General features: G+C 51.9%; 2 protein-coding genes, 1 long non-coding RNA gene and 1 other non-coding gene across 18 annotated transcripts in view; 2 read left to right on the plus strand and 2 right to left on the minus strand.

Annotated features, from left to right (window-relative positions):
- The first annotated feature begins 261 nt into the window (after positions 1–261).
- On the plus strand, positions 262–83,883 carry USP48 (ubiquitin specific peptidase 48). Of its 8 annotated transcripts, none has more exons than XM_008265728.4 (28): positions 262–384; positions 831–1,061; positions 23,589–23,709; positions 24,643–24,799; positions 28,533–28,660; positions 29,222–29,346; positions 29,843–29,951; positions 33,078–33,211; positions 34,106–34,188; positions 37,444–37,623; positions 43,864–43,992; positions 44,641–44,790; positions 50,704–50,901; positions 52,316–52,430; positions 53,328–53,455; positions 57,276–57,347; positions 60,964–61,088; positions 61,240–61,362; positions 61,639–61,700; positions 61,942–62,052; positions 63,141–63,271; positions 63,569–63,675; positions 64,712–64,816; positions 71,744–71,899; positions 76,641–76,766; positions 80,348–80,396; positions 82,340–82,366; positions 83,355–83,883. In XM_008265728.4, the coding sequence occupies exons 1-28, from the start codon at positions 380–382 to the stop codon at positions 83,375–83,377; spliced, it is 3,210 nt and encodes a 1,069-aa protein (XP_008263950.2). In that variant the 5' UTR covers positions 262–379; the 3' UTR covers positions 83,378–83,883. The 8 variants fall into 8 exon arrangements, with proteins under 8 accessions (XP_008263950.2, XP_051712689.1, XP_051712687.1 ...); XM_051856729.2 differs by having other exon boundaries at positions 43,867–43,992; XM_051856727.2 differs by having other exon boundaries at positions 83,329–83,568.
- A 7,209-nt stretch (positions 83,884–91,092) lies between these two features.
- The window catches only part of RAP1GAP (RAP1 GTPase activating protein), a 62,386-nt gene continuing 14,022 nt past the window's right edge, over positions 91,093–139,456 (plus strand). For 4 of the 7 annotated variants that reach the window (XM_051856735.2, XM_051856737.2, XM_051856736.2 and 1 more), the window contains exons 1-10: positions 91,094–91,214; positions 107,056–107,091; positions 126,361–126,454; positions 132,603–132,638; positions 133,365–133,412; positions 134,250–134,288; positions 134,683–134,868; positions 137,364–137,467; positions 137,696–137,774; positions 138,463–138,516. In XM_051856735.2, coding sequence (XP_051712695.1) covers positions 132,621–132,638; positions 133,365–133,412; positions 134,250–134,288; positions 134,683–134,868; positions 137,364–137,467; positions 137,696–137,774; positions 138,463–138,516 — 528 coding nt within the window. In that variant the 5' untranslated portion in view covers positions 91,094–91,214; positions 107,056–107,091; positions 126,361–126,454; positions 132,603–132,620. Of the gene's footprint in view, positions 91,215–107,055; positions 107,092–126,360; positions 126,455–130,173; positions 130,377–132,602; positions 132,639–133,364; positions 133,413–134,249; positions 134,289–134,682; positions 134,869–137,363; positions 137,468–137,695; positions 137,775–138,462; positions 138,517–139,456 lie in introns of those variants that run through there. The other 3 variants (XM_070077020.1, XM_070077022.1, XM_070077023.1) reach the window with 3 other exon arrangements.
- Positions 115,857–121,025, minus strand: LOC127493477 (uncharacterized). 2 transcript variants are annotated; one of them, XR_011390189.1, is made up of 3 exons: positions 118,625–120,974; positions 117,754–118,338; positions 115,857–116,414 (listed from the first exon to the last, which is right to left on the minus strand). It is a non-coding gene; the product is annotated as an uncharacterized protein (transcript). The 2 variants fall into 2 exon arrangements; XR_011390188.1 differs by having other exon boundaries at positions 115,857–118,338; positions 118,625–121,025.
- On the minus strand, positions 124,405–130,114 carry LOC138850435 (uncharacterized). Its single transcript, XR_011390190.1, has 3 exons — positions 129,807–130,114; positions 128,990–129,096; positions 124,405–124,795 (listed from the first exon to the last, which is right to left on the minus strand). It is a non-coding gene; the product is annotated as an uncharacterized lncRNA (long non-coding RNA).

Here is a 139,456-nt window from a genome sequence, read left to right on the forward strand (position 1 = left end):
GCCTGAAAGAACCAGGAAATCACAAAAAGACTCGGGAAGGGAGTGGCAACCTCAAGGACGACCCTTCGCGCCGGAGGAACCTGACCTGCGGGTGCCCCCGCCTAACCTGCGGCGCCACTACCTAGTCCGCCCACCTTGACGACTACAAATCCCAGCATGCCTTGCAGTGAGTGGCAGGACGCAGTGCCTGCCGGAACACGTAGTCCCGTTCTAGTTCAAGAAAAGCCCAGAACGCCCCATGACGTCACGAGGGCTCGGGAAAGGACTTGGGCACCGGCCCAGGGTCAAGTTAAACCTTCCTCCAGAGAGGCGACCCTGGTTTCTTTGGTGACTCGGTGTCTACTCTCAACAGGTCCCACCCCACCGGCCACGCGGACCTATGGTGTGCGTTGAGTAGCCTCTCGCGCGAATCCTCCACTTAGAGGGGAAGTTCCGGAGGAAAGAATAGTCTTCTCGGAGCGCGGGCTTGTTAGAGCAGCGGTTCGCGGGGCGCTACCCCGAACAGAGGCTGAAGAGCCCTCCGCCCTAGCAGCGCCGGTGAGGACGTGGCAAGACGGCCTTGGACCGACGCTTCCCCTTCCTCCGCCCGTCCGGTTAGAGGCGCGGGAGACGCAGGGACTGCTGGGAACGCGCATGCGCCCTCCGCGGCAGGGGGCTCCACTGCCAACGTCCGCGGGCGCGGGGGGTGTCGGGTGTCGACGGCGGCGCTTTGCGGCCGGTCGTGCGGGTTGGGCGCGGGCGCGCGGGCGGGCGGGCGCGGCGGCAGTGGCGCGCACAGGTGATTGACTGGCCAGCTGGCTGAGGGAGCGCCTGGTCCTCTTCGCTGGCAGGTGGCGGAGCCCAGTAGGGCAGCGGCGCAGGCGGCGGCGGTGGCGGTGGCGGCGACGGCGACGGCCGGGCTGGGGAGGCGCTCCTTGGGGCAAGGCCATGGCCCCGCGGCTGCAGCTGGAGAAGGCCGCCTGGCGCTGGGCGGAGACGGTGCGGCCCGAGGAGGTGTCGCAGGAGCACATCGAGACCGCCTACCGCATCTGGCTGGAGCCCTGCATCCGCGGCGTGTGCAGGTGAGGGCCGCGCACCGGGCCTGCGCCCCCCCTCCCCCGGCGCCGGACCTTGGAGAGCTGGGGCGGGGTGGGGGAGGAGGCCGGCAGCCCCGTGCGCGAGGAAGGGCGAGGGTGCGGGTCGCCGGTCCCGCCGTCCGGGCGCCCCGAGGGGACGCAGCCTTCCCGGGCTCGGAGCGGAGGTGATGCTGCCCAGAGCCCTTTAGCGAAAGCTCCGGGGTCTTCTCCGAAAGATGGCGGTGGGGATGGTGGAAGGTAGGAGCCAAGAGCCGAGCAGGCGCCGCTGGCTCGCGTACGTGGGCCGCGGCTCCGGGGCAGCTTGCTGGACGGGAGCCTCCGCTCGGCGAATCCGCTGTCGGTGCGGACGCCGAGGCCCCGGCCGCCGTGGGGCTGTGGGTGCAGAGAGCTGCTTGTGGGGGCCTGCGTCATCGGTGCCTTCCGCCCCGGCTGCCCGCCTCCGGCCGTGGCGAGCCGGCCCCGCGTCGGCGAGGGGCGAGGTGGGGCCGTGCGCGTGCCGCCCTCCGCTTCCTGGCTTTCGGGTCCGCGCCGCGGTCCCCGGCGTGCTGCGGAGGGGACGGGGCCGAGCGGGCTCCGAGCAGGTGGGAGTCGTGGTCTCCGGCTTTGCAGCCAGGTCTGCTCGCGGTGAAGCAGGGGCGGACGCTTCCACCATGCAGCGAGCGACTCCAGGCTCTGGCCGCCTGGCTCCAGCCCTGCGTACTGGGGTGACAAGCCCGCGTGCAACAGAGCTTGAGTTGTGATTGGCACACCGTACACCTCACCCATGGAAAGTGCGCAACCCAGCGTGTTTGGGTTTTTTTCCCGTATATTCCTAGGGCTGTGTACCCATCACCAGTCTGATACTGGGATTTTTTTCCCCTGTACCCATTGGAGCAGCGCTGAGTTCTCCCGCGTCCTCCCCATCTCTAAGCAACTGTTGATCCTGCTCTCTGGGCATTGGTATGGGTGGGCTCCCCGGCCGTGTGGCGGTCTGTGACTGGCTCCCAGAGTTTTGCAGGCTCATCCGTGTTGTAGCAAGCGAGTATCCGTGCTTTGTAACATATGGCGAGTAACACTCCGGGTCCCGCCCTCGCCGCTCAGGGCTGCTGTTGCTACTTCAGGCTGCTGTGGACGTCGGTCCGCGCGTTTTTGTTGTGCACCCTGTCTGGTTCTTTAGGGGACGTGCTGAGGGTGGACTTGCTGGCTCCTGGTGACTTTGCTTGACTTACTGAGAGCTCAGACCACACAGCAGCAGCACCATCTCCTGTTCCGAGCAGTTTGCAGGGGTTCCGCTGAAGTTCCTGCACCCTCTCCCAGGCTGATTCCGGGCGGGAGAGAAGCGCCGGCTTTGTGGTTTTGATGTGCCTTTACCTAATGAGTGGAATGTCATTTCTTGTGTGTGCTGGGCTATTTTCATGTTTGTTATTGCCAAATAATACCCATTGCACGGCTGTATCTACCGTGTTACAGTGTATGCCCGTTCCGTAGCTTGGTGGACAGTTGGGCCCCTTGGCTTTTATGAATAATGCTGTTTCCTACATCGGAGTGCCAGCCGTTTGTTTGCCTGTCTCTCGGGTTTGTACCTAGGTCACGTGGTAAGGCCGCTTAACAACTTGAGGGTGTGTCATTGTTTTCCGAACTGGCTGCCCTGTTTTACTACTCTCCTGTAGGATTCCAGCTTCTTCCACATCCTCACTCTCGCTGTCGTCTGCCTTTTGTGCTTTTGCTTCCCCTTTCCCAGATGACTGATAATGTGGAGCTTATTGGCCATTCATGTTTTCTTTGGAGAAATGTCTATTTAAATCCTTTGCTCCTGTTTACATTGGTTTCTGTTATCACTTTTGAGTTGCTGAGAGTTCTCCATCCTGGATTTAAGTTCCCTGTTCGCTGTGTGGTTGGCTGGTGTGTTGACAATGTCCTTTGCAGTACGAAGGTTTTCATTCTGATGAAGTTCAGCTACTACAGTGGGGTGGTGATAAGCCGCGCACCACTCGAGGTCTGAGCAGTTTAAGATACCAGAGCAAGCTCTGGTCCTACTCACTGCCTCAGCGCTGCCATTTCTTCAGACTCTTCAAAAAGAGATGGAAGAATGTATCATAATCTTTTCTTGGTTTGCTGTGAGATGCCAGAGCTGAGGGGATGAGGAGTTGGCCACAGGCATAGAATGGACTGCCATTTACATTTCTGAAACTGCTTGGGACAAAGTCCTTTGCCCACAGAATCCTGCAAACATCCCGTGTCTTAATTTTTAGATGAGACTTGGCCAACAGTATAGGTCGGGACGAGTTCTTCACAATAAAATTGTTGACTGATTTTCCATTTTTATTCACATTGCTAAATTGACCTTCAGAGTGGTGATCTCACTTTACCAATGTTGATAGGGTGTCTTGTTTTCTCGTAGCCTCACCAGCACAATGCATTTTATTCTGTTTTTAAAAAGACTTATTTATTTGAAAGGCAGAGAGACAGATATCTTCCATCTGCTGGGTTACAACCCAGGTGGCTACAACAGCCAGAGCTGGGCCAGGCCCAGTCCGGAACTTTCTTTCCCTCCCTCCTTTCTCTCCCCTCCCCTTCTTCCCCTCCCCCTCCCCTCCCCTCCCCTCCCCCTCCCCTTCCCCTCCCCTCCCCCTCCCCTTCCCCTCCCCTCTCCTCCCCCTCCCCTCCCCTCCCCTTCCCTCCCCTTCCCTCTCCTCCCCTCTCCTCCCCTCTCCTCTTTTTTTCTCTCAGACACAGAGTCTGACAGCAGTTGCTTTCTGCTGGTTTTCTTCCCAGATACTCCCGATGGCTAGCACTGGGCCAGCCTGAAACTGGGAGCCAGGAATTCAACCCAGGTTTCCCGTGTTGGTGGCAGAAACTCAGTCACTTAAGCTCTCACCTCTGCCTCCCAGGGCCCATATCTCAGGAAGCTGGACTTGGGAGCCAGAGTCAGGAATTGAACCCAGGCACTCATTGTGGGGTGCAGGTGTCCCAACCAGCGTCTTAACTGCTAGGCCAGCTGCATGCCACACACTTTCTTATTTTTAAGATTTATTTATTTATTTGAGAGGCAGAGAGAGAGAAAGAGATCTTCCATCAGTTGGTTCACTCCCCCAAATGGCTGCAATGGCTGGAGTTGATTCTATCCAGAGCCAGGAGCTTCTTGTGGGTCTCCCACCTGGAAGAAGCTCCTGGCTCCTGGTTCCGGATCAATGCAGCTCTGGCCATTGTGGCCATCTGGGTGTGAACCAGCAAATGGAAGATCCCTCTCTCTGCCTCCACTTCTCTGAGTAACTCAGACTTTCAAATAAATAAATAAATAACTAAATCTTTAAGGGAAAAAAAAGGCTGGACTGATTTGTACTTCCAGCTGTGTATAGATGTCTTTTTTTTTCTCTAGAAACAGCATGCAACTGTTACCAAATTAAAATATCCCAAAAAAGGAGCATTCTAGCTGGTATTATGCTAGTTTAAGATACTTTTAGGGCTTTATAGCCCCAGACCAGAACTCTAATGAGAACCAGGAGGCCTCATTATGAAACTTTAAAAAATTTTTTAAGAACTTTAAAACTTTAAAAAATTTTTTAAAAACTTTAACACTTTAAAAAAATTTTTTTACATGTATTTGAAAGGCAGAGGAAGAGAGACAAAGATTGATCAATCAGTTGATCAGACTGCCATCTGTTGGTTTACTTCTCAAATACCCAAAACAGCCAGGGCTGGGCCAGGCCAAAGCCAAGAGCCAGGAACTCCAGCTGGGTCTCCCACATGGTGGAAGCACTTGGGCCACCATCAGCTGCCGCTTTCCAGGATGAATTAACGGGAAGCTGAGTTGGAAGTGGAGTAGCTGAGACTTGACCCAGGCACATCCCTGCTGAATCTCCGTAGTGGGCCCATCTGAACTTTATTCTCCTAAGCTTTACTGATGTTTCATTGACACCTTCTTTCTAAGATTTTTTTCTCATGTCAAAGTCTTAATAGTATTGGTTCCTTTTGCCATGTTCCCCTGCTGCTCGGACCAAGTCAGGTCAATCTGAGTGTTTTTTTTTCCCCAATTTTTAAATTATAAAATTTTTTTGAGTTTAAAAAGAAAATATTATGGCAAATTTTAAACAGGATGGTACAGTGAACCCTCTTATTCATCTTGAGGTTACCGACATGAGCTGATTGCGCTTTTTCTTCTGATGCTGTACTTTTCCTGCCTAACCCAGCTGTAACCTGAACGTTTCCAGTTCCGCGTGTTACTTGGTGTAACAGGTGTTACTTGCTACATGAAAGCGGCACCCTGGTCTGCTCCTGTGCAGTGTGATGTCTTTGCTCTCCAGCACGCTGACACCCGGAGAAGGAATCCTCCTCGGCTGATTGTTGAGTGACAGGGAAAACCCTCCTTAAACCCAGGCCCACAGCTAGCCACTGCTACTATGTGTATCGAATAGTGTACAGTGTAACTGTTCTTTGAAATTCTTTTCTCTGCATGTATGTGAAGTTCAGCAAATACTTACTGGGTGCCTCTTACATAGCTCACTGGAATAAGTGTTAATTTATTCACATTTCTTTGGCACCTACTCTGGGCTTGGTAGTATTCTAGGGTGACTCTGGGATAAAATACTGGAAATTAAATTCTCTTTATGTCTTGTATATTTTAGATACAAGACAGATACACAGCACAATTGTTATTTTACAGAAACAAGAGGGTCACATTTCACACTTTTTTACAACCTGTTTTTATATAATATGCCTTTTTCCACATTAGTGTGCATAGGTCAACCTTATTTAAGATAAATTTTACTGTGTATATTTCAGGTATATAATGTGATATTGATATGTGTAGATAGTGAAGTCAATTCTATGAAGAAGTGAATTGGCATCCATCTCACATTTACCTTTTTGGTTTTTATTTTGTGGCAAGAGCTAATCTAGGCTTTCAGCAGGAATTTCAGACACACACCTGCCTTTCTGGTAGCTCCGTGATATTTTGTTGTATAGAGGTAGTAGCTGCACTGTGATTTATTTAGCCAATCCCCTGTTGCTGGCTTGTTACAACAGACAATGCCACTGTAGACGTCCTTGTACCGGGATGGTGAGTGTTTTCACTTAGGCTGCAAGATGAGCAATCCGGGGGCAAAGATAAACTTTCGATAGACTGGAAAGGTTTAAGGCCGACACCTGCAGTAAGTGACCTTGTTACCCACCCACAGCATTCCTGTTCTTAACACCGTTGCAATTAGTGGAAATTAGCAGTTGGGGGCAGGTGTTTGGGGCAGCAGTTAGGGCTGGACTTGGGATGCCTGCCTCTTACATCAGAGGGCCTGGTTTGAGTTCTGGCTGTTCTGCTTCTCGTCCAGCTTCTTGCTCAGGTGCACCTTGGAAGGCAGCAGGTAATAGTTTAAGTACTTGAGTCCCTGCTACCCACATGGGAGACTCATATGGAGTTCTTGGCTCAGTCACAGCCGTTACAGGCAACAGGCATTTCAGGAGTGAACCAGTGAATGGATGATGTCTCTTTCTCCACCCCCCTTCCCTTTCAAATAAAATGAATATTTAAAAACAGTCTTATTTTCACTTTTTTAAAAAAGATTTATTTTGAAAGGCAGAGTTACAGTGAGAGGGAAACAGAATCTTCCATCTGCTGTTTCACTTCCCAACTGCCTGTAATGGACAGGACTGGATCAGGCCAAAGCCAGGAGCTTCCTCCAGGTCTCCACGTGTGGATGGCAGGGACCCAAGCACTTGGGTCATCTTCTGCTTTCCCAGGCACATCAGCAAGGAGCTGGATTGGAGGTAGTACAGCCAGGACTTGAACCGGAGCCCATATGGGATGCTGGCACCATGGGTGGTGGCTTTACCTGCTATATCACATCACCGGCCCCCTTACTCAACCGTTTTTTGGGTTGATGGTGGCATTGAGCATCTTTTTTGTATTTACTATCCATCTGTATTTTTTCCTGGGAGTTGTGTTCTGGATCCTTGGCCATTTTCACTAAGAGATTTATTTGGAAGAGTGACAGAGAGCTTTCATCTTCTGGTTCACTCCCCAAAGGACTAGCAGCAAAGATTGGGAAAACCAGGAGCCAGGAACTCCATCCCGTCCCTGACATGGGTGGCAGGAGCTCAGGTACTTAATGCTTCCCCGGTGCATGAGCAGAAAGCTGAGTTAGAAGTGAGCAAGCACTCTGATGAAGGATGCAGGTCACCCACTACAGTGTTTGCCCCGTTGGCCTTCTGCTCTTTTTAACCTACTGTACCACAGTGCCGGCTCTATGAACGTTTTTGCTATCTGCACATAGGAGGGAACTTTTTGAAGTAGCTTCATATGTAGTTGGTGCTGCGGCTCACTAGGCTAATCCTCCGCCTGCGGCGCCAGCACCCCATGTTCTAGTCCTGGTCGGGGCGCTGGATTCTGTCCCAGTTGCTCCTCTTCCAGTCCAGCTCTCTACTGTGGCCCGGGATGGCAGTGGAGGATGGCCCAGGTGACTGGGCCCTGCACCCGCATGGGAGGCCAGGAGGAAGCACCTGGCTTCTGGCTTCGGATTGGCGCAGCACGACGTCCTTAGCAGCCATTTGGGGAGTGAACCAACGGAAGGAAGACCTTTCTCTCTGTCTCTCTCACTAACTGCCTGTCAAAAGAAGTGGAGCAGCCCAGACTTGAACTGGCACTCATGTAGGATGCCGGCACTGTAGACGGTGGCTCAGTGTTGGCCCCAGGAGTTGTTTCTTACAGAGAATGTGAGAATGGGATGATGGTGACAGAGGAGGAGTGAGAACTCTCAACATAACTTTTTAAATCAATTTCACACATAAAAGTTACTTTTTTTTTAACCCGAAAAAAGAAACTTGTTTCCTTAAATACTCAGTCTTAGGCTTTCCTGAAACAATGACAATAAAAAAGAGAATGTAAACTCTAGGTTCTGGTCGCTGACCCCCCCAACTGCACGGTGTTTTCCCTCTAATATTTCAAATAAATAAAATACTTTCCTTTTTTTTTTTTTTTTTTTTTTTTTGGACAGGTAGAGTTAGACAGAGAGAGAGACAAAGAAAGGTCTTCTTCTGTTGGTTCACCCCCCAAATGGCCGCTAAGGCCGGCGCTGCTCCGATCTGAAGCCAGGAGCCGGGTGCTTCCTCCTGGCCTCCCATGTGGGCACAGGGCCCAAGCACTTGGGCCATCCTCCACTGCCTTCCCGGGCCACAGCAGAGAGCTGGACTGGAAGAGGAGCAACCGGGACTAGAACCCCAGGTGCCGGCACTGCAGGCAGAGGATTAGCTAAGTGAGCCGCGGCACCAGCTAAGAAATGTCTTTATCGGTCCCTAAATGCTTTCCCATTTTCATTTTTTTTTTAAATTATTTTTTAAATTATTTGAAAGGTGTAATGACACAGAGACAGAAGGAGAGAGACCTCCCACTGCTAGCTCACTCCCTAAAGGACCACAACAGCTAGGGTTGGGCCAGGCCGAAACCAGCAGTCACGAACTCCATCTGGGTCTCCTGCATGTGTGGTGGGGACTCAAGTACTTGAGCTATCACCTGCTGTCTCCCAGGCAGGTTAACAGGGAGCAGGAGTAGAAGTGGATCAATCCAGGCTCCAATACAGGGTGCCCCAAGCAGCAACTTTACCCACTGCACCACGCCACATACCTCTCATTTTTACTTAGAGCAGTCAGAGCTTTCCACAAAAGGTAAAATTACTTAAAGTGAACTGTCTGCTCAGTGCATTTTTTTTTTTTTTTTTTTTTTGGATAGGCAGAGTTAGACAGTGAGAGAGAAAGACAGAGAAAGGTCTTCCACCAAATGGCCGCTACGGCCAGTGCTGCGCCAGGTGCTTCCTCCTAGCCTCCCATGCGGGTGTAGGGCCCAAGCACTTGGGCCATCCTCCACTGTCTTCCCGGGCCACAACAGAGAGCTGGACTGGAAGAGGAGCAACCAGGACTAGAACCCAGAGCGCTGGCCTGCTCAGTGCATTTTAATATATATACAACTCCCATCAAGGTGGATGTCAGACTCCAGAAAGCTCCATCATTCTCCCTTCCACTTTTAAAATAATTTTTATTTATTAAAATTTATTTATTTATTTGAAAGACTGAGTTAAAGAGAGATATCTTTTTTCTGCTGGTTCACTCTTCCAGATAGCCGCAATGGCTGGAAGTCAAAAGCTTCCTCTGGGTCTCCCACATGGGTGCAGGAGCCCATGCACTTGGGCCATCTTCCTCTGCTTTCCCAGGCACATTATCAGGGAGCGGGATTGGAAGTGGAGCAGCTGGGACTTGAACTGGCGCCCATATGGGATGCTGGGATTGCAGGAAGTGGCTTTTACCGCCTATACCACAGCACCGGGCCCTCACCCATCCCTTCCTCTTATTTCTATCCTCTGTAGGTTTCTTTCTGTGTAAGTTTTGCCTGTTCTTGAACTTCATATTAATGGACCCTAAGCAGTTATTCTTTTGTGTCGGTCTTTTTGCTTAACATAGTATTTCTGAAATTCGTCCATGTTGCATATGTCAGTAGTTTGTGTGTGTGTAATTCTACATTCTAGGATGTGAATATATTTGATAATTTTATTCTGTTGACATTAAAAAAATTTTTTTTTGAAAGACGAGAGAGAGAGAGAGAGAGAGAGAGAGAGATCTTGCATTCACTAGTTAATTCCTCAAATGCCTGCAGCAGGTAGGGCTGGGACAGGCTGAAGCCAAGAGTGCAGAACTCCATCAAGGTCTCTCACATAGGTGGCAGGAAACCCAGTTCTTGAGCCATAATCTGCTGCCTCCTGAGTGTGTATTGGCAGGAAACTGGATCGGAAGTGGAGTAATCAGGACTAAAACTCCAAAATGGGATGTGGGTACCCAGGCCACCACTTAGCTCAGTGTCATGTCACATTTGGTAGTTGTTTACAGTTTTGCCTGTTGTACATAAAAGCTGCTGTCCATGTTCGTGTACAGTCCAGAAACTTACATTTACCCTTCCTGGGTCCTCATGCACAGTTAAACTGCATGGATTTAGCATGGTTTAGGAAGTCTGTTTCCTGTAAATGAACACTGGGCTCATTTTCAGTCTTCGCTGTTACTAACTGCCCAGAAATAACTTTCTGTTTACGCTGTTTTGTGTATGTACAGATATACTCACAGTTGTGGAGCGGATCCCCCTTTGGGATTCAGGGTGGAGGGTAAACAAGCTGGTAGTGTTGCTGCATACCAAACGCTGCCCTTCATAGAGAGCACCCCGTTTTTTAGCCTCACCAGCAGTGTCTTAGAGACCACCCATTGCCTCATGGCCTTCTCAGACTTTTTGGACTTTGCCAGACTGATAGGTACAACAAGATACAGGGCAGGATGACCTAGGTTATGCGTGAGATGGGTTTACTCCTGAATCTCAGTGGCTTAAAGCAGTTCAAGTTTCTGTGTTGCATGGTACGCGAAGCTTGCAAGTTTCTGTGAGGTGAGCAAGGTGGCGAGCCTGGCTCGTCATGGTCAGTGGATGCCCAGCATAGCAGTCGCCTCTTGCGTCAGTGTCCAGCAGTGAAGTGCTTGGCTTGGAAGTACTTGTATCGTATATACTCACTGTCTGGAGCTTGGTTCATGGCCCTACCCATCCAGAAGGTGTCTGGACTGTTGATTACCACATCAGGTATCTGTGTAGAGTTGTTTGCCTTCCAAATGAATAAACCTTAAAAACAAACAACTCTACACAATATAGGCAGAGTAACAAAGGAGGGAGGGAGAGAGGGAGAGACCTTTCATCCAGTGGCTCACTCTCCAAATGGCTACAACAGCCATGTCCAGGCCAGGCCAAAGCCAGAAGCTAGGAATTCCATCTTCATCTCCAACATGGATGGTACTGGCCCAAATACTTGAGCCATCTTCTGCTGCTTTCCCAGATGCTTTAGCAGAAAGCTAGTTCGGAGGCAGAGCAGCCAAGACTTGAACTGGAACTCCAGTGTGGGATGCCAGTATTGCAAGCGACAGCTCAACCTGCTGTGCCACAGCACTGGCCCTGTGTCTAGTTTTAGTTTGCACTCCTGTTCCAGGGGAGATTGAGCTTCTTTTCATGCTTAAAGCTGCAAATTTTTTTTAAGTCTTTTCATTCATTGTCTTCTTTTTTTAAAAAATTGATTTTGTTTGAAAGCCAGAGTCTCTCTCTCTCGCTCGCGCTCTCTTTCTCTCTCTCTCTTTCACACACACACACACACACACACACACACACATGGGGTGGGGGAGTGTGGGGGAAGAGATCTTTAGTTCACTCCCCAATGGCCACATGACAGCTGGGGCTGGGCCAGGCTGAAGTCAGTATCCTGGAACTCCATCCTGGTGTTAGATATGGGTGGCAGGGACCCATATCTGTCTTGAGCTGTCATCCCAGAAGCCTTAGCAGGAAACTAGACTGGAAGCGTGGAGTATCAGGTACTGGAACCAGGCACTCAGATACCAGTTCCCCTAGTAGCAGCTTAGCCCTCTGGGCCACAAGCCTTTTTTTTTTTTTTTAGAAGATTTTTTTTTTTTTTTTTTTTTTTTTGGACAGGCAGAGTGGACAGTGAGAGAGAGAGACAGAGAGAAAGGTCTTCCTTTACCGCTGGTGCACCCTCCAATGGCCGCCACGGCTGGCGCACCGCGCTGATCTGAAGCCAGGAGCCAGGTGCTTCTCCTGGTCTCCCATGGGGTGCAGGGCCCAAGCATTTGGGCCATCCTCCACTGCACTCCCGGGCCACAGCAGAGAGCTGGCCTGGAAGAGGGGCAACCGGGACAGAATCCGGCGCCCCGACTGGGACTAGAACCTGGTGTACCGGCGCCGCAGGTGGAGGATTAGCCTATTGAGCCGCGGCGCTGGCCAGCTATGCCTTATTCATTCGAGTATTGCATGTAAAAAGAAGATGCAATGACTGCATAATATTCCATCATGACTGTACTGCAGCTCATTTATTTCTTTTTAATTTTATTTATTTGAAAGGCTGAGAGAGAGAGAGAATCTCCCATCCATCAATTCACTCCCCAGATGTCTGCAATAACTGGGGCTAGGCCAGGCCTGAGTCAGGAGACTGGAATTAATCTGTCTCCCATGTAGGTAGTCAGGATCCAAGTATTAGAGCCATCACCTGCTGCCTTCCAAGGTGCACATTAGTTGGAAGCTACAGTCAGGACCAGAGCTGGGACTTGAACCCAGACACTGATCAGGGATGCAGGCATCTCAAGCGGCATCTTCACTGCGGCACCGATGCCATCCCTGTCCCACAGTTTAGCACTGGTCCTGTGGCTGGCCAGGGAGCCTAGTCTGGTAGTGTTTTATCGTAACAATACTGATGATTGTCTTTGAAAATGTTGTTGACACCTCTGTTTGCTTTGGATTCATTCTTAGAAATAGCCATGCTGGGGCAAAGGATGTAAAGACCAGAAAAAGTCTTGATATCTATTGCCAATGCGCTTTAGAAAACCTGTGCTCTAGGCCGGCGCCGCAGCTCACTAGGCTAATCCTCCACCTAGCAGGCGCCGGCACAGACACACAGGGTTCTAGTCCCAGTCAGGGCGCCGGATTCTGTCCCGGTTGCCCCTCTTCCAGGCCAGCTCTCTGCTGTGGCCCGGGAGTGCAGTGGAGGATGGTCCAAGTGCTTGGGCCCTGCACCCGCGTGGGAGACCAGGAGAAGCACCTGGCTCCTGCCTTCGGATCGGCGTGGTGTGCCGGCTGCAGCCCACTGGCCTTGGCCGCCATTGGAGGGTGAACCAACGGCAAAGGAAGACCTTTCTCTCTGTCTCTCTCTCTCACTATCCACTCTGCCTGTCCAAAAAAAAAAAAAAAAAAAAGAAAAAGGAAAAAAAAAAAAAAAAAACCTGTGCTCTATCAGGCAATGCTGTGGTATAGTCGTGGCTCTTCACCAGAGACAGGAAAGTTAGCACAATTGAATTCTACCTGTGAAGTTGTGTTTGAAAAGCTGAGGAACTAAGAAGTGATGAGGAGGAAAAACAAAGCGAAGGTTCTTTAGTTGACTACCTGGAGAGAGGGTAGGAATCTTCCTCTCTCCCATTCAAAGAATGAGCCCTCTGGGGCCAGTGCTGTGGCTTAGAATGTTAAGTCTCTGCCTGCAGTGCCAGCATCCTATGTGGGCGCTGGTTCAAGTCCTGGCTGCTCCACTTCTAATTAGCTTCCTGCTAACGCGCCTAGGAAAGCAGCAGAGAATGTCCCAAGTACTTGGGCTCCTGCACTCAGGTGGAAGAAAGGAAGAAGCTCCGGCCCCTGGCTTTGTCCTATCCCAGCCCTGGCCATTCCATCCACTTGGGGAGTGAACTAGTAGATGGAAGAACTCTCGCTCCTCCTTGTCTCTGTATTTCTGCCTTTCAAATCAAAAGAAAAGAAAAAGAAAAAAAAAAAAAAAAAAAGAAGGGCCTGCTTTGAACTACATAGGGACCATGAAAGCCTTCATTATAAATTTTCCATCCATTGTGCTGGAGGACATTCTTTTAAATAACAGATCCTTGGAGATTTATCACAACAGAGCTAAAATTGCATCTCTACCTATAGTTAATAAAGAACCTAGTCATTTGTAGCCCTAGGTACCCAGCCTACTGCTTCTCCACTCCCTCGACAGATCATTTGTGATTTGTGGGAAATCGTTTTACAGCTCCAGACATCTTCCAGGCTTCTTTCCCTTCCTGCTTTTCCCATCTAATCAGTCCCCATGTTTTTACTGATTTCCTCTCATCGACCTGGTTCAACCCAGCTTTCCTCCATCCTGTTGCCACTGAATTGATGTATGTGTCTGGTGTGTGTTGTGTGGGTTATTATTTTTTAAATTAACATTTTATTTGAGAGACAGATACCTTCCATCTGCTGATTGATTATCCAAATGCCTACAACAGCTGAGGCTGGGCCACCCAATGTCAGGAATCTGAAACTCAATCCAGGTCTCCCATGTGGGTGGCAGGGACCCAAGTACTTGAGCCATCACCTGCTGCCTCCCAGGATACACATCAGCAGGAAATTGGATCAGAGGCACAGCAGCAGGGCCTGTGTTCTGGCACAGTGGGTTAAGAAACTGCTTTAAATAATAATAATAAAAATGCCGCTTTTGATGGTTGCATCCCATGTTGGAGTGCTGGTTTGCCTGGCTGCTCTACTTCTGATCCAGATCACTTCCAGTGTGCCTGGGGATGCAGCAGATGATGGCCCAAGTACTAGGGCATGTGTGCTCTCATCTGCTGGTTCACTTCCCACATGTCCCAGGGAGGTGGGGGATGCCAAAGCCAGGAACCCAGAATTCAGTCCAAGTCTCCCACGTGGTTGGCAGGAAAACAGTACTTGAGCCATCACCTCCTGCCTCCCAGGGTTTGCATTAACTGAAAACTGTATCAGGAGCAGAGCTGGGTACGGGATGTAGGGGTCCTAGCTGCCAGGTCAGATGTTCTTGACTGCCAAGCCAAACGCCCACCTCCATGGCTGTTTTTAAATTGCATTCATGGACTTGCATGTTTTCCCCTGTGTTTGTTAATTGGTATTAGAGGAAAAGAGAAAAACCATTTAAGAATTAGGAGGTCTGAGGCCAGTCCTGTGGCATAGTTAAGCTGCCTCTTGCATTGTGGGCATCCTGTATGGGTGTCAGTTCAAGCCCCAGCTGCTCCACTTCCAATCCAGCTCTCTGCTAATGTGCCTGGGAAAGCAGTGGAAGATGGCTCAAATCCTTGGGCCCCTGTACCCAAGTGGGAGACCTGGATAACATCCTGGCTCCTGATATCTGCCTGGTGTGAACTAGCAGAATGAAAGTTCTGTAGTGTGCTCTCTCTTTCCCTCCCTTCTTTCCCCTCCCACTTTCCCTCCTCCTCTCTCCCCTCAGTCTCCCCTTCTCTGTCTATGTTTTTCAAATAAACAAATAAATCTTTAAAAAAAAAAAAAAAGAATGAGGAGGTTGGTCAGAGACCAAGTGTGTGGATTGTCTGCTTTCGGTATGTGAAGCTGGTGATAGAATAAAGCTTCATCTTCCTGGCCCATGTTTGTTGGTACTCTTAGGTATAGATGCTAGAAGCTTAAAACAAGCACCAGGGCAATGCCTCAGTTAACGAATTTGGGGGAGGTTTATTTTTAATTTTAATGTCCAGGGAAGTTCTGGACAAATAAATGATCACAGGGGTAGTTGGGCTAAGGAGTGAGCCATGAGCCTCTTTACAGCTTTGCTTCTCTGGTGTGCTGATGGTGCCACCACAGATAAATTTTTTTTTTTTTTCTTCCCTCAGTTCCCATTTAAAATGTCTTGTGAGGTTTGCGTTCAGTTTTGGGTGATGGAGTGGAGCTGCATCTCAGAGGAACAGGTTTTTTGTTTTTGGGTGCACGTCATAGCATGCCCACAAACAGCCCCTGATGCCCTCTGTGTACCCAGTCTGGTGGTGTGGGTTATGGTATATGCTGTCCGACTTTGACCTGAACATGGCTATGCAGCATAGGACTGTGCAAGTAAATAAGCTCCCAGAGTGCCAAGGGAAGAACCAGGCTGGCCGTTACTCGTGTTTTGTTTGTGATTTGGTTGTCCCTTTCCAGTTCCTCTGTAGACAGAGTGAAGAATGTCTGGGGCGTGGGTAAAAGGTACAGTTGCAAGGTTGTGTCTTGTGTCTTGAAGGTATGTGGCACCACTCTGCCTGGATTAAATCACGGCTCCTTTTGACACTGGAAAAGATACTTGGTCTCTGAGCCCTAATAGGCAAATGCAGATGCTTCCCAGGGCCAGCGGCGCGACAGAGTTGATTCAGACTGGTCAGGGTATTTACACATTAACAAACGTGTCCTTCCATGCAAGTGTGTGTTCCTGCGTCTTCCTTCTTGGAATGCTCAGCCTCCTTGAGCTGTTTCCACACTTTGAAACAATTGCGCAAAAATGTTTTTCTACAAGAAAAGGTACAACTGTCTCCTGACACCGACAGTCCACCCCTGATGAGGGGTACAGTGAATTAGGGGCATTGGAGACGCCGAATGCAGAGATTTTCTTTTCGGGGGGACTGAGTCTTCTGTACTTGGCATTCTGCAGTGCTGCTTAGATTGGCCTGGAAGTAATAGCTCCTGCCTAGAAATGTTTTCATCAGTTATGCCTCTTACATAGATTCTCCACCCTTCTGAAGAAGACAACAAATACAGGTGGGGTAGGGGAAGCAATACGGGGCTCATGGGCTTAGCCACAAATTGGAAAGTTTTCTTTGGTTGGCCTGAGCCCCATTTAATGCAAGGTACTGCTCTTTGCTTTTTGTTCTCGCCTGAAGTGTGGCCATGGGGACCCAGAAGCCTTAGGTCCAGCATGGGACTGGTGCTGAGTGATAGCTTCGTCTGATCTACACCATGAAGGTGTTGGAGCTGATGCATGGTGTACTTAGTAATGCCTTGCCAGCAATTAAGAAATTAATCTTAAAAGAGCAGTGCAGGACTGATGTTGTGGCATAACATGTTAACCTGCCACTTGGCACACCCACGTTCCCTATTGGAATCCTGGCTGTTCTCTTTAGCTTCCAGTCTGGTTTCCTCCTGATGCATCCTGGGAGGCAGCAGATGATGGCCCAAGTACATGCATCCCTGCCACTTACATGGGAGACCCAGATGGGGTTAGGTTTTTTTTTTTTTTTTTTTTTTTTTTTTTTTTTTTTTAAGAGGGGGCCAGCATGGTGACACAGCAAGTTAAGCTACCACTTGCGACACTGACATCCCATTTGGTCACTGATTGAAGGCCCAGATGTTCTGCTTCTCACCCAGCTCCGTGCCAACGTGCCTGGTAAAGCAGCCAGAGATGGCCCGAGAACTTGGGCTGCTGCCATCCACAGGGGATACCAGGATGGAATTCCAGACCTCTGGCTTTGGCCCAACACCACCATTGTGGCTATTTGAGGAGTGAACCAACAGATAAGAGATCGATCGATATCTCTCTCTCTCTCTCTCTCTCTCTCTCTCTCTCGTTTGTTTGTTTGTTTATTTATTCATTCATTCATTCATTCATTCATCTGTTTATTCAAAAGGAAGGCAGATGGTGAGAAACAGAGGAGAGGGATCTTCCATTAACTGGTTCACTCCCCAGGGCTGAGCCAGGCCAAAGCTGGGAGAAAGAAACTTTTTCTGGCTTTGTCCTGGCCCAGTCCCAGCTGTTGCAGGTATTGGGGAGTGAGCCAGCGAATAAGAGATGGCTACCTCCCTCTCTGTCATTTTGTCTTTCAGTAAATATTTTAAAAAGTTTGAAAGAACTAACAAAATAAGTACTTTGTTTTAGAAATGCATCTTCACTTCAGTTATTGATGTCTTATCCTGTCTCCCAGAGATCTTGTGGACTATACTGCTAGCTTTACTTTTCTTTTGTAAGAATTTTCCTCTATTTACTCCCTGCCACTTATTCCAAGGAAAGACTTAGACTGTTCTTCCCAGTCTCAACTGTAAAGCTTTAGTGGGTGACTTTCAGAAGTATGCAGAACATGTCATCCCGAAGGTGTCTGTATAGCCCAGATAATCCGTGCTCATATGCTGCTTTTGGCTGTCGTGTCTCCCTAGTTTCATTTACTCTGGAATGGTTGGTGAATCTTTGTGTATTTTGAGACATGGACCTTTCTGAAAAGCACAGGATACCTATTTTGTAGAAAGCCCTCAAGTTGGGTTTGTCTAATGTTTCCTCATAGCTAGATTTGGGTTATGTGCTTTTGGCCAGAAAACACAAAAGTGATGCTGTGTTCTTAGTGCATTGTAGCAAGAGGTACTTGCAGTCAGATCCATTGCTGGCTACATTAACTGTCATCATTTGGTTACGGTGGTGGTTGTCTGGTTTCTTTCCAGAAAGTTACTATTTTTTCTTTATAATCAATGAAGGTGTTCTGAGATACTCGGAGACGTTGTAAATATTGTTATTTGTCCAACATGCCTTCACTGCCATCCTTTGATGATTCCTGCCTGATCGTTTTTTCCTGATGGATGCCTAATGGTAGGCTTCTAATTCTAATGTTATTCCTTGTACCTCTTTTTTTTTTTTTTTTAAGATTTATTTATTTAGTTGAAAGGCAGAATTACAGAGAGAGAGAGATTGATTGATTGATTGATTGATTGATTCTTCCATTTGCTGGCTCACTCCCCAGATGGCCGCGATGGCTGGAGCTGAGCCGATCTGGAGCCAGGAGCTTCTTCCGGGTCTCCCACACGGGCACAGGGGCCCAAGGGCTTGCACCGTCTTCTGCTGCTTTCCCAGGCCATAGCAGAGAGCTAGATAGGAAGTAGAACAGCCAGGACTCAAACCAGTGACCATATGGGATGTCGGTACTGCAGGCGGCTATACCACAGCGCCGGCCCTTGGTTCACTCTTCAAATGCCTGCAGTAGTTAGGGGACAGGGCTGGGCTGAAGCCAGGTGGCAGGAACCCAATCACTTGAGTCATCATTGCTATCTCCTGGGGACTACATTAGCAGGAGACAGCTGGTTGTCAAACCCAGGCACTCAGATACGGGTGTCTTAACTGCTAGCCTAACCACCATTCCCGCTGCCGTGCTTTCTGTGCGTCCTGGGAGCACAGCAGGGTAGTCTGGATGCCTGTCATCTCCCTGGTTCAGCCTGGAATCAGCCATTTCCCTGGCGAACTCTGGTCCTTTAGTAGCGACACTTGGAAATCAGGCTGTGTTCAGATTGTCAGCCACCTGTGAAGAAGCCCACTCATCAGGGTGTGGTGTCTGCTCCTTTTGTCTTTAGCCGGTGGACAAGCCATAATGCGCATGCTAATTAATAGCTGTTCAAGTTACTTGTTTATCTCCTCTCCCTTTCCCTTCAGTGTGGATATTTTATTCAATGAAAATATATTGTTTCTGTTGAATTAAGGCTGCTGTCATGCGCACCCACGTGTGTATGTGTGTGTGTGAGAGAGAGAGGGAGAGAAGAAACTAATGTGGCTCAAATTTTGCAATATATTCAGGGAACTTTAACAAACTCCTTTTTAAGCCTATTCCCACTTAATGCTGTCTGTATGTAATCCATTTCATTAATCTCTGGCTTATTTATTTATTAAAGATTTATTTATTTATTTGAAAGTCAGAGTTATACACAGTGAGAGGAGAGGCAGAGAGAGAGGTCTTCCATCTGCTGGTTCACTCCCCAGAAGGCCACAATGGCTGGACCTGTGCCGATTCGAAGCCAGGAGCTTCTTCCAGGTCTCCCACTTGAGTGCAGGAGCCCAGGGACTTGGGTCATCTTCTAGTGCTTTCCAGGACCGTAGCAGAGAGCTGGATCGGAAGTGGAGCAGCAGGGACTAGAACCGGTGCCCATATGCATTAGCAGGAAGCTGGGTCGCCAACCAACTCTGATAGGGCTGGGGTGCATGAGTCCTAAGAGGTGGCTTAACCTGCTGTGTCATAATACCTGCACTCCTTTTGTTTGTTTTTGTCCAGATGAGCAGATATATGTATATTTTCCTATTTCCCTGCCGCCCCCCCCCCCCCTTTTGAAGATTTACTTATTTATTTGAAAGGCAGAGTTAGGGGACCGGTGTTGTGGTGCAGTAGGTTAATCCTCCGCCTGTGGTGCCGACATCCCATATGAGCGCCAGGCTGCTTCTCTTCCGATCCAGCTCTCCGCTGTGGCCTGGAAAGCAGTAGAAGAAAATGGCCCAAGTCCTTGGGTCCCTGCACCCATATGGCAGACCGGGAAGAAGCACCTGGCTCCTGGCTTCAGATCAACGCAGCTCTGACCCTTGCAGCCACTGGGGAGTGAACCAACGGATGGAAGGCCTTTCTCTCTGTTTCTCCCTCTCACTGTCTGTAACTTTACCTCTCAAATAAATAAATAAAATCTTTTTTTTTTTTTTTTTTTTGACAGGCAGAGTGGACAGTGAGAGAGAGACAGAGAGAAAGGTCTTCCTTTTGCTGTTGGTTCACCCTCTGATGGCCGCTGCGGCCGGCGCACCTCGCTGATCTGAAGCCAGGAGCCGGGTGCTTTTCCTGGTCTCCCATGGGGTGCAGGGCCCAAGGACCTGGGCCATCCTCCACTGCACTCCCGGGCCACAGCAGAGAGCTGGCCTGGAAGAGGGGCAACCGGGACAGAATCTGGCGCCCCGACCGGGACTAGAACCTGGTGTACTGGCGCCGCAAGGCGGAGGATTAGCCTACTGAGCCATGGCGCCAGCCAATAAATAAAATCTTAAAAAAAAAAGAGAAAGGCAGACTTAGAGGAGAGGCAAAGAGAGAGATCTTCCCTCCGCTGGTTCACTCCCCACATGGCTGCAATGATCAGGGCTGGGCTAGGCTGAAACTAAGAGGAGCTTCGGGGTCTCCCACATGAGTGTCAGGACCCAGGGACTTTGCTGTCTTCTCCTGTACCCTGGCACAGTAGAGCGTTGATTGGGAAGAAGAGCAGCTGGGACTGCAGATGGTGGCTTAACCTGCTGTGCCACAGCACTGGCCCCAATTTCCCTTTGGTTCTTAACACAAAAAATAGGATACTACACTCTGTTTTTTTTTTTTTTTTTTTTTTTTTTTTTTTTTTTTTGTACTTTTTTAACTTATTCTTTGAAATTACTCCACATTAGTTCATGGTCTTTACACTTTTTAAAAAAATTTATTTGAAAGACAGCAACAGAGAGGGAAAGAGATTCCATTTCCTGTTCACTTTTCCAACAGCCGGGGCTGGGTCAAGCCAAAACCAGGATCCAGGAACTCCATCTGAGTCTCCCCTGTGGGTGGCAGGGACCCACACACTTGGGACCATCATCCTCCGCTTCCCAGGGTGCATGTTAGCAGGAAGCAGGATGAGAAACAAAGCCTAGACTTGAATCCAGGCACTCCAGCTACAGCTTACGGATGTCCTTTCCAGCAAGTTCATCCATGGAGCCGCAATACCTGCCCCTCTTCACTTGTGTGTGTTGTTACAGTTGCTTAGTACTTCATCATGCAGGTGTTCAGTATCTGTATACAGGCATTTGATTTGTCTCTGTTTTACACAGTTCTAAATAGTGCTGGAGTGAGTAAGCTAATGCACATACTCATCATCGGAGGTGTTATCTTGGTGAATTCTTGGAAGTGAGAGTGCTGGATGAAAGTAGCCATACATGTGATTTTGTCAGGCTGTAAAACCCTCTTCCATGACAGTTTGCATTCCCATTAGCAGTGTATCCATTCCTGTTTTTCCACAGCTTCACATACTGGATATTTTGTTGTACTTTCTCTGTTTTGCTAATCTTACAGGTAAGAAGTAGATGAAAATGGTATCATTTTATAGTTTTGGTTTGTAAATCTCTTATGAAAGCATGATAAACATTTTTTTAAAGATTTATTTATTTGAAATGCAGAGTGATCTTGAGAGGGAAAAACAAGAAGGCCGGGGCAGTGGTGTAGAGGGTTAGGCCTCTGCCTACGGCACTGGCATCCCATATGGGCACCCGGCGGCTCCACTTCCGATCCAGCTCCCTGCTTATGGTCTTGGAAACCAGTGGAAGATGACCCCAGCCATTGGGCCCTGGTAACCACTTGAGGGACCAGAAAGAATCTCCTGGCTTCAGATCAGCCCAGCTCTGCCGTTGTGTTTGAGGAATGAACCGGCAGATGGAAGACCTCTCTCTGCCTCTCTCTGTCTTGTCTGTAACTCTGTCTCTCAAATAAATAAATAAATCCTTCAAAAAAAAGGGGGGGGGGGGAGTGGAAGAAAAAGATAAACAGATCCTTCCATCCACTGGTTCACTTCCTAAGTGGCCACAATGGTTAGGGCTGGAACTCCATGCTGCTTTTCCAGGTGCATTAGCAGTGAGCTGGATGGTGGTTCTTTTTTAAAATTTATTTGACAGAGTTAGTGAAAGAGACAGACAGAAAGGTCTTCCTTCCGTTGGTTCACCCCCTAAATGGCCGCCACAGCCAGAGCTATGCGGATCCGAAGCCAGGAGCCAGGTGCTCCCCACCTCCTCTACCCCCCATCTCCCATGCAGGTGCAGGGGCCCAAGCACTTGGGCCATCCTCCACTGCCTTCCCGGGCCACAGCAGAGGCTGGACTGGAAGAGGGGCAACCAGGACTAGAACCCAGCACCCATATGGGATGCTGGTGGAGGATTAACCTAGTGAGCCACGGGGCTGGCCCCTGGATGGTTCTTGAACTGGTGCTCTGGTATGGGATGCCAGCATCTCAAGCTGCAGCTCAACCCCACTGTGCCATATGCCAGCTCTCTTAAACAGCATTATTGAGACATAATTCATGTATCATGCTGTTCACCCATTTAAAGCATAAAAACACTTTTTAAAACATTCATGGGCCAGTGCTACAGCTCACTAGGGTAATCCTACACCTGCGGTGCTGGCACCCCGGGTTCTAGTCCCGGTTGCGACGCTGGATTCTGTCCTGGTTGCTCCTCTTTCAGTCCAGCTCTCTGCTGTGGCCCGGGAAGGCGTTGGATGATGGCCCAAGTGCTTGCGCCCTGCACCCACATGGGAGACCAGGAGGAAGCACCTGGCTCCTGGCTTCGGATCGGCGCAGCGTGCCGGCCGTAGCGGCCATTTGGGGGGTGAACCAATGGAAGGAAGACCTTTGTCTCTCTCTCATGTCTAACTCTGCCTGTCAAAAAAAAATAATAAAAAATCATGGTGAATTGAATCAAAAGGTAAGTTTATTTGAGTGCAAGCAATTCTGAGATCTGTACATAGTTTTTTTCATAACACATATTTTCTATAAGTATTTTTGAAGACCTCTTATGCATTGATTTTTTAAAAATTTACACCAAAATAAATGCATTTTTAAATGATTATTTATTTATGTATTTATTTGAGAGGTAGAGTTAGAGAGGGAGTGACCAAGAGAAAGGTCTTCATCCACTGGTTCACTCCCTAAATGGTCTTGACGGCTGGTGCTGAGCCTATCTGAAGCCAGGAGCTTGTTCCGGTCTGACTTGAGGGTGCAAGGGCCCAAGCGCTTGGACCATCTTCTGCTGCTTTTCCAGACCATTGCAGAGAGCTGGATCAGAGGAGCAGCAGCCGGGACATGAACTGGCAACCATAGGATATGCCAGGGCCTCAGGCAGAGGCTTAGCCTACTACGCTGAAGTACCAGCCCCAATAAATGCATTTTTATAGTCCATTTTCCATGAACTTTTTGAAGTTTTCTCATACAATTTGATGGTTCTTACTTATATTCACAGACTTATGCAACTTTTAACAATTTAAAACATTAATTTATTTGAGAGAGAGAGAGAGAGCCATAGAGACTGACCTTCCATCCACTGGGTCACTCTTCAGTTGCCTGCAGTGTCCAGGGCTGGGACAGGTGGATGCAGGAGCCAGGGTCAGAGTTTGCCATAATGGGGGCAGGGCCCAGCCACGTGAGTGACTACCCCTGCCTCCAGGTCGCACACTGGAAGGAAGCCGGGATGGAGAACGAGTCCAGCGCATCCACCTAAGCAGCACCATGTGAGACGCGGGAGTCCCAAGCAACTTAACCACTTAAGCACTGCACCAGAACCTCCACCCACCAGTTGTGCACCTGTCAGCACAATCCATTCTGGAACGTTTTCTCCACATAGGAAAGCAACTGCATAGCCATTAGTCTTTTCCCATGTCTTCCCCCACCCCACCAGGCATTTTAAAATTAAGCAATATATTTTTTTTTAATAGACGAAACTGCAAAGGAAATCCGAATTGTTTGGTTGGGATTGGTGAGCATATCTGGTTAGGAGAAATAGATGAAAATAGTTTTCATAACATCGATGATCCCAACTGTGAGAGGAGAAAAAAGGTAAGCCGTCTTTTTTCTGAATGGTTGCTGTATGGTATTTTTTGCTTTTGTTTTATATCTTTTATCAGAAACTAATATTGATTTCAGATAACCTATGCAGCTATAAGATAAATAGTGGAACTTAAGACTCTAAACCTCTTGAATTGAAACAGTTCTTAATTGATATGCTTTTAAATAGGTAGCTATATAATCCAGTAAGCTTTTAAATAATATTGTTTAAATTCTGATTCTGTCTTTGCTTTAGCATTATGTGCCTTTCATTTTGAACTCTCTTTAAAAGTGTCCACCAAGAAGATAGTATGCAAGAGAATGAGCTTCACAGTGATGCATCTTTGCTTTCTAGTATTTATATTTTGTGTATTTGAATTTTATTTTTCTTTTTTAAAAAGTACACAATATTTTCTAACCATAAAGCCTGACATTCACAAAATAGCTTTGTTGTTTTAGTTATTTTGTCTATTATAAAACACGAGTTTGTAAATTCAGGAATTCTTGACCTTGTCTGAAGAAATTGCCTGACCCCTATCTTCTAATCTCCTAAATCTTTAGGATATAAAGTCATTTTTCTATATGTTTTGCTTTGTCTTTCTATGGAATGCTGACAGTTAGGAACATAGCAAATGAAAAACTTGTCTGTACATGTTCAAAACTGAATCTTTCTAGAATCCACTGTTCCAGCGTTAGATTTAAGTGGCTGAAGAAGCCAATATGCTAGAGGTGAAAAGGGGTGACGCCTGAAGTTTCCCCCACTCCTGTGTTCAAGCCACAGTGGGGTTTTCATGAAAATTATGGCCCACCTCCAGCCACGAGAGGCTTAAGATGGGATGTGTTTGTTGAGACAGACTTAACTATTTTTAATCTGAAAATTTAGAAATAGCGCTTCTCATAAAAATTTGTGTATATTTTATAATTGTCAACTTTGTTATTTTGTAGAACTCCTTTGTGGGCCTGACAAACCTTGGAGCTACTTGTTATGTCAACACATTTCTTCAAGTATGGTTTCTCAACTTGGAGCTTCGGCAGGCACTGTACTTATGTCCAAGTACCTGTAGTGACTACATGATGGGAGATGGTGTTCAAGAGGAGAGAGGTTGGTGGGGATGGGTCTGGGAGAGCTTGTGCGCCTATCTAGATCACTTCTGAACCAACAAAAAGGGAGGAAACATAAGTGCTTGTTATTGCCAGGCATGTTGCTAGGTCTTTTATAAACAGGATTCAAATTAGTTGCCTTTTTTTAACTATCATTTATGTGCCAAAGTGTCCAATAGTCTAATGCAGGAAGCACATTTGATTATATCAATCAATAGGGGCTGACACTATAGTGTAGTAGTTCAAGCCGCTGCCTGCAGCTCTGGCATCCCATATGGGTGGGTTGGAGTCTCAGCTGTTCGGTTTCTAATCCAGCTCCCTGCTAACACACCTGGAAAAGCAACAGAAGATGGCTCGAGTGATTGAGCCACCCACGACCCAGAAAAAACTGGCTCCTGGCTCCTGGCTCCTGGCCTGGCCCCTACTGCCATTTGGAAGTAAACTAGCAGATGGAAGGTCTCTCTCTCTCTCTCTCTCTCTCCCGCCACTCCCTCTCCCACCTCCTTTCCTCTCCCCCCTCCCTTCCTCTCCCTCCTTCTCTCTCTGTAACCTTATCTTTCAAATAAATAAATAAATCTTTTTTATACCAATAAGGCAGAGAAGGTTATTCTTTTGCCTTGTTGGAGGTAACAATAATGCTATCTCAATGTAACCACAATCTTTGGCCTGATTCCCAAATAGGGTGTCTTAAATGACATTCTCAAAAATTATGACTCAACAAATTGACCATGGCACAATCTGCCACTCATATGATCCTGCACTCATTGTAAATTTACAGAGTGCATCTCAGACTGCTTCTATTGGAATACATATCTTGTTTCCTATATAGTATGTAGCTGTCTTGCTAAATTAGTTCATTTTTAGAAAGTCTTCTCTTTGTGTTGAAGCTCCCATGGAGCAAGCCATATTGTTCCCCTTCTCACAACTGGGGGTTGGTGGGACAGGTGACTAAGATGATATAGGTCTGAGAGCTCCAACGTGGGAACTTCTGGCCCCTGCTCCCATCCATAAATACTTTGTTGTCTTTTTTTTTTTTTTTAATCTGGTTTGGGTGCATAGTCAATGTCCTTGGTTCCACATCATTTTGCAGTCCCCTCAACAGAGGTGACACTTCAGAGTCTTGGTTCTAGTTAATAGTACTTTTTGCTTCAGAACACAGGATTTAAATTTTTTTTCCTTTGGTCTTTATTTATTTGAAAGGCAGAGAGAAAGAGAGATCAGCCTTCCATCTGCTGCTTCACACTCAAGATAGACATAATGGATAGGACTGGGCCAGGCCAAAGCCAGGAGCCAGAACTCCATCCTGGTCTCCCACATGGGTGGCAGGGTCCCAGGTACTTGGATCATTTTCTACTGCTTTCCAGGTGCATTAGCAGGGGGCGGGATGGAAGCAGAGCAGCAGGGACCTGAACCAACACTCCAACATGGGATGCTGACCCCTAAAAGTTCTTTATAAGGTTGTTTCCCTGAAGAGATGTATATCATTAGTCTGGTATATCTGGGAAAAAAAAAAAAGTAAAATTTGTTTTCTCAAAGCTTCATTCCTGTATTCCTGGATATTTAAATATGGACCAGTAGTAAGTAGCAAAGGAGATGCTAGGCCCTGGAACCCTCTACAGTCACCTGGCAGGGTTTCCGGCAGGGTGATCATTCAAGAAGTGCCTGATGGGAGCAGATGTGGGGAAAGCTGCGGGGTTCTGGAGCTCTGGGAAAAGCAGACCTGCTGGAGGCTGGTGAGGGAGGTACACTTGACCCTCTAGTGCCCCCACTGACATGACTTCACCTCTCAACAGCTGCCCAGGAGAAATACTTGCAAACTCAGCTCTCTCCCTCTCCCTCTCTCTCTCTCTCAAAGATTTATTTATTTATTTGAAAGTCGGTTACAGAGAGAGGGGGAAAAAGAGAGAGAGAGAGAGAGAGAGAGAGAGAGAGAGAGATATCTTCCATCCGCTGGTTCACTCCCCAGATGGCCACAATGGCCAAGCAGGAGCCAAGAACTTCATCTGGTTCTCCCAAGTGTGTGGCAGGGGCCCAAGCACCTGGGGCCATTTTTTGTTGTTTTTCCCAGAGCATAAGCAGGGAGCTAGATTGGAAGCGGAGCAGCCAGGACTTGAACCAGTGCCCACATGGGATGCTGGTGTCACAGGCAATGGCTTTACATGCTGTGCCACAACACCAGCTCCCAAAACTCATCTTTTATTGCAGAGCAGGAAAGAAGGGTGGATTTGGAGCTGAGAAGCATAAATTAATAACTGATCAGAAAAGACAACTTGGGCAGGTATTTGGCAAAGCAGTTAAGTAACTGCAATGCCTATATCACATATTGGAGTCTAGTTCAAGTCCTGGCACCTTCTCTATTCATCCAGCTTCCTGCTAATGCATCGCTTGGGAGGCAGCAGGTGATGTCCCAAGTACTTAGATCTCCTGCTACCACATGGGACATCCCGATGGAGTTCTGGGCTCCTGACTCGAGCCTGCTCCAGCCCTGGCTATTGCAGGCATCTGGGGAGTGACCGTGGATGGGAACATCTGTCTCATCTCTCTCTGGCTTTCAAATAAAATGAAAATAAATTAAAAAATTTGAAAAAGAAGAACCATGCTTCCCATTTGTATACCCTCCCCAACTTACTGAAATTCGCAGTTCTAAAATTCTAGGATTTTTACTGTGCTTGAGAGTCCTGTCTTGTGTTTGTGGAATGTCTGTATTAAGAAGATTATTTTAAAGTATTTGGTCATGTATCTTATGCATATGGTAAATATAGTAGATAGTTATTATGGAGTGGATGTTATCTGACACTCCGGAAACTAGTCATGATTGCTCTTGTTACTGTAATGAAGGTACAAACTTTTGCCTTCACGGGATGTATATAGACAGTGTGGGCTGCCTCATTTTTCTTTCTTTTTTTTTTTTTTAATTATATTTTAAGATGTATTTATTTACTTGAAAGGCAGAGTTACAGAGAGAGAGAGGATGAGACAGAGATCTTCCATCTGTTGGTTCACTTCCTAAATGGCTGCAGTGGCAGGAGCTGAGCCAGGCCAAAGCCAGAACCTGGGTTGCTCACGTGAGTAGCAGGGATCCAGGCACCTGAGCCCTCATCTGCTGCTTTCTCAAGCACATTTAGCATGGAGCTGGATCAGAAGTAGAGCAGCTGGGACTAGAACCAATGCTCTGACGGGATGGTGGCACCCCAAGCTGCGACTTAATCTGCTGTGCCGTAACACCAGGCCCTTTTGTTTGTTTGTTTGTTTGTTTGTTTTTTAGATTTGTTTTAATTATTTGAAAGAGTTAGAGACGTAGAGACAGAAAAGAGAAAAGAGAGAGAGGTCTTCCATCCGCTGGTTCACTCCCTAAATGGCCACATCTGCCTGGTGGAGCTGAGCCAATCCGGAGCCAGGAGCCAGGAGCCTACTCCAGGTCTCCCATGGGGGTACAGGGGCCCAACAACTTAGGCTATCTTCTATGACTTTCCCAGGGGCATTAGCAGGGAGCTGATCAGAAGAGGAGCAACCGGGACACAAACTGGCACCCACATGGAATGCCAGCACTGCAGGCCAGGGCTTTAACCCACTGCGCCACAGGACTGGCCCCTCTTTTGTTTCATTTCAAGTTTAAAATGATAATAAAAGATTGACGTAGTTTAGATATAAGAGATTTAATGTTCTCACGTGAAGGAGTAACATCTTTTACAAATAAAAGTAGTAACTTTTAAAAAATTTTTTTCTTTTAATAGATTATGAGCCTCAGACAATTTGCGAGCACCTCCAGTACTTGTTTGCTTTGTTGCAAAACAGTAACAGGCGATATATTGATCCGTCGGGATTTGTTAAAGCCTTGGGTTTGGATACCGGCCAACAGCAGGTAAGAACTTCTTTTTTTCTTTTTTAAAAGATTTATTTATTTATTTGAAAGGCAGAGTTAGAGAGAGGCAGATGTAGAGAGAGAGGTGTCTTCCATTCGCTGGTTTACTCCCCAAATGGCTGTAACAGATGGAGCTGCATAGATCCAAAGCCAGGAGCCAGGAGCTTCTTCAAGGTTCCCAAGCAAATACAGGGGAATACAGGGGCTGGCACTGCAGGCAGTGGCTTTACCCACTATGCCACAGCACCGGCGCCAGCTTTTTTTCTTTTTAAAAAATACTCAGAGGCCCCAAGCATTCCTTAGAATGTTTGTAAAGCGGGATGGCATGGAAAGTTTAAGATTAACTAAGATTAAATTTATGTTATACATTATTCCATCTCTGAAAATTGTTACATAGGCACAAATTGGTTCAACATAGCTGTAGTCCTTTTTGAATACCAAGTTGAAATTACAGGTAGTTTCTAAAAGGTTTACTTTTACTAGTGTTGTATTAGAAGTTTGAAAAGATACAGTTTTTTGTTTTTTTTTTTTTTTTTTTTTTGTATTAATCCAAACTTGCAGGATGCCCAAGAATTTTCGAAGCTCTTTATGTCTCTATTGGAAGATACTTTATCTAAACAAAAGAATCCAGATGTGCGGAACATTGTCCAACAGCAGTTCTGTGGAGAGTATGCTTATGTAACTGTGTAAGTGTATTTCAGCTCTTTCATGGTACATTTTATTCTAAGGCAGTTGATCATATGTTGCCTAATTTTTAGTTCTATTCCAAGTTATAGCTTTAGAGGGTTATCATGGGACTGAAATATTTATAGCAGCACATTTCCATGGGAACATGTAAACAACTGACTTGATAATTGCAATTGAATCCGTCCAGGTGTTGGGAACTGTGTCTGGTTGAGCTCTTGCCATCTGCTTTATTGGCTTTGTGGTAAGATTGGAGCTGGCTAGAATGCTAAGAGTAGATATCTAAAATACCTTATAAAAATGTCCTACTCATTAAATACATAGCCCACTAGTAGTAATTTCATGTTAATTATTTTTTAGTATCCATAGTATAAATTGTATGTAAGAAAGCTAATTAATCTTATAAATGTTTCTTTCCATCTTTCTCAAATGCAGCATAGTAGAACTTTATCGCTTTCCCCACTTTGATGTTAATTTTATTACTCTATTTTATTATAGTTGCAATCAGTGTGGAAGAGAGTCTAAGCTTTTATCAAAGTTTTATGAACTGGAATTAAATATCCAAGGCCACAAACAGTTAACAGACTGTATCTCGGAATTTTTGAAGGTATTCACATTTTGGTACACATATATTATCTCTGCTTGTTAATGATCAGTGCTGTTCTGAATGGTAATTTGATTTAATGGATACATTAATTATTTCAGCTTTTCCTGTGTGAGAAGTGTCTGTAGTTAATGATCTAGAAGAGAAACCTAGTAAAGTACTGAAGCAGGCTGCATCTTAAACTAATTTTTGGCTACTCCAAATTATTTTATATGTAAAGTTGTATATTTGTGGAAACAGGTTATTGTATGGTTGGGGTAGAAAGGTAGTTAAGGAAATGTAAACTCTGCTACCTTAAAGTTTATTTGCCTTTTCATGTAATGAGAAGTGAATGTGTTGAGTGTGTGTATATATGTATTTACACCGGTGGGGTCATTCTTCAGCCTCTTTGTTCTGAATTTCTACTCCTTGTGTATTTGGAGGTATATGGAATTATGGAGGTGGTTTCCTTTTGTTCTCCCCTGCTAAGGGGGAACCTGTGTTATCAAGCATGAGCAGACACAAAGCTTAATAGAGGGATTTATTACACAGCTTCCTGTCTTAGTCTTTTCCCACTTTTCCTACTCCTGGCACACCCACCAGCATGCCTGAAGTTGTAATTTACTGAATGCAATCAGCTAAATATCGGCTGAGAGCACCGTTTCACCTGTTGGAGGTAACGATTGTGAGAAAAACAGACAAAGGAGGCCTCTGTGGGGCTCATGGTGCAGTGAGATAAATAAAAGTGAAATACACAGTATATACAGTATGTCAGCTCTAAGGTGCTGGGCAGTGTGGCAGGCATAAGGGTGAGTTGGGTTTAATTTGAATCAAAGTGACGAGGCGAAAGAGTGAGCTGTGTGAGAATCAGGGAGAAGAGTGGTGACCTCCTTGCTCGTCCCCTAACCACAGGACTAGAGTGAGTAAGCGAGGGGAGATGGGTGAAGTTCACGTCAGAGGTAGGAAAGGGTCCCCTCAGGTGGGTCCTGAAGACCTTTGCTAGCATTTGAATTTTCACTGTGCTTGAGGTTGAGGTGCCACTGGGGATTACAAGCATAGGAGTGATGCCAGTCTGTGAGCAGGGTAACTGGGCTGAAGGTAGCGCAAGGGCAGACAGAAGGGGCCCTCCTAACTTGGAACAGGCTTAGCTGGAAAGATAAATAGTGCTTGGTGTTTGGATGTATTTTCAAAGTAGAGCTGATAAAACTTGTGGACTTTATGGAGAGAAAGAGGAAGGTCAAGGCCTACTAAGGTTTTTGATTTGATCAACTAGGCAAAGGGAGGTACCATGCAGAGATGAGGGAGACCATTGGAGCAGCAGGGTGGGAGAAGAATGAGGAGTTTGTCTTTAGCGTGCTGCATTTGAGAAATGTAGTTCAAGGGGGGAGAAGTCAAGGCTGGATAAAATCACTAAGGGAGTGGAGAGAGATGGGTACCAAGGGCTGCACGTGGGACATCCCAGGGATAAAGGATCAGGTAGATCAGAGCAGCTGGCAAAGGATGCATTGGAGGAATAGGAATGGCCGGTGAGTTAGGAGGAAGACAGGTGAGTGGTATCCTGGAAGGCAAGTGAGGCAGTGATGGCGCCAGCACTGCATCGTTTACTGTAGCACTCCCTGTCGAAAAGCCATCGCAGATATCAAAGTGTTTTGTTTTGTTTTGTTTTTAAGATTTTTATTTATTTATTTGACAGGTAGAGTTATAGACAGTGAGAGGGAGAGACAGAGAAAGGTCTTCCTTCTGTTGGTTTACTCCCCAAATGGCCGCTACGGCCAGAGCTGCACTGATCTAAAGCCAGGAGCCAGGTGCTTCCTCCTGGTCTCCCATGCGGGTGCAGCGCCCAAGCACTTGGGCCACCCTCCACTGCCTTCCCAGGCCACAGCAGAGAGCTGGACTAGAAGAGGAGCAGCCAGGACTAGAACCCGGTGCCCATATGGGATGCCGGCACTGCAGGCGGAGGATTAACCAAGTGAGCCACCACGCTGGCCCCTATATCAAAGTTTTTTGTAAGATTTTATTTATTTATTTGACAGGTGGTAGAGTTACAGATAGTAAGAGAGAGACAAACAGAAAGGTCTTCCTTCTGTTGGCTCACTGCCCAAATGGTCGCAATGGCCAGAACTGCGCGGATCCGAAGCCAGGAGCCAGGAGCTTCCTCTAGGTCTCCCATGTGGGTGTAGGGGGCCAAGCACTTGGGCCATCCTTCACTGCTATCCCAGGCCACAGCAGAGAGCTGGACTGGAAGAGGAGCAAACGGGACTAGAACTGGTGCCCACATGGGATGCCGGCTCCGCAGGAAGAGGATTAACCTAGTGCGCCATGGTGCCGTTCCCCCCCCCCCCCCATGTTAAAGTTTTAAAACCCACTGTCAGGTAGTTTCTGCATTCTTTTATTAGCTTTGTCTCATAAATATTATCTAATAATACTGACCACATATATGTTGCATTCTAGTGTCCATATGTAGTTTATACCCAGTTTTGTCACTGCTTTTTTTTAAAGTTAATTTGTTTCAAAGTACATATTGACAACCTTTTTATAACCTACTGCCTTAGAATTTCCAGAAGTGGAATTAATCAGGATAAAGAACTTGAAACAAGCATTTGAAAAAGCATTCAAGTTGGAAATAGGTTAGTTTTAAATAGCATTGTATACAGATTAATAGTATCACTATTAAGCAGTGCCTGTTAATCATGCATATCCTTTATAGTAATTTGATTTTTTTATTATTATTTTTTTAAATTTTTGACAGAGTGGACGGTGAGAGAGAGAGAGACAGAAAGGTCTTCCTTTGCCGTTGGTTACCCTCCAATGGCTGCCGCGGCCTGCGCGCTTATCCTGGTCTCCCATGGGGTGCAGGGCCCAAGCACCTGGGCCATCCTCCACTGCACTCTCGGGCCACAGCAGAGAGCTGGCCTGGAAGAGGGGCAACCGGGACAGAATCCGGCAACCCGACCGGGACTAGAACCCGGTGTGCCGGCGCCACAAGGCGGAGGATAAGCCTATTGAGCCGCGGCATCGGCCAGTAATTTGATTTTAAACAGTTTGAATATAAGGTGTTAAGTAAAAATTGTGCTTTATGTAAGAGATCTCATCACTTGTTCTTAATTTTTTTTTTTTCCTGTTAAACTGATATGTCTTATTCTTGATCAGGAAGAAAAATTGGAAGGAGACAATCGATATTTTTGTGAAAACTGTCAAAGCAAGCAGAACGCAACGAGGAAGATCCGACTTCTTAGCCTTCCGTGTACTCTGAACTTACAGCTGATGCGTTTTGTCTTTGACAGGTAAATATGGGCAGGTAGTAGTTTTCATTGTTCACTGAGGGCTGACATGCACAGAATTTTACCATAGCCAAGACAATAAGATGATTGTAATTTAAAACTCTAGATCTGGAGCAGAACTTATAGGTGGAACCTGTAATTTTGACATGTCAATATTTCATGATTTTGTCATAGAATTATTTTAAGATTTATTGTATTTATTTGAAAGGCAGAGAGAGAGAGAAGTCTTCCATACACTGGTCACCCCCTAGGCTGAAGCGCCCATGTGGTTGCAGGGGCCCAAGCACTTGGGCCATCTTCTGCTGCCTTCCCAAGGTGCATTAGCAGGGAGATGGATCAGAAGTGGAGCACCAGGACTCAAACCAGTGCCCATGTGGGATGCCAGCATTGCAGGCAGCAGCTTTACCCACCAAATCACAACTGCAGCCCCTCATCTAATTCTGAAGCAATCAGCGAGATAAAACTAGGGAACCAGGAAAGGAGGGCTCCTTACTTTTGTATTCTAAGGAATTATTAATGGCAGGGAGCTTAGTTACCTTGTAAGAAAATTTTTTGCTCATTATAGTGTTCCTTCCTCCTTAATTTCTTGAGAATTTTTCATTTTACAATTAAAAATCAAGGCAATGTTCGCACATGTACGTGTCTTTAATAAGTAGGAGTCTGCTTTTCTTCTGTGATTAAATTAAAGCTGGGGGGATAGGTTGTTTGGGATTGGCACTATGAATTCATAACTTTTAACCTAGCTATAAAATAGCATTATGTTTTAATCATACAGATTTTTGATCAACATTGCTAAAATTGGAAATCTAGCTTCTAATACATTTATCAAGGCAGTCAATAGAGATTGTACATTGTTTTATGATGGTTTTAGATATAATCAGCTTTCCTCTTGGTCAGGCAAACTGGACATAAGAAAAAGCTGAATACCTACATTGGCTTCTCAGAAATGCTGGATATGGAGCCTTATGTGGAACACAAAGGTAACATTTTCCCTGAGTGGTGAGAATTGTGACGTACAGACGCAGGAGCTTGTGAGATGCTTGTGATGACACAAAATTGCCGTTTACTGGTTTTCTCTGCTTATCTCTGTTAGCAAGCAAAGACTTTAAGTAAATGGAGATTTTACTTCCATTTTCTGTGGGTAAATACCTAACATTGATTAGCTAGTAATTATAGTCATAAAAAGAATTTGTAAAAAATAAAAAGGTGAGGTGGGGGTGTAGCCTAGTAGCAGTTAAGATGTCTGTGTCTCATTGGAATTCCTGTTGTATACCCAACTCCAACTCTTGATTCCATCTTCCTGCTGTTGTGCACCATGGGAGGCAGCAGGTGATAACTCAAGTACTTGGGCCCCAGACACCCGCGTGAGAAACCCTGATGGAGTTCCTGGCTTCTGGCTTCAGCCTGTTCCATCTGGGCTGTTGTGGGCATTTGGAGAGTGAACCAACAAGTTCCTCCCTCCATCTCTTTCTCTCTGCCTGCCTCTCTTTGTCTGTCTGTCTCTCTCGGATGAATAAAAATAAATACACTTTCTTTTTTAAAGAGCTTTTTAAAAAAGATTTATTTATTTATCTGAAAGGCAGAGTTAGAGAGAGAGAGAAAATCTTCCATTTACTGGTTCATAAATGGCTGGGCTGGGCCAGACTGAAGCCAGGACCCAGGAGCTTCATCCAGTCTTTCACAGCCCAAGTGCTTGGGCAGGGAAGCTGGAAGCTGGATCAAAAGTGGAACAGTTGGTCATCCCATGTGGGATGCTGGCATCAAAGGTGGTGGCTTTACTTGCTACACCATAATGCCCACCCCAAATGGTATGTTTTTGAGAAGGGGAGTACTCGGGGCTGGCACTGTGGCGTGGAAGGTGAAGCCTCCGCCTACAGTGCTGGCATCCCATGGACTCCGGTTCAATTCCCAGCTATTCTACTTCCGATCCAGCTTCCTGCTAATGCATCTGGGAAAGTAGTGGAAGGTGGTCCAAGTCCTTGGGCTCCTGGCTTCTGCCTGGCCTAGCTCTGGCTGTTGCAGCCATCTGGGGAGTGAACCAGCCGATGGAAGATCTCTCTTTCTCTCTCTCTTTGTCTCTGTCTCTCTGTGTGTCTCTGCCTTTCAAATAAATAAGTAAATCTTTGTGGAAAAAAAGAGAGAACTCATGTTTTCTTAAAGATGGAGCCTACAGATTTCGAGAGATCTGTATGTAAAATGAGGGATCCTCATTCTTTGGACAGTAACACCTGAATCTCTAATGTAGCGTCTGCCGTATTTCTTGGGGATTTTAAAAATACCATAATTACGAAGTTTATGAACATAGTGATTTGATGAGCATAAATTCAGGTTATCTGATAGGAAAACTTCTTGCAGTCAGTCAGTGTACTCATTAATAATGTGGGGACACTATTAAGAGCTGTAGACAATCCTTTCAGTGACCTGAAAGTTCTTTCAGTGAGTGGTCTTGTCTTTTACCCTCCTGAGTGCCATACCCTCCCTGTTTTTTTGCATAGTTTTGGTTTTCTCTTTTTTTTATTATTATTATGAAATACAACACATCCAAAAATTAAACATGCAAAAACGTATGCCACAAAGTGAACGTCTCCTTGAGCACCATCTAGATGGAGAAAAAGGTCACCAGGACCCAAAGGTACCTCGGTGCCCTCGCAGTTGTAACCTCCTTCCTGCCCTCCATGTAAGCACTTGTGCCTCCCCTTTCCCCTTTAGCCTTCTTCTACGTAAGCTTGCGTCCCTAAATAGTATAGCATCCTCCCTGCGTGTTGCCAGGCCCCAAAATTAAAACTGCAATGGACCCTTACTCTACTGCCTCTGCATCTCTACTTGTTCATCTGGGCTCCTGAGGGAAGCTGGAGACAAACGCCATTGTAGGTGGGACTCAGGCTCTCATTTCATTTTGGAGACTCACACATACTTGTCAGAAACTAATCCCACAGTTCATTCATACTTAAACACAATCACTGGCATTTCTTGTAATTCAAATTCACTGCATCACTTTTTATAGTTCTCTATTATTTGCATTAAATAAAAAGATTTATGTGTTTATTTGAAAGGCAGAGCAACAGAGATGAGGGAAAGATACAGGAATCTCCCATCTGTTGGTTCACTCCCCAAAGGCTGCATCCGCCTGGACACAAGCTAGGAGCCAAGAAGTCCATCTGGGGTCTCCCACGCGGAGTGGCAGGAACCCAAGCACTTGTATGTCATCTGCCACCACCCAGGCACATTAGCAGGAAGCTGTGTTGGAAGCAAAGTACTTGAGTCTCAACACCCACCCTCTGATATGAGACCTGGGTATCCCGCTCCTTGCAGTTGTAAAGAAACTAGAGCAACAAAGTAGTTAAAGATGTATATACATACATTCACTGCAAAGATACTGTAAAGGCCCCCCAAATGCTATAAATTTAAATGTCTGTTAACATGAGAGTGGTTTAATATGTTATTAATTATGTTAATAATTGTATGTAATCATTATATATAAGAATTTTTCAAAGATTATTTTATCTTGAGAGAGTTAGAGACGGGGAGACCGACTAAGGGGGAGAAGGAGGTCCTCTACCCCTGATTCACTCCGCACGTGACCATGATGGCCAGGGCTGAACCGGGCTGAAGCCAGGAGCTTTGTCTGGGTCTCCCATGTAGGTGGCAGGAGTCCAGTCACCTGGACTGTCTTCTGCCATTTCCAAGCCATTAGCAGGGACCTGGATTGGAAGTGGAGCAGCCAGGATGTGAACCAGAGCCTATATGATGTACTGTGTCACAGGTGTCAGCTTTACTCGCTGTGTCACAATGCCGGCTCCTGCTCTGATGTTTTCTAAAATACTTGTTTTCTTTTTTCTGGAAATAATAACTTTCATTTTATTCTTGTATTTCATTGGTTTACATAGTTTTAATTAATTTTTGTAGCATACATAATATGAACAGCTGATTCTTGGTAATCATATGGCTCACCTAGTTGGCACAGAAGGGCACAACGTGCTATAGAGTAGCTTGTCAACCCTAAATGGCCTGGATGCCATATTACTTCATCAATATGTTTTGTAGAAAGAATCGAGAGTTCATAGAGCTTTCCGCTGTAGAGAATGTCTCTGACATTATTTTTTTAGGCTGTTTTTAAAATATTACATGACAAGATTGGGAGTCTGCCAGATGCGTGTAATCTTCACCCTGCAGGCTCAGGGTCTGAGAAGAGGTGCTGTAATCCAGTGTTTGCTTTGCTTTCCCCCTTTCTCCAGGTGGGGCCTACGTGTATGAACTCAGTGCAGTCCTCATACACAGAGGAGTGAGTGCGTATTCTGGCCACTACATTGCCCACGTGAAGGACCCACAGTCTGGCGAATGGTATAAGTTTAATGATGAAGACATTGAAAAGATGGAGGGGAAGAAATTACAACTAGGGATTGAGGAAGATCTAGGTAAAACCTTTAAGTTGTGAGTGCCCTTTTACAATATAAATCTTTTTTACTGGAAATATTTGTGATAAATTATAGCTGGATTGTTGTGGATTATCAAGGATACTTATATTTCTAAGACATGAAATCACAGAACATTTTTTTAAAGCAAAGTCTACTTTAAAAAAACAACTGAAACCCTCTATTGCAAAGCTGGCTTCTCTAAGGTCGAGGGTTTGGTAAATGGGGGTGAATCAGTTTTCAATCACCAGACTGTCGGGGAGGGGTGGGACTGGGAACGGTGGGTCTTAAGGTAGAATTGATGAGTAGTAGATTTAAGGTAGTGGAATTTACTGTCCTTTTTCTTGGGTCAGGAACAATGTGTGGGAGAAGTAACCCTGTCTGTTAGGTATCCTCTCCTATCCCGTCCCTGGAGTGTGAAGAAGCAGTGAGCTGCTTACTGTTTTATTCTAGAAAGGCATAAAGAAGGAGCTTTTGAAACGTCGCCCTAGTGTTTAGTGTCACTGCCTGAGTTGTTTGACTTGGGCCAGAGTACCCATTTATTCCCAAAGGAGTGAAAAGTCTTCCAGTGGGAGCCGGATTGGCAGAGCTTTCCATCACTTCCTATCTGTCATAGTGAGTGGGGTTCTGACTTGAGAATCCAGTGTCTCCTGCCACAGTCCTTTTTGACTGGGCGGAGCCACTTTTCCAAAGTGCCCAAGAAGGGGGAGCGTGGCACTGAAGTTCGTTTTCAAGGTAGGTGGGTCATCTCTGCAGACAGAATCAGCCCTGCGTCCCTGGGTTCCACACCCTCGATCCAGCCAACCACAGGTCAAAAATAGGTGTCCTTTTTTGGTGAAAAATTGTATATATTGGACATGTATAGGCTTTCTTTTCATTGTCATTATTTTAAACAATACAGCATAACCAGTATTAATATAGCATTTATAATGTCTATAATAAAGGGATCTTCAAAGGTTTATGGGAAATGCATATTACCTTTTGAACAAGTTTATCTATATTTATTAGAAAGAGAGAGAGAGAGAGAGATCTTCCAACTACTAGTTCACTCCCCAAATGCCTGCAATAGGCAGGCTGAAACCGGAGCCGGGAACTACATCCATGTTTCTCACATGGATGGCAGAGGCCCCAGTACCAGAGCCGTTATCTGCTGCTTCCCAGCATGGGACTAGGTGGGAAGTAGAGGTGGAGCTCAATCCCAGGCACTCCTATGGGATGCTGGAATTCTATGTGGTGGCTTAACCTGCTGCAGCATAACGCCTGCCCCACATACTATTTCTTAATTACATTGAAGAGATTTATTAGTTTGAAGTATTTTTTAAAGATTTATTTTATTTATTTGAAAGACAAAGTTAGAGAGGTAGAGACAGAGAGGTAGGTCTTCCATCTGCTGGTTCACTCCCCAGATGGCCACAATGGCTGGAGCTGTGCCGAACCAAAGCCAGGAGCTTCTTCTGGGTCTCCCACTTGGGTGCAGGGGCCAAGGACTTGGGCCATCTTCCACTGCCCTTCCAGGCCATAGCAGAGAGCTGGATCGGAAGTGGAGCAACCAGGACTAGAACCAGCGCCCATATGGGATGCCAGTGCTTCAGGCCAGGGCATTATTAACCTGCTGTGCCACAGCACCAGCCCCAGTTTGAAGTATTTTTATACTGCATATTATTAGTAATCAAGAGGTGATTTAAAGTATATGTAATGTGTGTGGGATATATGCAAATATGATACCGTTTTATATACGGGACATGAACATCTGTAGATTTCTGTATCCTTGGGAAGTTTTGAAACCAGTCCCTATTGGATATCACAGGATGACTATTCATGTGGCCACTGCATTCTTGTAGCTTAAAGTAGTATTTTCTAGTTTTAAATCAATGTTTACATGTTTATAGACATTCAGTGTTCTTGTTCCTATTTTACTAATTCTAAGGTTCATAATATTTCTGTATATGTAGTTTTTTTTTTAAGATTTTATTTATTTATTTGAGAGGCAGAGTTACAGACAGAGAAAGGGAGAGATAGAGATAGATCTTCCATCCGCTGGTTCACTCCCCAAATGGCCACAATGGGCCCAATCCAAAGCCAGGAACCAGGAGCTTCTTCTGGATTTGCCACGTGAGTGCAGGGGCCCAAGTGCCCAGGCCATCCTCCACCGCCTTCCCAGGCCATAGCAGAGAGCTGGATCAGAAGAGGAGTAGCCAGGACTGGAACTGGTGCCCATGTGTAACCCGCTGTGCCACAGTGCCAGCCCCTCTTTTTTTTTTTTTTTTTTTTTTTTTTTTTTGGTGACATCCTTACTAGGTTGAAAATGCAGATGTAGCTTATAGCTGCTGGGCTGGCACTGTGGTGTAGAAGGTTAAGCCTCCGCCAGCATTGCCAGAATCACATATGGGTGCTGGTTCGAGTCCACTTGTAATCCAGCTGCCTGTTAATTCGTGTGAGAAAGCAGCAGAAGATAGCCCAAGTACACGTGGCCCCTGTACCCATGTGGGAGACCAGGAAGAAGCTCCTGGCTTCAGCCTGGCCCAGCCTCAGCTGTTGCAGCCATTTGGGTAGTGAGCCAGTGGGTATCAGATCCCTCTCTTCTGTTTGTCTCCCTCGCCCTCACCCTCGCCCTCCCTCCCCCCCTCCCTCCCCCCTCCCCCTCCCCCCTCCCCCCTCCCCCCCTTCTTTCTCTGTATTTCTGCCTTTCAAACAAATAAATCAATCTTTTAAACTAATTAGATCCTGGTTTTATTGGACTGTTCTTTCCTGAGGCTTATTTGCTCTGTCTTCATCTTAGAGGGCTATAGGACTGAAAGCCTTGTTTGTGCTCTTTTCTGTGTGCAGTAGCCCTCGATTTTAAAACGGCTTAAGAGAGACAGCAGGCCTGTCAGTTTCTCATTCCACTGTTTTAGTAACTTTTTATTATTTGCAGTGTATATTATAGCTTTCATTTGTTATTTTAAATGAAAAATAGAAAATACTTGTTCATTGAATTCGGTTAAGATAATCATTACTTCATTCTGTCCTGAACCTTTATGAGTCATTTCGTTTTCCATGACACACACAGTAACGGCCATCTTCAATCCTGGGGACTGGTCCCTTTGGTCCTGCTGGTGATGGTTTAGTTCCTTCCTGTTGACAGAACACTGGCTTTCAGATGTTTTTGCTCATGTGTTATCGATAAGAAAGTTGAACAATTTTTGTTACAAATGTTCCCCATTTTTTGTTTGTTTTAAGATTTATTTATTTATTTGAAAGTCAGAGTTAGAAATCTTCCATCCACTGATTTCACTCCCCAGATGGCTACAGTGGCCAGAGCTGGGCCAGGCCAAAACCAGGAGCAGGAGCTTCATTTGGGTTTCACACATGCGTGACAGGTGCCAAAACACTTGGACCATCTCCTGCTGCTCTTCATAGTAGATCATTAGCAGGGAGCTAGAGGGAAGTGGAGCAGCCGTGACACAAGCTGACACCCATGTAGGACGTCGGCATTGCAGGCAGCAGGTTTAACTGCCATGCCACAACACTGACACCTGTTCCCCACATTTTATTTTATTTTTTAAAGATTTATTTATGTATTTGAAAGGCAGAGTTACAGAGAGGCAGAGAGAGAAAGAGGTCTTGCATCTGCTGGTTCACTCCTCAGATGGCCACAATGACCGGAGCTGCGCCGATCCAAAGCCAATAGCCAGGAGCGTCCTCCGGGTCTCGCACTTGGGGTTTAGGGGCCCAAACACTTAGATCAGATTTACTGCTTCCTCAGGCTATAGCAGAGAGCTGGATCAGAAGTGAAGCGGCTGGGACTCAAACCAGCACCCACATGGGATGTCAGCACTGCAGGCAGCAACGTTACCTGCTGCGGCACAGCGTTGGCCCCTCCCCACATTTTAAAGTCCAACATTTTTCACCATAAACTTAAGTAGCTCTAAATGTGATTAAAACAAGATGTATTTTATTTTTTTGAAAGGTAAAGTGAGGGAAGACAAAAAAAAGAGATCCTCCATCTGCTACTTCACTCCCCAATTGGCCACTGTGCTCAGGGCTGGGCTAGGCCAGAGCCAGGAGCCAGCAACTCTATCTGGTCTCCCACAGGGGTGGCAGGGGCCCAAGTACTTGGGCCATCTGCTGATGCGACCCCAGGTACAGTAGCAGGGATCTGAATCTGAAACTGAGCTATCAAAGCTCTGATGTGGGATGCTGGCATTGTGGGAAGTGGCTTAGCTTGCTTCACAACACTGGCCCCTCCACATAGGATTTTTGCCAAATTATAAATATTGAAACTTGTACATCACTCATTTAAGAGTGGCTAGATGAAATTGTATACAATAGATATTGGATATTCTCTGCCAATTTTACCACATTTCCTTCTGTACAATTATTTTCATTATCCTTACCCTGTAGAATTTTATTCTAATGGAGTATACCATGTTTTCTATAACTGTTCAGCTCCAGTTATAGTGTTCTTTTGGATTGAATGTTATTATAGCTTTTAAATATTACTACATAATGGATTAAACTCATTAAAGTATGTTATAAATTTTATTAAATTAAGCACAAAGTGAAATTGCATTGTAAATATATCTTTAAATGAGCTTGATGACACTTGTTTTTGACCCTGGATGGGAAATTGTTCTTGTATCTTTTTTTTAAAGATTTTTTTATTTTGGGGGCGGCGCCGCAGCTCACTAGGCTAATCCTCCGCCTTGCGACACCTGCACACCAGGTTCTAGTTTCGGTCAGGGCGCCGGATTCTGTCCCGGTTGCCCCTCTTCCAGGCCAGCTCTCTGCTGTGGCCAGGGAGTGCAGTGGAGGATGGCCCAAGTGCTTGGGCCCTGCACCCGATGGGAGACCAGGAGAAGCACCTGGCTCCTGCCATTGGATCAGCGTGGTGCGCCGGCCGCAGTGTGCCGGTGGCGGCAGCCATTGGAGGGTGAACCAACGGCAAAAGGAAGACCTTTCTCTCTGTCTCTCGCTCTCCCTGTCCACTCTGCCTGTCAAAAAAAAAATTTTTTTTTTATTTATTTGAGAGGTAGAGTTATAGACAGTGAGACAAAGAGATGGAGAAAAAGGTCTTCCTTCTGTTGGTTCACTCCCCAAATGGTCGCAACGGCCAGAGCTGCGCCAATCCGAAGCCAGGAGCTTCTTCCTGGTCTTCCACACGGGTACAGGGGCCCAAGGACCTGGTCCATCTTCCACTGCTTTCCCAGGCCATAGCAGAGAGCTGGATTGGAAGTGGAGCAGCCAGGACTCGAACTGGTGCCTATATGGGATGCCAGCACTGCAGGCAGCAGCTTTACCCACTATGCACAACGCTGGCCCCTTGGCAATCACTTTCATGTGACACAGAGACCATCTGAAACACTGCTTTCCACTTGTTACTGAATTCAGAGACTGGTGGCTAATCTTTGTACTCACTAGTATTTTATTCCATGTTTTGGAATATGCTGTTTTAATTCTCTTGACAATTTTAAGTCTAAGTTCTTTTTACTAAATTAAAGAACTATTTACTAAAATTACTATTTTTCAAACCATATGCATTTTCATATACTTTATTAAAATACACTACAAAAACTAGTACTTGTCTATGACATACTCAGATTAATAATAAAATGTTACCAGGAGAGTTAACTATCAAATGTTCCCATCAATGATTACATTGGTGTGAATTAATTTTTGTGATTTAGTACTAATTGAAATCAACTTGCAGTAGTAGTACTTTTCTTTATCCTAGATTTATCCTCAGGAAAATAATACTTTCTTTTCATCTCTAAAAACAATATGGCAGGCAGGTGTTCGCTAGTCAGTAATGGAAAGAGCCTGCTAGGTTTGTATGGCCTTTTAACGGTTTAGATCCATGTTAAAGTGTCTTGGGTGGGTATTTAAGTTGCTTTCTGGGGCTGGCACTATGGCAAAGTGGGTTAAACCAGCACCTATGAATCCGGCATCCCATATGGGTGCTGGTTTGAGTCCATGCTGCTCCTCTTCCGGTCCAGCACCTGCAAATGCACCTGGGAAAGGCAGTGGAGGATGACCCAAGTCCCTGGGCCCCTGCACACACCTGGGAGACCTGGAAGCAGCTGCTAGCTCCTGCCTTTGACCTGGCCAGCAGATATAAAACCTCTCTGTCTGTTTCTCTCTTTGTAATTCTGCCTCTCAAGTAAAAATAAAATAAATCTTGAAGTTGCTTTCTGTGCCCCCCCTGTAAGCAATGAGCAAGCGATAGGCATTCTAATTAAGTCGTCTTTTGATTTCTCTACTCAGCAGAACCTTCTAAGTCCCAAACACGTAAACCCAAGTGTGGAAAAGGAACTCATTGCTCCCGCAATGCATACATGTTAGTTTACAGGCTACAAACTCAAGAAAAGCCCAACACAGCCATTCAAGTTCCAGGTAAGACATTTTCTCGGATTGTATCAGATATGTTAGAATGCCATACTTAAAGGCCAGTGACAACTGACAGATTGCTCTCATTTATGATGATAGGTTGATGGATTGTGGTAAATGTTGTTGTAAGTGAATATTAATCACAAACTTGGCTTTAAAGTAGTGAGCTTTTGAAATGAAAGAGCCTGGGACAGAGTTATCCCACTGACCTACTCTAAAGAAAAGCAAAAACAATATTTAAAAATGCCATCAAAGATAATCAGGACATTTGATTTTGCTCACTTTGTAGAGTGCTTGTGAGTTTTGATTGTTTATGAAATTGCCTGATTCCAAAAAATAAAGAGTTGCTAGTGTCCTGAAGGCATTCTTTGTCATCTCACCCAGTGCTGCTCCCAGGCTGTGGTGTTAAAGTCTTTGGAAGAGGTTTTCTGAGCCGTTTCTCATGAGGTCCTGGAGACCGAGGGGGCAGGGTCACCTGGCAATGCTCCCGTGGGTGTCTGCAGTTCACTTCTTCCTTCAGCAGGAGGGGAGACCACAGTAGGAAGCTGCTGTCAGTGTCTTAACCAGTGTGATATAATTTTCAGGGCAGCCTGGCTCTCTAGAGGTCTTTCAAAGCCAGGATAAAGTTGTTGTTTGTCTTTCTGTTTTGAATAGCCTTTCTTCAAGAGCTGGTAGATCGGGATAATTCCAAATTTGAGGAGTGGTGTATTGAAATGGCTGAGATGCGTAAGCAAAGTGTGGATAAAGGAAAAGCAAAGCACGAAGAGGTTAAGGAGCTGTACCAAAGGTTGCCTGCTGGAGCTGGTCTGTAAGATATTCTGGGACAGTGCTGTTGCCATTAAGTGCCTTGTTTCTTTATGTTCACAGTGTATATGAACAGACTTTTCCCTACCCTTTCTTATAACCCATTGAAACTGGCATATACACTCATTCCTATGTAAACCAACAGTAACGTGATGTGTAGCATCCCGTATAGTTTTCATTATCTTGTACTTCTAAAAATGAGAGTGTTAATAGATTGTAAGGTATAGAACTGCACTCTGCATATATGACTCCTGTAGATATTTCTGTTTTGTGACATACTAACATGTTTCTAAAGAAAAATCTATTGGGTTACTGTGGAAGCAGTTCACTTTTTTTTTTTTTTTATTTGTATACTTTGTGCACTGACAGTATTAATAGGCATTCTTTTATATGAGGACAGTTTTGATACAATTAGATTAACTTGAAATTTAATATCAAATATATTATCAAGTATTTCTGCTGACCCCTGATTTCTTAGGATTATCCTGCACCTTCCAATTCATCCCTTTATTGTATGTTTATTCATATTTATCTAGTGTCCCCTACTGCCACTTTTTAAAGGCTGATATACCATCTATACCAAGTTATCATTGTCATCTTACACATCTGAATCCCCATACCTAACTCTGCTAATAAAACATGAGGGGCAATTTCGTCATCACTTTAGAAAATAAATATTGGAGCAGTATGGTAGTTGTGGTTCATTTTTTTTTTCTTCCCCAGATTTTATTTTCTATGTATTTGAAAGGCATAGTTACAGAGAGAAGCAGAGAAAGAGAGAGGTGTCTTCCATCCACTGGTTCACTCCTGAAATGGGTGCAGTGGCCAGAACTAGGCCGATCTGAAGCCAGGAACTTCTTCTGGGTCTCCCATGCTGGTACAGGGGCCCAAGGACTTGGACCATCTTCTACTACTTTCCCAGGCCATAGCAGAGAGCTGGATGGGAAGTGGAGCAGCTGGACTCCAACTGGTGCCCACATGGGATGCTGGCACTGCAGGCAGCAGCTTTACCTGCTACGCCACAGTTCTGGCCCTGGTTTGGTCTTTTTCAAGAAATATTTTATTTATTTATTTGAAAGGCAGAGCAACAGAGCGAGATCTTCCATCCACTGGCTCAGTCACCAAACGGCCTCAATAGCCAGGGCTTGGCCAGCCTTGAAGCCAGGAGCCAGGAACGCCATCCTGGTTTCCTATATGGGTAGCAGGGTCCAACGTACTTGGGCCATTGTCTGCTGCCTCCCAGAATATGCTTTAGCAGGGACCTGAATCAGAAGTGAAGCAGTTTGAACTCAACCTGGCGCTCTATCATGGGATGCAGGTATCACAAGTGGTAGCCCAACCTGCTATGCCACGATGCCGACTCCAGTATCTTAATTTTCCTTTACTGGTTTAGCTTTAAGCAAAAGGTGAATATAAATTTCTGAATCTAACTTCTATTTAGAAGTTCTTTTATTCTGTATCGTGATTTGATTCTGAGCCTTCTTGGTAATTGTTACTTTAATTGTGTCTGAGGTTTGGGATTATCCAGCAGTGTTAGACTGGCCTTAATGTAGTTGGAAAAGATCCCATGATTCGACTTCTGAACCTTTAGGCCCATGTTTAAAGGGGCTGGCACATAAAGATCTAGTTTCCTGTCTTCACTGGGGAAGAGAAAGGAATTTAATGAGTTCAAAACGAAATGCTGTTTTGAACCATTCTTTAACACTACATGGTCCAAAGATGTTATATGCCAAGTTAGCACAGTGTTTTTCTTGGCTGTTTACATTCAGTATATAAGAACCTAAGCTTATATTCTTAGACTAATTCTCTGTTATCACCAGTTATGAGCCTTATAATTTTTTTTTCATTTGAGGTACACTTACAGAGTACAAAGCAAATGTTTTCCTAAAGTGATGTAAAATGTCTAAGACCATGGTTTTGTGCTGCCCAATCTCTAGATATATTTGTGAACTTTTAAAAAACATTATTTATTTTGAAATAGTTACAGAGGGAGAGAGAGATCTTCTAGCTGCTGGTTTACTCCTGAGATGGCCTCAATGGCCAGCGCTGGATCAGACCAAAGCCATGAGCCTGGAGCTTCTTCCAAGTCTCCCATATGGATGGCAGTGGCCCAAACACTTGGACCATCTTCCTCTGCTTTTACCAGGCTATTAGCAGGGAGCTGGATTGGAAGTCGAGCAGCTGGGACACAAACCAGTGCCCATGTTGGATGCTGGCGTCACACATGGTGGCTTTACCTATTGTGCCACAACGCCAGCCCCTTTGTGAACATATTTAAATTAGGGCACTTATCCTAAAATACAACCCTCCCTGGAAACATTTACCCTTTTGGCCTTTTTATTTAAATTGAAGTACACTTAAATTGACCCTCAGTCAAGTATTTCAGATATTTTTGATGCCATCATTGTTCCAGAGTTCATAACTTCCCTAAAGAAAGTTTGTGTTAAAAATTTAGTCATTTTTTAAAAAATTAGAAACACCTTTTTTAAAAAAAATTCATTTATTTGAAAGAGTTACATGGGGGGGTAGGGAGAGAGAGAGAGAGAGAGAGAGAGGAAGGAGAAGGAGATCTCTCATGCTTTGGTTCTCTCAGCAGTTGGCCACTATAAATAAGCCTGATCCAGGCTGAAGTCAGAACCCTAGAACTCCATCCAGGTGGGTGGCAAGTGCCCAGGTGCTCAGGCCATCTTTCGCTGCTTTCCAGGGTTCATTAGGGAGCTGGATTAGAAGTGGAGCAGTCCAGACCTGAACAAGAGCCCCTGTGGGATGCTGGTGTTACAGGTGGTGACTCAACCCATTGCACCACAACACCAGCTGCTTTTCTGCTTCAATGAGTTTTTGCATAAATTAATTTCTCCAACTTGATGATATTCCCGTTTGATAGTGTACTGTCCATGTCTCTGGAAGCTTCTGCTTTGGTAGTGTGCTGAATCACAGATACTAGGGGGCAACGTTGAGAGTTTCCCAGAAGCCTTTCTTCAGTGCAGAAGTGACTGTCATAAAAAACCTTGCCACGGGCAAAGTCTGCCTGAACTGTGAAAACCTGTGCTGCACTCCTGTTCTCACGGAAGCTCTTGGCAGAGCTCTCAGTGGACTCTTGATAGTGATAAACATTAAAAAAAGTTAAGAAACACGTCTGTCACCGCAGTCACTCTTCCTTCCATGGCTCCCCCACCCTCCCAGCATTCTATGTGAAATTTGGAGAGCTGGCTGCCGCTCACTCAGAATAATGGCCCAGTCTCTGCCCTCTTCGTTTCCTCACTAGACAATTATATATGGCTTTGCTATTCTTCATATCTTGAATTGATTGAATTCATACTGAACTATTCAGAAGCAAAAAAATAAGCTTCCCTTGAAAGTTTTCTGTAGGTTTCTAAAAAGGGGTTAGAAAATATTGTCTTGCGTTAAGGACCTCTGAGTCAGGTTGTTGCTGGACAGTGAGTCAGGACTGCTGTCCTGCAGTTAGCCTAGGCCTTAAATTCCAGTGGGCACCCGAGGCACAGAGAGCTTAGACTTCTTTCCTTGTCAAGGGCAAGATTCTTATGGTTTATTCTTTCAGTGAACAATTGCAGGGGTCACCCGTGGCCAGCGCTCCCCAGCTGTTGGGGAAATAGAACACCGAGGAGATTCTTGTCGAATGTCACACTGTATTGCGATTCCATGTCCTTCCTTTGAGAGCCCTTCAGTTACTAAACATTCTAATCCATGTGACTACCTGGGGAAAGGTTAGTTATGTTAGAAGGCTTGTGCTTTACTCTCAGGGAGCATTTATCTTTGCATTTCTCAGATACCCAGTGTACACTATTCCTGATGGATTAAACTCGATAAATAGCAAACAGAATTGGGGAGTGTTTTGAATGTAATTGACCATACCATTATGTATTACAAGATGCCACAACCATGTTAACCTTTACTGCATCTTAAGGCTCCTCTTTTATATATTGTCTGAATGTATAATTAACTTTTCTATATCTCTTTTCTTCCAAAAAGCTCAAAAATGCTTCACATATTTTATCTTTTACCCTCAACAACATCCCTGTGAGGTAGGTAGAAGGCAGGTATTATTACCTTCATTTTACAAATAAAAGACCTGAAACGTAGAGAGTTTAAGTGACTGCTCAGGTTCACCTTAGCAGCAGAACTGAGACTGGACTGTGGTCTCCACTTGCAGGTCTGTTGTGCCCTCTCTCTGCAGCCAGGAGGCTGTCCATTCCACAGATCAGGGGTCGGCATTCTGTCAGGATTTATAAAACAGAGTTTACACTAAAATGAAAGTTAGTGTTTAGATGTGTAACTCTCAGGGTAGTGGAAAATTCATCAAAATGGGCTTTGTGGTGAAGTGTCTCCCCCTCAGATCTCATCAGCAGTAGTATATAATACAAATCCATAAATTCAACCTCTGTGTTTTCTTCTGTGTTATATGCTGGGACTCACTGGAGATCTTTGTAAGTAACCAAAGCTGGCCCTTTATCTTTAATTTTGGCTTTTAGAGAACTCTGGGTCTCCCTTTCCCCTAGTTAAAATTCTATTTGAGGTGTTTGCTGGCTTTTTTTTTTTTTTTTTTTTTAATTTTTGCAACTTCAAAATTAATAATTTAGTTCTAGTATACTTCATTGTGGAACCTGTTTAAAGTAGGTTACTTTCTGAAAGTAAATAGAAGTGTAATGAATAGATCCTGATATGGATTCGGGTGGAGCAAATGAGTACCTTTTCTTAATTGATGTCAGTTGCATCGTGGATGACAGGGTTCAATTTTTTATTTTATTTTTTTAAAGATTTATTTAAAGGCAGAATTAAAATAGAAAGGGAAAGGAGACAGATTGTCCATCTGCTGGTTTACTTCCCAAGTGGCCACAACAGCCTGGGCTTGGCCAGGCAGAAGCCAGGAGTCTAGAACTCCATCTAGGTCTCCCATATGGGTGGCAGGGTCCAAGTACTTGAGCCATCATCCAGGCAAATTAGTAGGGAGCTGGTATGGAAGTGGACTATCTGGAACTTGAACCAGCACCCAGGTGAGATGTAGACAACATAGTTGTTAGCTTAACCCACTGCTCCACAACACTGGCCCTGTGATGAGGTTAATTTCTTTTTGTTTGTTTGTATTTTTATTTTTTAAGATTTATTTTCCTTTGAAAGGCAGAGTAACAGAGAGAGGAGTGACAGAGAGATCTTTCATCCACTGGTTCACTCCCAGATGGCCACAATGGCCAGGGGTGGGCCAGACTGAAGCCAGGAGCTTCTTGCACATCTCCCACGTGGGTGGCAGGGGCCCAAGGACTTGGGCCATCTTCTGCTGCTTTCTCGGGCTCATTAACAGGGAGCTGGATTGGAAGTGGGGCAGATGGGACTTGAACCAGTGCCCATTTGCCATGCCGGTGCTGCAGGCAGTAGCTTAATCCAGTGTACCACAGTACTCGCCCCAACAAGGTTAATTTCTCTCCTGGAACTCGGTCTGGCTTCTCAGTTTAATTTAAAGATGTATGAGTATGTCACATCTTTATGAAGTGTTGATGAAATAAACACAGTAGGGCTTGAGGTGGCATGATTTGGGAGCCAGGGTGGGGTATAAATTGCAGTCAGACACAGGTGCCCTGATCAAAGCTCTGCTGTGCGTTCAAGCAGGACACTTCTCTGTGGCTGCCTCTAGTAGAATGTGGATAATCATAGCAGCCGGTCCTCAGGGCACTGCGTACCCGCGTTACCTGCACAGCTCCCAAACTCAGAGCAGTGGTGGGTAACTGGAGATCTGTGACCTGCTCCTTAAACGTCTGCCCCAAATAATGATTCTTCTCATTGACTGGTTTCCTGCTGACTTTGGACAGAGTTTCTATTGTTTCTTGAGGAAAACAAATGTATTACCGAATGTGAAAACTCTAACAATACATAGGCTCTTTCCCTTGCTTTCTTCCCCAGAGCCCTATGAGTTTGTCTCCCTTGAATGGCTGCAGAAATGGTTGGATGAATCTACACCTACGAAGCCTATTGATAATCATGCTTGCCTGTGTTCCCATGACAAGCTTCACCCAGATAAAATATCGATTATGAAGAGAATATCTGAGTATGCAGCTGACATTTTCTACAGTAGATATGGCGGAGGACCAAGACTAACTGGTAATTCAAGGTGTCATCTTCTCTGCTGTCATGCATTAAGTTTTCGCATGGTCTCTGTGAGTGGGGCTTTGGGATGATTTGACCTAAACTGTCAGACCAGACTTAGCAAATCTTTGTAGCAGTTAGCAATTCCTGCTGTTCATGGAGGTTTGTGTTCTTTGTTTATTTTTGTTTCTTCTCCCTGTTTCAAAGCAGATACATAGGCCCCTTGGGGGAGACCATGTGGTAGAACTGTTGGTTTCTCTGTAGTTGAGCCCCTGTGTGCTTGATTCCTGGTCTGTGCCTCCATATTATGGCACCTTCTAATCTGCTGGTTGTTACTTAGTTTGGAGTGGAAGCTGCCTGAATCTGCCTTGAATGTAGAGCAGGACACACTATCCACGGGCCATGTAGTTCTGCCTCTCCTGGACACATTTTTCTTTTTAATGAGCATTGGCAACATAGTCCCTACCTACACTGCAGAGGAACCAAGGAAACCACAAGACACCCTCCCTCTTCTCTCCCCCACCCCCACGGAAATTAAATGCTGTCTTTGATTGTATAGAATATACTCTAAGAAAAGTAGCATTTAACTGCAGACTTCAGGTCTTACACTTCTCAGAGGAGTTTCGCTTTCTAAATGTATGCTTCTGGGGCCAGCCCTGTGGTGTAGCAGGTAAAGTCGCTGCCTGCAATGCTGGCATCTCATATGGGCACCAGTTCAAGTCCCAGGGCTACTCTACTTCTGATCCAGCTCTCTGCTATAGCCTGGGAAAGCAGTAGAAGATGGTCCAAGTCCTTGGGCCCCTGCACCCACGTGAGAGAGCCTGAGGAAGCTCCTGGCTCCTGACTTCAGATCGGCACAGTTCTGGCTGTTATGGCTATCAGGGGAGTGAACCAGCAGATGGAAGACTCTCTCTGCTTCTCCATCTCTCTCTGTGTAACTCTTTCAAATAAATAAACAAATCTTCTAAAAAAAAAAAAAGTATGCTTCTGATTCACAATTAAACCTTACAATGGAAAGATCTTTCAAAGAATCACATTTATATGATTCCTAGAACTTCTGTTTTCAATTAAGCCCTTCATTTTTTCTTTTCCTTTTAGTGTTATATGCCTTGAAGATCACCTCCCCTGCAAAGATCACTGAAGATTGATCTTATAAAAAATTTGCATCTAAACCTTGCAACCGCTTGCCCATTGTAGTGTAATTTTAGCACATTCTGACATTTCACATCTCATTGTTCTTTGTGCAGGTGACAATATGGCTGTCTTGATGTATATATCACCAAGATAATCTGACCTGTATACCAATTAGGTGTTAGAATATGTTACTTGGGTTTAGATTGCAGCTGTGTTTTGTAAAGTGCTGCACACATTTCCTAACAGGGCTCTGCACGTGGATGAACTCTTTCCTCTCCCTCTTTCTTGCCTCCAGTGAAAGCCCTGTGTAAGGAATGTGTAGTGGAGCGTTGTCGTGTGCTGCGCCTGAAGAACCAATTAAATGAAGATTATAAGACTGTCAACAATCTGCTAAAAGCAACAGTAAAGGGGTATGTTGTACAGTGTACATTGTTGATGATAAACAACAAAGTGTTCAAGAAGTAATAACCAAGCAGCTTATTATGTGTCAGAAAGAGGGAGTTGGGTTTTTAGACGAACAGTGATGAAGTAGACAGCGCATAGATCCAAATTAGCGATTACTGCAGTAGTTGCCCCCAAGGTGTAGGGAAAGGAAGCCGGGTTAGACAGCTTGGCAATTTGCATTCTGTCTACTAGAGAGGAAGAAGCAGAAATGTGTACCTGAAGCTTGACAGACAGGCAGACTGTTAACCTGTGCTCTGGCATGGCTGGGAGGACAGCCTCGCAGGTATGGGGGTATTTCTGTTGGTGAGGCTGCAGTAACTATGTAAACACACAGTACCCAGCGGGGCATTCTTGGCGCTTGAGTATGTTGAATTTGACTCCATAGAGAACCTCTGGACTAGGAATCAGTAAATCAAAAGTTTAATGTGGCAGGACTTACGATGTCTGGGTTTAATTCAGGCTTTTTTGTCCCAAAGAGTCATCTAGGTCCCTGTGCTGGGTCATCCCAAATAGCCTGTGTGGTACTGTGCATGCTTGTCTATAGCCATGGATGTACATGTATTCATATGGGTGCTGTGTGCTTGTTTGAAGGAGTGTCTATGCAATTGTAAGTGGGAATCAAAAGAAAGTGGCCTTTGAATGTAAATGAGGGGAGAAGAGGCAGGAAATTATTTATGATGGAAACAACACATTAGTTACCTGCGGTTCAGTAATGAGGCATGAGAATCACCAAAATGAGGTGTTGAAAAAAATTGGTGTGTAAACAGCTGATTTAGAATGTTTGTGGATTCATTTTACCTGTGGCCTTTACACAGAAAGAAAGGACCCGTGGATGATTTAATGTTGTCTGTGTTTCACAACAGTGACGGGTTTTGGGTGGGGAAATCTTCCTTGCGGAGTTGGCGCCAGCTAGCTCTTGAGCAACTGGACGAGCAAGATGGTGAAGCAGACCAAAGCAATGGGAAGATGAATGGCAGCACCTTCAGTAAAGGTAGGTGCCATCAGAGAAAGCACATTCACTGCTAGTGTAGTGGGTTTAATACCCACTGAGACAGGGAGTCCATAAATAGCCTGACAGCAGGGACTGGGCCAGGTCAAAACCAGGGGCCTAATCCGGAGTCTCCCATGTGGATGGCAGAGACGCAGCTACCTGCTGCTTTCCAGGGTACACTAGCAGGGACTGCAGCCTGCACCTGAACCTAGGTACTTCAGCATGGGATCCGGATGTCATAGCAATGGCTTAACCACTATGCCAAATGCATGCCCCGTGGCATTCCCCCCACCCCCGCCCACTCCCATATAACTTTTATTAAATCAAAGCTCTTAAAAATAGTAGCTCAAGGCAAATACAGATTTTTATTATATTAAAATTCAGCAAGGACTCAGTAAATTCATATATTTAATTCTTCCTTAACCCATCATGCTTTAGGCTCAAAAGCTCTCCCTAGTTAAGCACATGCAAAATTAGCGTGAATTCTGCTCGAGGCTGAAAGTTTTAAAGTTCCTCTGAGAACTGATTGCATAGGGCACTGTAAACTCAGTACATTTGGTTTAGATTTGCTGCCCTAAGACTGGGGCTTTCTTCAACATAGAGAACCGGCAACTTTTGTATAGCTTTTTGTTCATAAATTCTTCTGAGGTTCCTGAGTTATCTGAAGCTCTGCTTTTAAATAGGAGATTGTTATTGTAAATAAATCATGAAATTTTAATTATCAGTACTATATAAGACATCAAAGAAAATTACGTCATTAAAATTATTTTTAGCTTTGAAATGGAAGTTAGTGTTTTGATAAGATTTACTAAATCAGAGGTTAGTTTTCTGTAAACCGTAATGCATGATTCCTAATCCATAGGCAATTATTTCACCGAATTTTCTTTTTGTTGATAGATTTTTTTCCCCAAGATTTATTTATGCTTTCATTTGTTTATTTGAAAAAGAAGGCAGCATAGACAGCGATCTTCCATCTGCTGGTTCATTCCCCAAATTGCTGCAGTGTTCAGAGCTGGGACAAGCTGAAACCAGGAACGCCATCCTGGTCTCCTACCTGGGTGGCAGGGCCCCAAGTACTTTGGCCCTCTCCTGCTGTTTTCCAGGCACATTAACAGGGTCCTAGATTGGAAGCAGATTAGCCAGGATTTGAACCTGCGCTCCAGTATGAGGTGCCAGCTTTTCAAGAGGTGGCTTAACCAGCCATGACATGACATTGGCCCCTCACCAAATTTTCTCATTTCTTTCTTTTTTCTCTCTTTCTCTCTCTTTCTTTCTTTTTTTGAGATTTATTTATTTATTTGAAAGAGTTACACAGAGAGAGGAGAGGCAGAGAGGTGGCGGGGGGGGGGCTTCCACCTGATGGTTCACTCCCCAATTGACTGCAACAGCCGGAGCTGCACCGATCTGAAGCCAGGAGCCAAGAGCTTCTTCGGGATCTCCCACATAGGTGCAGGGGCCCAGGAACTTAGGCCATCTTCTACTGCTTTCCCAGGCCATAGCAGAGAGCTGGACCAGAAGTGGAACAGCCTGGGCTTGAACCGGTGCCCATATGAGATGCTGGTGCTTCAGGTCAGGGCATTAACCCTCTGTGCCACAGCGCCGGCTCCTCATTTCTGAATAATACTATTTCCATCTGGTAGGGATCTTACCATGCCACTACCTTACTTAAGAAAATGAGAATTCCAAAGCCACTATTAATTTTAAGCTCCCTGAGCTGTGGCTTTTAACATTTTGATTCTGAAGAGCTTTTTCGTTTTGAATCCAGTATTTTATTGTGCTGCATAATTAATGAATTTAACACTAGCTTCATGCCACCGTCTTAGTGGTAGTGAATAACCCCATATGTTAAATATTTATTTGTCGTTCCTTTGAGCTTCTTTATCTTTCCGTGTTGATGCCATAAAACAAAAGGCCTTGATGTTGACCTCACTTGAAACCATTCTGCTTGTTGCTTATAGGGTAATATGCTTCTCCTCTCCTCCTTCCTGCATTCAAGAATTTTAAAAGCTTAAAGCAGCACAGATTAACAGAAAAACTTCAAAACCTTCCACAAGATACAATCATTGTAAATAGTGGCGCTGATGTGAGCTCAGTTGTGCATCTCTCCCTGTAAAAATAGTGCATTTCTTGTTATGAGTGGCTGCATTTCATTATACGGATATATTTACTGAACTGATTTTATTTTAGGTTTTTCAGTTAGTATATAAGCCCAGGAGCAGTGAACACCCTCGTGTGTCTTTGTACCTACAGCTTTGCCTAATTATCTTAAGTTCCTAGAACTTGCTGGATCAAAGAATCACACACATTCATAACTGCACACCCTGAACACACGGACACTGATTTTGTTGGTAAATGCCTTCCAGAAAGCATCTTAGGGGACTCGCTTTTATGTGCTTTTCTTAGCAGAAACTATTTATTTACTTATTTTCATTTCTTTTGAAAGTCTGAGAGAAACTGTCCACCTATTTGTTCATTCCCCACATGCACACAACGGCTGGGTGCAAGCCAAAGCTCGGAGCAAGGAGGCCAGGTGGGACCCAAGTGCTTGAGCTGTCACCTGCTGTCTCCCAGGGTGCACGTTGGCAGAAAGCTGGATTGGAAGTAGTGGAGCTGGAACTCCAACCACACACTTTAACAGGGTGTGGGCATCCCAAGCAGTAACGGCTGTGCCACATACCCAACCCTTTGAGTATTTTTGTCAACAGAAAGAGTATATCATAGGGGTTGGCACCCGCAGCAAACCACCATCCCACATAGGTACCAGTTCATTTCCCGGCTGCTCCTCTTCCGATCCAGTCTCTGCTATGGCGTGGAAGACGGTCCTCGTGCTTGGGCCCCTGCACCCACGTGGGAGACCCGGAAGAAGTTCCTGGCTTCAGATTGGCTCAGCTCTGGCCGAACTCTCTCTCTGATTCTACCTCTGTAACTCTGTCTTTCAAATAAATAAAAATAATTCTTCAAAAACAAAACAGTGCATCATTCACATCAGTTTTCATCTGTCTGATAAATGAAAATCACTTAACGGTTTTAGGAATTATGTTTTTCAAAATCTTCGCTGAGGCTGACCATCTTATTTGAGAAAGTGTTTTTGTGTCAGGGAGAGAGAGAGGAGACAGAATTATCTGGTCATGTCCTTCCTTTGCCCATTTCTTGACTTGAAACTTTTACTATGTATACAGTAAGTATATATTATATATATAATGTCTAATTGGTATATATTGTATTATAAGGAAAATTCATGGATAAGTATTCTAATCTCTTGAAACTTTAGATTTCTTTTTTGATTATGTCCATGGTATACAGAACTATCAATTGACAATAACAGTGTAGAAGTTTAAGGAAATCAGATATTTAAGAGATTTGTGAACAGGAAAAGCAAAGCTCTTGTTATATAGCATGTTTGATGGTAAAAGTTCATTCTTTATTTCATTTGCCTTTAAAGCTTTGTGTTCAGTCTCTAAGAATAGGTAGAGAAAGTGACATGAAACAGCATGTAGATGATGAACTTGGCTTATGACACAGGATTCTCAACCTTGGTAGAATTAATAGAAGGATATGTAAATTATTCTTCAAGTTGAAAAAGGGCACATTTTCTTACATAACCTAAACCTTTAAAAAGTTAACTGTCATTGATATATTATTCTTTCCTTTTAAGGGAAAGAAACATAATAATTCTTAGCAAGACTATGTAGACTCACTGGTAACTAATTTTCAGAATGCTTTAAAGTTTTCTTTGTTCAAAACTGCTGAGTAGTGTATCTGCTACTTTGAACTTCAAACACAACAATCAGTAGTTATTACCTGTATTTCATTTGATTAGATGAATCAAAAGAAGAAAGAAAAGAAGAGGAGGAGGAGTTAAATTTTAATGAAGATATTTTGTGTCCTCATGGTAAGCTGGAAGCACAAATCTGTTCTTAGTTTGACTTCAGCATATCATAATATTTTAAATGTCTTGCACTTCATCTTAGGGACTAAAGTGGCAGCTGTGGTGGATTAACATGTTTTCTCATGTTTTCTAAGCTATACTTGGGTTTTTTAAAAAATGTTACCCATTGATTTACTTGTTTATTTATTATCCATTCATTTGAAAGGCAGAGTGACAGCAAAAGAGAAATATCTTCGTTTCTCTGACTCCCTCCCCAAGTTGCTGCAACAGCCAGGGGTGAGCCAGAATGAAGCCAGGAGCCAGGAATGGACTCCATCTGGGTATCCTGTGTGGTAGCTGGGACCCAGTGGATTTGTTTTTAATGTTTCTATTTTCTTACCCTTCTTTTATTCATTTGTTTTATTCTATGTATTTATTCAAAAGGAGGAGAGAGAGAGAAACTGATCTCCCAATTGCCAGTTAGCTCCCCAAATTTCCAAAACAGTCAGGACTACACCAGGCTGCAGCCAGGAGCTGGGAACGCAATCCAGGTCTCCCGTGTTGAAGGCAGGGACCCAATATCTTGAATCTGCTCCCTCTGTGATCACACAGTAGCAGGAAGCTGGAGTTAGGAGCAGAACCAGGCCTCAAGCTTGTGATGTGGGGTGGGGGTGTCCCATGTAGCATCCTCACCACTCTGCCAAACCTCCTTTCCTTTCGTACCCTTCTGCAGTGTCAGCTTCTACTGGCTTTCGGTGCCAAAGTCTCACCCTTTTCTTCTTACCTTGCAAGAAAAGTCTTTTTTTTTTTTTTTTTTTTTTTTTTTTTTTTTTTTTTTTTTTTTTTAATTTAGTAGTTAACCCTCCATGTTCAGAGGAAATCATTAGAGAAGAAACTTTTTGTCACATTGAAGCACTTTTGAATTTGAAGAGCAGTCTTTTAGGGGCCAGCATTGTGGCACAGCCAGTTTGTTAAGCCACTGCTGTCACATCCTGTATCCAGGTGCCAGTTTGAGTTCTGGCTGCACCATTTCCCGTCCAGCTTCCTGTAATGTGCCTGGAAAGGCAGCTGAAGCTGGCCGAAGTTATGGATGGAGCTCATGGCTCCTGACTTCATCTTGGACCAGACTTGGCTGTTGCTATCGTTTAGGAATTAAACCAACAGATGGAATATCTCTGTCTCTCTCTCCCTTTGTCACTCTGCCATTATATATTTCTTCTTGTTATTTGGGCTATTGATGGTTTAATTTCTTTGACATCTATTGTCTGACTGTGTACTAGTTGTTCTTAACCAGCACTGTGTGGTCCTATGTGTGTCCTTGTCTTACTTGGTCTTAATGAGTGCTCACTTCAGGCACAGGTGTAGTTAATTGGCTTTATCTTTTCAAATTTAAGAAATAACATCATTTATTGCATGATACAAATCCAGTTTCTAAACATATCGTAAGTAAAAGTTAATTATTGTGAGATTTTAGACCACATTCAAATATATTAAATATTGTTATTAAAATAATAGGACGTTGGATTTAGAAATGTGACTAAGAAGCAGTACGAAGGGCTTTGTGTTTATTTACCAACCAGACTGAAGTAAAACAATCTATTCAGGTTGTTTTCTGATTGCAGAATGACTTTGTTACTCTGCTTTGAAATCATGAGTAGGTCACAGGCACACAGGCACAGTCTCTTCCTTGGAGTATCCCATCGTCACAAGGGACACCAGGCGCAGGCTCGCAGTAGGTTCAGCTGCCACTTGGAATGTGGCATCGCGTGCCAGAGTGCCAGCCTGAGCTCTGCGCACTTCTGCTCCAGTGTCCTCCTGATGCCCCGGGAAGGCAGTGGACAATGGCTCGAGTACTTGGGCCCCTGCCACCTATGTGGCAGACCAGGACGGAAATCCTGGCTTTTGACTTTGGCCTGGCCCAGACCTAGCTGTTGTGGTCTTTGTGGAAGTGAACCATTATATGGAAAATCTCTCTCTCTCTCTCCCCCTCTCACCTCTGCTTTCAAATAAGTAAATCTTTAAAAAAAAAAAAAAAAAAGTGGGGGGGGGTACATCCACAGTGTCTGTGAAATTGTCCGCAGATAGACACAGTGAAGTGCATGGGGAGATTTGTGTTGCTGTCACTTTTTTTTTTTTTTAAGATTTATTTATTTGAAAGGCAGAGTTACAGAGAAGCACAGAGAGACAGACAGACAGAAGTCTTCCATCCGCTGGTTCACTCCCTAATGGCTGTAATGGCCTGAGTTGTGCTGATCCGGAGCCAGGAGCTTCTTCCAGGCCTCCCACGCAGGTGCAAGGGCCCAAGCACATGAGCCATCTTCTACTGCTTTCCCAGGTTCATTAGCAGAGAAGTAGATCAGAAGTAGCAGTGGGGACTCAAACCGACATTACAGGCAGCAGCTTAACCCATTTCACCATAATTCTGGCTCAAACTGAATCCTTTTTTGAAAAACATGGGAAACCACTTTAAAATTATAATTGCCTGGTGTACCTAAATCTTTTTTATGGCTGTATTGGTATTTCACCATAGTCCTAGGACCACTAAATTGGGGCTAAACAATCCAATTAACTTTTTTTAAGAAAGAAAATAAGTTCCCTAATTATGTCTGAGGATAGTCATGTTGGAGTAAGTTTTCATAGCCTCAGAGGAAATTTGAATTACCAGCCTACTTAGAAATAAAGTGAAATTTTACCTTGTGACCTAATTTCTCTAGTAATAACTTTGTTGCAGGAAAATCATGGTTTTTTTTTTGTTTGTTTGTTTGTTAGTTTTTTCCCTTTTGGATAATTCAAAGCTCAGAGGCAGGGCATGGGTATTAGAAATTCGTGAGATTTGGTGGAGGTAGGCCTGGGTTCCTGGTGCAGCATTGCAGCTTCCCAGCCAGTGACCCTTGTTCATCCCTGCCTCTCAGTTGATGTTACACAAAGTGTTTCATGTGTTCGAAAAGCTGCTGACTTGATTACTGTTAATAAATCCATAGGTGCCTTTGGAAATGCAAAGGTACAGTTCCCTGGGTAATGATTTCCATCGGACGTAAGTGCAGTTCACTAATTTGCCACTTGGGAACAGTTGAAACGATTACAAACAGAAGCAGAGACAGCCAGGTGAGAGGCCCTGGAGAGCTGGCTGGGAGGCCCTGGGCTGCAGAGGGGCGGCGCCCTGGTCCTGGCCTTCCTGCCATCTGCTGACAAGAGCAGGAGTGGCCATGGCCATAACAAGTATTATTCTTGTTGCCTTCTGGAATTTTTCAAGATCCAATGAGATCTCTGAAGCAAGGGCTGGAGACAGCCTTGGAAACAGTGTCATTGGCACTCAAAATGGAGACAGTAAAGTCTGCAGGAAATTGTGACCTTCTTCTGTGGGGGTAGAGAGTGGGAGATCCCTGGAAGCCCCTTTGTACTGCTTCCTTCCTGCCGGCTGGGAGAAAACGCACACTGGTTTTTGTCTTCAGATCTTTCCACTACAGACCTAGATTGAGGACATGAAATCGAGGTTGGTGGCTATCTCTTAGAATTAAAAATACAGAGGTTTTTGAAAATAGAGAAATGTACCACTTTAGAAAAGAAGGGACCGAAAACCTATAATGTCTTTTTTCAGCTTTTCTCTCTTGTTTTCAAATGTAATTTCTTTCCCACTCAGGAGAGTTATGCATATCTGAAAACGAAAGAAGGCTTGTTTCTCAAGAGGCTTGGAGCAAGCTACAACAATACTTCCCAAAGGCTCCTGAGTTTCCAAGTTACAGAGAATGCTGTTCCCAATGCAAGGTACAGAGCTCCACTGACATCCCAGGAAAGGGCGTGCGCCTGCCTGGAATAGCTTCCCAGGGGAATTAACCTTGTGCTTCAGGTGAGGGAGTAGGGGAGGCAAGCTCTGGGCTGTCAGCAAGAGACAGTTGATTGCTTCACTTTCTTCCAGATTTTAGAAAGAGAAGGAGAAGAAAACGAAGCCTTACATAAGATGATTGCAAACGAGCAGAAGACTTCTCTCCCAAATTTGTTCCAGGACAAAAACAGACCGTGTCTCAGTAACTGGCCAGAGGTACAGTCATCCCCCCAAAGAAAGGAATTCAACTTGGCCTTTTCAGGCCCTTGCCAAATTCCTGAGAGTGCTGAAGAACAGCCTAGCTCATTCTCACTTGTTCAGTAACCTGCTCGGGGGATGTACCCCAGCTGGATGTTTCTTATTAGATGGCTGCATTTCCATTTTATTATAAAACTCCAACAAGGAAAATCACAGTGTATTTCTCATGAACAGTTTGTGCTAAGCATGCGATGAATTAAAGTGTGCCCTTTTTTTGTGGTTTTCATATTCTAGGACACGGACGTCCTCTATATAGTGTCGCAGTTTTTTGTGGAAGAATGGCGGAAATTTGTTAGGTAGAAACCAGACATTTTCTATTTCCTTCATTTTGGGTTGTCTCCCATGTTCTTGGATTCTGTTTGTGTACCTGCATGATTACTTTCAGGAGGGTACCCTGAGAGCTTGCTTTTCTCTGTGAAGTTAAATGAGTAGCTCTAAGTCACACATTTAATTATTAAGACTCTTACATAAGTATTTGAAAAAGTCTTTCTCCTGCAGTAATGAACTCTGTTTGCCCTCCTTGTCTTACTTGAATAGGAAGCCTGCTCGATGTAGCCCCGTGTCCTCGGTGGGAAACAGTGCCCTCCTGTGTCCCCACGGGGGACTCATGTTTACATTTGCGTCCATGACCAAAGAAGATTCTAAACTGTGAGTTTCTTCTCTTCGTGTGGTTTTTCTGTTTCTAATGATTAAGGCATTTCTCTTCTGACATAGTCTAAGAATCTAGTCCTTGACTGAATTGTGGGTTTTTTTGTTTTTTTCTTCCCTCTTTTCCACGTTTGTTTAATGCACTACTAGAGTGAGCACTTAAACCTTTATAAGATCAAAAAAGAAAGCAAACCTACTTCTCCAGTACAGGCAAGAGGCTGCTCCCACTCCTGTGTTCTCTGTTCCCTCCTCCCCCGCGGCTGATTAGCAGTGCTGTGGCTGCAGGTGGCCCTCTCTTCCCCAGCCACACGATCAGCCTGGTCTCAGTTGTGAGTTTGCATGCAGCTGCCAGCTGTTGGAAGCCAGGGAAGGACAGTGTCCACCTTAGCAGAGCTGCTGAGCCTAGCGTCCCCCGCGGCTCCCACAACTGACATTTGACTCCACTGCTCACTCGCTTCCCAAAGGGCTTGTCTGTGGATCTTGCCCCTGGCGCTGCATTTTGTCTTGTAAAATGGTTTCTAACTGTATGAGAGAAGGTAGAATGTCTCCAACGTTGCCAGAAAACCATGAAAGAAACCCTGAAACACCTACACAAAAAGAGAGATTTTCCTACTTGATTTAGGAAGCTCAGTTCATGTAACCAACGGCCCTCTCCCCTCCCTTCTGTTTGACTCTTCTCTTCTCCCTCCTCCTGCCCTCTCCCAGTAGCCACTCAGAAATTACTCCTTGAAATATGGCTGCTTGTGCATCGTAAAGTCATGGGGATTTTGTTTCGTTTTTTTAAACTTCAAATATAAGTATTGTCATACTGTATTTTCCCTTCCGCCACAAGCTTGGTTTATTCTACTTAGGTTTTAGAGGTTTTACCATGTTGATTCATAGAACCTCCAGTCTGTTTAGTTTTACTGCTTTTGTAACATTCCTTTGCATGACAGAATTATTATTTCTTGTTGTTGATAATCTTTATTTTCCTTCTAATTTCCTTCCCGATAAGTGATGGTGTTGGGTTTTGGTTTAGGAGACTAGTGGGTTTTGTTAGCTCTCATCGTATGCATGTGTCTTAAGGCATGTTGTGTTTTCTTGCACAGTATAGCTCTCATATGGCCCAGTGAGTGGCAAACGATACAAAAACTCTTCGTCGTGGATCATGTAATTAAAATCACAAGAACTGAAGTGGGAGATACAAACCCTTCAGAAACGCAGTATGTTTCTGAGCCTAGTAAGTCTTCATTCTGCTTTCTGGTTTCCTTGCTGGAGGAGGGAAGGGTGTGTCAGTATTTTTTTCTGTGCTTCAAGTTAAAGCTGGGACAATGTGCATGCTCCCTGGGTGAGAACTAGTACCATGCAAACATCTCAGTGTTTGTATGTTTGTTTATGGGCATTAAGTGGATGTCCTTATCATTTTTATACAACACAATAGTTACTAGAGGTTATAGCTAGTTTAATGAATATGACTAATGATTTTGGTGTATGTTTTTTATATCTTTGCTTCTTTGACTATAATTCCTTTTTGTAGAACTCTGTCCCGAGTGCAGAGAAGGCTTACTGTGTCAGCAGCAGAGGGACCTGCGAGAATACACCCAGGCTACCATCTATGTCCATAAAGTTGTGGATAATAAAAAGGTACTGGTCCCTCTTGTGGCCATGACTAGCAGTGAACAGGCTTGCTGCTGTGGGCTTCCCGAGGACATCTTAGGATGGTGTTTTCTGTCCTCTGAACTGGTTGGCATCAGAATTGCGATTGGACAGGAATTGAAAGAATTATATGACTGAATGGATTTAGTCTTTTATTAATGTGACACATCGAAGTCTACTGAATGTCAGCTGTGTGCCAGGTTGGTTGTGTTGCTAGGGATACAGTGATGAAGACAGGCAAAGCACCTGCTCTTAAATTGGAGGAGGGTGCCTGAAAAAGTTTATGGAAAATTGGATCAAAAGACTTTATTTTGATGCAAAAAAAAAAAAATATTTGAAATCCATGCATATAAAGGATGGCCAGGCCAGACTAGAGCCAGGAGCCAGAAGCTTCATCCAGGTCTCCCACATGGGTACAGGGGCCCAAGCATTTGGGCCATCTTCCACTGCTTTCCCAGGCACATCAGTAGGGAGCTGGATTGGAAGTGGAGCAGCTGGGACTCACAGGTGCCCATATGGGATACCTGCACTCATAAGCAGCAGCTTAAGGTGCTATGCCCAGTGCCAGCCCCGAATCCCAAAATTTTTATGCCAAAATAAATTTCCTTTTTTTCCATTTTCTGTGAATTTTTGAAGGCCCTTCATATCTCAGTCTCTGGTATAATACCTGGCTTGCCAATTTTGTTGCATATTTTGAGTTTAGTGTCAGCATTTCACTGTGTACTTGGGGATGTGTCATATACCTTCTAACTTCTGCAAAATAACATCATATTCAAATCAGTAACAGTAGCTGCTCTGCAGAGGCCTCATACGTTTATGCTCGTGCAGTAACTATAAGATAAAAAACTGCAGTGCTCAACAAGCGTGGAAAGCAGGGCTCTTGGTTCTTGGCCCGTTCTCTGCTGTGTTGTCCCACGGGACGAAGGTGCCCCTCCTCTGGGTAGCGGTTGCCTGCAGAACCCCCAGCCCCTGAGCTGCGTGCCTTCCTTGTGGCTGACCTGCTGCTCTTGTCCTGGGCTTCCAGGTGATGAAGGAGTCTGCTCCAGAGCTGAATGTGAGTAGTTCTGAAGCCGAGGAGGACAAGGAAGAAGCTAAACCAGATGGAGAGAAAGATCCAGACTTTAGTCAAGTACGTGTTCACGCTGCTTTTTCTTCGTTGTACTTCGTGGTGTTCTCCGAGAGCAGCCGCTCCAAGACCTGGGGTCTCTGGACCCTGCGTGGGACTTGGTTCTCGGCTCCCTTCCTTGGTTTGTTTTTCTTTCTCTTCCCTTTGTTTTGGCAGTGCCACAGCGGTTGTGATTTCTCATGGAAAGCCATGGAGCACATTCTTCCAAAATTAGTGTGTTTCTTGCTATCAAGTAGGAAAGATTGCGATATGATCTAACAGTTAAATTTTTAGCTGGAAGAGAACGGTAACAGAAGACCCATATCTCGGTTTGTTACTTAATCATGGGATTAAGTATGGAAAAATTATTTGACTCAGATTTCCTTGTTATAAACCATGGCTTTCATAGTGGAGTTATATACAAGACATTTCTATGTCTTTAATTAACATGTTAATCAAGTGACTGGATCAGCTGATGTATTTTCATTTTCCATTGTAACAGACTTAAAATTCTTCTGTTCAGACAGTGTTTTCTGTTGGGATTTTCTACCCTCTCATTTAGTTGCTTGATTATATTCTGCATGTTCCTAGTAATATTGGAGAAAATTGTCTTAAGGACAAGAAATAATGTGGGAATATGTGTGGTTGATGTTTAATGTGGATAAGTTTCAGCTTCCCAGAAAGAACACTGTTCTGGGGTATTCTAAAGGTACTTTAAATTCATGGTTTTTTTTTTTTTTTTTTTTTTTTTTTTCTCCCTCCACCCTTCATTTTTGATGGATGAGATATTTGTGCCAATCCAAAGCCAGGCGCCAGGAGCTTCCTCCAGGTCTCCCACATGGGTGCAGGGGCCAAAGAACTTGGACCATCTTCTGCTGCTTTCCAGGCCATAGCAGATCGGAAGTCAAGCAGCTAGGTCTTGAACTGGTGCCCATATGGGATGCTGGCACTTTAGACCAGGGCATTAACCTGCTGCACAATAGCACCGGCCCCTGGATGAGATAGATGTTTTCCTTTTTAGTGCAAAGTCGTGTATTTAGGTTATATTGTACATTATCCCTGAAAGAAAGTGTCGTGATGGTCCCCTGTTGTACCTGTTAGAGAGCGTAGGTGGCTGGGTTCAGTGGGCTGCCTGCACACACTGAAAGTGTGACTTCTTTTTCAGCATGAGTAAGGAAGTCTAAAAAGCCCTCTTGACTTAAATCTTAGTCTCCCCAAGATAAATGTTACTTGAAGTTTCCCAAAGAATATGTCAGCATTTGTCATGGCTTGAAGACTCTCATAAAGTAATAACTTTGAAGATTATTTATTGATTTGAAAGGCAGAATTACATAGAGGCAGAGAGAGAGAGAGGTGGAGACGTCGTCTATCTGCTGGTTCACTCCCCAATTGGCCGCAACAGCCAGAGCTGGGTGGATCCGAAGCGAGGAACCAGGTGCCAGGTGCCTTTTCTGGATCTCCCACATGGTTGCACGGGCCAAGCACTTGGGCATCTTCCACTGGTTTCCCAGGCACATTAACAGGGAGCTGGATCAGAGGTTGAACAGGTTAACCTACTACAACACAGCACTGGCCCCTTCTCAACGTCTTTTTTTTTTTTTTTTTTTTTTTAAAGATTTATTTTATTTATTTGAAAGACGGAGTTAAAGAGAGAGGTAGAGAGAGAAGTCTTCATCTAATGGTTCACTCCCCATATGGCCGCAACGGCCGGAGCTTTGCCGATCTGAAGCCAGGAGCCAGGAGCTTCTTGCAGGTCTCCCACGTGGGTGCAGGGGCCCAAGGACTTGGGCCATCTTCCACTGCTTTCCCAGGCCATAGCAGAGAGCTGGATTGGAAGTGGAGCAGCCGGGACTAGAACCGGTGTCCATATGGGATGCCGGTGCTTCAGGCCAGGGCGTTAACCTGCTGCACCACAGTGCCTGGCCCATCAAAGTCTTGCTACATGTGTATGCCTTGAGTTACTTCGGAGTGGTTTTTGAGATTGTGAGATCAAATAATTTGTCTCTTAATAGATGTTTGCAAATGTAACTTTGCTGCTTAATCTGTTGTCATTTATTTGTTTTTAAGTTTCAAGCTTATATAGTCCATCTTCCAAGCCACATGATTCTAAACTAGATTGTTTGCTTGTTGGTTGATACATTAATACGTGTGTGTGGCCGGTGCCGCGGCTCACTAGGCTAATCCTCCGCCTTGCGGCGCCGGCACACCAGGTTCTAGTCCCGGTTGTGGCGCCGGATTCTGTCCCAGTTGCCCCTCTTCCAGGCCAGCTCTCTGCTGTGGCCAGGGAAGTGCAGTGGAGGATGGCCCAGGTGCTTGGGCCCTGCACCCCATGGGAGACCAGGATAAGTACCTGGCTCCTGCCATTGGATCAGCATGGTGCGCCGGCCGCAGTGCGCTGGCTGTGGCGGCCATTGGAGGGTGAACCAACGGCAAAGGAAGACCTTTCTCTCTGTCTCTCTCACTGTCCACTCTGCCTGTCCAAAAAAAAAAAAAAAAAAAGTGTGTGTGTGTGTGTGTGTGTTCACACATACGTACATACATAGCCATTCTGGTTCAGAATGTCTTTCTCTTACTATCTGCTTGGTTACAAAACCATATTGTCTTGGTTATTATCACTTGGTAGCATAGTTGAATAGTTAGTTGGAAATTCCATCTTTTTTCCAAATCCTTTATTGCTTGATTGTGACTAATTTATTCTGTATTCTCTCATAAGTTTTGTGAATTCATTTATTGAATCTTAATGGGTATGGCTTTATTGTCCTTAATTTCTGTAATTTCAGGCTTTACTTTTCTGCCCAAGAGTTGCTTAGAAAACTCACATTTTCAAGTGATTTGGATTTTGGAAAGCTAACTTTTGTGAATGTCTAGTTTTATTCGTTGTGGTCATAACCACAGAAATTTTTTTAAAGTGGATATAGAATTGCTCTCCTCAATTGTGGATCACAACGGATTGCACATTTATAAATATGATAGAGAATGTTGCGGAACATTGCTTTTTATGCTGGTACTGTTTTCTATACTTTATAATTTTCTTCTCTCTTCCTTCTCCTTGTTTGGATGTTGTAATACTTTAGGCTGTTTTAAATATTTTTGGCTTGTGAAAAATCTCAAACCTTCCTTCTGCAGAAAAGCGTGGATAGTCCCTGAAGAATGCCAGCCCTTTTCAGAATGTCCCCCTCCTCACACCTTTTCGCTGTCATCATCACAGTATCTCAGTGCGCAGATAGCTTCTCCAAATGCTGTTTAAATCCTGTAATAAAAAGTCATGCATTTCTGCTTCCCTTAATGGAGAGGAACAAATCCCTTCCCTTTTTTTCTCTAATCTAGATCAACCCAGTTTCTTTGACATTATGTAAAATTTAGGTTAATAATACACTCAGTAGTGGGTAACATTTAAGTCATTGAAAGCCTTTTAAAACCTGCAGGCTGGTTTTTGTCAGTTAAGTTGGATTTAAATTCTCTGGAAATAATTCCAGGAAAAGCCTTTAGACCCATTTGAAATCAAAGTTAACAAACACAAACATCTTTTTTTTTTATTTAAGATTTATCTGTTTATTTGAAAAGCAGAGTTATAGACAGAGTAAAAGAGACAAAAGATTGAGAAATCTTCCACCATCTTGTTCATTATTCAAATGGCCACAAGGGCCAGGGCTGGGCCAGGCCAAAGCTAGAAACTCCATACAGGTCTCCCACTTGGGTTCAGGGGCCCAAGCCCTTGGGCCATCTTTTACTGCTTTCCCAGGTAGTAGTTGGGATGTAAGCCAGCACTCACACAGGTACCAGAACGCCAACCCCAACAAATACATTATGTAATGTTCAGGGCTTTATTTTCTGGTTGCATTTTTACTGCTAAAGTGAAATTATATGTTACAGATATTTTTTCTTACATTCCCAATTGTAGAATATAGGCTCATTTGATTTAGCCGCCCCATATATCCCAACAATTAAAATTGAGGAATGTTTCATTGTTTTTTATTTATTTATTTTTTAAATTTTGGGCAGCCCCTATGTTTGCGTACTTGTTTCTTATAAATGTGGATCCTAGGAATGTAGCCATTGCAGTGCCCGCCAGTGGGTGGCAGCCTGGCCCAGTGCTCCTCTGTCTGTGTCCTGCTCGTCTGCTCTGTCATCGGTGGAGCTCTGTTGGTCATGACTCTGCAGCATCTGTGCTCATAATTAGACCCCTAAGCCACTCTGCTGCACAGCTGACACTTCAGTGACAAGCATGGAAGCCAGAGCCAGAGCCTTGGGCTTATTAGCTCATCCTGATCTAATTAAACCAGGGGGAAAGAGCTTTATTTTTTAATTTCTTTGAGGGGAGTGAGAAGAACACAATTCTCATCCATTGGTTCATTCACCGAATGCCTGCAATGCTAGGACTGGGCCAAGGCCAAAGCCAAGAGCTGAGAACTCAGTCCTGGTTGCCCATATGGGTGGCACATAGCAAATTATTTGAGCCTTCAGCACTGCTTTCATGTCTACATTAGCAGGAAGCTGGAGTGAGGAGCCGGAGACTGGGATCCAATGCAGGCACTGCGATGTGGAATACAGGCACATTTACTGCTAGGGCAAACGCCTACCACTGGAAGCATATTTTTTAAAAGATTGTTTTTATTTATTCAAAAGATAGAGTTAGAGAAGGAAAAACAGAGAGGTATCTTCCATCTGCTGGTTCACTCCCCAGATGACCACATACCCAGGGCTGGACCAGGCAAAGGTCAGGAGCCAGGAGCTTCCTCTGGGTCTCCTGTGTGGGTGTCAGGGGCCCAGGAACTCGGCTGTCTTCTGCTGCTTTTCCCAGACCATTAGTAGGGACCTGGATCAGAAGTGAAGCACCCGGACAGGAACGGGTGCCTAATATAGGATGCTGGTGCTGCAGGTAGTAGTTTAACTCGTTATGCCATACCCCATCAGGTATATCTTAAACAGTTTTTTCCTCTAACCTATATGCTATCCAGATGCACAGTTTTGTGTCACTTTGTGTTGCTGTGATTTAGAACAGTTCTGCTGGTGCCACCCCCACCACCAGCCCACTTGTATCCTTTTTTTTTTTTTTTTTTTTAAGATTTATTTATTTATTTGAAAGGCAGAGTTACAGATTGGCAAAGGCAGAGAGAGAGAGAGAGATCTTCCATCTGCTGGTTCACTCCTCAAATGGCTGCAAGAGCTGGAGCTGATTAAATCTGAAGCCAGGGGCTTCTTTTGGGTCTCCCATGCGGGTTCAGGGGCTGGAGCACTTGGGCCATCCTCCGCTGCTTTCCCTGGCCATAGCAAAGATTTGGATCAGAGGGAGAGGAGCCAGGTCTTAAACTGGTGCCCATATGGGATGCCGGCACTGCAGACCTGCTACCGCACAGTGCCAGCCACTTGTATCCTTTCTTGATATTGACTTGGAGCCCACTTTGGTTTCTTGTTGATCGTCCCACCTTCACGGATGACCTCCTTACGTGATTCATTTTAACTATGCCCCGTGCTCCGGTTTGTTTAAATTAGAAGTTGGGTCTCAATGGTTGCATTCAGGTTTAATTTTAATTATTTAAGAGACACAGAGAACAAGTGAACTTGCATCTGCTGATACACTCCCCATTTGCCTACTCTGGTTGTGGCCGTGCTGGGAACCGGCAACTCAATCCAGGTCTCCCACGTGGGTGGCAAGGAGCCAACCACTTGAGGTATCCCTGTTGCCTCTTAAGGATCTTTGTTAGTGCCGCCGGCCCTATGGCACAGTGGCGCAGTGGGTTAACGCCCTGGCCTGAAGCACCAGCCTCCCATATGGGCATCGGTTCTAGTCCTGGCTGCTGCACTTCTGATCCAGCTCTCTGCTATGGCCTGGAAAGCAGAAGATGGCCTAAGTCCTGGGGCCCCTGCACCCACATGGGAGACCTGAAAGAAGCTCCTGGCTTTGGACTGGCGCAGCTCTGGCCGTTGCAGCCATTTGGAGAGTGAACCATCGGATGGAAGACCACCCCCCCCCCCCCCGTGTAACTCTTTCAAGTAAATAAATAAATCTTAAAAAAAAAAAAAAAAAAAAAAACTTCATTACCAGGAAGCTGGAATTGAGAGCCAGAATTGGGAATTGAACACAGGCACTCCAATAATGGAATATGGGTATCTTAACTGCTAGGCTAAATGCCCACTCTAGGTTGAATTGTTTTTGCAAGAATGTTTCATAGGTTAGGCCGTATATTTCACCATTTTAACACAAGGCATAATGTTTCATCTTATTGTTTAAACTACTTTGTTTCCTTTAAAAGTTCTCAGCAGGAGTGGGCCTTTGGCCTAGCTGTTAAGATATTGGTTAAGATAGGAGCACTCCCATCTCTTATTGGGAATGTCTGGGTCTGAGTCCCCACGCTGGTTCCCAGTTCTAACTTCCTGCCAGTGTAGACCTTGGGAGTGAGCAGGTGGCAACAGCTAGAGGGTTGGGCCACTACCCACCGGTGTGGAAGGCCTTGATTGAATTGTCAGCTCCTGCCATAGTAAGCATTTGGGGAATGAACTGACAGATGGGAGTTCTGTCTGCCTCTCAAATAAGTAAAAGTAAATAAATACAAATTCTTAGCAGTCTGTACTTACTTTCCATGTCATCTTCAAAAAAGAAAAGAAAATGTTAAAACAAATCAGAATTCTGGTATGGAGTCAATTTAGTAATCTTGAAACTTTTCAGTTTATAGTATTTTCTGACTTAAAGGTCACACTTACCATTCTGCTTTTAAATGTTTTCCTCGGCGAACATCTCAGCCTCTCACACGTGGTCACAAATGCATGTCGCTCATGCTTTTCTTCCCAGAGTTCTGTGTGAGCCTGCTGACTCAGGTGAATTTCCAGCCTCTCTCTGCCTTGCATTTCAGATGTCTAGGGGACCAGTATGTCACCTGCTGTTTGACTGAAGAACTTGATGGGCAACAGTCACGTTCAGGATAATTTCAAATCTCAAGTTCTTCCTTACAGAGCAATGGAGGAACAAAGCGACAGAAGATTTCCCATCAGAATTACATAGCCTACCAAAAGCAAGTCATTCGACGGAGTATGCGACATAGAAAAGTCCGTGGTGAGAAAGCACTTCTCGTCTCTGCTAACCAGACATTAAAGGAATTGAAAATTCAGGTAAGGAAAGTGCTCGTTCACTTCTGCTTTGGGTCAGGAGAGCCTTCACGCATCCCTTCTTCCCTCCTGTACTTGTATATGAATCTGCTCTCTTTCAGGCTCAACCTTTTGAACATGTGTGGGCTCAAAGCACTAGACCATTGAGAGGGGGCTGTTTTGATTTCAGAACAGTGCCTGCAGGGCCCTAAAATGAAAATAACTCCTTCGTTAAAAAGACTTAGCTTTCAAAATAGCCAAGATTCTTTCTGTGAAGATGAAAGTGATTTGTAGAAAACTTGATCACACTTTGAGTAGCTTCTAATACGGAGGAACATTGAGAGCCCTTTAATTTGTGCCATGTTGAGTTTGTTCTAGGATAATTGTTCTCACCATATTGTGTAGTATGTTTTTCATTGACCATTTACTAGGTATTTGAGCCTATTACCAGGATCTGCTGTGAAATTCAAAGGGAGATAACAGGCAGCCCCTGGAATGCCTATTCCTAAGATGAAGCAGATCCTTTATCATTTATTTTCGGTGGCAGATAGATCTGCTTGCTAGGGTTGGACGTTATCTTTGCCTTTCCTTATGCAGCAGTGTTTCCCGAATCCTCTGAAGGTGCAGTTTAGATCATGCTGCTCCCACCCGCATGGAAGCACGCACTGCTTGCCCCGTGCGTTCCATGACAATGCAGGCATTGTGCAGACGCTTCCTGGATTGTTCTTGGTGTCAGTACTAAATGAACATAAATGAACATTCCAACGGAATATCTCAAAAGCTAGTCTAAAAAGAGCTGATGAATTCAAGATGTCCATGGAAAAAAATCTGGCCCCTAATCCATTTCAGTCCCTGCTAGATATCTAAAACATTGACCAAATTCCCCTCTTTTCTACTTTTATGTGGCTTCGTCTACTGGTTGTGTGTGTTTCTTGTTGCTGATATTTATCGTTGTAATTGAGGTCTAAGTACAGGCTTCCTTTGAGGGTGTTATGTGTTCCAGATTGTCCTGAGAACAGTGTTTCCCTTGGTTGAACCCGTGGTTCTGAAAATAAACGTGTTGGCATAATATCTTCACTCTGTTATTGTACCCTTTACATCCAGGAAGCTTGTTTCTACCACCGGCTTTCTGCCTGTCAGTGGTAAACCTCGAACATTCAAAACCTTTAAATTACAAAAAGAGCCCCTGTGGATAGACATTTTGTAAAGCCTGTGCTTCCTTTATTATAAACTACTATTTTTGAAAAATAAATCAGAACTCAGCAGAAATGACCTCTCCGTGTGGGAGCCTGCTGCCTGCAGGGATGGGCTGCTGCTGGCAGGTGCAGCCGCTCAGAGGCAGCCCCCAGATGTGTCCGTGTCGGTTCCTTGGCCGTGGCTTTTCTTCCCACCCCCAACTCTTGCTGCAGGGACCACAGTGATCCAAACAAAGTCGAGAGAAAGGGCAGTGAAATCTAATTTTCCCCTCTCTGCTCAGTGGTGGTAGCTTTTAGAACTTCACCTAGATGTGGCCCTGTGCTTGGCAGCCTGGGTGGCGCTGGAGTCTGGTGGGCATGTGTGTGATCTCAGTTACTGGTGGTGGGCGCCCCTTGAGAAGCACAAGATTCCTTTTGTTCTTTTTGATGGAGCTTTTGCTGTAGGGCCGGTGCGTGAGTAGGATGGCAACCTTTGTAAAACTGCATGTTTGATTTCAGACATACGTAGCACATAGAGTTGCTTGAAACCATGAGAAGCTTACCTAATTATTAATTCCTTTGCCCGTGACGCCATAAAGTAACTGAAGCACAACTTACTCATCTCCTTTCTCAGTGTTAAATTGTCTTATTTCATTTTCCCAAAGATAGGCCTTCAGTGGGTGGCATTGGCTGCCTTAGAAGGGAGAACATTTTGGCACAGAGGCGAAGTGGCTGGCAGCTCCCACATGGCTCTGCATTTCCGGATTTCTGCCCCACTCTGCCTTTCAGCAGCAGCTCTCTGTCCTCTGCTCTGCCCCCGATGGTCGCACTTCAGCGTTCTAGCACTTGGCGCCTTAGGCCTCTGCGCCCCAGTCAGCCTGATCCTGTTTCTGCAGCCGTTGCCCCCACTCGCAAATGCTCGCTCGCTTCCCAGAACCTCCGTGAATGGAGAACGGCCGTCCCCTCCCCTGTGTCTGTGAGCCTGCACACACTGCTCTGCCTCCATCTTCATGACTTGGTTTCTCGCCTTCACTCCCGGTGACCCCCTCCAGGTGGGATTGTTCACTTCGGCATTTCCGGCACCTCGCACAGCACTTGACCCAGGCTAGCTCCTAATATTTCATCAGTTGCTGAAGGCATACAAGCAGGAGCAGAATACAAGCAGGAGCAGGCGCCCTCAGTTTAGGCATTTGCTCACTCAGTCGCCCAGAGCGGTGCAGACGCTGTGCGTCCAGGGAGGGCAGCAGATGAGCGTTGCTCCAGCCAAGTAGCTGTGGCACCCACACGCAGTCAGCGCCACTTGGCCCCACGGTGACTCTGCTTGCGTTCATGAGTTACGATTGCTGCCCTCAGGCTGGGTGCCTCTGCTGGTGTCTGTGTGTGGAGCTGGCCCTGGTGGAGCTGTTCTGCCAGAAATAGGCTTATTGCTATAGGAGGCTTCTTGATGATGCCACTGCACTTGGCTTTGTTAGCCAAGTCCGCCTGCTTTTCAGAGGCTTCAGTTCTTTTGAGAAAACCAGACGCGACTCCGGTCCAGCAGCGGGGAGGGCGCCAGCGTTGCCGCCCTCGTCCTCACTCGTCTGTACCATTGTTCAGGCTTGTAAAAGCCTGAGGCCCTGTTATGTACACAGTTTTCTCAGCACTCAGCTGGCAAGCTTGTTTTGTCTTTCCAGGTCAAAGTGTAGAGTACAAGAAAAGGCAAAATGATTTTCCCAGAAGATACATGTACTAGAATACATTCAGTGAGTGTGTAACTAAACCATAAAGCATAATAGAATGAATACCCTTGAACTTTCCATCAAATTAAGAATTAAAACAGGGGAGGTTGTTTGGCATAGCAGTTACGACTCTGCTTGAGATGGCCTCAGCCTGTGTCAGTGCCTGGTTCAAGTCCTGGCTTCGCTGCTAATGCCTGCTCTCTCCTGACGCTCACCCTGGGAGGCAGCACCTGCCATCTCACGTCCTTGGGTCCCTTTCACTCTTTCTCTCTCTGCCTTTCAAATACAAAAATAAATCTTTAAAAAAAATACTTGAGTCCCCGCCACTTACATGGGTGACCCAGATTGAGTTCCAGATTCCTGGCTTCGTCCTGGCCCAGCCCTGGCTGTTGTGGGCATTTGCATAGCAAACCAGTGGGTGGAAGATCTGTCTCTGCCTTTGAAATAAATACAATTAAAAAAAAAAAAATTAGAACAGTACCACAGAAGGTGCTTCTAGATGGCTCTCAGCCCAACTTGTCTTTCAAAGGTACTTATCCAGAAATGAAAGGTTATTAAAAAAACTCTCTGAATTTGATATACACACAAACAACACATTTAAGTATTAGCTTTTGAGGATATTAGCTGCCTTTCATTAATTTTTTTTAAAAGATTTATTTATTTGAAATGCAGTTACAGAGAGGCAGAGAGAGACAGAGATTTTCCATCTGCTGGTTGGCTCCCCAGATAGCCATGACAGTGTGAGCTGCACCGATCGGAGGCCAGGAGCTTCTTCCCGGCCTTTCTCTCAGGTGCAAGGGCCCAAGGACTTGGGCCGTCACCACTGCTTTCCCAAGCCATAGCAGAGAGCTGGATTGAAAGTGAAGCAGCCAGGACTCGAACCAGTGCACATATGGGATGCCAGCTCTGCAGAGGGGGGGCCTTACCTGCTATGCCACATCACTGGCCCCTCATTTATTTTTAACATTAGGCCAGAACTTAGGTGGGATACAGATTTGGTCTACTCCTAGACATTCATATTTTATTTCTAGAAAGACTCATCTAAGAATATATGACAGTCCCCAGGGCTGAATTATGTAGTCCAGCCTAAAGGAATAAAAACAGGAGAGAGAAAGAAGTCCAAGTAGGTTGAAGGTTAGTTTAAAGATGGCCTGGCTGGGGCTGGCGCTGTGGCATAGCAGGTAACACTGCCACCTGCAGTGCCAGCATCCCATGTGGGTGCCAATTCAAGTCCTGGCTGCTCCACTTCCAACCCAGCTCTCTGCAATAGCCTGGGAAAGACCCACATGGGAGACCCGGAAGAAGTTCTTGGCTCCTGGCTTCAGGCGACCATCTGGAGAGTGAACCACGGATGGAAGACCTCTCTCTCTCTGTCTCTCTGTCTCTCTGTCTCTCTCCCCATCTGCCTCTCTGTAACTCTGCCTTTCAAATAAATTAAAAAAAAAAAAGAAAGAAAGAAAAAAGGGTGGAATGGACTTTACTTGTTTATGAAAGGTTGTGGGGCCTGGGAATGGTGGGTGACAGTGATGACCTTGCCAAGTCTGCTAGCCAGAGAGCTGAGTCACAGAGAATAGCCCAGCCTCACCTTTTGCTTGTTTGATTGTCCACACCCCTAACCCTTGGGGAGATGGGTAGGCCTAGAACAAAAGTGGGTTCATTGTCCCCCAGCTCTCTGCCCGCCTCCCCCTGAAAGTTCCCAGGTGCGTAGCGGATGACTGCTCCCCGGGGGTGTCCTGTGTGGGTTGAGTCTTTTGTACTCCGAGGCCTTTTACTTTGTTGTGTAGATCCCATGCATTGTTTTGTTCAAATATGGTACAGGTCTCAGCATTTGGCGTTATAAAGACTTTGTTTTTTGTTTTTATTTTGGCACAGATCATGCATGCATTTTCCGTTGCTCCTTTTGACCAGAATTTGTCGATTGATGGAAAGATTTTAAGTGATGACTGTGCTACCCTCGGCACCCTCGGCGTCATTCCTGAATCTGTCATTCTGTTAAAGGTAAGTGACAGCGCCTTAGCTGAGAAGCCCTAGGTTTCCAGGAAAGGGTGTGTGTGACAGGCGTCCTGAGCAGGGTGTGGCAGTCACTGCAGTGAGCCTTTTCCAGCCTCTGGGTTCTTCTGCTCTGTTCGAGCCACGAGAGACATGGTAGAAGTCAAGACATCATTGGGTCTCTTTTTTTTCTTTTTTAAAGGTTTATTTATTTATTTGAAAGAGTTACACAGAGAAGAAGGAGAGAGAGAGAGAGAGGTCTTTTGTCTGCTGGTTCACTCCCCAATTGACTGAAACCATCAGAGCTGCACTGATCCAAAGCCAGGAGCTTCTTCTGGGTCTCCTACATGGGTGCAGGAGCCCAAGGACTTGGGCCATCTTCTACTGCTTTTCCAGGCCATAGCAGAGAGCTGGATTGGAAGTGGAGCAGCCAGGATATGAACCGGCGCCCATATGGGATGCCGGCACTGCAGATGGCAGCTATACCTGCTACACCACAGCGCCAACCCCGTCACTGGGTCTGTTCTTGGGTTTCATAGTAGTGTGTCAGTGATGCCGCAGCATCAGCAACTGCCGGTACCCAAGAAAATCCAGGTGCTGGCTTCCTCCAAGCTAGGGGTGGCGAACAGCCCACGAAGTCATTTGTTCTGGCCCTACCAAGGCAACAGCAGGGTGGCTCGAAATGCATTAAATCTATAGCAGGCTAACTTTTAAGTTGATAATTTTGTATGGCCTGCTAATAAAGTTGATAAATTTCCACCTGGCCCTCCTCCAGACACACATCTTTATTTTGCATTCCCCTCTGACTGGAGGAAGGGAGTGAGGTTAGGTTGTGCACCTCTGAGCATTGGCAGCCACATTGGGTGCTCTGCTGGGCCAGCTGAGTCACCAGTCAGGTCACAGAGTTCCTGTGGTATCTGTCATTGTGTGTATGCACACACACCCCTCCATTTTTGAGTAGTTGGAGGGTCTGTCCTTAAACTTATACCGGTGGGGCTGGCACTGTGGCGTAGAAGGTAAAGCTGCCCCCTGTAGTGCTGGCATCCCATATGGGTGCCAGTTCAAGTCCTGACTGCCCCGCTTCCAACCCAGCTCCCTGCTAGTGCACCTGGGAAAATAGCGGTAGATAGCCAAGTCCTTGGGCCCCTGCACCGACCTGGGAAACCTGGAAGAAGCTCCTGGCTCCTGGCTCCTGGCTTCAAATTGGCCTAGCCTGTTGCAGCCATTTGGTGAGTGAACCAGTAGATGGAAGATCATCCCCCGCCCCCCTTCTCTCTCTGTAACTCTGCCTTTCAAATAAATAAATCTTTAAAAAAAAAAAAAAAAGTGCACTAATGATACTGATGTCTACAGCTTTCCCTGAAACACTTCCTGTCCTAACCCCCCAGAAAAGGTAGAGGATCCATCCACGGTTGATATAGAGCCTAACTCTGACTTACTCTGCATTTTAAATTCTGTATCTTTTTTTTTTTCTTTCTTTCTTTCTTTCTTTTTTTTTTTTTTTTTTTTTTTTTTTTTTTTTTTTTTGACAGGCAGAGTGGACAGGGAGAGAGAGACAGAGAGAAAGGTCTTCCTTTTGCCGTTGGTTCACCCTCCAATGGCCACCGCGGCCGGCACACCGCGCTGATCCGAAGGCAGCACCCAGGTGCTTCTCCTGGTCTCCCATGGGGTGCAGGGCCCAAGCACTTGGGCCATCCTCCACTGCACTCCCTGGCCACAGCAGAGAGCTGGCCTGGAAGAGGGGCAACTGGGACTAGAACCCGGTGTGCCGGCGCCGCAAAGCGGAGGATTAGTCTAGTGAGTTGCGGCACCAGCCAAATTCTGTATCTATTTTTAACAAAAATTACAAAAACTCCTGCCATCACTGAGATTTCAGAAGTTTCGTTGAAAACAGTAGCTGTAAGTCCACCTCCATAACCTTCTGGGTCAGCAGACTACTCCAGCCCACTTCGGTGCAGCACCCTGACTTCTTATTCTAGGTTCAGAGCAAGGTCTGAAGTCGCCTGCATCTAAAGTGCTACCACCTGGGTTTTGTGGCTTTGGAATTATTCCTGGTTTTGGAAAATTTGCGTGCATAGTGAGATATATTGGATCTGGAACTCCCAAGTCTAAACATGAGAGTCATTTATGCTTCATTTATTACACCTTATACACATAACCTTAAGGTCATTTTTTCCCATGTTTTTGGCACCCCTGTATTGTCACCTCAGCCCATCACTTGAGGTCAGGTGTGGAACTTCCCAATTGTAGCATCATGTTAGCACTCAAAAAGTTCTGATTTCAGATTTTTGGACCAGGGATGCCGAGCCAGTCAAGCTAGGCACCGAGGGTGAGGCAGGAGGTTCTGCCGTGATAGACCACCCATGTGGTCTAATGGGATTCTTGTCCACTTGTGGACATGAGCTTTGGATTTAGTGTATGTGGACGATGCTTTAGAATGGAGGGGTTTCTGGGATGTTGTCAAAGAAAAATCATGAATCACCTCCTTAGCTGGACCTGCCCCTCCCTAAGGCCTCAGTTAGTCTTCTCCCTTTGCCCCATGTTTCTTAGAGCCTAGAAGGCTCCCGGCTGTGCCATGTGGCAGGTCTTTAACTCTGAAATGCACACGTTCCAGAGCCCCTGACTCTCTCGTGATAAAGTTGGGCATTGTAAGTATGAGAGAGACCACACCTGCCCCTGTAGTGTGCTGCTGCCCTTCCGACCACCTCCCGCCCTTGGGTCACTTGTCACTTTCCCTGGCATGGTAAGATCTGTGGAATGATCTTGAAACCTGTCGAGTTGCTGGAGCCTACTGACCCAGCCCAAACTCCTAGAAATAGCCCATATTATTAGAGAGTTTCCACTTCACCAGGCGGCTAATCTCACCCTAAGCTTAGATGCAGCACAGGATTCTGTCCTAAAAGGGAAATTTGGCATTCTGTTCTTGATGGTGAACAGGGACAGAAGTATACTTGTCACTTAATTTTTTTTTTTTTTTTTTTTGAGAGGATCGGCCTGGTTTTAAAAAAAAAAAAGGATGAAGAAGATTTATGTATTTATTTATTTAAAAGGCAGAGTTAACAGAGAGCCAAGAGCTTCTTCCGGTTTACCCACGTGGGTGCAGGGGCCCAAGCAATTGGGCCGTCCTCTGCTGCTTTCCCAGGCACATTAGCAGTGGAACAGCCAGGACTTGAACTAGCACCCTTATGGGATGCTCGTGCTGCAGGCCGTAGCTTTAACCTGCTGTGCTACAGCGCCGGCCCCCAGCCTGGCTTTTCATTTCTACCTTACTCTCCACTGCCCCAGCACCTTCACTCAGTCCATTTTAGTAACTGCGGGTGTCCACACAGTTCCACTTCTAGCAGTGTCTTTGCCCCATCAGTTTGTCGGTTGTAAGGTGATGAGTCTAGACCCACAGACCGCAGGGAGCCGTTGGGAAACCTGGACTCGCCGGCAGTGGCTGGAACCGAGTCCGCTGCTGGGCAGTGTGTGTGTGTGTGTGTGTGTGTGTGTGTGTGTGTGTGTTTAGTAGCAATGTCAGTGTTTGAATGGAGGGCCCACTTCAGGGTGGTGAGCAGCTGGGGTGTGAATTGTCTTTGTTTGTTTTCTAGGCTGATGAACCAATTGCAGATTATGCTGCAATGGACGACGTCATGCAAGGTAAAGGTGAATTTGCTTCAGGAGGCTGTTGATGAGCTGCTAGAGGAGCAGGGATATGGCTTTGTGAAGCTTCGTGTGTTGTGCTTTTACCTTTAACCTGGACAGGCGTTTCTGCTTGCTCAGCAGATTGGCCCTGAAGGGTCGTAGAAAGAGCGGAGGGCATCTGTGACATTTTGGAAAGTGGAAGAGATGCATGCTAGTTACTCCGGCAGCCTGCGACCCGGTGCACCCCGGTCGCCCTGGGTGGAGCGAGGTGTGAGCCTCGACACCAGGTTGAGAACTCCCTTCTCTCCGATCCTCATCACCCCTTCGCCCACAGCCCTGCCCCGCCCCGCAGTGTGCCCCAGCCCGTCACAGACATCCAGCGAGGACGGTGAGCAGGAGGCCTGTGGCCCAGCAAGCTGTGTTCTTTGCTCAATCGCTGGCAGCCCACACTGGAGGAACGGGGGTTCCCCTGTGGGGAAACAGGCTAATTCAGGGAAACCAGCCTGGCCCAACAAGGCTGCTTTGTCTCCAGGCACCCTTGGTGAGCCCCCACCGCCCACTGACCAGAGCTCCCGACCTCTTTGGCACCTCCCGTTCACATGGGTAGAAATGGCAGCCAAAGATCATGGGGCAGTTGAAGGAGAACAAGGAACCAGGGGAGGAAGGCAGTCAACAAACTGAAAAAGAAAAGAAACAGTGAAGGGGGAAAAAAAAAAAGAAAAGAAACAGTGTAGGAAGCATGAGGAAACTTACAAATTACCTGTGAGCCTGATACAGAGGAGACTTGCACTCACCACCTAGGGACTATGTAAAAGGAACATTTGGAGAACTGAGAATTCATGGCAATGTAAACAGGTGCCATTGAGGGGCCAAAACTGTACATTTAAAGGCAGGGATAAGAGGATCCCAAAAGCATCTGTTGATTGGGAGGAGCTGGGGACAGGGACATGGAGCAGGGCCCACAGGGGCTGACATCTGACACGGACTTCCCACTCAGAGTTCTGGCTAGACACGTTCTACTCTTCCTCCACCTGAGGGCTCCATGAACACGGGCAGGCCTGGAGAAGTGTATGCACAGCCAGGGTGCTGTGTGAGCCTGTGATCTTCTTACCCAGAGAGGGAAGCAAGAAGGCAGTCAGCAGGGGATCCAGCCTGGCCAGGCTGCCCTAGAAGACGCTAGAGAGAGATCCCAGCACAGGTGTTCTGCAGCAGTGAGGGCCCGGGGGGATGGGAGTGCTGGGAGGGAGGCTCAGGGAAGTGTCCAGGGAAGAGTGAAGGGAAGCCATCTGCCTGGAGAACTCTGAATCATGAAGTATTTACGCTTGGATTGGAGATGAGTACAGGGGACATAAACAGCAGTGGTGGAGCAGCTACCACGTCCAGAAAGACAGTCATCCCACACAAACAGACCGAGGCACACCGAGGCTTCCCTGAGCAGTGTCACAGAGGCTGGCGCTGGAGATGGCTTCACAGCGCAGACCCCGGGGTCAGGAGGGCGGGGTAGGAGCAGCTGGAGTGTGCAGAGAAGAGCCAGGATCTGTTACTGGGGAAGCTGGGAGACACAGCCCAGAATTATGAAAGCTGCAGTGCAGGCATGCTGCTTAGTGATAAAGATGGAAGAGTCAAAGGGTTTCATTCTAGAAAATGAAAGGGAGGTGGCGGGGAGAGACCCCAGGTGGTCCAGTGTCTCCGCCAGGCCTCGCTCCTTAAAACCCTGCCCGACCAGGATTCAACCTTTTAAAAGATGCATGCATGCTGCTTAGATAAAAACAAGCGCAAAGAAAAAGTGATTTCAGATTGACGCCATCCGCAGCCTCCGATGTCGTCCTCCGAGGTGACGGAGGCAGTTAGGTTATTTTTAACTTTTCGTCTTTGGGCGTTGAGCTGATCTTACTACCGTCTGTCGTGACAGTCTTTTCAACTCGGAATTCTTTTCCTTTTTTCCTCCCCTCTTCCAGTGTGTATGCCAGAAGAAGGCTTTAAAGGTAAGTTGCATTTGTCATTTCTGCTCATGAATGGCAGGAGCCACACTGTAATGGTCTGTCACAGCAAAGGCCGTAATTTGATTTTAAAATTTAATTCAGTCTGAGTCTCATGACTGAAATTAATTTTAGTTAAATGCATTTTTTATTCTCACTTCTTCATTATCTTTCAGCACTCAGGCCTCAGTAGGTCCCTCTTCTGCCACGTGTCCAATCAGCTTTGTCTTTCTCCTTTTGTGGGAGGCTGGGAAATTAGCTGATGGTATTTCAAGATTTGTATCTAACCTTTTTCCAGTTCCTCCTACCAGCCCCATCTCAAGACAGAACTGTTTATGAGTAACTGATTAGAATTAGTGGAAGAAGTTGCCTGATTACAGCAGGTGCAGTGAGAAGGCTTAATCACTATGTTTAGGAGTAAGGTATTTGTTAGACTTACTTCAGGTAGAGACACAGTGGTGCAAATGTCCTACCTCTTGGCCAGGGCAGTGTTGCACACCCGCCCGCTGGGTGCAGGCCTGCAGCGTTTACAGAACGACCCACTGCCACGTTGATCTCTTTTTGGGCCACTCCAGAGGTCCGTGATTTCAAAGGAATGAGTCTGAATGAAATGTCAGGGCTTCTCTTCTAAAGCGAGTTGAGTGACGGCTGCTGGCCCGAGTCCAATCTCCCCCACCCTGCAGCCTTGTGTCGTGTTAGCACTGCAGAGGAACGCTGACATGGTCAGCACAGATCACAGTTCCCTTACGAGAAACGGCCAGCAAACGAAAGCACCAGTAAAACCCGATTCCCTTGTGTGAGGCTATGCAGAGAGCACACCGGGCCTTCAACAGAAACGTGATTCAGCCAAAGCCTGGGGACTCGGTGGTCTTCCCACCCTGTGACCCCAGGGGCTGCTGCGCTCCTTGTTAAGCTGGGTGTTCTCGGCAGAGGGGCTGCATGAAGTCGTGACTTGACGTCCCCACTAGACCTCCGCGTGTGTTTCTCTCCTCAGGTACCGGTCTCCTTGGACACTAATCTGTGAACACTTGCTGACTGCCAGGAAATGACCAGAGGGGAAGAGGAGTTTGACATGTTAGGGCATTAAAGAAAAGGCGGATTTCAGAATTAACCATTACCTGACTCTTCCAGAAGGCAAAAATCCATTCAAAGTGACTGTCCCAAATGCCTTATGTCAAATAAAGCCGATTGCACTGATGGACATCAGACTTGAAGGAAATGTTTCCAATTTTATATTTAACGGGGGTGGTGGGTGGGAGGGGGCGAATAAAGATTGAGCAAGTTTAGTAGCAGTGGCAGTAAATCATGTTTACATATGAGATTTCTAGTCATGGGGGAATAAAGTTCTGTTATATTTCCTTGCTCAAGTTTCATACCAGACGCATTGGTCCATAAAGGATTTGTATCACGTAGATGGGGCAACATTCTGCTCGGAACGAAAAGTAACTCTTTAGACATAACCTGCTTACCAATACCTGTCTTTGACTCATATTCTACTTTCAATAAAGCATGAAAGTGAAGAACTTGCTGTAATTGTGGAAAATGTCTTCAGCCTCAGACTGCCCTCCGTGTCAGCCGCAGCCCCCGCTGCCCGGCGGCCCGTCCCAGTGTCTCCTGCAGTGAGCAGGGCACTGTGCCACGTGGCTTCAAAGGGAAGGTGGAAAATGTCTGTTACATATGCTAGCGTCTTGCTCCAGTCCCCGCTGTTGTGCCAGGGTGTGCACATCCGAAAACCCTGGCCGCCCCATCAGAAGAGTAAGTTGGACCCAAGTACTTTCGGTTGACACAAGGCTTTCACGGTTTGCCCTTGCCGTCCCCGAGCGCGCCGTTCCTTGTGTCTTGCCTCCGCTTGAAAGTGTTTTCCAGAAAGGATCTCAGGTCACTCTGCAAAAAAGAAAGTATGCTTGGGGCGTGGGTCCTGTCCAACTCCGAAATTCTTAGCAGCAAATACCTGGAGGAGGACTGTTCTTAATACTGAGGCATATGAAACTTTGGGGTTTGTTTCTTTAAAACAAAACAGAATTTCTACTCTGTTGAGCGTGTGTGTGAGAGAGAGAGAGAGACTGAGGTGCCGGCTCAGGCAGCTCTTGCTGACACTTTTTGGCTTTGGGTTTATACTAGGCATTTTTTCCCACTTCATGAAAATTTGAACTCAAATAATGAATGGTGGATGCAGGTTCCAGTTTGAGGCCCAGTAACCCTAGTGGCATCCCTTCTGAATAGCTCTTTTTATCAGAGTGCTGATGGTGGTTTGCTGAAATCCTGACTTGGGGTTTGTGCTCCACCTGTGCCCCCTGAAGAACAGGGGAGGTTATTAATGAGCCTGTGTAGGGTCCCAGGTCCCACACCGAGGTCAAGGTCGGCCCAGGTTTAGGACTCGATGCTGAGCTCACAGATGGCTCGTCCCCGATGTTTAGATTTCAGCCTTTGACTGAGCATCGAAGAACCGGGTGTGAGCCTGAGGCTGGGAACACCAAGCCACGGCCCAGGCTGTGGGCCCCTGGGGAAGCAGCTGCCTTTGCCTTGCACAGGGTCTGCAGAGTGACATCACCATGTAGGGAGCCCCAGAAATCAGATACATTTTCCCCAACCTGCTGTGGGTAAAGGTTTTGAATTTGTAATTTGGTGCAAAACAGCCTTTTGTAAATCTTCCCTGCTTGATACCCAGTCTTGGTGTGCTGCTCGGGGATCTGTCCCCAGAGCCTGGCACCTCCTCCCTTCTGCCGACAGCACCAAGACTGCCCAAACTTCATCTAGGGCCCAGCAGCACTGCAGCCCTGAAACTTAGCAGTTCCTGAGCTCAGACCCCTGGGCTGGGCCTCTTTCCCACCCACAGCAGTGGTACAGGGCAGTGTGGTGTACTCGATGGCTTTGCACTGGCCCCATTGCCACCTCGTACAGGGAGAACACACACAGGTGTAGCCTAAAGCCCGATCCTGATTGTTGATGTTTATAATTAGACGGAGCCCAGTTGCAACCCCTGGTGAGGCACTAACACCAGGCGTGGTACTCTCCTGCACCCCAGTCTCCCACGGCAGGCGCCCTGACACAGTGCTTCCCGTATGGGTTTCTGACCTCTCTTTAATCCCAGTGTTGTGCTGGTACACACATTACAGGGGGCCGTTTGGATGTCTTCGTTCCTGGGGGAATAAATATCTTTCTGTGTACTGATGAAGCCCGTTTTCTGCTGAATTAAAAAGCCACGAGTGTGCCTTTGTTTCTGTGGAGTCCCAATCCAGAGTGAGTTTTTTGTTATTTTAAATGTCCGACAGATGGGTGAGATTGGTCAGACCCTGGTTAATATTAGAAGCTAACGCTCAGATTGAAGAACCTGTTCCGAATACCAGGGATGGTTTATCTCTGTCTAAACAAACTGCTGGAGTGAAGTGAGCAGGAAAGCCTGTCTTTCCTGTCCTGGAGCCACGAGCCGCAGCCCGGTGTTTACAGGACACTGAGGACGGAGTGCAGGCCCGCGAGGGGCCAGCGTTTTCACTTGAAGACGACGCTGGCCCCAGTGAGTCTGGTCAAGGGCTGCGTTTCCAGCTCTGAAGGCTAGTACCCCGCACCTTGCACAGGCGGAAATACTGCACAGGGATTTCTGTTACTAAGATGCAGCTGTAAATGTTGGGAAAAGGTAGGCACCGGCCCTGTGGATGCCCACTTGTTTCCCCGGGTGACTGTTCTGTGCCAGGGCCATCGTCCAGTGGGGAGACAGGACACACCTCCAAACCAGCCTGGCCCAGGAGTCAGTTGGGCTGAGGAGTCTGCTTGCTGTCCAGCTGGCACAGCCACAGGGGGCAGGTGGAGAGAGGGCACATTTTAGAAGTTAGGCCACCTGTGTCCCAGATAATTTCACCATTTGTCTTGTAACCAAGAAATGCCACTTTGTCTTGCTTGGCCTTATTTTCCTCTTCACAGCGGCAGTCTGCTGCCTCGAAGCCCCCTCCCACCCTGAGGACTGAGCAGTAGCAGATTGTGTTGGGGCAGGTCGAGAGACTAGTCTTTCTGAGGGAGTGCTTGGAATCTCCGTTTTGCAAGTCTTCAAAAGCCTTGTAACCGCATAGCCGGGTTGGCTGGGGGCTTCTGACACACCTCTCCCTGGAAGCCCCCCCAGCTACAATGATGACTGGACAGGTGTTGGATCACCCTGTTACATAAATCTTCCTGCTCAGCCCAGGAGGAAAATGAAGCCAGTAGTCACTTAGCAACCCCTCCCGAGTGTGTGTGTGCGTACGGGCACAGTTCACGTTTGCAGGAGATGTTGACAGGTATTCCAAACGCGTTCAGAATGCACCTGAAGATTTGTGTCCTTTTGATGGACGGTTCCTGCCCCCAAAGGGCAGCTTCCGTTGTTTTCATTGTCTTTGCCCAGAACACGGGGACCAGAAGCCTAGAGCCTTGAGCAGGGCTCTGCGGGCCCCAGGCGGTGCAAAGCAGCGGAGGTAACCATGCCAGCCCTCCAGAGGGGGCTCCCCAGTCTAGGATTGTGCTTGTTTTACATGTCACTCCCCCCCCCCCCATAAGCCACAGAACCAGTGCTATCAAACTAGCACACCGCTGGCATCTTGTTTGAGCGTCACCAGATTTTAGGAAGGCAGAGGTCGGGGAACTCCTGCAACTTGCCAGGAGCCAAAGGCCCTCATCCAGGTGACAGGGTGGCTTAGAATCAGAGCCTGCACCGACTCATTCCAGGCCGGAGCCTTGGCTGTGTCCTGCCCCACGGAGGCAAGGCCGAGGTTCCTGCAGCTGTGGTCCTGCTGCTGGGCAGCCCACTGGCCGTACCCACCCCGTGCCTTCCAGCCTCAGTCACAAAGCTGCCGCCTGAAGTGGGCCCTAAGAGCTTGTCCTACATAATTACTGCATTGATCTCAAATAGAGAACATCAGCCATTTCCCCGTAGCATGCTTAAAAAGAAAAATTCAGAAATCCTGCTTTCAAGGACTTGGCAGGCCAGGGCCTTTGAAGTGAAATTGCTCCTGGACAGGGAGGGAGCCAGCCTTCTAACACCAGCTGGACTGGCTGTGTGGATTCCAGATCTGCCCTGGTGCTGCCAGGCGAGGCAGGCCCTGGGCCACGGGAAGTGGGGGACACACTCCAGGGAGCCAGAAGGCGGAGGTGGATCTTTGCCGGCTGGCACTGGGGCCTCTGCACAATTGTGTATGGGTTTTCTTGCCCCGTTACCGCTGGTGTTTGTAACCCAGGGAACGCTAAACTGCAGCCTCAGCTTTTTATGATCCCGGATGAGGCTGTTCCCCTTTGAGCCTCACTGTTTTCCTTAAAGGAAACGAAGCAGGGATGGCAAAGGTGACCGTGGTAGAAGGGGGCAGTGGGCCCTGAGACCCCCAGGCCTGGCACAGCCACCAATCCTGGGGGAAGTACCAAGGGATGGCCTCCAGGGACACGCCTCCTTTAACCATCCAAGCCGGTTTTGGTAGCATTCTTCTGTCACTGGTTCCCGGGGTGACAGGCCGCAAGTGGCGCTGACTGCCTAGAATGCTGGGACCAGACAGGGTGCCGCAGTTAGCACTGGGCTGGGTTCTGGTTTCACCTAGAACAGAAATTGCATCACCCTCGTACGTGTGCGACGGTCCTAGTGCCCTGGGGCCCTGTCCCCACAGTGTGCCACAGCTGTGCTGCCAGGAAAAGTGGGCACTTCGAGGCCCCGGAGCGGAGACCGTGCGTTCTGTCAGCTCCTTTCTCCCTTTGCTGTGTTCGCATTCATGAGTCAAAGCTCTCTGGCCCAGGGGCGAGTCCCCCAGCATCCTGCCAATGGCGGTGGGGCTGCCCTACCAGGAGGCTGGGCTGCTTCCCTGACACGCGTGTCTCCGCTGCCTCCTGCAGCCCACCCTGTGCTCCACGGGCCCCTCCTACACCTTACCCACTGCTCCGCAGGCAGCACCCTGCGGGCTCGCTGCCTTGCATTCCCTCCCCCTGCTCGTTCTGGCTTGCAATGCCTGTGCCCATTTCCTCCCCTGTGATCTGGCTGGGGAGGGCTGGTCAGAGGGGGGGGTACTCCATGCCCTGCGGCCTCGTGCACTGTCTGGAGTTCACTGCTGTGCCATGCACCTTGTCATTCTTCAGCCTTCTTGGATGTCAGAATTTTTTGAAGCCAGCTTTCAGTTCTCAGCACTTGGGAGGGCAGGAGTGGTGGCCGGGTCGCAATGCATTAAGCGTTTGAGAAAGAAGAGACTTGTACCCACAGGCAGCCATGCGTGAGTGGTCAGTCCTGAGTGGTTTGGATTGAAATAGGGCAGGGAAAGCAAGGCTCTGGGGCCTTTGTCCATCTTCGCTTTGGTAGCCTGGCTCCGCACCAAGCTGCATGTCTACCCCCTAGCGGTATGTGCTGCCTCCTCCCCTGGGGGGCCTAGCAGCCTCAGAATGGTCCCCCCCCCCATTGCTGGGATTAAAAAGCTCCTTGGTTATCAAGGAGAAATAGGCCTGGCACACAGAGCCTTCGTGCTTTGACCTGCACAGCCAGGGTTGGGCACATTCAGTCCCCCCTTGCTAATAGGCTCTGTTTGCTAATAGACTCCAAGGTCCTTGGCAACCGCGGAGTGTGTGGGTCCAGACCCGGGGACACATGGAACCTTTGCCTTAGTGCTTTGCTTTTCCCTTTCCCTCCCCCACTACTTATATTTGAAAGGCGGAGTTACAAAGAGAAAGGGAGAAACAGAGGTCTTCCGTCCCTGTGGTTCTCTCCCCAGGTGACTGCAATGGTCAGGGCTGGACCAGGCTGAAGCCAGGAGCCTGGCGCTCCGTCCAGGTCTCCCACATAGGTGGCAGGGTCCTAAGCACTTGGACCATCGCCCGTGCTTTCCTAGATGCATTAGCAGGGAGCTGGATGGGAACTAGTGCAGCTGGGACTTGAACCAGTGCTCTCTTATGGAAGGCCTGTGTTTCCGGCAGTGGCTTAGCCCACTGAGCCACAACACCAACCCTGGCTTGGTTATTTCTGCACCGCTTTGGCCTCCTCCTGCCCCTGCCTCTGGCTCCAGTGGGGCCCCTCCACAGTGTGGAGCGTGCATCAGCAGTGTCTTCCTGGTCAGATTCCTGAACGTGTGAGGAAGCCGCGGGAAGAAACACTGGGACTGGCTCGTAACTGGGCTCCCGGATCATGGCAGCTCGGGCTACAGCAGTGCTGCCGGACGGGTGGAGGCGGGATGCTGTCCTGAGGGTGCTGGAACGTGCACCTCTGAGTTCTGTGAGGCCAAGCCAGCCTGGCGCGTGCAGCCTCGGACAGACACACACCTGTCGTTTCCCAGGGAGGCTTCATCTCCCCCAGCACCCCCCAGGACCAGTGCCCTGCAGGGCGGGGCTGTCTGGGGCAGTCCCTTCTGCCATCACCCCCGGAAGGACTTAGCCAACCTCATCAGCCACTTCCTCTCCTGGAACTGATGATGTAGTTTGGTGCTTTTGTTGGCAGGAAACCAAAGGCCCCCCAGGGCTGTGGCCAGGAGTGGGGGCCCCCGGGGGAGCAGGTGGTACTGGAGCAGTCTGTCCTCGGAGCAAAATGCCGGGCCGGGCCACACCAGCAATGCTGAAGCCGGATCCGGGAGCTTGGAATCCGAGCAGTCCGCACCCACAGGCCATTCCTGTGCTCTTGGAAGTTTGGGAAACCCTGGGCCAGGGCCTCTTCCCCACCAGAGCTGGAGGAGCTGTCAGAGAAGCACTGGGAAGAGCCAGTGCCTCATCCCCCCCCCCCCCTGCCTTCTCCCATCTGGGGGGGGGGGGGTGGGTGGGAGGAGGGCGAGGCATTTCCTGCTACTCCCCCTTACGCTAATCTCTTCTCCCTTGGGGTGGGAGTCTTGGCCAGGAAACCTGGCCCTGGTCCCCAGCTCCTACGGGACTGCGCGTGGGGCCCTGCAAGTCTCTGATCCCCCAGGGGCTGATGTGAGAGCTGCTCAAGACCTCAGATCTTTTCCCTAATGAAATGCAGTCTCTGCAGCTGGGAAAACAGCGGGGTTTGGAGCTGACAGTCATCGTGTGAAGCGCACGGCAGGTGCTCAGTGAACATGAGACTTCTGTGACCCGAGTCCCCGCGCTGAGCTCTGGGCGTGGGTCTGCTGGGCTCTGTGGCCTCCTTGTTCTGAGATGAAGGTTTGTCTCTGCCCCTCTCTGGCCTCAGATTCTAGAACAAGGTGAGGTCCAGCAGGATCCCATCTCTCTCTTATCACGGCTGCGCTGTGGCCTGGGAGTGAGCTGGGAGCCACCAGCCATGGCCATGCTGCTTGGGACCCACAGCGGTGCCTTCGCGGCCGCACTGCTGTGTCCTTGTTTGGTGCAGGATGGTCGCTTGGAGGGGGCACCAGGAGTGTCCGGCTCTGCAGTCCATCCAAGGGGGTGCCCGCCAGGCAGCCCAGGGCTTGCCACTGCTGTCTGCCTCCCGCCCGACGTTCCTGGGCGAGGTGCCTGGTCCAGGGAGTGTCCCAAAGCCGCTGACCGGCAGGGCTGGCTAGGGCCGCCCCCCCCCCCCCGCAGCCCCCAGAGCAGACCCTCCTTATCCCCACTTGCCCCAGAAGTTGTTTCCGTCCCACCTGGGACCCGGGGTCTCACCCGGGCCCTGCCACCGTCCAGGCGTGTGCCCCGGGCCCGCCCCTGAGCCTCTCTGGTCCTTAATGTCCCCACCTGTAGGATGGGGACACGGAACGCCGCCGCGCCCGCGCCGGCGGCTCGGGCTCCGCAGTGAGGGGGGAGCGGCGCCGGGAAGGAGCGCTCGGCGGTCACGTGACGCCCCCACCCCGAACTGCGGCGGCGGCGGCGGCGGCGAGCGCCGAGCGCGTCCGAGCAGAGCTGCAGCGGCCGCCGCGGGCACCGGAGTGCCGAAGCCCAGGACGCCCCCGGCCCGGGCCCGCGGGTGAGTGCGCCCCGCCCGGGCTGCGGCCCTGCGGAGGGGAGGTCGCGGACGTCCGGGGTGCTCCGCAGCCGGCGCCCGGACCCCGCCGGGGCGGGCCGGGCGGGAGGCTGGGGACGCGCGGGCGGGCACCCGGGCCCCGGGGGCGCAGGGGGCGGCGCGGCCTGGCTCGCACAGCCGGCGCTTGACCACGGCCGCAGGCGTCGGGGAGGCCTGGGCCGAGCTGGCTGGGGGCCCCGCCTGTGGAGGTTGGTCCAGGCCGCAGACCGGGGGCGCGGGTCCCACCCCCTGGGTGGATGGGGAGTCCCGTTTTCCGCTGTCCGGGAGGAGGGGTGCCTGCGGCTTAGAGGGGTCCCGCGGAGATGTGAGAACGATTCCTCCTCACCTGGGGAGGGGGCTCGGCCCTGACACCCCCACCCCCAGGGAGAGGCGCTCTGTCCTTGGAGAGGGGAAGTGGGGGTCCTCAGATCCGACGACCCCAAGCGCAAGGCGGTGATGTCCTTGCGTCCCAAGGGGCAGAGCGCAGTCCTCCGCCCCCGTCCCTGCCCGCCCTGGAGCAGGGCGCACGCATCACGCAGTCGGGCGCCCCTCTGCCAGACCTTGGCTCGCAGGATGTGAGCAGGGTGGGAATTCCCACGGTGGTCTCCGGGAGCTGGGCTGCCCCCGCGCTTGGGGAAGAAAGTATACACAGGTGAGCGACCCCAACCTGTGCCTGACCCCCGAGTCCTTGTTGGGGTCACAGCCCAGGCCTAGGGTGGGGTCACAGTGGCGTCGCCCCCACTTCCGCACTCCCAGCCTGCCAGTCTGGGGCCAGACCCCTGGTGGCCTGCGGCAAGGGAGTGCATGGGAGCTGGGTCGGGTGGGGAACCGAGCAGAAAGGTGGCAGACGGACCCTTACCTCCCAAGGGGGCGGAGTCCCAGGCTCCTGGCCCCCAGCCGGCCCGTGGCCCCTCCTTGAGGCCGGTTCTGGGAGGAACGTGAGGGACAGAAGTTTCCTGGCTAACAGCGAGAACTTCAGCCAGAGGTGTGGCCGAATGGGCATCTAGGCAGCAGCTAAGTGGGGGTGGGGGTGGCCTGAGCACCCCACCCCGCGCGCGCGCGGGGACTTCAGTCTTGCGTTCTGCACAGCCGCCTGCAGTTGGCCGTGCCTCGGCGGCCTTGGGCAGGGCTGCAGGCTCACGAGGAGTCCTCAGGTGCAGAGCACCGTCCCCAGCCTGTTTCCAGGCAGGGCCTGAGTTCTTCCTTGCACTGACAGACGCGGAAACTGAGGCTCAGAGAAGCTAAATAAACTGCCAAGGTCACCGAGGGGCCGCTCCTGCTCCAGGGCGAGTCACCCCGGTGGTAGGGTCAGAGGGGGCCAGGGTCCACCTTGACCTGCGCCCCCGTGCTACCTGCAGGCCAGCGGTCCCCGGCTGGAGGCAGGAGGAGGCTCAGGTTGAGGGCAGGGTCCGGAGCCGGGCTTGCTTTGCTGGCCTTCCCGCGGCCACAGCGGGATCTTCGCAGCTCACGCTTCTCTTGGACTAAGCCCTTCCCCTTTTCCCTGCAAGGTGCCTGCTTGGCAGGGGTCTCAGGAGACCCCGCTCCTTGCTCTGACCACCCTCCCCCTCCCCCTCTGAGGACACATAAGCAGGACTCTTCCTTTGGCTCCTTGGAGTATGCAGGGTCTCCTTCTTTGGCTTGGGGGGCTCTGCTGCTCAGGCCCAGGCCCCCCCAGCAGGGTCTGCACAGCCCCTGCTCTCCACCCCCCCCCCCCCACTCGGCTGTCAGTTCTGCAGGCAAGAGGCCCTGGAGGCCTCCCGGTCAGGTCTGCCTTCCACACCACCTGTCTGCCTGAGCTTTGTCCTGGCTGTCAGAGGCTGCTGCTGTCAGACCCGCGCCCAGCCAGGTGCAGACACGGTCCTGACTCACGAGGACGCCAGCCCCCCCCCCCCCCCGCCACGGGACTGTGCAGGCACACCCAGAGAAACACCCCCGCCTGGCACGTGTGCGCGCACACAAATGGGGGTGCAGGCAGGGGAGGCGCCGCCTTCCAGTGTCTCCTCTGGGGCGCACGCATGACACACACATGCAGGAAGGGGCATCAGGAAGCTGGGAGCTGTGCCTGTGCCCCCACCACGCCCAGGCCACCCCGGGCCTGCGCTCGTGCCTACCAGCAGCTTCCTGTGTTCGGGATGCAAACACGCCGTCACTCTAGGGCTGGCCAGAGCCCTTTGGACCAGCCCCAGCAAACCCATGCCTACTTCCCGTTTTTCCGCTCGGCTGGCCCCGAGGACACTGGAAAACTTCCTGGTGTTTCGGCCTCAGTGGACCTTCCTCACCTGCCACCCTCCCCACTCTGCAAACACATGCACCTGCCAGGTCCTCAGAGGCACCTCCCCCAGCTGTCCCCGGGCTTCCCTCTGAGGACGGGCCTGGCCGAGGCTCCCGGGAGCCGTGGGGCTTCCCTCCCTTTGCCACTATTGCCGGAGACCTTGCCAAGTCCTGGCTTCTGCTCTCCACCCCCTCTCCCCCCGCAAGGCTGGGGCCAGCTGGTGTGCACAGAGGAGTCCCCAGCACTCACCTCCTTACCTGCAGAGCCTCTGCCAGGCTGGGCCCTGGCGTCCTGGCTGGCACCACTGGGGAGTCCCTGCTGAGATGAGGTGAGACCTCCGGGGCAGGCTGATGCCAGCGAGGGCGGCGCAGGGCTCTGGGCCCCGCTGTGCTCCCTCGAGCACTCCATGCCAGGCTGGCCAGCGTGCTGACTCCCGGCCCAAACACTGGGCCCTGCCTCTTGCTGGCTGTGCGGCCCAGGCGGGTCATCTCTCTCTGGGCCAAGCTCCAGCTCTGGGAAGCTGCTGAGCCCCGCTGAAGAGTGAGGAGGGCGAGAGGCGAGAGGTGGCAGCCCCGTAATATTTAGGGTGGGAAGTGGGGCTCGGTAGGGCCCGTGGCTAAGGACTTCGTGCAGCTTGGAGACCACACAAGATCAGTTAGGGGGTGCCGGGCCTGGGACTTCCTGGGGCAGCCGCGCTGGGGTCAGCCCCACGAAGGGGGAGCCCCGAGGCCGAGCGGCTGCAGTAATGGTTTACAGCTGTGGATATGCTCACCCCTCAAAATGCACTCTATTGTTAGCACTAAAAACTGGCGCTTTGTAGGCAGTGACTCAGGGAGGCAGAGAAAGAAGAAGCGGAGGGGTGCTGAGACACCCCCAAGCAGAGGGTCCCCCCGGGGGCCCGTCTTCCCTTCTGGAAGAAAGGAAACAAAACCCGCCCTTCCCACCGTGGGCTGGCTCAGTGCAGAGCCCGCGTTCGTACACTCACCAGGCATTTAATGAGCACGTAGTGTATCGCAGGGACTATGACAGACCTGGGGGCACAGAGAGGACAGAGTGCGGCACCCGCAGCTCCTACCACAGCACCGGGCGGATTTTACTGTGGTCACATCTCAGACAAGGAGCTAAGGCTCGGAGGAGGAGGGGCCCTGCCCGCTTTGCTGTCCATACCTCTGCCAGGGAGCAGTGTGGTGGGCAGTGGGGTAAGCTACCACCTGCAACGCTGCCATCCGTATCCTGGCTGCTCTGTGTGCCATCCAGCTCCCTGCTAGAGCACCTGGGACAGCAATGGATGATGGCCCCAGTGCTTGGAGCCCTGCAGCCCATGTGGGAGAGCAGGATGGAGCTCCTGGCTTCTGGCTTTGGCCTGGCCCCGTCCTGGCCATTGTGGCTATTTGGGGAGTGAATCAGCAGATGGGAGGTATCGCTAGAGCTCTCTCTCTGGCCTTCCCTCTCTCAGTCACTCTGCCTTTAAATACATACATACATACATAAATTAATGCTCTTTTTTAAAAAATGCCTCTGACATCATAAGGCTGCCTGCCCATGGGCCCTTCTTGGACGAAGCAGACCTCCGTTGACTTTGACTTTGCCACTTACTGGCTGTACGACCAGGGACAGGCAACTCCACCTGTCTGAGCCGTTGCTTCCTGTCTGCAGAGGCTCCTGGGACTGACCTGATGGGTTAAGAAGAGTAAGGTAGGCAAACACCCAATCAGTGCCCAGCTCACTGTGGGCATCGTTCTGGGTCTCAGAGGATGTGGGCTAGGAGTCATCAGGACCCAAGTTGAATCCCTGCTGTGTGACTGTGGAGAAGTCACTTGCCGTCTCTGTGCCTTGTTGCCTTCTCCTCGCCGTCTGGAGAAGGGATGGCAGGGTTTCATTCACCTGTCTGCCTGGTGGTGTTGTTCGTGAGGGTCTCCCATCCTGGCTGGGAGCTGCCTTAAAACACTTAGCGCCACCCACAGAGGAAAACCGACAGAAACCCAGAGGGAAAACACACAGAGAAAAATCTGGAAAAGAATCTTTTCTAAAAACTTCAAAAATGGGGCGGTGCTACGGCTCACTAGGCTAATCCTCTGCCTGTGGCGCCGGCATCCCAGGTTCTAGTCCTGACTGGGGCACCGGTTCTGCCCCGGGGTTGCTCCTCTTCCAGTCCAGCTCTCTGCTGTGGCCCGGGAGTGCAGTGGAGGATGGCCCAGGTCCTTGGGCCCTGCACCTGCATGGGAGATCAGGAGAAGCACCTGGCTCCTGGCTTTGGATCGGTGCAGCGCGCCGGCCGTGGCAGCCATTTGGGGGGTGAACCAACGGAAAAGGAAGACCTTTCTTTCTGTCTCTCTCTCTCTCACTGTCTAACTCTGACTGTCAAACAAACAAACAAACAAACAAAAACTTCAAAAATGTCTTTAAAAAGAAAAAAACACGAGCTTTTCTTTTCACGTCCTGGGCTAGCAGGGGTTTGCCGGTGGGTTCCCATTTCCCAGACAGCTGGCATTGCTGTCATCGCCTGAGCTGGGGGATTGGCCCCTGGAGGGGTCCCCGCCTGGCACAGAGCAGGTGTCCAGCAGGGGTAGCGTGGTCTTCCGTGGGGGCAGGAGCTGTCCAGTGAGGGCGAGGCTGGACCCGCCCCCCACCCTGCCCCGTGAGGGCTGGCGCGTGAAAGCTGAGTCGGTTTCTCAATGGCCTTGAATGCCAGGCTGAGCAAGGACAGTTCCCCAGAAGCCAGGTGGGCACCTTCTTCGGGCCAGCCTTGGGTCCCCAGCCGCGCCCACCAGCCTGGCGCGGTTCTTTCCCTGGTCTGCTTGTGAGTCTGGCCCCCTCGCCTGTTCCCTTGGGTCTCATTTCCCCGAGTGCGCAGCAGAACCAGCGGGGGCGGCAAGGCCCCAGGGAGCTGGGTTGCTGAGAGAGGGCCCCGGGGCTGCCCCTGAGTAGCAGGTCGGGAGCCTGGCCTTCCCACCCTGGGCGTGAGCTCCCCAAGGCTTCGCAGCCTCCCTGGGCCTCCTTTGTGTCCACAGAATGAGTGCGTGCACTTATTTCTTTTCTTCACTTTTTTTTTTTTTTCCATTTTATTTGAAAGAGAGGGAGAGGTCTTCCATCCACTGGTTCATTCCCCCAAATGCCCACAACCTCTGGGGCTGGACCAGGCTGGAGCCACGAGCTTGGAGCTCAGTCTGGGTCTCCCACGTGGATTGTGGAGACCCAAGAACACGGGCCACCACCTGCAGTCTCCCAGGGTGCACATTACCAGGAAGCCAGTGCCAGAAATGAAGCCAAGACTCCAACCCAGGGACTGCATATGGGCTGTGGGCGTCCCAGGCAGTGACTTAACCACGAAGCCAAATGCCTGCTGAGCGCATTCCGTGAGCCTCGGGCAGGCAGTGTTTCTCCAGGAGTCATCGCATTTGTTGCAGCGTTCCCTGGGCTCCCCTGAGAAGCTATGCCATAGCGAAGTTGTGTGGGTGGGGCCCAGTGAGGTGGGCCCAAGGCACCCAATAGACTGCGTGACTTTCTCGGGGCCAGAGCGGCCTTGCACCTACTGCACAGGCTGCAGGAGGAGCAGGGACAGGTGGAGGTGAGACAGGTGAGTCCGGCCCTCTGTTCGGCTCCTGAGCTGTGGCCCCCAAGTCTTTGTGGAGAAGGATACCCTCATGCCATCTCGGAGGACAACCTTCCCCACGGCCCCCGAGTTCGAGCGCTGGGGCTGGGGTGGAGGCGGCTGATGGAGAGTCACCTTGGAAATGTCTCTGCGTGTGAGTTCAGTGCCAGCCCAGTTTCTCTGTTCTCACAAGTTGGCCGAGTCAGGAACCCGCCGGGGGCTGCCAGGAGGAGGCCAGGGCTGATTGGTGGGCAAGTCTCCCACCCTGCCTGCCGCCTCTTCCCCAACCATGGAGGTGCAGAGAAAGTCACCAACCCCTGGCAGACAGCTGCTGGCCCTTGTGCCAGCCTGGGCAGCAGGCTAAGGATGTCCCGGGGCTGCAGGCCTGCCCCCTCCACACCTGCCTTCCATGAGAGCGAGGTGCAGAAGGGTCCCAGGGCTTCACGCCCCCAAGATCAGGGCTGAGCAGAGTCCCCGGGACAGAGACCTCACCTGTCCCCATCCCCTCCCGTCCTGGACAGGCATTGGTGGCCATGGGCCAACCTGCCCCCTGTGGCCGTCAGCGTGGGAACTATAGAGCTGGCTCAAGGACTCGGGGAGAACTAGGGGAGGAGAGGGGAAGGGGGCTGAGTGATAAAACGGAGGCGGGAGCATTTATGCAGCCCTTAATAGTGTGAGGGGATTGATCTCTCTTAGTCCACAGCACAGCCCTTGTCAGCAAGCATTGGAGGCTCAGAGAGGCCTAACAGCTGCCCAGGACCCTCAGCTGGTGAGGGCCTGAGGTTTGGACTCTGGGCTGTCTGACTGCACCTGCCCTGCCCATCCATCTGCCACTGCCAGTGTGGCGAGGTTCCCAAGCCGCCATCACTGGGCACCCCAGAACCTTGCCTGCTACCTGCCGTGTCCCACACCGACCTCTCAGAACCGGCCCACCCTGATACAGGATGCAGCCCCCAAACCACATCACCTGGGGGCCCGAGAGGGCAGTGGGCTTGGGGAAAGAGCCTGGGTCTGGAGCCTGGTACCGAGGTCAGCTGTGTGCCCCGAGGCCCATCGATTCACCTCTTTGAACTTTAGTTTCCTTGGCCACAAAATATGGAGGGAACAGGGGCTGCCACGAAAGACCTGCCAGCACCCAGGGCCTGGCACACACCGCCCACCCAGGTGGGAACGCCCCATGAACTGCTGTGGCTGGGCGTGCTCAGTCACTGTGGAATGGGGGGTTGGAATGGCTGGTCTCCGCGGGCCCCTCTCCAGCTCCGACACCCAGGTGTAGGGGCCCGAGTAGCCAGGGGCTGTGGGATTGTCCGTGGAGGCCTTGGCCCAACCTCTCCCACTCATCCTCTTCTCCCAGCCTGGGGTCCCAGGGTTAGGGCACAGGGAGCTGCAGGTGTGAGCCCAGTCCAACACAGCCCCACACTGCCCTGTCCCAAGAGACTTCCCTGCCTGCAGTGCCCACGGGGGCTGGGCTGCCCCAGAAAATCAGGTGGAGTAAGGGCCCTTGGAGAGCCCTCCTTAAACGTAGAAGGCAGCTGGGGCCCAGAGGGGCAGAACCTGGCCAGTCTCCTCCCACTGTGTCCTGACCTGACACTGTGTTTGCAACCTCTGTCTCTCCCCTCATGCTTGCCCGTGGTGCACCTGATCTGGCCCTGGGGGAAAGGAGGAGGGCTCAGTTGGGCCTCCTGGGCTTTGTTCACCCCAAAGAGGACCCTCCTGGCCACACATTAACAACCACATAAGCCTTTTGCAGGCACAAGACTGTGCTCGGTTGTCTGTGTTCATCACCACCGGCCTATGAGCTAGGAGGTAGTGTTGTGTCCATGTTCCAGATACAGACTGAGAGGGCACCCAGCTGTGTGGTTGCAGGTTTAGAACCCAGCTCCCTGGAAGGCAGAGCTTCGACCCAGCAGCACGTATCTATTAAGCTCTGAGACAAAAGCTGGGAGGAAGGGGAGATGGGGTTCCTCTTGGCCCCCCACGCCTCAGCCCACCAGGCCCTGAGTGGAGGAGGCAGTCAAGCGTGAGCTGTCTAAGGACTCCTTTCTGGCAGGAGTGTCCCTGAGCGGGACTCCGACACAGGGAAGGCTGCTGAGGGTCTCTATGGCTGTTTCTCTTCTTTTTAAAATATTTATTTATTTATTTGAAAGGTTGAGTTACAAAGGCAGAAGGAATGGGGGTTGTGTGCCTGCAATCCATTGGTTCACTTCCAAATGGCCGCAAAGGCCAGAGCTAGGCTGATCCAAAGCCAGGAGCCAGGAGCTTCTTCCAGGTCTCCCATGTGAGTGCAGGGACCCAAGCACTTGGGCCACTTCTACTGCTTTCCCAGGCCATCAGCAGGGAGATGGATGGGAAGTGGTGCAGCAAGGACTCAAACCTATAGGATGCTGGCACAGCAGGTGGCGACTTTACTCACTATGCCACAGTGCCGGCTCCATCTACGGCCATTTCTACCTCCACTGACCCTTGGGCAAAGCATTCAGCCCCTGGGAACCTCAGTTTTCTGGCCTGGACAATGGGAAGATGGTTGGGTGGATGTGAGAACTGGGTGAAAGTACTTGGCTCAGGCAGGGCCCGGGGGAATGGCAGGTGTGTGTGCTGTGGTTGGAGGTGGTCAGAGGCTCTACATGGGCTCCTGGCTCACGCCTCAGTTCCCCCAGCAGTCCCAGCAGGTGTGTTAGCCAGGCCTGATCTGCCTTGGGGGCTGTCGGGATCGCAGAGATTCTAGGGTGCGTAGGTGCGGCTCCGTGATCTGCTGTGAGGGAATGGGTCCCATGGGAGAAGAGGCGGCGAGAACATGGTTGGTGATGTCACAGTGTCACCATTGTGGCAGCAGGTGTGCCATTGTGCGCCGGAAAAGGAGAGGCTCTGGGGCCGCCTCCGCACCGAAGTGAGAGAGAGTGGGGGTGAGGAGGGCGCGGCGGTGAAGCGGGTGCCTTCTCCGGACGACTCGGGGCCCCCACTCTTTCGTGGAAGGACACCTAGGGCACAGTCCCGAGGCGCTGTCCCTGGTCCTGGAGTTTGACCGTCCTCTCACCTGCAGTTCCCATAGCAGCCAGTTGAGGGCGCCTGGGACCGCGGCGTACTCCCAGGCCAGTCTTGGAACACGTTTTTTAAAATGCATTATTTTCCATTAATGACATTCATGGATAATAAGCCCACCTACCCACCAAACTTCAATAGCCAATGATAATACTTCCACAAGAGCAGTGAAGGACCTTCTGTGTCCCTGTTGTGAGTGCTGTGGCATGACCACACCTCGGGAGTTAATGCGTGCCCCTCTTTATAAAAAATACACCATTAGCTTTAAGAGAGGAAAATTCTACTGCCGTACCTGACCTCTAGAACGGCTGTAGTAGTTGCACGTCTGGAAAACCCATTATGGGTTGAAGCCACAGGGAGAGACAATTAGGCTGCAGAGTGGATCAGGCAGGCTTGGCCTGGGCACCAGAACCACCCACGCTAATTCCCTGATGCCCTCTTGGGGGCAGAGCCACCACTGGGAACCACAGCCGAGGTGGGGGCCTCGCGGGGGTGAAGAGGTCTTCCAGACTCCCAGGGTGGCTGGCTGGGAAGCGGGGAAGGCATCTTAGGGAGCTGCAGGGACTCCCTCACCCCGTCATCTTACTGCCGGACCTGCAGAGGTGAGAAGCGAGAGGGAGCTTCGGCTGGGACACACTTGCCGGGAGACTGGCCGAGCCGCGGCCACACCCAGGTCCCTTGACCCCTCAGGGCTCAGTCAGCCTCACTGTCCTGGGCAGAGCTGTGGGCATCAAGCCTGACTGTCCAGCTGCCCCTGAAATGGGGCTGGAAGAGCCATGTCTTCAGTAGGGCAGGTAGGAGAGGGAGGCTGGAGATCGGAGGCCATCGTGTGTGACAGTGGCCGTGGCCTGTCCCCTGCTCTCCTCGGAGATGCAGCACTGACCCGTCTTCTCTGATGCTCAACACGTGCCGAACCATCCTCTCTGCTGCCTGTTTCTTCTCTGTAGTGAGCCGAGCACTCGAGCGTGTGTGTGTGATGTGTCCATGTGGCTACCGTCTGAGCAGAATGGGGTCTGAGTAGGGCCTGTGGGCCCGTGATTTCTGTGCAGGGATCTGTTCTTTGATGTGCGTGCAAACCCAGCCAGCGGCAGCCGGTGAGCAGGCACGGACATGGGGCCTGTGGTGTGAGCTGGAGTGGACCCTTGCACACGTGTGTGTGGCAGGGGAGGTGGGCTTGCCGCGTAGGAGTTGGCATTCGAGTGAGCGCATTTGCATGCATTTGATCTTGATCTTGCATTTGATCTGCAGCGTGAGGTAGCTGTCTCTGCACATGTGCACAGCACAGGGCGCGTGGGAGAGAGAGCGTGCAGGTCTGCCCGAGACCTTGTTTGTCCCGTTCAGAGGTAATCACCAGTCAGGCATACACTTGGTGCACAGTATGCTCCGGTCATGTATACAGTTGGTGTTCAATATGCATTTGTTGAATGGTAGAAAGGGGGGAGGAGGCAGGAGCAGGGGAATGAGTGAGAGAGCACCCGTGCGTCCTTGACTCCAGAAGGGCTTGCTCCTAGCGACCCTGGAGGTTCACGGGGACATTTACCCCGCCCCTGCCGGCCAGGCCAGATTATCCTGGACCCTGATGGGGGCACATTGAGTAGACAGGGGCCTCAGGAACCCTTGAGTAGGGTAGGGATCTCAGAGCCAGGGCAGGGGACAGCTGGCTCACGGACCACACTGGGCTGCTGCCTGGGGGAGGGGCTGTGAGCCACATCACATCCACTCCTCCCCCCCCTCCCCAGGGCCTGGGACTCCCCGCCCCCCCCGCCCCCTGCCTCAACTCCTCCAGGAAATCAGGGCTTGGAGCTCCTTGGGGTTGGTGGGTGTGGCTAGGCCAGAAAGGCCACAGGCAAAGTAAGACTCCTGGTGGCTTGGGAGCTGGTGGGCTTCTCCCTGGCAAATGCATTTTTCCATCGTTATGTCTTTCACAGCAGAGTGAGGCTGGGTGTTTACCTGATGAGCAAATGGAGACCCGCAGAGGACAGGTGATGAGAGCAAAGCACACAGGAGGCTGCCGGGCTGCGGCAGGAGGCCGAGTACAGCCCCGCGTCCTGCCCAGGGGGCGCGGGCAGATGCCCCTAGGAGGGCAGGGTCGGGGACAGGGTGCTGGGGACCCTGGCAAGAGTTGGTGCTCGCAGTCCCATCAGGACCTCGGGTCTGAGATCTTCCCAGGAGTCTGCCCTTGAATTCCCCTGCCAGTGGGAAGGAAAACTGGAGGCAGGTGGGTGGAACTCCCAGGGTTCAAAGCAGGGTGAACTTGAAGAGAGCTCTCTGCCCCTCCACCCCTGCAGCCTCTCCTCCCTCACACAGCCTGGCACGTGTTTGAACAACTGGGGTGCAAATCCGGGCAGCCCAGAGGCGCAGCTTTCTCCTAGAGAGAGAGGGCACGGCCCCTGGAAGGCAGCCTGGCTCTCCTGTCTAGGTGAGAGACCAGAGGCAAAGGGAGAAGGAAGCTGGCTCCCTATCCCGGTGGGGAACGGAATGATGCGTTTGAAGCCGCACGGACGGGGCTCAGAGTCGCCAGAGCCTGCTCCAGCCACTGGTTGCTCATGACACTGCCTGCGTGTGTGTGCTTGTGCAGGTGTGCGTGTGTGCATCTGTACACGTGTGGGTGTGGGCGTGCATGTGCGTGTGCCTGTGTGGTGGAGGTTGTTCCACCTGCCCACATAAAAACCTGCCCCACATTGCATGACATAAATGAGCCATCACTTATGGCCCATTATCTGATCTCTGGATGGCCATTTCGCTTGTTTTGGGCTTCTCCCTAATAAGTCTTTGCTAGCCTGATAAAAATGACAATTGCCTATAGTTCCGCCGAATACAGACGACACGGCAGCAAATGTTTTACTTAGCAAGCACATGCTGGGTGTCAATCCTGTTCCTACTGCTTCCTCATCAGCAATTATGTTTAATTCTTAGCCAAGCCCTTCCGAGGAGGCACTGTTCTTTTCACCAACCCCGTTTTGCAGGTGAAGAAGCAAAGGCACAGAAAGTTTAAGTCTTGTCCAAGGGCACCCAGCTGACAGGAGGGAGACCTGGGACTTCAACCCAGGAGGATTCTGAGGCTGCCCACGTGGGTGGGCGCACACCTCGTTGCACCTGTGCTCGGCCATCACCTGCAGCTCCTGCCGTGATGGGGAGGGCAGAATCTCGGATGAGGCCTTGCAGGTCCACAAGGTGCATGTAAATTCTGCTGTTGCCCAGGGGACGAGGAGCTGGCTAGGAAGTGTCCTGCTGCGCCCCCACTGCCCACCCCCGCCACCCCCATCCTTGCCACCGAGGCAGCTGCAGCTGGTCAGAGCCCAGAGGCCGAGCCCACACTGGGCTCTTTGTCTTCGGTGGGAACCCTGCAGCCCCCACGGCTCTTCTCAAGGGCCCACTGTCCCAGCATCGCGAGGCCCCAGCTGGGAGACTTGGCATGCTGGAGGCCCCTTGGCCACCGTGCCAACTGGGCACGCAGAACCCCCTCGGGAGTGCTCCCCACTGAAAGGCCAGACTGGCGAGGCTGAGTCCAGATCCAAGGGTGTGCAGCAGCCTTGGTGGGGCTGGCACTGGGCATCCCACACTCGGCCCCGGCCTTGCTCCTTGGGTCCCTTAGAACCTTAGACCCGCCCCCACCTCTCTGGGGCCCGTGCACCTGTTACCTCAAAATGAGGGAGGGAGGGAAGGAAGGACGGATGGACTGAGGACGCCCTCTCTCCTCGAGTGAACCTCACTGCTTCCCACACTGCCCTCGGGCGGTGCCTGCACCCCGGACTCTTCAGCCTGCCCCGAGCAGAGAGGCCCCAGCGCCCGGCACTGGAGCGCTCTGCCAGCGGCCGCCAGACCCTCCTCCAAGGGCTGCAGACCGAGGCGGCGGGTGGTTGCAGGGGTGAGGAAATGCCCCTTGCTCTGCACAGGCTCTGAGCTCTGCAGGGGGCTCCTGAGGGTGTGTGGGGAGCAGAGAGGGAGCTGGGACGGCTCCCCAAGAGAGAAATTTCTGTAAACCAGGGCCTCAGTTTCCTCCTATCTGAAATGGGGAAACCTGCCTGGGGAAGGCCGACTGGAGCCCCCTGCCAGACCAGTCCTGGGCCAGCCGAAGATGGAGCAGACTGAGCCGGCCCCGTTCCGCCAAGGCGGCAGAAGTCCCTGCGCGCGGTCCCGTGCCCCTGCTCTGCAGTCCCCCACTGCACCTGTTCCCCTCAGTTCCTTTAAGCAGAAAACCTCAAGGCTCTGGGGGCCTCCCTGGGCGCGGTGGGGGGGGGGCAGGAGAATCCCACCTCTCTCTACTACAAGGAGAGGGGTGTTTCAGGGGTGGGCAGTGGTCACTGACACAGCATGGGGCCTGTGAGCTCTGGGCAAGCTGCGTGCAGAAGAGAGATTGAATGTGTGTGCAGCGACTGCGGGAGTGGCTGCAGGATGCAGAGCCCAGCTCCTGCAAAGCTGTCGAGTCAGTTTTGGTCCTCCTCCTGGCTTAGGCCCTGGGGGCTCCTGGGAGAAGGGGGTGAGACTGGGCAGTGGAAGGGCTTCTGGGGCTGTTCCTTCACTCACTCATCTGTCGGCCCAAAGCACAGAGCGTGTGACCCACTGCGCGGGCTCTCGGTGCTGGCATTGGCTGAGCCCTGGCCGCGCGCCAGGCCCTGGGCTGAAGGCTGCATGGGCATGAGCAACATTAACTCCTTGCTCATCACAAGGACTGGAGGGCAGGTGGAATGACTCCCATTGCACAGATGGGGAAATCGAGGTACAGGCAGGGCCAGGCTTTGTCCAGGGTGCAGACCATTTTGACCCTGGCTTCCAAGGTCTCCTCTGGGTCCGTGGTGGGATCCTGCCTGGGGCGGAGCATGGAAGAGGGTGTGGCTCCCACCAGTGTCCGCAGCCCAGTCCCCGACGTCAGGCCTCCTCCTTGGACCGATGGTGGCAGGGTGGAGGTGTCTGCGCACCCCCGGCCGAGGCCCCGCTCGGAAAGTCCAGCGAAGCCCCCGCCGGCCGCGAACAAGCGGCCCTTTCTGCGCGGCTGCCCCGCAGCTGGACGGCGGCCCGCGGGGGCGCAGACAATCCCGGGGCTGTGCGGGGGGCGGGGCGACCGCGTTGCCAAGGTGACCCGGGCGGGGCGGGGCGGCCGGGCGGGCGCGGACCGCGCGGCGGTGGCGGCGGTGGTGGCGGCGGTGGCGGTGGCGGTGGCGGTGGCGGTGGCGGCGGCGTCATGAGCGGCCGGAAGCGCAGCTTCACTTTCGGAGCCTACGGAGGGTAGGTGCGCAGGTGCGCGCGTTTGGCTTCGTGCGGCGCGTGTGAGTGTGCGCGCGCGCGCGCGTGTCCCCGTGCGCTGCAAGTGCATGCACTTGTGTGTGCGTGTGCGCGCTGCCGCCTTAGGCTGCACTGGTTCTGTGGCCGTGAATCTGTGCTTGAGCGTGGGGTGAGTGGTTGACCCCAGTGCGTGTAGGGCGTGTGGTGGCGGTGAATCTGGGTGTGTTTCAGCGTGCAGTGCGGGGTGTTCCGCCTGGGTGGCCATGTGCACGGGCGGGGAGGGCATCACTGGGCTCAAGGCATTTGTGTGTGTCTGGCAGGTAGGTGGGGGCAGGGCAGGCCCTGCTGCCCACACTGCTGTGGGCTTTGGGGGAGGCTACCTAGAAGCCTCAACAGGCCCTGGTCCACCCTGGGCACCCCCGAGCAACTGGGCTGTCCCACTCGGGCGCCTGGCCCTCGGGGAGGCGACTGAGAGTGATGGCCGGGCAGTCTTAGGGCCACTGTCCCTTCTGACCTCAAGAGTCCCCTCCGAGGGGTGCAGAGGCGGAATGGGGGGGGTTCTTCTGGAAGGTGGGAATGTGGTGCACAGGAAGGCCAGTCAGAGAAGGAGCTCCGTGGCTGTCGCCAGTCCCCACCTCCTGGCCATCGCAGGGTCCCCAGGACCCACCTTTGGGGTGTGGAGCGCTTGGGGCTTGTGCATGTCTTCCCCGGATGCTCAGCCCCCAGGGACCGTGCCGAGGGCTGGCAGGGTGGGAGGCAGGAGGGCCGCCTGCCCCTGTCTGGGATCTTGCCCACGGTCAGCCTGGGCTGGGCTCAGCTGCCACTGAGGGGCAGCCAGAGGGGTGGGGCCAGGGTCTGTTGTATGACCTTGAGTGAGTCGTGTCCTCTCTGGCCTCACTTTCCACCTAAGCTGCCCTCCCCGGGAGCCCCCAAAAGACAGCCCCTAGCTGGTGGGGTCCGGATTGGCCCCCTCTCCACTGCCTTGCTGCCCCCGGGCAGGGCACAGGAGGTGTTTGTTGTCTCAACAGATGCCCAGGCCCTGGGCCCCACGCTCAGCAGGAGGGCCGAGCCCCCGCAGCTCCCCCCAGCCCCAAGGTACCCTCGGAAGTCAGCGGGGCTAAGAACTTGGAGGGGGGCACTGGCCCTGCCCTGGCCCAGAGGCTGGACCTACAGGGATTGCGGAAGACAAAGTCTGGGCTTGGCCCATAAACTCGGGGGCGGGGCGGGAGGGGTGGGGAGGAAGCCCGGATTCCCAGGCCCTGTCCCCCGGGTGGACCGGAGTGAGGCCCAGCTCCAGGCTTGATGACGGGAGCAGGGCCCTTCAGGGCCCTCTGACCCGCACACAGCCAGTACGCCCTACATCCGGTCTGCAGATGCTCTGAGCTGGCCTCGGCCAGCCTCGGCCTGTCCAGCTCCAGCTGTCCCAGGAACGCCCTTGCTGCCCCCACCCCTGCCGACACCCCACAGCCCACGCTCCGCGCCCCGCTGCCCCCAGTTCTGCATCTCTTCCCTCCTTCTTAACCCCCACGGCGTCCCAGGTCCTTAATCAGACATTAGGGGCCCGTGGCCCAAGGGAGACAGTGACCGCACGCTGGCCTGGGGTGGGGGAGCGTGCGACACTGGGCAAGGCTGGGGGAAGGGGGTGTCCCTCACCGGCTGCCCCTCTTGCTGTGTTTCAGGGTGGACAAGTCCTTCTCCCCTCGTCGGAGTGTGTGGTGAGTACTGGGCTGACCCCCTCTGCCACCAGGCCGGGCCTCAGCAACCCTGCAGCCGTCCTCTGTGGACCGGGGGCTGGGCAGCCCCTTCCCGGATCGCACGCATTCTTCCTTACGGTTCTCCCAAGAGCTCAGCTGGGGAATCGGCAAATCGGGGTCGTAGCCGAGCTCTGCTGCCGCTGCCTGTGAGACCTTGAACAAATCCTCCAGTGTCTCGGAACCTCAGATTTCTCGTCTATGAAATGGGATTAAAATGCCTGGAGTGCCAAGTTGCTTTTTTAAAAAGCAACCCAGTCGGGGCTGGCACTGTGGCATAGTGGGTAGAGCTGCTGCCTGCAGTGCCCGCATCCCACATGGGCGCCGGTCCAAGTCCCAGCTGCTCCACTTCCCATCCAGCTCCCTGCTCATGCGCCTGGGAAAGCAGCGGAGGATGGCCCAGGTACTTGGGCCCCTGGACCCACATGGGAGACCCAGATGAAGCTCCTGGCTCCTGGCTTTGGCCTGGCCCAGTCCTGGCCACTGCAGCCATTTGGGGGAATGAACTAGCAGATAGAAGATTCTCTCTTTCTCTCTCTCTCTCTCTGCAATTCTGCTTTTCCCAACAAATTAATAAAAATCTTTTTTAAAAAATCCCATCCAACCCGACAGAACTGGGCCTGGCACGTGGCAGGCACTCGCCGCAAGGCCCTCCCTTTCACACTCTGCATGTCTTCGCACCTCAGGGCGCCTCTGGCTGGCCTGAGGGTGCCCTCACCTTTCCGCTGCCCCCAAGCCCCCCGTCGCACCCCGTGCCTGGCCCTCAGGATCCCGTGTGTGTCTGAGGCTGCCCTCTCTTTGCAGGAGGCACAGGGAGGCGGCTGTGTCTGCAGCTCCCCGGCACTGACGACGGTGGGCGGAGGTGCAGCGGCACCCTGACGCCCCCGCAGGCGGCCCCTCCTGGCTTCCGTGACACCACATCCCCTGGGCCCAGCTGGCTGCCCCTGCTGTCCTGCCCCTCCGACAGGGAAGCCCCCAGCAGCTCTGCTGCTTCCTGCGCCCGCGGAGGGCATCCTGCAGCGCCCCTCTGCTGCCGACTCCTGTCTGGCACCGCGGCCCCACAGGGCCCTCCTGGGAAGCCCCACCTGGGACAGGAAGGCCACGGGCTACCCAGGCTGAGCTCCAGGGCCTGCCTTTACTTCTCTTTGATGCTGTCTGTGCAACCTGGAGCCCGTCACCTCCCTCTCTGGGTTAATTCCCTCGCTGCCTGTGCCAATCCATTTGAATCTCTCCTACAGGTGACATTTACCAATCTTACTTTGACTTAATGAAGAAGAAAAAGGGGTGTTTTGTTATTCATGTATTAGAAAAAGAGAACTCATGTCTATCCCTTGTGAGATCTTTGGATTTTTATTTATTTTATTTTATTTATTTCAAATACAGAGAGACAGAGACAAACAGAGATCTTCCACCTACTGGTTGACTCCCCAGATTCTCATAATTTGGGGCCAGGCCAAAGCTAGGAGCCTCTAACTCCATCCGGGTCTCCCACATGGGTAGCGCTTGAGCCATCCCCTGCTGCCTCCCAGGGTGTGCATTAGCGGGAAGCTGGCGTCAGGAGCAGAGGAGCCAGGACTTGAACCCAGGTGCTCCGACAGGGATGCAGGGGTCCCACCTGGCATCCCAGCCACCGCGCCAGACTCCCGCCCCGTGCCGCAGCAGCTTCGCCTCCGGCTGCACTTGGGTTGGTTGTGTCTGACTCACGGGGGCCGCTGGCAGGTGCTGGGCCGTGCCCAGGGTGGGGGGCAGAGAGGGCAGGCCAGGCAGAGGCAGGAGGCTGCCGGCCTTTCCTTCAAGGATTCAGTAGTCACGTCGGCAGGCAGCCCCGCTTGCCAAGCATCCACAAGCCCTGGAGGCCCCGAGGTGCTTGACCTGCATCGTCTCATGGACTCTTGACCGTGTCTCTGAGTTAGGGACGAGCTACTACCTAATTGCGGACAAGGACAGTGAGGCCCAGAGGAGGCAAGTGACTTACCCAGAGACACACAGCAGCAGAGCAGGGCCGTGCACAGCCCAGAATCTCATTCCCTGTCCCAAAGTCCCTAGGCCTAGGGAGAATCTGAGCTAAGGATGCACTGGGGGGAGGCGTGGAGACGGGAGGCTGGGTCGGCGGAGCCCTGAACAAAAGGTTAGCGACAAGGACGCAGGGTTGACCAGTGGTGCGACCTTGGGCAGGTCCCCACTGTCCATGGCGCCTTGCCCTGGTGGCACTGCTGTGCGGCGACCCTCCTTCCCCAGGCCCTGGGAGACACTTGCTTTGCCCCAGCCTGTGTCCAGCACGGAGTCAGTGCTCTATCACTGGAGGCCATTCTGATGGTTGGCCACACTGTCCTGGCACTCGGGGCCTAGCTCCACCTCCGTCTCCAACCTGGGGTGGGTTCCTCCTGTGCCCTGCGTTTCTGGCCACCAGGAGCAGGCCCGGTCAGCACCCTCTGTGCGTCCGCTCTCCTTGGTTTCACCACATCCCGTCTTCCTGTCCTCCCCTGCTGCCTTCCATGCCTGTAGAGCACATGTTAGTGGTGGTTCCTGGGCTGCTGGGAACAGCATGGATCTGAGTCTGATGGATTGGATTAGAACCTGCCTCTGCCGCCTGTGTGACCTTGGACGGGTCCCTTGTCCTCACTGGTGGCCCCACTGCGTGGTCAGCATGTGGTTCCAGTGAGCTGCCTTCAGTGGAGCGGAACCAGTCCTCAGGGCTCTGCAGCGCGAAGCCGCCTGGCTCAGCCCCACTTCCTAGCACGAGCCCCACAAGGGCCAGGCTGTTCTGCTGTGTCTCTGACCTCAGCCACCCATACCTAGTAAATGCTTCCCGAACCCTTGTGGCCACCCGCCACTGCCTGCCCAGGCTCATAAGCAGGGAGCAGAATCGGAAGAGGAGCAGCCAGGACTTGAACCGGCGCTCCTACAGGGGATATCGGCGTCCAGGCCCAAGCGTCGGCTTAACCCACTGCACTACAATGCTGGCCCCTCTCCACCTGTTTCTGAAAAAGGCCAAAGAGGTGGTGGCTAGGATCAAGGCATTAGTGAGGCCTGGTGGAGGCCAGATGCGGCCATGGCTGGCATCTCCTACCCACCGCCCTCTGTCCACGGTTGTCTGCCGTGGAGAAGCTCAGAGCAGGTGTGCGAGTATAAGAGGGAGCCCAGTGGGAGGGGGAGCAGTGGACGGTGGGTGACTCTGGTGCTGCCCTCGGGCATCCGGAAGTCCCCCAGTGGGGGCTGAGCTTCTAAGATGGATTCAAGGTGCTGGCGTGGCGGCCCAGCAGGTGAATCTGCCGCTCATGACATCAGCATCCCGTACCAGCACCAGTTCAAGTCCCGGCGGCTCCACTTCCAATTCAGCTCCCTGCTAATGCTCCTGGGGGCAATAGAACAGGACCCCAGTGCTTGGCCCCTGCCACCTGCATGGGAGACCTGGCTGGAGTTCTGGACTTGACTTCAGCCTGGCCCAGCCCCGGCTGTTGCAGCCGTTTGGGGAGTGAACCAGCAGACGGAAGAGCTCTCTCCCTGTGTCTCTCCCTCTCTGTCACTCTGCCTTTCAAATAAATAAATCCTTTTTAAATATAATAAATAAATCTTTTAAAAGTAAATACATATTTGAATGAGATACAGAAAAAAAGAGAGAGAGAGAGAGATCAATCTTCTATCTGCTGGGTCACTCCCCAAATGGCCACAACAGCCAGGGCTGGGCCAGGCCAAAGCCAGGAGCCAGGAGCTTCTTCTGGGTCTCCCACATGGGTGCAGGGGCCCAAGGCCTTGGACCATCTTCTACTGCTTTCCCAGGCCACAGCAGAGAGCTGAATTGAAGTGGAGCAGCCGGGACTCGAACCGGCGCCCGTATGGATGCCAGCACTGCAGGCAGAGGATTAACTTTCTATGCCACAGCACTGACCCCAAAATAAATAATCTTTAAAAAAAAAAAGTATTTGAAAGGCAGAGAGAGAGAAAGAGAGAGAGAGAATGAGAATGAATCCATCTACTGGTTCACAATGGCCAGGGCTGGGCCAAGCTGAAATGAGGAGCCTGGAGGTCCCTCCCGGTCTCCCATGTGGGTGCAGGGCCCAGCCGCTTGGGCCATCTTCCGCCGCTTCCCAGATGCATTAGCAGGGAGCTGGATTGGAAGTAGAACAGCCGGGACTTGAACCGGCGCTCTGATAAGGATGAGGCATTGCAGGTTCAGCCCGCTGCGCCATGACAACAGCCCCCTCCCCCTTTTAGATGGATTCGGGTGCAGAGGGGCGGGACTTGGAGTGGTGTCGTGGAGGGGAGTGGCTTGGCGGGGGCTTCTGAAAATGGCCCTGGGTAGAGGAGTTGACCTCGGCCTGAAAACCAGGCGGCTGCAGGGAGGAGGCAGAACCCAGTGGGGACACGGTGCCGCCAGCCTGCTACAGCATCTCCCCAGCCCAGGGTGGTGCTGCTCCTGGCCTCACGCCCCGGTGCAGAAGTCAAAACCAAGGCAGAGCCGGGAAGGCTCCGGCCCTGGGTCGAGGCTGCATTTGAATCCAGCGCTTTGTCCTGTGGCGGAGGGGACTTTGGTCAGAGGTGGGTCAAGCACCTCACCTGAATTATTTCATTCCCATTCAGTCCAGCTTTCCAGCGCTGAGACGCTAACCGTCCCCATTTTACAGATAAGGAAACTGAGGCTCGGAGACGGGAGGTGGCTGGCCCAGGGGCATGCAGTCAGTGAACGATGAGCCACAAGTCCATGCCCTTGGCCCTTCCTCTCCCGGATGCTGCTCGTGCCTCGTGGTGGGCTTGGACTGGGGCCCCTGTCTGCAGGTTGTGCCTCTCGGCGATCGAGGGCCCAGGGGCGCTGGGGGCCGTGTGTTGCTGCGGGGAGCACGAGGCCGGCCTCATTAGTGGCTCTGAAATGCCAGGCAGGCATGGCCCGCTGGGCCCCTCATCTATAATGCATCTGGCGGGCAGGCCCCCGGAGGGCCGCTGGCAGAGCACGGGCCGGGGCGGGGGCAGCCCGCAGCTGCTTCCTGCGCCCACCCCTGCTGCCATCCCTCTGGGCAGGGACCTCCTGTGGCAAATGCCAAGGCAGCACCGCCAACCTCATCCCCTGGCCCAGCTGGGGCGGAGGGAGTCCCACCGAGGCCGGGGCCTGGCCGCTGGTCCCAGCTCAGGAGGCTGCCTGTCCTTGGCAGCCACTTCCGGGAGACACGGGGCCTTCGGTTGAGCTGGGGGCGGAGCCATTTGGGAGCAGGGTGAGCAGAGGCGGCTGGGCGGACTCTCAGAGGTACAAGGGCCTTGGCGTTATAGAGCGGTGGTCACTTAGTCACTCAGCCACAAGGAACCGCTGAGCGCCTCTTGTATGCCAGGATTCAGCTCTCGGAGCCTCCATTTGCCCACCTGTGAGATGGGGACGGAGGAGACAGACCGAGTAAGCAGACTGTGATGGCCGCGCCCGGGTCTGGAGCAGGTCACGCGCTCACGAGAGCTCCCTGCTGAGACCACTGCGTGCTGGGCTGCGTTCCAGAGCACCTTGCACGTATCAATGACCTTGGCCTTCCACCAACCCCAGGAGGCGGGCCCTGTTGTTATCCCTGGCTCAGGGCTGAGGAAACGGAGGCAGAGAGAGGTTGAGCCCCCTGCTACGGTCTCTTAACAAACCTCTGGTTTGCCTGTCACCCTGCCCGGGCAGCTGGAGAGTGGAGTCGCCGTGGCCTTTCAGAGCACGTGCTGTTGGAACAACGCCTGCCCTGGGAAGAGCTGGTAGGCTGGGGGGAGGGGTATCCGGCAAGGGGAGCAGCAGGTGCGAAGACTCTGGGGTAGGAATGGCGTGTCCTAGGGTCAACGAGAACCCACGCCCCCTCTGTGTGTACCGGAGGCCCTTGGGTTGTCCGTCCGTTTTCAGTGGCTTCCTGGGTGTCCGGAAGCTCGGCCTCCCTAGGCGGATGGTGCTGTGACATTTGCTTGGCCTCCTTGCACACTCCCAGGGACGGGAGGCTCACTCCTCGGAAGTAGCTCACCTCATGCTGAGTAGCTGGGGACAGCTCATTCCGCGTGGAGCAGCTGCCTAAGCCAGGTGCCCCCTCTGCGCCTCCCCCAGGGCCCGGGCCACATCCCTGCAGCTCTGCAATTCCTGAGCCACACCTCGTGCGCAGCCAGGCCTCCCCCACCCCCCTCGTTGTCCCCGCCTGTCTTCCTCTGGGGCCAGCGACATCCCCTTCTGGGGACACGTCCTAGACTGAGACCCTCTTTAGGGAGGGTCTTTGGTAGCTTCAGGAGATGAGAGAAACCCCCTCGCGGTGGGCTTGGGGCCAGGACTGCTGCTGTTGGCTGTGTGACTTGGGAAGTGACCCGGTCTCACTCACACACCCCGCTCCCCGCTCCCCAGCGGCCACAGAGAGACTTCTTGCCGCCCCGAGGTCCCCAGTCAGGTGGCCCTGCTGGCCTCTCTGTCCCCGTGGTGCTCAGAGTCCCGTCCCTTTGGGGGTTGTGGTTAAGGAGCCCCGGGTTCCCGGCCCTGTCTGCCTTTTGCTGACCTGCTGTGTGACCCTCCCACGCTGCCGCACCTCTCTGAGCCTCACTTGTCTGTAACCTGGGGGCAGAATCTCCGAGAATGCGACGGGTCAGGGCGCGCGTCCTCAGCAGGTGCCCCTCCCTGCGTCCTTGCCTCTGAGAGGCCTCATGCGTCCACAGAGGGATCCTCCGGGGGCCACGAGGGGACTGTCCCAAAGTCCCAGGTCTGCTCAGGCTCTTCTGCGAGACCCTCACTCATTCAGGAAATTATTCATGGGTGGCTAGTGGGGGAGGCCCCCCTCAGGGATGTGGTGGTAAGGATAGGAGGCCAGGCCTCTCCTCTCATGGGGTTCTCAGTCCAGAGAGGAACTCAGAGGAGGCTGTAATGAGGGCAGCGAGTGCCGACTGGGGAGACCCGGGGGATCGCTGAGGTCCTCTTCACACCTGGAAGTCAGGGAGGGCTTCCTGGAGGAGGTGATCCAGAGGCTGAAGTGGCCCAAGTGGGGCGGGGGAGTGGGTGAAGGAGGGAGGTACAGTGCAGGAGACTCCCAGGGAGAGGAGGTCGCGGGTTTGCCGTGTCGGGGAGGAAAGCAGGTGGTGGCACATGCCTGGCACAGGGCTGAGTTGGGCCTGGCAGGGGAAGCAGTTACCAAGTCGTGTCCCTGCCAGCCCCGGAGAGCTCTGAACCCCCAGCCGCCACGGGCAGAGAGGGCCCCCGATCGGCCTCTCCCCTCCTGGCTCCCGGAGCTGCTCCATGACACGGAGTCTGAGCCCCAGCATCCACGAGGCCCGCGCTGCCCCGGGGACGCCCCGGCCCCAGCCCCGGCCCCGGCCCCGGCCCCGGCCCTGGCGCCGCGGTGCTGCCTCGGCCGCAGCTGGTGGGTGAGGGAGTCAGGCCCCTGCGCGCTGTGTCCTCGCCTATAAAATGAGGGCGAACACCCTGCTGCATCTGAGACTGTTGCGGGGATTAAATGACCTTCAGGCTGCCAGGGCCTGACCCAGAGCGGGGCCCCTCGGACGCCGACACCTGCTGCACGCCGGGCCCGCACAGGGTGCCCAGCGGCCCTGTGGCCTGCCCGGAGGTGCGGCCGGCCTCCACCTGCACACACGCCCAGCTGCGGCCTTGGCCTTGACTCGCCCTGGGGACGCTGGCGCTGGCGCTGGCCGGGCTGGATGGTGACCTTGGGCAGTCCTTGCCGTTGAGCCTGGTTCCTCCCTTGTGCCTGCAGGGTATCAGCAGCTCCCACCCCAGGTGAGCGAGAGGCCGGAGGAGGTGCCTTTAAAGGTATTTTAAAAGCACGGGGAGCTAGGATGACTCAGGAGAGGTCGGTCTCCCTCCCTGAGGCCCACGACGACGTAACTATGAAGTGGGAAGTTCAGCCAGGATGTCCCCTAAGGCACTGAGGGTCTGGGAGAGTCGAATTGTCCCTACGTTGGATGCGGTCTGCTCTTGGCTGTGTGACCTGGGACTAGACACTTCACCTCTCTGAACCTCAGTCTCCTTGCCTGTAAACTGGGACAAGTTTCACCCCACGGGGTCCCTTCAAGGCTCCCCTGATGTGCTCATCCATCCAGCAGGCACTTACCCCTCATGGCCAGGTGTTGGGCCAAGACCTGGGGGTAGAGCAGGGGGCTGGCTGCCACGGTCACGCAGCACTTGCAGAAGTTTCTGTGGGACAGGTGGGTGACGGGCAGAGTGACGGGGCTGGGCCAAGGGGAGGGGCTGGCTTGGGCAGGGGCAGTCTGGCATAGCCAGAGTTAGCGTCGAGGATTGGAGCAGGAATGGGATACCTTCCTCCACTGTCAACCTGGAACTTTCCAGAACATTCTCCCAGCAGCCAGTGGAGGTGGCTGAGAAGGTGGGGGTTGGAAGCCTGCCTTTGCTGCCCGTGGGGCAGGCCTGGTGCAGGGGCCGTTGTGGGCAGGCATGCGAGACCAGGCTGGGGCTGGGCCTCACGGGAGCTGGGCGGTGCGAGCAGAAGCCTGGGCCTCCGAGCTGTTGGTGCAGGCAGGGGTGGAGCCCACGCAGGGCACGGCCAGGTGTGGACAGAGCTCACCAGGCTGGCCCCACTGCCCAGAGGGGCTGCTGGTCTGGCACCGAGACCTGGGCCTCACTGCTTTAGGTGGGCGTGGAGTGGAGGCCCAGACCTAGGCCCACTCTCCCTCCTCCCCAGCACCAGGGCCCTGACCCCAGAAGGCCTCGGCATCTCCCAGCCCACTCCCGGGCCAGAGCTGCTGCCTTTTTTTCCTTTTTTAAAGATGTATTTACTTATTTTTAATTTTTTTTTTATTTTTTATTTTTGACAGGCAGAGTGGACAGTGAGAGAGAGAAACAGAGAGAAAGGTCTTCCTTTGCCGTTGGTTCACCCTCCAATGGCCGCTGCGGCCGGCGCACCGCGCTGATCCGATGGCAGGAGCCAGGAGCCAGGTGCTTTTCCTGGTCTCCCATGGGGTGCAGGGCCCAAGCACCTGGGCCATCCTCCACTGCCCTCCCGGGCCACAGCAGAGGGCTGGCCTGGAAGAGGGGCAACCGGGACAGAATCCGGCGCCCCGACCGGGACTAGAACCCGGTGTGCTGGCGCCGCTAGGCGGAGGATTAGCCTAGTGAGCCGCGGCGCCGGCCAAGATGTATTTACTTATTTGAAAGGCAGAGCATCAGAGAGAGAGGGTGAGACAGAGCCAGAGGTCTTGCATCTGCTGGTTCACTCTCCAAATGGCCGAGACTGGGCCAGGCTGAACCGGAGCCAGAAAGTCATCCAGGTCTCCCTGTGTGGTTGGCAGGGGTCATCTGCTGCTGCCTTCCCGGGTGCATTAGCAGCGAGCTGGATCGGGAGCAGAGCAGCCGGGACTCGAACCGGCGTCGCAGGCAGCAGCTTAACCCGCTGTGCCACAGCGCCGGCCCCCGGCCAGAGGGCCTTTGCGATGGCCTCTTACAGGCGAGCTGTGCACACGCGCGGGCACACCTGCATCTCCCTGCTCACACTCGTAGGCTTGGCCCCACACAGCGTCAGCACGAGCATGGAGTCACGGGGGGTCTTCACTGTCCTGGTCTGTGCCAGGCCCCCGGACCCAGTCCCCACCCGAGGGAGCTCGGCCCAACTGAGGAACCTGGGAAGGCCCACGATCGGCCCCGGAAGCTGCTGAGGGCGGGGGCAGCCGCTGCCGCCTGAGGGGCTCTGGGTGGGTGGGGGCAGGAGGCTGGGCGTGCAGCAGGCAGGGCACTGCAGGTGTGGGCAGTGGGGAGGAGGAGAGAGGATGCAGTATGGTCAGGGACAGCGGGCGCAGGGCCTCGCGGGCCACGTGAGGCAGCTGTGGCCCCACCCTGCAGGCAGAGGGCGGGGGAAGCCATTAGGCAGGTGGGTGATGTGATCAGATCCGAACACGCGCGCGCTCAAACCCACGCACGCCCCAGACACGAGCTTCCTCTCCCACATCCATTTCATGCTCCTGCCGGTCTCCCATCCGCATTCTCACCCCCAGCCGCTGCCCCGCCCCTGCCCCCAGCCACCCCCACCCCCACCCCCACCCTGTGCCCGGCCAGGCCTGCCCCAGCTCCCTCCACACCGGCAGACGCACGTGCGCCCGTGCGGGCACATGCAGGAGCCTGCCCCTCCCGTGCACGTGCCAGGTGGCGCCTAGCTTGGGGAGTGCTTTATCTCGCTGCATTCCCCCAGGAGCCTCGCAGGGAGGAATTGTCAACAGCACTTAGGGAGGAAGCTGAGGCCCCACAGTCAGGGCTGCTCGCTGCACCCACACAGGCATGCGCCCCAGCTCTCCCCAGGCTCTCCCCGAGAGGGTGACGAGCAACCTTCAAGCCCCAGTTCTCCCAGAAACAGGTTGATGAACACAGGAAGTTACCGGAGCTCCAGGGAAGGGCTTGGGCCAGCACACGCTCACCTGGCTGGTGACCCTGAGGCCGCAAGGGCGAGGGCGGTGCTGGGGCCTGGCACCTGCCAGCCAGGGGCAGCTCAGGGCAAAGCTGGAGCTGGGATTGCGCCTGCGTTTGCATTTACAAATGAGGTAGATGGCCCTGTCGCTGCGCGCTGTGCGGTGAACTCCGGCTGGCCTGGCTCCCAGGACGTGACAGCTGAGCTGTGCCCCACCGCGGGGCCCCTTCCGTCCTGCCTTGCTCTTCCCCGACCCTCGGAGATGGTTACTTACGCCTAACGGGGAAAGATGTGGCTCTGGGGGCCAGCCCAGCTCCGTCCCGCTAGTGGGGAAGTCTCTCTGGCCACCTTCTCCTCCCTGGAACAAGGAGTGACTAACACCTGCTATGGTGACGGAAAAGGTCAAGGAGGCGGCTTCGCAGCTGACTCAGAGCGAGCGCTCGGTGTTTAAAAGTCGTCGACATTTTTAAATTACAAGAATAATAAGTGCGCATTATGCAGGTCCAAAGTATGCAGGAAAACACGTGCCGGGGAAGGAAGTTCTGCTTCTCAGAGGCGGCCCCGGGCGCTTTCACTCGCAGCGCTGAAGTTGACGAGGGAGGCTTGCGGGCTGCGCCTCGCTTTGTCCGCTTCGCTGTTCACCCTAAGCCCCCTTTGGCGTCCCACGAAGCTCTTCTTAGTCCTCGCTGTGTAATACTCCACGGCCCACAGGTGCCTCCACGTAGTCAATCACCCGCCTCTAACACCAGGTGGCTTCCTGACTGTAGCTATTGCAAATCCTGCCGCGGGGTGCGGCCCTTGGTCTCCTCTTTGTGCCTTTGTGTGAGCACTTCTGGAGGATAAATGCCTAGAAGAGGAGCTGCCGGACCAGAGCGTGTGCACATTTTAATATGGAATAGGAGTGGCCAGGCTCCTCCGGGCCTGGCGCTGTCCCTGCCACCCGGTGCTCCGGGAAGGGCCATTTCCCTTCACAGTCGTGGGAATTTGCCCACGGCCTCCGCCTCCGCCACTGAGGTCCTAGCACTGTCAGGATTCCCCACGTGGGGTCCCCTGGCCGCAGCCCCTGCCCCCGTCCCTCGGGATCTCCCCGGCTGCACGCCTGGCGGGAGGCTCGCCCTACCTTTGCCTGACGGGGCGCTCAGTACCTGACACGGCTGCTGGGTTTCCTCCTGGGCGGCTCTGCGGATCCCACTGCTTCCTGGGGTGGACTGAAGTCCGCCTGCCCAGCGCCTCCACCTGTGCGCCCTGCTCGGCCCTCCAGAGCCCACGGAGGAAGGGCCCGAGCAGGAAGGGAAGGCAAGGCCAGGAAACAGCCGTGGTTAATGTTTGCCGTGCACTTTGTAGTAGGACTCATTTAATCCTCGCGGTAACCTTGCCAGGCTGCGCCGCTGTTGGCCCCCCCCACCTTTGTGGTTTTTTTTTAGAGCAAACGAGCGAGTACTTGCACCTGCTGGGTCTTCCCCAGATGCCCTCAGCAGCTCCCAGCCATGGTAAAGCCAAGCACTGGGAACCCAGTGAGGGTCCCCACGTGGGAGAAGGAACCCCACTACTCGAGCTGTCACGGCTGCCTCCCAGGATCCGCATTAGCAGGACGCCAGGGTCAGGAGCCAGAGTGGGCATCAAGCCGAGGCACTCTAATGAGGGATGCGGGCGTCTTGACACTAGGCCAGAGGCTTGCAATGATCCCATTTTATGGATGAAAACACTGAGGCTGAGGAAGGTTAGCTAACTTGCCCCAAGTCACTCAGCAGCCGAGTTAGGATTCAGGCTCAGACAGTCTCCCTCCAGAAGCGAAACCTGACTGTCTTAGGGCTGTCTCTCCAGGCGGGAACTTGTGACTTACTGAGCACCTATTGTATACTCAGCTCTGGGCTAGTCAGAGTATACATGTAGTATCTAACTTAGCCCGTGCAACAACCCTACAACGCAGGCGTTCCCATCCCATTTTGCAGATGAGAACACTGAGGCTCGGAGGACAGCGACTTGGAGGAGTCTCAGGCCCTTCCTCTGGGAAAAGCCCTCCTCCAGGTTCCACTTTCTCCTAGTTCCTGTGGCCTGAGTTCTGTTTCCCTCCCTCCCAGCAGCCCTCCCTGGGATGGCAGAGCTGGGCCTCAGGGCCATCCAGCCAGAGATCCAATTTCCGGTGGAGAAACTGCGGCTTGATCCTGCATGCAGAGATTCAGAGGCCGAGCCAGGACTTGGCTTCGGTTAGGGGTGGTGGCCTGGCCGTCGCTGTGGGGGTCTCGCCTGGGCCAGGGTGGCCATCCCGCGCAGGGAGCCCTGAGAGGCAGGGGCTCTGTCCAGTAGCTCAGTCAGAGCCGGCAGGCTGCATGAAACCGGGCCCAGCGCTGGGGACTCCAAGGTCTGGGCAATGTGGCCAGAGGAGCATCCCGGGCAGTGTCACTAGGCCCTGCCCCCGTGAGCCTGCCTCCCCCAACTCGGATGCCAACACCCAGCACCATTGTCGGGCCAGGGTTGGCGTCGGCGTCCTGAATGAATGACTGGGCGTAGGAATGAAGGGCAGGCGCGGGGGCCCCCGGGGCGGGGACTGTGTGAGTGAGTGAGCGGAGGAATGTGTGGCGCCGGAGAAGGGGACCCCCTGGGCTGCAGAGGTCAGGGAGGCGCCCGTTGTCCCCCCGTGTGGCCTGTGGGCCCTGGGTGCTGAGGGCGGGGCAGCGCGTGGCACGCCCGGCAGAGGGACGGGGCGGCAGGGCTGAGCCTTGGGGCGGGGCCTCGGGCCAGCTGCTCTCTGTGTGGACGGCGAGCACGTCCCTGCCTCCTGCCCCTTGGGTGGCTGGTGAGGGGCCTGTAGTGAAGACAGCTGCAGAGTTCCGTGCTGAGGATCCCTGGCGGCCAGAGGCCCAGGGCTGGGCCCACTCGGATTCACTCCGCCGGCTCTGGGTGCGGGCGAGGAGTCAGGACACGGTGAAGTCCTCAGGGCAGTGGGGTCAGGGCAGACTTGGGCCACCTGGGCAGGCAGCAGGTGGGTGCTGCGCCCGGGCAGGGTGCGTCCTGTGGCCTCCCCTCTGGGCTGCCAGCTCCTTGTTTGCTCAAGAGGCCGCTGCCTGGCCCAGCTCCGGGATCCGGGTGTCTCGGCGCTCGGCCAGCATGGGCCAGGGCCAGGGCCCCACAGGCCACCTTCCTGCTTGCCCCACCCCACGCCCAACATGGAGCCCGAGGCCCCCGCTCCCCTGCACCCAGGGGGACCCCTCCGGCTCTCGGCCCCTGGTAGACGTGAGCGCCCCACCTGGAAACTCCACTGAGCCTTGGTTTCCATGTCCCTGAAATGGGATGAAGACAGCAGCTGCCCTCTCGGGCTGTTGCTGCAAGGATTAGTGACGTCACAGCACTGTGCTCAACTCCCCACCCCCTCACACATGCCCCCTGTGGGCCTGGGGAGAAGGGGGCCAGAGAGCCAGGCCCCGGTCTGGAAACCTGCTCACCTGGCTTCCCCTGGCCACCTGCCCTGGCACCTTGGCAGGGGCAGGGGCAAGTGAGGGGGAAGGCCGGTGCCAGGTGGGTGAGCTCAGGAAACAATGGGCCTCTGTGACCCCCTGGGAGGGGCAGTTCCGGGGCCACTGCTGGGCTCACACCTGACATCCATGATGGCAGGAGACCCGCATTCTAGCATCCTGGGGGTGGGCAGGCTAGGAGTGGGCCTCGCAAGCCCCCTTCTCACTTTGAGGTCTCTGCCCATCCCCGTGACTTGCCAGATGGGTAGGATCTGTCGGGGCACCTGGCCCCGGGCCCCCGTCTCCTGACCTCCAGGGAACCTGAACCCTCTGGCCCCTGTCCTGGGCCAGCCCCCATCAAAGCCTCTGTGTTCACTGCTGCAGCTCTCCTCTCCTCTGCCCTCCCGGCCAGAGTGTGCTTGATCCCCCTCCCACCTCCCCCCCCCCCCCCGCTCCCTCTCACCGCCCCACCTTGGTGGTCACAGGTCACCTGCCCCAGCCACCGGAGATACCTGTTTCAGTGGAATTTGAGTGCCTGCATGGTTCAGCAGGCACAGAGGAAGGCAGAGGGAGCGAGGGACCAGCTGTGTAAAGCAGCCAGGCTTGTCTGGAAAACAGCCCCCAGCACGGAGGCCATGACCAGGCAACCGGGGTGGGACAGGAAGGGGAGGGTGGCAGGACCAGCCCCCCCGGGGGCCTCCCTCCAGGGCAGCTATCCCTGGATGACGGAAGGACCAAGCCCCACGCACAGGACAGCGGAGCTGCCTCTGGTGCCCTGCCAGGCTGGGTTCTCCCGGGAGCGGCACCACCTCGTGGTGTATGCTTGGGGGAGACAGGATCTTCCCACTACCTGGTCCACGGGTGGGAAGCATCCCAGGTGGGCGTCTATTGAGCTGCCCCCACCATGCTGGACCTGACCCCAGCGATGACATCCAGAGTCCCGAGCCAGCGGAAGGCCTGGCTTCCCATCCCTGCTTCCTGGCTGACCTGGCGTTGGTGGTTTAACCTCGCCAAGCCTCAGTTTGCCCTGCTGGGAATCGGGGATCCTGGCGACTGCCTTATCTCCTGCTCCAGTTCCGGGGAGAGTCCCAGGCGAGAGCAGATAAAGAGGCTTTTGAGAAGTATACAGAGCTGCGCTCCCAACACCTGCTGTGTGATGATGATCATTACCTGATGCGGAGATAAGGGAGGGGGAGGCGAGCAGTGACAGTTGCCAGGAAACCCGGGAGCTGTCGGCACCCGGCTTCCGGCCTGGCCCGTCCCACTCAGGAGCGGGCCCTTCCCCCCCACCCTGCCTCGCCCTTTCTCTGGGAAGGATGGGCGCTTCTCCGGGAGAGAGATGGGCCCAGCTGGCTGGCAGCCGCACAGCTGCTGGGGCCAAAGGTGCCCCCACCCCCGCAGTGTGCCTGGCCCAGACTCCAGGTCAGCTCTGGCTTGCCGTGTGACCTTGGCCGAGTCAGCTCTTCTGGCTGCAGCAGGCTTTTTGTGTGTCAGGCGAGCAGTGGGCAGCGGGCCAGGCCAGACGGGGCGGGACTGGAGCTGGACTCAGGGACGATGTTGGCGGTGGCTGCACCAGTCGGGCTGTGATGGGCAGAAGGCCGAGGACAGAGCCGAGGGCAGCTGGGATATAGCTGGCGGAGGGGACCTGGGCTGGAGTCGCACCTCCGCTTTGCCCCCTCCTAGTGTGTGACCTGGGGATTGTCACCGAAGCTCTCTGAACCTCAGTTTTCTCCCCTGGAGAAAAGTCCGACCTCGGCCGCTGTGGTGTGCCCATGCCGAAGTAAGCTGTGGGGTGCTGGACAGCTCTGGCCAGGGTCACAGCGGGAGGAGATGAGAGGAGGGTCCCCTGTGTGCTCTGGGCTCCCCCCAGCTGTTGCAGGGGTAGGAGGAACGCAAAGCGATTTTTAAGTTTTGCTGGTTTAATTTTATTCGAGAGACAGAGAGAGACGTTCCATCTGTTGTTTCGTTCCTAACGTGCTCACAAGTCAGGGTTGGGCCAGGCTGAAGCCAGGAGCCTGGAACTCCATCCTGGTCTCCCACATGAGTGGCAGGGCCCAGATATTTGATCCACCACCTGCCGCCTCCCAGGGTGCACGTTGGCGGGAAGCTGGATCAGAGGCAGAGGAGCCAGGACTCGAGCCGGGCGCTCCATCCGACATGGGGTACAAGCCTCCTGAGCTGCACCAGACGCCTGCCCCCGCCAAGCATTTGAAGCTGAACTAGGCCGTAGAGGGCGAGGAAGGCTTTTGGAGAAGTAGGGATGGGGCAGAGGCCTGGGGGCCCCCATAGGAATGGAATGGTGGAAACCAAACCAAAGGAGAGACGGACAGAGAAGTTTAAGTTCACGAAAAGGGAGGAAAATGACCAAATTGAAGGCGGTTTGCAGAGGCCAGAGACACAAGGGGTTTGTTTGAAGGGTGGGCTGGAAAGGGGTGGGGGTGGGCAGCGAAGAAGGCCAGGAGGAGGGCTGAGGGATGCGAAGGGGGTGGGGCTTCCGGAACAGCTCCTGTGTGCTGAGAGGCAGCACAGGGGAGCAGTGAGAGTGCTGCACCTGGACCCGGACAGTCTGAGGTCCAGGTCCTGTGTGGCCGTGGACAGGTGACCTGACCCTCCGTGCCTTCGTTCCCCGCTCTGAGTAATGGACTTCGTGAAGTCCGTAGGGAGCACAGAGGCTGTGCTGGGTCAGCCCTGCGTGGCTGCTGCCGCCGGTGTCGTCACCTCTCCCACTCGGCTTGCCGGGCCCTGTGCCCCGGTCCTCAGGGTTGGGCAGGAAGTTCCCGTCATGGCTCTGGGGTCGGCCAGTGCGAGTTCAGATCGCAGCTCTGCCTCGTGGACTGGGTGACCTTGGATGAGAGAGCAGACCTTGGTGAGCCTCTGTTTCGTCGTGTGGAAGGCTGTGGCTTCTGTGCACCAGCCTTGCTGGAGAGCTGTGGCCATTAAACAAGGTCCTGCCAGGGACAGGGGGGCTCGCTGTTGTCCTCACTGTCCTTGTGCCTGTCCAGGGCCTGCAGCCTCCAGTTTCTTGGCTTCCCCTGCCCTGCAGCCCCTCAGCCCTGGCTTTGTAGGTGGAGGCAAGGCTCTGGCCAACAGGAAGTGGAGTGCTTGGGGTACTGGGTCAGTGTCCTGGATGGATGCCAACCCCTCTGCACCCCCACCCCCACCCCCTGCCTTGTGAGGCCTCCCTAGTCCTGTCCCAGTGTGCACAGTCTTGAGTGACATGGACATGGGGACATTGAGGCTGAGGGAATTCTGGGAGGTGAGTGTGGTAGGGAGCTGCTGCCAGCCGACCTGCAGTAGTCATTGTCCTATCATGGCAATCGTGGGCAAGAGCCGCCTGGGCAGCCAGTCTGGCCGAGACAGTGGCCAAGGCCCTGCTCTATGTGTGCCTCAACCTGGGACTTTTTGGTCCCCAGTACCCCACAGACACTGTCCCTACTAGGTCAAGGGCATGACATTGCTTTCTTTCCTTTTAAATTATTTATTTACTTGAAAGTCAGAGTTAGAAAGAGAGGGGGAGAGAGAGAGAGAGAGAGAGAGAGAGAGAGAGAGAGAGAGAGAGAATGAATCACTCTTCCATCTGCTGGTTCACCCTCCAGAGGGCCACAATAACCAGCATTGGGCCAGGATGAAGCCAGGAGCCAGGAGCTTCTTCCGGGTCTCCCACATGGGTGCAGGGGCCCAAGCACTTGGGCCATCTTCTGCTGCTTTCCCAGGCCATTAGCAGGGAGCTGGATCAGAAGTGGAGCAGCTGAGATAGGAACCAGCGCCCTTGTGGGATGCCAGTGTCCCAGACCTGAGCTTTCAATTCCAGCTGAGTCACCCGCTTGCTTGGGGAAGTGGCTTCAGCTCTCTGAGCCTCTTTCTCTGTAAGAACGGGAATAAATAAAATGAATCTCCTAGCACTGTGACAAGCTCCAGCATACAGTAGGTCTCAACAAAGAGTCCCCATGGGAGCCGCGGTGGAATCGGCGTGGACGTGTCCACGGGCTGGTCTAGTCCCCTCGCCCCTCCTTGGTGCACCTTGCAATCTGCAGGCAGCTGTGCTGAGACAGGCCCTCGCGCACAAACCTTCAGTGACTCCCTGCTGCCACTCTTGGTTCACTCATTCGTTCGGCAGATGTTTAAGGGGACCCTGACCGGGAGGTAGCGTTCACCAGGAGTGCATGAACCTGGAAGTGTTCTCTGAGTGAACGCCTCCAAGCTGCCCAGGCTCTGTGGTGGATTTTTTGGGGAAACTGAGGCTGAGAGGAGTCATCCTTTGGGGTCAAGCACTTCCCAGCATGGACCCTCTGTTAGGATTCCAGCGCCCCTGGGAGGAGGCGAGGTCTTTGGGGCTGAAGCAGGGCTGTGGGTGGTTCCTCTGGGCCAGAGGCAGGAAGAAGGGGGCGCTCAGAACTTCCTCACACTCCCCCTCCTGAGTCCTTCCCATCGTGGGGTGTGGCGGTCCCAGCTCCACCTGACTCAAGCCCGCTGCCACCACCACGGGCCACTGAGGATCTCCTGCAGGGTGACTCACCCTCGTGGGACTAGCCTATGTCAGGGTGGCCCTTGGCAGCGGCCAGAAGCCGGGCTTGCTCGCCTGGCCCTGGGCTCCCAATCCCAGGCTCCACCAGGCACTGGCTCCGCCTGACCCTCGAGGTGGCCTGACCTTGGGCTGACAGCGCTGACTTCACCCTCACCAGACCTGCCTGCCTTCCCCAGGGAGGGGCGTGGGTGTGCAGTCACACAGATCTCGCGCGGCTGCTGGCTGCTGACCAGCTGTGGGGCTTCTGTGTGTAACAGGTCCTCGTCCATAAAGTGAATGCCAGTGTGGTGAGGAGCACGTGCCCTCGGGCCTGGAAAGAGGCTCAGCGCAGGGCCTGGCACGGAGCCAGCCGGAGAAGCGTCAGCTGTTGTTTCTGTTGTGAATGATCGCAGTGGGGGCCGGCGTTTGGTGCAGTGTTTCGTCTGCTGCGTGGGATGTCCACATCCCGTATCTCAGTTCCTAGGTTCGAGCCCAGACTCAGCTTCCAATCCAGATTCCTGCTAATGTGCACCCTGGGAGGCAGCAGGTGATGATCCAAGAACTTGGGTCCCTGCCACCCACGTGGGAGACCCAGACTGAGTTCCCAGAACTTGGCATTGGCCTGGCCCAGCGCTGCTGTTGCAGGCACTCGGGGAATGAACCAATGGAGGGGAGATCTCTGTCTCTTTCTCTACCTTTCAACTGAGATACGGAGAGAGACCCTGCCCCCGCTCTGGGAAGGAGACCCACTCTGGCAGCCCTTGCTCAGGAAGCTCCCCCTCCCCCTACCCCGGGGAACCCAGGACCCCCTCCTCCATGGAGATTGTCCCCTCGCATGCCCAGCTCTGATGTGACCTTCCTCCCAGAGTTCCCGAATCACCCACCTTGGGGCCCCCTCTGACCTCAGACTCTTTTTCTTTTCCAGGAAGAGTGATGGACAGAACCAGCGCTTCCCTCAGGCACTAGGCCTATCACAGGGGGACTTGGCTCCCTTGCCAGCCGCTTCACCCTACCCTAAGGTAAGCGACCCCCTGGCCCAGCCCTGCCACCATCCTGACCTGGGGCCTCCCCTAGGGCTGGGAGATGCCTGCAAGGCGGAATGTTCAGGCAAATGCCATGGGGGTGCCGCTGCGACACCTGGGTGGCCCTGAGGGGTTGAGCCAGGGTCTGGGGACCTGCTGGGCGCCGGACTTGGGGCTACCCTAAGCTAAGCAGCTGGTGATAAACTGGCCATGCAGCTGATGGTCATCTGCACACTCACCACCACCCTCCGTCCCCTCACCTGTCAGTCAGGTATGAGGATGGCATAGGAAAAGGGCCAATAAAGCAATCCAGACCCAAGACCTGGCAGGAAGTCAGAGCCCTGAGGACAAGGCTGTAATCACCAGAATCAAGTGTTTGCCCAGCACCTGCCCCGTGCCAAACCCTGTGCTGGGGGCCAAGACCGGAAGTCAGTCTGCCCCGAGCCTGCCCTGGGGAGCCGAAGAGAAGAGAGAAAGAACCGAGCAGCTTATGCAGAGCGTCAGGTACAGGTCATGAGTGCTAGTGCAAGGTGCTTCCAAAGGTTTGTGGAAGGAGAGGATTAAAAAGTGAGTTCATTTTGGTACAAAACATTCTGGAACTCCACGGGTAGTTTTTCATAATACACATTTTCCGTGAGACTTCAAATTTATTGAGATTTGCCACGTGCCAGGTGAGTACTTGGTGCTTTCCAAGCAGTGGCTCGGTCCCTCGCCTGCTCTGAGCACTGTGCGGTGACTGCTATTTTTAGTCTCATTTTGCAGATGGGAAAAGTGAGGCCCAAAGAGGTCAGCTCGCTTGCCCAGAGGCACACAGGCTGACTACAATGAGGCCAAGATGGATGGAGTTGTCTGGCCAGGGGCCTGGTCTTCTGATCCTTGTAACCCATACTCGCTTTTGTAGTACACTTTGCAATTTCTTTTCTTCTTTTTTTTTTTTTTTTTAAGATTTATTTATTTATTTGAAAGGCAAAGTTACAGAGAGAAGGAGAGAGAGATCTTTCATCTGCTGGTTCATTCCCCAAATAGCCACAACGGCTGTGATTGGGCCAGGTCGAAACCAGGAACTTGGAGCTTCATCTGGGTCTCCCACATGAGTAGCAGGGGCCTAAGGACTTTGGCCATCTTCCTCTGCTTTCCCAGATGCATTAGTAGGGAGCTGGATCAGATGTGGAGCAGCCAGGACTTGAACCGGTGACCATATGGGATCCCCCATGTCGCAGGTGCTGGCTTAACCCGCTACACCACAGCGCCAGACCCTACTTTGCGGTTCGGTCATGTCTCTTGGTCCTCTCATCTGGGTGGCAGGCACTCTCCAGATGAGGACCTGGATACTCACAGAGGAGAAGGGGTTTCCCAAGGTCACACAGCCAGGACATAGCAGAAGCAGGACCTACCAGGCTCTCCCCTCAGAGCTCTGGCCTAGAACCAGGGCCAGGCACCTTTCCAGGGCCAGGAGGGCAATGACCAGGGAATGATGTCCACATGTGGGACCACCACCTCCAAGGAGTTCCCACGTGGGGCTGCTGGCGGCAGCAGGAGGGGACTCCTGAGACCTTTTCCTGCCTTCCTTGCCTGCAGTAGTTCAAGGCTGGGCCCTGTGCGTCCCGGGGCCTGCAGGAAGGATGCCACTTGTAGCAGCTGCTCACTGGAGCAGCAAGTCTGTGAATGAGGCTCCAGGCCCTCTCCCTCCCACAAAGCATCCCTGGGTGCTCCCAGGGGCTGTGTGCCCTCAGACCACAGCTTCCTCTCCCGGGACCTCAGTCTTCCTGTCAGGAAATGGAGAGTGGAGCAGCCCATTGCCGCTCAGACAGCCTGGGGGCGGCTCTGCCTCGAAGCCTCTGTTTGTGCCAGCACAGCTCGGGCAGCTCCTAACCCACTCCCACTCCGGGATCAAGACACAGTCTGTGTCTGTGCACAGGAACACAGGGCTGACTCATCTGGGTTCCCAGTGAGCCAGCGGTGGCCTGAGGGAGCCCAGGCCTGGGACGCAAACTGCATTCCCCTCCCCCAGCCAGTCTGAGGGGCGAGTGACCCTCTTCCTTCCTGGGCCGACTGGCAAGTCTCTGCCCTCTCCAGGCCTCAGTTTCCCCATCAGTAACACAAAGACGGCAATTCCTCCCCTACCCACCTTGCCAGCTTGCCCGTGGCGGTGGTCACAAACTGCTTTGGAAGTAAGTTAGGAAGCTGAACTGTTGTCAGCACCAGGGCTGCAAGGAGCACCCAGATGGGCTGTCCCTTGCACTTTGGGAAACCACCTTTGTCCAGACCCTGAGCCACTGGGGCCCTCCGACCCACACCCACAGGGCGTTTCCACTCTGGGTTCAGAAATCTGCACCCCCACCCAGGCCCCACCTACCCACATCTGTGTAGACACATTCACGAACCTACACATGTGCATAAGCACGAGATGCACACACACACACACACACACATACCTAGGCATTCCCATATACACAGCCACTTCCTGTCTTGGAGTCACACACACACACACACCCGTGCACACCTCTCTCCGCCCACCAGGCACACAGATACCTCCTGTGCTGCGAGCAGATCTCGCCTCCCCCAGAGGCAGTGTGGGAAGGGATGTTTCTCTGGCTGCATTTCAGTGGGTGCCCGGAAGCGCTCGGGCCTGGAAGTGGCTGTGTAAATCAATATTTACCGCTGTTAATTATTAAAAGCGAAGCTGCATCGTGTCTGGAACATATATCCCGGGAGTTCCCGCCGCCACTCCAGGCCCAAACCTGACCACCTGACCCAGGGCCGGGTCCTGGGGGGGAAGGAAGGTACAGCGCTTCCTTCCAGGAACCCTCGGCCCTGGGAGCTGACAGCACTGGACAGCTGCTGGCAGCTCTTTGGGAAGCCGAAGCACAGCCCCAGCCCCACTGCGTCCAAAGCAGCCTGTGACGGCTGCCATTTCCCCCACATCTGCCTAACTGAGCGGGTGGCAAGGCGCCGGCCCTGGTCTTGCATACCGCAGCCGGGCCGGCGGGGGACACACTGCAGAGAGGGCTGGGAGGGCCTGCAGAGACCTTACATTTCAGATAGATAAGTAGAGGCCCGCAGCAGTGGCAGGGACACACTCAAGGCCACTCAACAAGTTGTAGTGAGGCCAGAGTGAGAGCCCACCTGGACCCGGACCACGGGGCGTTGGCAGTCCTCCCCAGGCACCGTGGTCATGGCCGGATCCCAGCAGTTAGGGCATGGGGGAGAAAGGGCCGCAGCCAGCCCCTGGCAGGCACGGGGCACGTGTTGGAGGTGGGGGAAGGGAGGGGAAGAGCAGCTCCAGGCCCTTCCTCGGATCCCTGTTCTGCCTTTTCCCAGCTGAGCAGCCCTGGGCAGGCTGTTTCACCTCTTGGAATCAGTTTTCTCATCTGTATAAAGGGTGACATTTGGACCTCCCGGGTTGTGGCGAGATGAAGAGACAAGTCAAAGTCCCAGTCTATCCCAAGAACCACGTCCTTGAGGCCCCGAGGCGGGGAAGACTGAGAAGGAGGGCTGCGGACCCCTCCGGGAGCCCAACCGGCCAAAAGCCTCGCAGCGCGCGGGCCAGGACGCGCAGGCGCAGTGCCCGGGGGCCGCGGGCCGGGCCGCCCGGGGGGCGGGGACACCGAGGCCCCGCCCCTGCCCCGCGCCGCCCGTACCTGGCGTCCCGCCCCCTCCGGGCCCGGCCGCCCGGCGAGCCCAGCGCAGGCATCGCCGCCGCCGCCGCCGGGAGCCGGGAGCTCGGAGCTCGGCGCTCGGCGCTCGGCGCTGCGGGGCCCGAGCCGAGGCGCGCGCGGGCCGGAGCCTGCCGGGCCAGCTGAAGCGCCGCGGGGGCGGGGGCCGGGGCCGGGCTGGGGTCGGGATGGCGCAGCCGCGGCCCCCAGCGCCCCCCGGACGCCCGCGGAGGGGCTCATTGCCCGTTGGGGCCGGCTGGCAGGTGAGAATCCGGGGTGGGGGCGGCCTGGCCGAGGAGGTCCCGGGGACCGACTCAACTGGACTTTCTTGGAGCCCAGCAGATTCTGCCCGAGCCAGGACGGGTGTGCAAGGCTCGGTCGTGGAGGGTGTGTTAGCTCCTGGGCAGACACCCGGCCCCGGCGGCCCTGGGTGCACCCCTGCCCTGGGGTCCTGGCCTTGGGGCTCTCCTTACAGCTGCCCACGGAACACTGAGGCGCCAGGCACCAGTGGCACCGGCTGTGCCCTGCCGTGGGGACCGCCGTGCCCCTCGATGGGGTCTGAATGTTACAGAGTAACTTTGTAGGGTGCTCCCATCTGGGCCACATCACCCACAGCCCTCACCATGTGTCAGGGCGTCTGCTGCTCCCTAACTGTGGGTGTTCCTTTGCCTGTGTGTCGTCTCAGTGACGGTACCATGTGTCAGTGTTTGTGTGACTGTGATTCCCCGAGCAACAAGGAGGATTTCATTGTTCCTGGCTATGTTTGGTCAGCCTGCGCGGGGTGCCTCGGGGGCCATCATCAGGCCCCCACATCCGTGTGGTGCTGGGGCTCGGCGGGCCTGAGGCTGGCTGGCTGGCTCAGGAACATGTCAGTGTCAGTGTTGCTGTGATCCAGTGTGCTGGCTGACAGGTGTGTGTCTGTACCATCTGCTCCGGCTGCCTGTGGAATTGTCTTTTCCAAACACAGGGGTGATGAGTGTGGCCACAGGGCACGTGGGTCTCCCAGGGACTCCCATGGTGGATTTCAAGGGAGTCGTGCGTCTGTGGGCAGGCCTCAGAGCACGCATCCTGGGTGTCTGTGTGTCGTGATGTTCGCCAGGGCTCCGTCTGTGTATGTGATGAGGGAGGGGGGTGTGAGGTCAGGCCTGTGCCTCTGATCCTTGCAGATGATGAACCACTCGTGTGGTTGCTGGTTGCTTCTTCCTTTTCTCATTTCTCAGAAGTCTCTTGGCGTGGTGGGGTGGTCCCGCCATGCCTGTTGCACCGCATGCGGGACCCTCCTGGGCACGGGAGCTGGGGGTCGTGGCTGTGAGTGAGGCTCTGAGCTTCCCTCTGCACATCTGCCTGTACCTGGGAGCGCCTGACCTAACAGTGTGTGCTGCTGGTGCAGCTTCCTGTGTGGCATTGACGTTGTGTGTCTCATGGTGCGTGGACCTGTGTGAGTGTGTGTGAGTGGGTGTGCTATTGTGTAACTCGGATGCCAGCATCTGTGTTTGTGTGTTAACATGTAGCTCTGAGTCTCAGAATCAGTGTGCCTAGACCTCATGTGTGTGTGTGTGTGTGTGTGTGTGCATTGCTTTCTTGATACAAAAATGTGTGCATAGTTTAAGTATCAGTGTGCAGGCCTCTGTGTGTGTGTGTCTGCCAGCAGGAAGGAGAAAGAGCGTGTGTGTGTTTCCTGGTACACAACTCCACAGCTCAGGCAGTGCCCCCACTGGGCTGCAGGAACTGCCCGAGTTGAGCCGAGGAGATGCTGGGGGAGGGGCACCATCCTGGAGACTCTGGGGGCTTCTCCAGCCCAGCCCCCAGCCCCAGCCAGCAAGGATGCTGCCTTCCAGGAAGGCTGGTAGGGAGTTGGCCAGTGCTGCCAGCAGCTGGCAGACGCCAGATTAACCCCGTGTGTGCCCGCACTCGCCCAGGACTGGCTCCCTCGAGCCTGGTAGGGTGCCTGTGGGCTCGCATGCAGGTGTTGGGCTGATGCACATGCCAGCACCCCCTTCCCCAAGGAGCCCCCCAACCCAGCCCACACTACTGGGGGAGGGGGCTGCCTGAGCAGTGGCCTGTGGCGGGAGTTTACCACATCTGGTCTTCTTCCGGTAGATGGGTGGGACCCCAGACCCTCCTGTGGAGCTTGGCTGGGCTCGTCCCCGGGGCTCTCCTGAGCTCTGCGTTCTGAGCCTGGCCCTGTCAACCTTGCAGTGACGTGGGGACATCTGTCCCAGGGGAAAGGTCTGAGTGGGATGGGCTCTCCGGGGCCCGAGTTCTGAGCTCTGGTTTCCCCACACTTGGCAGTGGGTCAGGCTCTGCAGGTCCCCTGCCCAGAGCCCCCTCCCAGCAGGGCCCTGCGCTCCCTGTTGCTGCTTGGACATGCACCGCAGGGGTTGGGCAGAGTTGGGGGAGGGTGGGGACGGGGGCGGGGTGGAGGGGGGCTGATCAGGATCCTCCAGCCACCCTTAGGACTGACCTGGCTCTCCCCGTCTCTGTTGCAGAACACAGATCTGTTTGAAATGATTGAAAAGATGCAGGTGAGGAGGGCTCTCCAGCCCAGCCTGGGGGCTGCCGTGAGGGCCCTGGCTCTGACTCCAGCCCTCTACCTGCCGAGATCTGGTCAGGAGAAGATGGTAGCAGCTCAGGTCCATAGTCCTCTTTCTGGGAGTCAGGGGGAGGAGACTGGCAATGCCCAACCCCCATCCAGGTTCCCAGCGCCCATTGCTGGGCATGTCTCCTACCCACCCCTGCATACACCCTACCCTGTCCCACCAGGGGCAACACAGGCTCCACGGAGGGGATAAATGCCAGGGAAGCCTGGCAGCCAGAGCGCAGCCCTGCCCTGGTCCCTGACCCCTGCCTTGACCCAGTCTCACAGGTCTTTGACTGCTCTTCGCATGGGTGTGGTCAGGAGGTGGGCAGGGGGTGACTGGGGGTAGGGTGGCTCAGCCCGCACTGCCCTCTCTCTCCTGCCCCTCGTCTCTCCTCCTCCCCACGTATCTGTAGATGCAGTAGCCGCTCCCCCAACACCCACACAGGCGCATGCAGCTCCCCCGCCCCCACTCCCAGCGGCAGGGCACACATGTGCATTGCACTCCTGTGCTGAGCCCCCAGCCCACCCTGCTGCTGCAGCCTCCACCGTCCCAGGTCGCCACCAGGACAGCCACTGTGCAGGGAAATCGGGCAAAGGCACAGCCCTCGGAGCGAGGGCTTCCCGCGTTGGGCCGGGCACGCGGGGGTGACGGTGCTGCCTTCTCTCGCAGGGAAGCAGGATGGATGAACAGCGGTGCTCCTTCCCGCCACCCCTCAAAGTAGGTGGGCCAGGCCAGCTGCCTCCGAGGGCAGGGGGCTGGGGGCCGGGGGCCGGGTCGGGGCTGGAAATGCAGCCACAGCTACCATCACCGTGGAGGCCAGAATCCACTCACCTTTCCATGAAGTCTCCCTGGGTGCCAGGAGCTGGCTGGGGGCGGGGGGCAGGTGAACAGGGCACACCCAGCCCTGCCCTCCAGTTCTGTGATGTGCAGGACAGCCTTGCCGTGGGGCTGGGGGCCTTCCTCCTGGCCCCTCCCTCACCACACACCCTCTGCAGCTTGCCTCACCCCAGAGTGCAAGCCCTTGCCCTTCAGAATCCAGTGGCCGGCAAATGTCTCCCCTGAAGGCTGACACAGTAGCAGGGCAGGAAGAGTCACCCAGGACTGTGTGGCCCACGAGCTCCTGCTGCGTGATGCTCCTGGGACAGGGCGGGCAGCGGCCAGGGGGCCTGATAAAAGACCCTTGTTTGGGGCATTTTCCTTAGGGAGGGAGCTACCCAGTCCATGCAGATGGACATGTGGCTCTTGGTAGTGGGGGACCCCAGCAATCTGAAAAGACTGGCATCCAGATTGAGGGCAGCGGGCTCGGGGTTCAGGGAGGGTTCATGGGCCATAAGCCAGATGCTTTGTCCAAGACAGGGGCCCCCAAAGCTCCGTTCCCAGCCCAGCAGTAGCGGTGCCACCTCTTGGGCCCCGTCCACCCGGGTTGCCCCAGAAACTGCTGTGTCGAAGGCCCTGCAGGAGCCCAGGGGGTGAGACCCCATGCTCTCGGGATGCTGGGAGCACAGAGGGGAGGACCCCGCCCCAGCTGGACCCTGCCTTGCTTGTGTTTTGCAGACGGAGGAGGACTACATTCCCTACCCAAGCGTCCATGAGGTACCCGGCTGGAGCTGGCAGCCCTCAGCAGGGCATGGGGCACCCAGGTCCTCCCCCACCACAGGCCTTGCCTTGGGGGCTGGAGACTCAGTTTACAGGCCTGACTTCAGAGCCTGTTTGAATCCTTAGGCCTCTTGAGCCAGGGTCATGCTCCTAGCTCTAGCTGCCCCGGGCCCCCACCCTCAGATTGGGACCAGGGCTCAAGACTGGGTCAGTACTGGGGCAGGTACTGCCAGGGGGGTGGACGCAAGCCATGGAGGCCACAGAGACTCTGGGTTGTTCCCCAGGCCCCCTTGGCCATGACAGAAGTGGCCCTGGGTCTGAGTTGGGAGGGTGCCCTGGGGCTCCCATTGGGGCGCAGTATGGAGTGGCTCTCAGCCCAGTGCCCCCTCAGGTCCTGGGGCGAGAAGGGCCCTTCCCCCTCATCCTGCTGCCCCAGTTTGGGGGCTACTGGATTGAAGGCACCAACCACGAAATCACCAGCATCCCCGAGACCGAGCCGCTGCAGTCGCCCACGACCAAGGTCAAGCTCGAGTGCAACCCCACGGCCCGCATCTACCGGAAGCACTTTCTTGGCAAGGTGGGTGGGGCGTCTGCCGCAGGTCGGGGGAGGGGGGGCTGGCTGGGGTGGGAGGCTGGGACCCAGAGGGAGCAGAAGGCATGTGTGGGGGCTGGGTGACAGTCCCAGAGCCCTGGGTCTTGGGGAGCACGCATGGTGGATTCACCCATTCGGTCCACAACCACTGATTGCGAGCGGCAGTATGTGGCATGGCGAAACTTCCGAGTCCTGGCTGTGCCACCTGCCTGCAGCCAGGTGCTGAGCATCTCTGTGCCTTGATTTCCTCACCTGTGAAAGCGGGGATGGCCGTGACACCCACCTCCTGCGGCACTTGTCAGGTGTGTGGACACACACTTGTAAAGTGTGTGAACAAACTCCACCAGAGTTAGCACATAAGGAACACCAGCTGTATGCCCGCCCTCTTCTGTGTACCAGGTACACAGACCCAGCCCCTGCCCTCGGGCAGCTTGGGGTGGGGGCTGGGAGAGTGTCCCGGCTCCACTGGGCTGCAGGGACTCTGCCCAGGGAGTGTCAATTACTGGAGGAGGTGAGGGCTCGCGCTGGCCCTTGTGTGTTAGATTCCACAGTCAGGCGCTGTGTCTGAGCCAATTTGCAGCCAAAATGAAGGGAGTGTTTGTGGGCTCTGGGGGCTCACGGTCTCGGCCCTTCTGTTTCCTGATGGTGCGACCCTGGACAAGTGAATTATATAACCTTCTTGAGCCTCCTTCCTCGTCTGTAAAAACGGGGATAATAACAAGTACGCATGGATTTAAAGAAAATGTTTTCACCAAATTTATCTTTTATTTACTATTTTTAAAAAATGTTTATTTATTTATTTATTTGAAAGTCATAATTACATACGCAGAGAGAGCTATCTTCCATCCGCTGATTCACTCCCCAAATGGCTGCAACCGCCGGTGCTGGACCAGGCCAAAGCTGGGGACCAGGAACTTCAGCCGGGTCTCCTACTACTTAGGTGGCAGGGGCCCAAGTACCCAGGCCATCTTCTGCTGCTTTCCCAGCCCGTTACCAAGCACCTGGATCGGAAGTCGAGCAGCTGGGACTTGAACCGGCGCCCATATGGGATGCTGGCACTGCAAGTGGCACCCACCCACTATAGAGGCCTCAGCAGGGTCTTGCAGGCAGGGGGACCCAGGGCACCGTGGGGACCTCACACACAGCCTGCATGTGGGGGTTTTGCTGGAGGAGTGAGGCGCGAGAGATGGAGCTGGGAGCCTTGAACTCAGCAGTGTTTGAAGAGGTACAGGCCGGGGGTCGGAAGGCGCGTGGCGACAGAATGAGGTCAGCAGTGCAGGGGGGCCCCAGAGAAGCACAGCCATCTCCTGACTCTGGGAGGGGGCGGCTGGGGAAGCAGCCTGGAGCCGGGGCCCCGGGCCCTGGGCTGGCCAAGGGGAGAGGTGGGGGTGACTTCGGGGTTGACTTCCTGGGACTCTGAGCCCATTTTCCCACTGAGTCCCTTGGGCTTCCCTGGGCCTGGGTGGGGTGAGGGGGTCCACCAGGCCTTGCCAAGCCTGTCCTCCCTCCCTGCGGATGTCACCCTGGGCCGAGGCAGGGCTGCAGGCACTTTCCGTCCGAGGTCGGTCCAGGGTGCCCCTGAACTACAGCTTTACAGGACTCACACCCCCCCCCCCCCCAGCCCGCCTCTTTCCCCGCCCGGCCTCTGAGCACAGGTGTTCATGTTTAAACAGGACTGACTTCCAGGGTGATTCCTGGGGCGGGTGTGGCTGAGGAGCCAGCTCCACTCCCAGGCTGGGGCTGGCAGGGGCAGCCGGGCCTGGCTAGGATGGCAGCTCCCTGTATTCCTGTCCCTCGGCTTTGGGGCTTTCGCACCTGGAGTGGCGACACCGGGCTCCTGTCTGGGGGGTGCCGTCCCTGACACCGTTGCTCCTCGTGCCCTCTGGGTGTCTCCTCCCAACCCGGTGCCCACTTCTCCATGTGGTACAGAAGGTTGGGAACCTGCCCAGTGAGCCGCCCTGTGATGTGTCTCACTTCCTGTTTCTCACGGCCCTGGCTTCAGGGGCCACAGAGCCACACTGTGGGCTATCAGCTGTCGGCTTTTTCTTATTGAGCACCTACTGTGTGCCCAGCCTTGTGGGGAGCAGAGGCTGGGAAATGGGTATACAGGTGCGGATATGGCCCCAACTTGGGTGAGAAGCTGGAGAATTGTGGTTACGACGGACAGTCACGGAAGGCCAAGTGTAGGCCAAGTACTTTCAAGTCTCTTTCAGCCCCTGCCACCAGCAAGAGAGGTGGGCTCATGGCCACTTTAGAGACCAGGAAAACAAGGCACAGAGAGGTGCGGTGACCTCCTTAGCCTCTCAGCCGGTAAATGGCAGAGCAGGGATCTGAATGTAGGTCCCTCCAGTGGGACACAATCGTGTGACCTTGACTGTGACACCTGCTGCTTGGCAAAAGACCTGTCTGTGTGGGAGCTGGCTTTTGGGGAGCCCAGGCTCAGCTTCATCCACTCCTCTGCCCTCCTCCTCCCACCTTAGGAGCATTTCAATTACTACTCACTGGACACTGCCCTCGGCCACCTTGTCTTCTCGCTCAAGTATGATGTCATCGGGGACCAAGAGCACCTGCGGCTGCTGCTCAGGTAGGGCGGTGTGGGCGGGGGGGGGGGGTGCTCAGGACAGCAGAGAGGGCTGGCTGAGCTGGATCTCAGATTTTACCCACTCTCCCAGTGGAGGTTGGTGGCCGAGCCAGGCCTGGTGTCTCTCATGCTGCCTGGTCTCCCAGTGGTCAGTCCACAGTCCTGGGGTGGAGAGGCTGCCACCCCCTCTCCCACCGCCTGGCCCCTCACCGTGCGGTGCTCTCCTTCCAGGACCAAATGCCGGACCTACCACGACGTCATCCCCATCTCTTGCCTCACCGAGTTCCCCAACGTGGTCCAGATGGCAAAGGTGAGGCCTCCGCTCCCTGAGCTTCCGGTGCCAGAGCCCCCAGGTGGGTGCGGGGCTGGGTGCATGCGGCCTGGCACACCTCTGCCACAGCCCTTCTCTCTGGTGCCGCCTGTGGCACTGCCACTGTGTCTGTGTGCCTCCCTGGGCTCTCCGGGCTCCTGCCCTGGGTGCTGTTGGCACTCTTAGTTTTATTTACTTGTTTTCATTTCATTTTATTTGAAAGGAAGACAGAGACAGAGAAAGACATCTTCATCCACTGGTTCACTCCCCAAATGTCCACAATAGTCAGGGCTGAGCCCAGAATTCAATCAGGGGTCTTTCATATGGGTGGCAGGGACCCAAATACTTGATCCATCCTCTGCTACCTCCCGGGGTACACATTAACAGGAAGCTGGATCAGAAACACAGGAACTGGGACACAAACCAGGTGCCTCCTGGGGACGGAGGCCTCCCCAGTGGCATCCTAACTGCTGGGCCACAACGCTCATCCCTTCGGGCCCTATTTGTGGCACCCTCGGATGCCAGGGACTGCAGCTCTCTGCACCCCATTCTGAGCAGCAGGGAGCTCCAGTCTGGCTGCAGTCTGGGTTGTTCCCAGCACGGCCCCTCCCCAGTCTTGGCCAGTGAGTCCAGGAGGCCCCCACCCCTCCCCCCAGCCACCCTCATGCCCCTCCCTCGTCTCCTGCAGCTGGTGTGTGAAGACGTCAATGTGGACCGATTTTACCCTGTGCTCTACCCCAAGGTATGGCTGGAGCTGGATCCTGCTCCCAGAGGCGGGTGTGGGCAATTAGGGAACGGAGGGTTTACTGGGCACCTACTGTGTACCATGTACTTTTTCCAAGCTCTCTCATTGAATCCTTACAATACCCCTGCAAAGTCCACTGTTTGCAGGAGAGGGACCACAGAAAGGGCCCATGTTTTGCCCAAGGATGCACGGCGGGTAAGGAGGACCTGCAGTTAAAGTGAGGGCCGGGTCTGGAGACTGCTGGCTGCTTGGGGCTCTCCCGAGGGCAGCCTGTGCATGGGCAGGCTTTCTTGTCCTCTGGCTCTGCCTTCTGACGCTAGCTAGAGTGGGCCTGGAGCGCCAACAGCAGACACGCCCATCAACACAGCCCCCTCCCCACCGCCCCGACCACATGGCTGCATGCCAGCTCTCCTGGGAGGCCCTGGGTCCCAGGTGCTGTGACAGTGTGGGGCAGGGACAGGGGCTTCTGTCTGAGACGAGCCAGGGGTTTGCTTGAAAGCCACGGAAGCCCTGTGGCCCTGCTGAATTCACAGAGTGAGGTCTGCAAGGGCTGGCACTGTCTAGGAAAAGTACCCTGAAGGAGTCAGGTCCCACCTGTGGGTTCCAGAAAGGGAAGAGGCCCGCGGTGAGGGGGAGAACTTGCTCAAGGTCCCGCAGCACATTGGCGGGACCTGGCTGTTCTAGAAAGGTGCCGTGGGTTCGCGGAGTGCATCGGGGGCAGGATGGGGGCTCGGGGTGAAATTCCCAGGCCAGGAGCCTGGGCTCTGGACCCCGGCAGGCCTGGATTCACGTCCCAGCTAGACCACAGCCACACTGCTTGAGTTCTCTGAAACCACGGTGCAGCGTGGGACAGCCCGAGTGTCGCCAGGGGCCTCTTTGGGGATCACACAGGGTATGCATGCAGAGCGCTTGGCCAGTGGGTGGCAGCCTGGCCAAC

Source organism: Oryctolagus cuniculus, chromosome 7 (assembly GCF_964237555.1).
Source record: "Oryctolagus cuniculus chromosome 7, mOryCun1.1, whole genome shotgun sequence".
Taxonomy (NCBI): domain Eukaryota; kingdom Metazoa; phylum Chordata; class Mammalia; order Lagomorpha; family Leporidae; genus Oryctolagus; species Oryctolagus cuniculus.

Coding starts and splice junctions, on each gene's coding strand:
- USP48 (XM_051856727.2), top strand. Junction 50,902..52,315: donor CGGAGGACCAAGACTAACTG/GTAATTCAAGGT, acceptor TCTTGCCTCCAG/TGAAAGCCCTGTGTAAGGAA. Junction 61,363..61,638: donor GTCTCAGTAACTGGCCAGAG/GTACAGTCATCC, acceptor TTCATATTCTAG/GACACGGACGTCCTCTATAT.